Raw genomic sequence first — 142106 nt, 5'->3', positions numbered from 1 at the left:
AAAATGACACGACCTAACAGTATTAACCTCATAACTTTACTGACAAAACAAGTTCTCTGGTGACACGTAGTTGTCTACTTTGTACAGCATGTTGCTATCAGGCTAATGGTAGCCAAGCCCAGATGAAATGTTTTGTTGCTGCTCAAACAAACTGCCTGGGCTCACATACTTTTAGCCTCACCTAAGCCTAAATTAATCTACACTGAACAATAAAATGTACGCAACACACAAAAATGTCAAAGATTTTACTGAGTTACAGTTCATATAAGGAAATCAGTCAATTTAAGTAAATGCAATAGGCCCTAATCTATAGATTTCACATGACTGGGCAGGGGCACAGCCATGGGTGAGCCTCGGAGGGCATAGACCCATCCACTTGGGAACCAAAGCCATCCACTGGGGAGACAGGCCCTGCCAATCAGAATGAGTTTTCCTCCACACAAGTGCTTGATAACCAACAGAAATACTCCTCAGCATCCCTAGCACCCTCAGACGATCTTGCAGGTGAAGAAGTCGGATGTGGAGGTCCTGGGCTGGCGTGGTTACACATGGTCTGCGGTTGTGAGGCCGGTTGGATGTATTGCCAAATTCTCTAAAATGACGTTGGAGGCAGCTTATGGTAGAGAAATGAACAGTCAATTCTCTGGCAACAGCTCTGGTGGACATTCCTGTCGTCAGCATGCCAATTGCACACTCCCTCAAAACGTGAGAAAACTGCACATTTTAGAGTGGCCCTTTATTGTCCCCAGCACAAGGTGCATCTGTGTAATGATCATGACCTTGATATGCCACACCTGTCAGGTGGATTGATTATCTTGGCAAAGGAGAAATGCTTACTTATAGGGATGTCAACAAATTTGTGCACAACATTTTTGAGAAACAAGCTTTTTGTGAGTATGTGTCACGGTCGTTATAAGGAGTGGACCAAGGCGCAGCATGATTAGAGTTCCACATATCTTAATAAAACGATCTCACCAAACAAAACAATAAGGCACAAACGAAACGTGAAGCAACTGGTGCGCACACAGGCAACTATCTGTAGATGAGATCCCACAAAGCACAATGAGGAAATGGCTACCTAAAAATGATCCCCAATCAGAGACAACGATAAACAGCTGATTTCTGATTGGGAACCATACCAAGCCAACATAAATCATGAATAATCACCTGATGACCCACCCTAGTCACTATCACGCCTCAACCAACACAGAGAATAAACAGCTCTCTATGGTCATTCCGTGACAGTATGGAACATTTCTGTGATTTTTCATTTCAGCTCATGAAACATGGGATTGTAAATAAGAATTTGTTCTTAACTGACTTGCCTAGTTAAATAAAGGTAAAAAAAATAATTAATGGGACAATTTACATGTTGTGTTTATACGTATATAGATATGTTGTTGCTGTTGAGCTTTGATTGAAAACAGATATGTAAACATACATTGCTCAATAGACAGGTTTAACAGAAATATACAGGTAATAGTGTCTTAATAGGGTGGTGTGCCACCACCAGGCAGAACAGCTTCAATGCACCTTGGCATTGATTCTACAAGTGTCTGGAAATCTATTGGAGGGATGCTAAACCATTAGTCCACGAGAAATTCCATAATTTTGTGTTTTTTTAATGGTGTTGGAATACGCACTCACGCACCACTCCAGAATGTCCTATAAGTGTTCTATTGTGTTTAGATCTGGTGACTGAGACGACCATGGCATATGGTTCACATTATTTTCATGCTCATCAACAAATTCAGTGACCACTCATGCCCTGTGAATGAGGGCATTCTCATCCTGTGGGGGCAAAGCCATGGTAGAAAAAATAATGGCCTGCCCAGCATTTTTGTACATGACCTTAATCATGATAGGAGGTTAATTGCTTAATTAACTCAAGAACCACACCTGTGTGGAATCATCTACTTTCAATATACTTTGTATCCCTCATTTACTCAAGTGTAGCCCTCATTTACCCATATACTCATACTCAGTGTTCAACACCATAGTACCCTCAAAGCTCATCATTAAGCTAAGGATCCTGGGACTAAACACCTCCCTCTACACTGGATCCTGGACTTCCTGACAGGCCGCCCCCAGGTGGTGATGGTAGGTAGCAACACATCTGCCATGCTGATCCTCAACACTGGAGCTCCCCAGGGGTGTGTGCTCAGTCCCCTCCTGTACTCCCTGTTCACCCACGACTGCGTGGACAGGCACGACTCCAACACCATCTTTACGTTTGCAGACGACACAACAGTGGTAGGCCTGATCACCGACAATAATGAGACAGCCTATAGGGAGGAGGTCAGAGACCTGGCCGGGTGGTGCCAGAATAACAACCTATCCCTCAACGTAACCAAGACTAAGGAGATGATTATGGACTACAGGAAAAGGAGGACCGAGCACCCCCCTTTCTTATTGACGGGGCTGTAGTGGAGCAGGTTGAGAGCTTCAGATTCCTTGGTGTCCACATCAACAACAAACTGAATGGTCCAAACCCACCAAGACAGTTGTGAAGAGGGCACGATAAAGCCTTTTCCCCCTCAGGAAACTAAAAAGATTTGGCATGGGTTCTGAGATCCTCACAAGGTTCTACAGTTGCAACATTGAGAGCATTCTGACCAGTTTTAATGAATTGATTTGCAAATTATGGTGGAAAATAAGTATTTGGTCAATAACAAAAGTTTATCTCAATACTTTGTTATATACCCATTGTTGGCAATGACAGAGGTCAAACATTTTCTGTAAGTCTTCACAAGGTTTTCACACACTGTTGCTGGTATTTTGGCCCATTCCTCCATGCAGATCTCCTCTAGAGCAGTGATGTTTTGGGGCTGTTGCTGGGCAACACGGACTTTCAACTCCCTCCAAAGATTTTCTATGGGGTTGAGATCTGGAGACTGGCTAGGCCACTCCAGGACCTGCTGCTTACCTATTGCAGATTCAGTCTTCCCAGCCTGGTGCAGGTCTACAATTTAGTTTCTGGTGTCCTTTGATAGATAGCTCTTTGGTCTTGGCCATAGTGGAGTTTGGAGTGTGACTGTTTGTGGTTGTAGACAAGTGTCTTTTATACTGATAACAAGATCAAACAGTTGCCATTAATACAGGTAACACGTGGAGGACAGAGGAGCCTCTTAAAGAAGAAGTTACAGGTCTGTGAGAGCCAGAAATCTTGCTTGTTTGTAGGTGACCAAATACTTATTTTCCACCATAATTTGCAAATAAATGTAAGTGTACCTATGATGAAAATTACAGGCCTCTCTCATCTTTTTAAGTGGGAGAACTTGCACAATTGGTGGCTGACTAAATACTTTTTTGCCCCACTGTATGCTCCTAGGCATAGACAAAGCTTTTGAAATCGTTTTATTTCCATCCCCTGACTTGTGCCTTTCCACAACTTCATATCGTAGATCTTAATGGATTCTTTGCTTTGAATTGCACTATATATATATACATTTTTTAAACTTGTATATTGTGGGTTAATGTATGTAAATAAAGCCAGAAAAATGTATATGTTTTTTCATTTCAGGCAACAAAACAAAAAAAAGGCAACAAAATGGACATTTTGAAAGGGGGTGGTGACTTTCTATACCCACTGTACATATTAGATGAGTTGTGCAATATATGTAAACATTATTAAAGTGACGAGTGTTTCAATTAATAAAGTGGCCAGTGATTTCAAGTCTGTGTATATAGGGCAGCAGCCCTTAAGGTGCTGGTGATGGCTATTTAACAGTCTGATGGCCGGTGATTTGTTGGGCAGACTGCACCACCCTCTGGAGATCCCTTTCCACCTTCTCCACTGCGGTCCCGTCAATGTTGATAAGGGGGAGCTCCCTCTGCTGTTTCCTGAAATCCACAATCAGCTCCTTTGTTTTGTTGATGTTGGGTGAGAAGTTATTTTCCTGACACCACACTCCCAGGGCCCTCACATCCTCCCTGTGGGCTGTGTTGTCATTGTTTGTAATCAGACCTACTACTGTTGTGCCGCCTGCAAACTTGATGATTGAGTTGGAGGCATGCATGGCCACGCAGTCATGGGTGAACAGGGAGTACAGGAGGGGGCTGAGCACGCACCGCTGTGGGCTCCCTGTGTTGAGAATCAGCAAAGTGGAGGTGTTATTTCCTACATTCACCACCTGGAGGCGGCCCACCAGGAAGTCCAGGATCCAGTTGCACAGGGCGGGGTTCAGACCCAAGCTTAATGATGAGCTTGGAGGGTACTATGGTGTTCAATGCTGAGCTGTAGTCAATGAACAGCATTCTTACATAGGTATTCCTTTTGTCCAGATGGGATAGGGCAGTGTGCAGTGTGATGGCGATTGCATCGTCTGTGGATCTATTGGGGGCAGTAAGCAAATTGAAGTGGGTCTAGGGTGTCAGGTAAGGTAGAGGTGATATGATCCTTGACTAGTCTCTCAAAGCACTTCATGATGACAGAAGTGAATGCTATGGGGGAATAGTCATTTAGTTCAGTTATCTTTGCTTTCTTGGGTAGAGGAACAATGGTGGACCTTTTGAAGCATATGTGGACAGCAGACAGGGAGAGATTGAATATGTTCGTAAACACTCCAGCCAGCTGGTCTGCGCATGTGGCTAGGGATGCCATCTGGCCCTGCAGCCTTGCAAGGGTTAACTTGTTTAAATGTCTTACTCACGTCGGCGATGGAGAAAGAGAGCCCACAGTCCTTGGTAGCTGGCCACGTCAGTGGCACTGTGCTATCCCCAAAGCTGTCGAAAAAGGTGTTTAGCTTATCTAGAAGCAAGACGTCAGTGTCCGAGACGTGGCTGGTTTTCCCTATGTAGTCCGTGATTGTCTGTAGACCCTGCCACCTACGTCTCGTGTTTAAGCCATGGAATTGCGACTCCACTTTGTCTCTGTGCTAAAGTACTGCCTGTTTGTCACGTCGGTATAAACGGATCGGGAGACAGGCGCAGGAATGTGTAATAGGGGTTTTTATTTACCCAAGTTACAGCATGCCATATAAAGGCACAGGGACAAAAAACAAACTCAGCTATACAAAACACAGGGTTGAAACCCAAACAAAAGATTGAGGAGTACCTCAAAGACACCGAGGCGAGACCCGCACACAATGATACCACACGGGACGAGACCCGTAAACATCTGCGCAATACAAGCAGCACAAAAGCCAAAACACAGCACAGGTAAACACACGACAAACAGACAGTGGAACAATAATCGACAGCCCAATGGAAACCAAAGTGCACATCTATACAATTACAATCAGCGAAATGGGGACCAGGTGTGTGTAATGACACAGTTCCGGAGGGATCTGTGACAGTACCTCCTGACACGCTGCACTAGCAGCACAACAATACTGGCCCCGAGGACGATCACAGCTGCCGAAGTTGCTTCTTGTCGGATGGACCAGTTGCAGTGGTATCGGAATGACCTGTTGTGGTGGCATCGGACGGGCCAGTTGCAGTGGCATCGGAATGACCTGTTGTGGCGGCATCGGACGGGCCAGTTGCAGCTGCTGAAGTTGTCGTCTGATGGACCCGTTGTGTTGACGTCGGACAGCCCAGTTGAAGCTGCTGAAGTTGCGGCGGCGCCGGACGAACTAGTCTCGGGGGGGAACCGGATGGACCATTCCCGTTGTCTACCTTAATGATCGGTTATTCTGTCACGTAGGTATAAAGGGATAGGGAGACAGGCGCAGGAATGCGCAATAGTTTTTTTATTTACCCACATTACAGCATGCCATGTAAAGGCACGGGGATGAAGACCAAACAAATACGTATACAAAACACAGGATTGAGACCCAAATAAAAGAGCGAGGAGCACCTCAAATAAATGCACAAGCACAAAGTGATACCACACTGGACAAGACCTGTAATCATCTGCGCAATACACAAGGCACGTAAGCCAAAACAACACAGCACAGGTACTCGCACGACCACCGGACATTGGAACAATAATCGACAGCCCAATGGAAACCAAAGTGCACATTTATACAATTACAATCAGGGAATTGGGGACAAGGTGTGCGTAATGACACACGTTCTGGAGGGATCTGTGACAGTTTGATAGCTTTTCGGAGGGAATAACTATACTGTTTGCATTTGGCCATATTCCCAGTCGCTTTGCCATGTTTAAATGCGATGTTTCGCGCTTTCAGTTTTGCGCGAATGCTGCCATCTATCCACGGTTTCTGGTTTGGGTAGGTTTTAACAGTCACAGTGGGTACAACATCTCCTATACATTTCCTTATAAGCTCTGTCACCGTGCCGTGTATTCGTCAATATCATTGTCAGAAGCTACTCAGAACTTATCCCAGTCCAAGTGATCAATACAATCTTGAAGCATGGATTCCGATTGGTCAGACCAGCTTTGAATAGTCCGTAGCACAGGTAATCCTGTTTGAGTTTCTGCCTATAGGAAGGGAGAAGCAAAATGAAGTCCTGATCAGATTTGCAGAATGGAGGGCCGGGGAGGGCCTTGTACCCATTTCGAAAAGCTGAGTAACAATGGTCCAATGTTTTCTCAGAGCGAGTGCTACAGTCAATGTGTTGATAGAACTTCTGTAGCGTTTCCCTCAGATTAGCTCTGTTAACATCCCCCGCTACAATAATTGCGGCCTCAGGATATGTGGTTTCCAGTGTGCATGGAGTCCAGTGTAGTTCTTTGAGGCCCGTTGTTGTATCAGCTTTAGGGGGAATACACACAATAACCGAAGAGAATTCTCTTGGGAGGTAATACGAACAGCATTTGATTGTGAGGTATTCTAGGTCGGGTGAACAAAAGGACTTGAGTTTCTGTATGTTATCACAATCACACCATGAGTAGTTAATCATGAAATATACCCCCCTGCCCTTCTTCTTCTCTGAGAGATCTTTATTCCTGTCAGCGCGATGAACTGAGAACCCAACTGGCTGTACGGACTCAGACAGTATATCCCGAGAGAGCCATGTTTTCGTGAAACAGAGTATGTTACAATCCCTGATGTCTCTCTGGAAGGAAATCTTTGTCCTGAGCATGTCAACTTTATTATCCAGAGCCTGAGCATTAGCGAGTAATATACTCGGAAGCAGTGGGTGATGTGGACTAGGAGTCCACTCCAAATACAGCCTCTGGAATCAGTTAAATTGCCCTGGGGGGTACGAACAAAGGATACTTTTGGGAAAGTCGTATTCCTGGTTGTAATTCTGGTAATGCTGGTGAGTTACCGCCGCTCTGATATCCCAAAGTTATTTCCAGTTGTACGTAATAACACAAAAACAATTCTGGGCTAATAATGTAAGAAATAACACATAAAAAACAAAATACTGCAAAGTTGCTTAGGAGTTAGAAGCACAGCTACTCTATCTTTCGGCACCAAATGGTCAATGGTCAACCCTTATTGTTACAGTTTTCTATATATTTTGATGGCATTCATTCATTGATCCCTAACATTCTGAACCCGTTCTCTCACTACATTATAGTGAGTCTGTGGAGACAATTCTAATTAAAAGGTACACCGTTTTTAAAGGGATGGCTTTAGATAACTATAAACAGAACTTTTATTTAAATGACTCAGTGCACATAAGAGAGCCACTCCCAAAGCACTTGTTGCGCACCTGCAAAAAGTAAGTCTGAATACCAAATACTGAGAAGTGTTTAAATGAAAAAGCAAAGGAAAGGCCAACATGGCCTCAGAGCATTTCCTATTGTTCTGTACATAAATCTGAGACACTCCATTTAGTATGATATGTTATGTTTTGTATGGTATGTATTCATTTGTGGATGTCCATCATCCAATTTGTATGATACGTTACAAATTGCAATTCATACAATATGTTATGGTGTCTAACATTACCTCTAGGGGTTAGGTTAAAGAGTTAAGGTTAGCTAACATGCTAAGTAGTTGCAAAGCTAAAAAGTAGTAAGTACTTGCAAAGTTTCTAATTAGCTAAAAATGTACCTTCATGTTGATAGACGTTTGCGTTATACGCTTACCCATCCATCCATACATCTATCCATTTATTCCTGTCCAACCACGCTTCTTTCATTGTTGCCTTATGGAACCTATCTTATGGAACCATAGCAAACATAACATATCATACCAATTTGAGTGTCGCAGATTTACATTTACTGTGTTACTTCTAGTCTCTGAGACCAGTCTGGAAATGTCTTAAATCTGAATCAGGCCCATATAAAATGAATAGATCAAAATAAAACTTTCACATGAATCAGCCCTATGGCAGCCCCATGCACCAGGCTGCCTCACCGTCTTCTCCCTCCAGGTTCTCCCTCCAGTTCAGAGCCGCCAGAGCCGCCCTCCTGTCCGGAGCCGCCAGAGCCCTCCTGTCCGGAGCCGCCAGAGCCCTCCTCTCCAGAGCCGCCAGAACCGCCCTCCTGTCCGGAGCCGCCAGAGCCCTCCTGTCCGGAGCCGCCAGAGCCCTCCTCTCCAGAGCCGCCAGAACCGCCCTCCTGTCCGGAGCCGCCAGAGCCACCCTCCTGTCCGGAGCCACCCATCAGTCCAGAGGCGCCAGAGCCGCCCGTCAGTCCAGAGGCGCCACTCACTCCAGAATCGACCATTAGTCCAGTGGCATCCTCTAGTCCGGGGTCGGCAGTGAGGGTTCCCGCTCCAGAGGCATTACTAAAGTGGGGCGAGCCAGAAGTGGGGCGGGGTCCACGTCCCTCACCAGAACCACCACCGCGGGGTAATGCCCACCCAGACCCTCCCTAATAGGTTCAGGTTTTGCGGCCGGAGTCTGCACCTTTTGGCCTTTCTGTGACATCGGGTGCTGTATGTGTCCCGCAGGGCAGGTAGTTTGCCCCCGGTGATGCGTTGTGCAGACCGCACTACCCTCTGGAGAGCCTTGCGGACCCTGCCTACTACAGTGATCCAATCCAGATAAACGTCACTGGTGAGTCTGATAGAAACAATATTCCCCACCTAAACATGAATGGATAATTAATTTTAGTGAATTGTATTGTCAACACGATACATTTACAGTTCTTATTCTAACTACAAACTTTTTGTCATGAGTATCAATTAATACATTCAGAATTTTAAAACTGAGTGTGTTGTGTTGTGTGTTGTGTTTGTACAGACCAACCCAACGCGGTTCTGACCCTGCAGACTGTCTGGCCAGTGGAGAGATTGGCACTATTAGATGTAAGACACACAAACTGGGAGCATGAGTGGTGTAAAGACAGGAAGGATTTTAAGGATATTTTTTGTTTATTGGTTGACTCATGGTTTGATTGTGTTGAACTATAGACTGCTTGTTCCTCAGTTTACGTTTTTTGTGGTATGAGAGGCATTTGAGAGGTAGTCAGTGACAGTTCATATGATGTTTGATGTTGTCAAATGTTGTGTGGAAGGCTGATGACTCCTGGTTAGTTGCCTTTGACAATGACACTTGTCAATACCCCTTACAGAGGACAGGTGAGGTACTTAGCAGTGCACAATAAGCTTAATTGTATTTTTTATTTAACTAGGCAAGTTAGTTAAGAATAAATTATCATTTTCAATGACGGCCTTGGAACAGTGGGTTAACTGCCTGTTCAGGGGCAGAATGACAGACTTGTACCTTGTCAGTTCAGGGATTTGACCTTTCAACATTTTGGTTACTAGTCTAACACTCTAACCACTAGGATATCCTGCCACCCCAGCAGATGATAATAATAATAACAATATCATCCATTCTGAGCAGCATAGGGTCGAGGTCAAATGTTGAAATGGAGGTTTGCATCCTGATATCATATACAAAACCTAGGCATGATGTGTAGTGTTTTGTTTCAGTCTTTTTTACATTTATTTTATTTATTTTTTACCTGAACTCAACCGTTTTCGGGGTTCTTGCATCATTGAAGTAAAAATTTGACATTTATGGCAAATAACATTTAACATCTGCAGTAAGCAGGATAGATGTCAAATAACATCATGATTGATTAGTTCATGTTGCTCTTCCATAAAAAAAACACTGAAAACCCTGCAGATGGCACTTCATGGACCACGGTATAGGTAAATAGCAGACAAGGCAAAATTAGGTCAAACATGAATCATTATACCGCTGGGTGGCACTAACCACATACAGACAGCCAACAGATTGCAGGCAGCCAGAATGCAAACATTTGAATTTTTTATAGTTGAAAATCCACAGAAAGTCTGCACCCAATGCCTCACCAGCCTGAAGGTGACATGATGTTAATTTGGTTTTACATTGGTAAAGACAATCCCAGCCTTGAAAAATGTTGTGGCCATGGAAGATGTTGTTTATTATTTGTGTTATGTTGGATTGTCAATTGGGCAGCTCAGTCATAGCCTAGGTGCAGTATATATAGCCTACATCATGAGTCTTATGCATGGTGGGGTAAATTATTTGTTATTAACCCAACTCAGTAACATAACATGATTACTTTCAGTTTCTTTTGGTTTACTTGCGCCTTTAAAATGAATTTGAAGAAGACAAAAAGGATCCATCAAATGCATTTGGTGTTTTATCAGTGTGGTCTCTGACTTGTGGCCAGGTGCAACAACCATTTTCAATGCTGAATTGAATGTCATTGCGAAAACAAAAGTGTCAATATATTTTTTCTGCAAACATACTTTCTGAATTTAAAAATAATCCAAGTATTTCATTTTTAAAAAATATTTATTTTATCTGATTACAATCAGGTAACTGAATAGTGCTGGTAAACTAACTGAATAGTTTAAAAAAAAAAAATCAGATTACATGTAATCAGTTACTGCCCAACCCTGGTCTTATTCACATCCCACAGTGTTTGCCATTCCACAACAGTGAGTCAACTTTAGGTTGGATACTTAATAATAGTTAGCAAATGTGTTCCCTAGTCCAAGGCTGTCAGACATCAAATAAAACCTATTATATATGGATTAAAAAGCCAAGCTACATACATCAAACAATTTCCTTTGTGTCCTCCTTTGACTCCCCCTCCTTTTTGAAGGACGATTGTAGGAATAGGTTAGTCAAATAGCTAAAGTCAATGTGATGTTTTGTTCGTGTATAAAAAGGTCCTAATCAATTATGAAATTTGAAATTGAGTTATCAATAAGTTTAAATTCATTAAAAAATAGCTTTTTGATCAGCTACAGAAAATGCTGATTTAGTCTGAGAAAACACAGTCAAGAGTACAGTGTATTGGAAAAACTTCCATTTGCTTAGCAATCGCAAGTCTCAATTGCATTCCTTCCTCTCTCTTCAGTCTAAAATTGTATTAATAGTGTTATCCAGGAGCTAATACAACTATTAAGCCATTTCCCATTGTATTATTAAGTTAATGCAGCCCAGCCAAGGGTTTACACAAGTGTCAGGACATGAACCCTTGCCCAAATAAAGATATTAAGTTTTTTCAGATCCACATGGGTTCAGCTCAGGAATCACCGAAGTAATCAGAGTTGAGGTGTGATACATGTCTCACCATTTTTTAGCACCGCCCAGCCTCAGACCCACACGGCGCCTGTCGAGCCTGACGTAGGTGGTCCCAGATAAAAGACTGGTACCTCACCCTGCAGATGACAAACTACATCTCATCATTGAAAACTCCATGCTTGAGAAGTTAAATCATTTGTATCATATATTTGGTTGAATTCGTTTCAATAGCCAGATTTTACCCATCAAGATGGTACTACCTTTAACTAGCCAGTTGAGGATTACACAATGCATCTTAATATTTGCCATCTCAGGTAAGAAAATGCATCCAGTTAAGTAGGTACAACATTATTGTTGCTTTATGGAAAAAGGAAGGACACATTTTTCTGAGGCTTGAAGTTGGATTGTGTGAGATGTTTAAGTGTCTTGCAGACTGATTTTGAAGTAATCAATACCTTTAATTGTGGTTAATTAAGATGTTTGTCTGATATCAATTTCAATATACTGTACCCTAAATATATATTAGGGTATTATATATAAAAGTATATCTATCTGTACACATTTTGTATAGTATGAAAAAAACATGATTAATATCTACATTTACATTTAAGTCATTTAGCAGACGCTCTTATCCAGATATGTTTGATTCAGTAAACCATCTACCTTCACTGTCTATTTTCAATGGCACTTACTGGCACTCAAAAAGACCAGCAGATCAAATTATTGTGTCCCTAGCGCCAACTCAAAGCACAAGTATATATTGTGATGACTATGAAATGGCTATTGGATATCAAAGTAGACTGGCTATTATTTGGCCCAACTGCGATTGTCTTTGCGTTGATTCAGGTGTACTTGGCTGATTTTGAGTGGGAAAAGATGCCTGAAATATATCCATAATTTAACTCAATCTACTTTGGTTTGTCTCATTTGAGCTAAAAGGACAATGGTCCTTGTATACTAAAGTCCCATCCCTAAATGGCTTGCATAATAATGACAGTTATGGAATCGCTCAAGAGTAATCTCTACAGTCAGAACTCCATGAGTGTCCTGCAACAACTAATTAGCAAAGTCAATCGAAGTGTTAACACATTTGAGAGGGGTATTGTACTTCAATTGATGACTGATGTGGATATTGAGAAATGTTATTAATTTTACAATGCAATCTCTATCAAAACCTGGTGCATACTGTATGGGTACTTGGGTAGCACTTAAATGACAGGAAAATCGAATGTTGGGAGATGTTTAAGTGTCTTAAAGACTGATTTTGAAGCAATCAGCCCCTTCTATTGTGGTTATGTAAGACGTTTGTCTATCAATTTCAATATACTGTCCCACTATATATAGTATTTTATATATTAGGGTAAGATATATAAAAGTATATCTATCTGTACACATTTTGTATAGTATGCCTAAAATATTATTAATATTTTATGTTTGATTCAGTAAACCATCTACCTTCACTGTCTATTTTCAAAGACTGTGTATTCAATGGCACTTACCGGCATTCAGAAAGACCAGCAGATCAATTTATTGTGTCCCTAGCACCAACTCAAAGCACAAATATATATTGTGATGACTATGAAATGTCTATTAGATAACAAAGTAGATTTTGAGTGGGAAAAGATGCCTGAAATATATCCATAATTTAACTCAATCTACTTTGGTTTGTCTCATTTGAGCTAAAAGGACAATGGTCCTTGTATACTAAAGTCCCAACCCTAAATGAATTGTATAATAATGACAGTTATGGAATTGCTCAAGAGTATTCTCTACAGTCAGAACTCCATGAATGTCCTGCAACAACTAATTAGCAAAGTCAATCTAAGTGTTAACAAATTTGAGAGGGGTATTGTACTTCAATTGATGTCTGATGTGGATAGAGTAATCTAAAGCTAAAGAGTAATCCTAATTAATACCACACCTTTATGAGTAGCTGATACTCCATTATGATTGTTATGTTTCCTAATGGGCCACCAGATTTGCTCACTGCATTACTTTTTAAATACACTCTCAAACCTAGCCTGAAGACCCGATATTGAATTGCATTGAATTCTACGTCGGGCATAAATGGATAAGGAAAGTTTCCACTGACAACCTCTACAAGCCAGAATGTTAAATGAAATGAGATTTGAACTTACTTTACACGGACAACAGGTAAAGTAATTTCAAATATAATTATATTCAACATTCTGGCTTGTAAAGGTCGTGAGAGGAAACTTTTCTGATCTTAACACTCATTTACACCCGACGTTTGAATCTCAAACTATACAGCCAACAGCTCTATGTGTGTGCTACAGATGTAGGATCTTCTTTTGATCACTCTTTTGTTGCTAAGAATTTTGCTGCAAGCAGGAAATGCACACTTGTAGTACGTTTTCCAGGTTTAAAAAGGCTTCTAAAGTTAGTAATATCCCTTCAACATGCCAGATTTGATTTGCCCTAACGAAAAATGTATCATCGTCCACAAAAATGGTCAATTTATTATAATCCACCTAATTCTTATTTCCTGTTGATGCAGATGATTTTCCTGCCATAGAAACCTGTCTCAAATGAAGATCCTACATCTGTTAGTACTTTAGGCTACCTCAAAAATCCTCTGATTCCCAAGATGAAGGCTATAGAAGTCCATGTTACACTCATAGCCTTAAATGATCCACTTGAATAAGGTGTATATTTCTGCTTGCCACAGGTTCCCTGTCAGTGCCCTACTCAGTCACTCCAGCAGGTATGAGCACCACCCCAACAAACAAAATGGTATTCCAGATGGACATAAAGATCACCAATCGGGTCTTCAATGACTCCCTATTGAATCCAAATTCCGAGGACTACAAGAAATTGTATGGCGAGGTCAGCCAACTGGTAAGATTGAGAACCATGCCTTGATTTAAACAACACCACTATATAAACTATACCACAGCACGGGCCTATGTGCCGTTCTGGCTCAGAAAAGGCTGACTTACTTACAATATTATCACAGCAGGAATTATCTCTAAAAGTGATGGTCTCATGTCAATGATGAAAATTGTGACATAATTGAGTATTTTTCAGCTTGCTGATGCCTACAAGTCTCCTACATCCGGAACAGCATCCACTTATGAGGGCGTTGCAACAATGACTTTCAGGTAAAGTAAGCTTGACTAAGTCACCTGGGTCCTTTAGATCAGCTTTTGAGAGGATGTGTAACTAAAGTATAAACTCACTGCATTTATATCGGTCCATGACAGACTGAAACATGAAATTATGAATTGGAATGACTTGCCTCGTCTAAACTATGTAAACTTGTCAAATGTATAGCTTCAATGTCGAAAGAACTTTAAGGTTATGTTTTGTGGTGTTGTGGTAGTGTTTTAAACAGCCATATCAAACTTTGAAACAAAATGAAAACGCTGAAAATGGCTGTGATCTTCTGGTTTACAAGACGTGTTTAATGCCCACCTCCACCCGGTGGGAATATTTTATTATACTGTATCATCTAACATTCTTAATTTTCTGAATCTGATCTTTTACAGAAATGGATCAGTGATCGCAAACGCTGACATAGTTTTCAACACACATTCTATCAATGGATTTGTGGTCAAGTTTGAATTCCTGAGTTATATCGATGCCAATCCTTCTGCCCTTCTCCAGATAGATACAAATTATATTGAGTGTAAGACATACAAATATACTAATTGCATTTTTCCATCATGTAATATTGATTAATTAGTCAGATTTTGTTTAACCTACGTTAAATAACCTGGCAGTAGACATTATAGGAAATTGTGCTTAAATGGGAATCTCTGAAATTAATGACTCTGTCTGATACGGAGTTATATCTCTCAACAGGATGACCCACGAAAGAAGAAAAAACAGGTATGTACATAGTGAACCCCTGAGATGTGGAGGTTACAAACCAACAGGTACCGAAACACAGCTCCTGATTGGTGGTTTTAACAGACCCTCAATTTAAGACCATTCTGGATTGGTTGTGAATGTTATGTCACTCTATAATAAGGCTTAAAATATCATTGACCTGTGACATAGAAATAACATATTGCTATTATTAGTAATACATATCAATTCAACCACAATACTGTTCTACAATGACTTTTACAATTATTTAAGTCAAAATGCTAGAATTAAATAAATATATATATATATACAGAGGACTTTCGACTGACTGTCCTGGTACTGTACAGAGGTTTAATTAGTTTGCAGCAGATTACATACAAGCAGAGCAAAGACATACATCAAACTTTTCAAAATACACAACACAGTGGAATGAGTTAAAGGAAACAGTCAGGTAATCACATTGCAGGAATTTACGCAAATCATTTGCAGCACAATCATGGCTAAGATATATTTGAGATTAAGAATAAAATAGATATGGCTTCATTGTGTTTAGTGTCAATGTGCACAGTGATGGAATGATGGAACACATTCAATCTAATTCGCAACCTGTAGTTTAGATTTCTTGACAACCAAACAAGCCTGCTGTGGGCAGAGAGGATTCTCACAGTTAAAAACATTGAAAACAGTTTGTCTTAGCTATTTAATATCAGATTATATTGGATCAATACCCAGCATGCACATTCACAGCAAAGCTCTACAATCTTTCATTGATTCTTAATACCACTGTATGTCACTCTTACAAAGGCGTATGTGGGATACTTCCTGGGAATGATACCCGGCACATTGTTTTTATGGTGACTGATACCACTGTATTTACTTTGGTAGTGAAGGTGGCAGATATACTTACACCTGCATTCTAGTGGCCCTGCCCAGTGCAATTATATCATATTGATAATAGCCTCAAAGGTAATGGCTCAATATTCTATGGAAGGAGGCCTATACAATGTTGCCTCTCCCCACTTCAGATTGTGGGTAATTCATTGAGCGATCTGTTCCCATTTGAGGCTCAATCAAAATGTGTCATTATTTATGACGAATGGCAAAGAAATAGGCTTGTGTGTGTGTGTGTGTGTGTGTGTGTGTGTGTGTGTGTGTGTGTGTGTGTGTGTGTGTGTGTGTGTGTGTGTGTGTGTGTGTGTGTGTGTGTGTGTGTGTGTGTGTGTGTGTGTGTGTGTGTGTGTGTGTGTGTGTGTGTGTGTGTGTGGTTTGAATCACTTGTCATTTTCATTCTAAATTACCAGTAAATGGGTTCAAACAGAATATGTAATATTGGAATGAAGAAGCAATTTCACTATTGGGAAAATCAACAGTAGTTCCATACTATGGGTGAGGATCTTTATCTTTAGGTCTGGTAAAGCCCACAGGTCCTAATGCAAGACAAACCCACACGAAACATATTAACATGCTTGATTAAGAAAATAAGAATCTCTGATATGATAGATATTAATGAACATCTTTAGTAAATTTACGTTTAATTAACTGATCATCTTTATTTATTTTTCCAGGCAAACTCTTGTCTGCAGAAGAAGATCTGACAAAGATGAGCTACAAGCAAAACCAAGTCACAGCCTCTGTAGATTCTGTATAGTTTGTCAGGAATTTAGCATGTTATATTGGATGAAAATGATTGGAATGAGTGATTTCATACTTTTGTATTTATTCCACAAATGTTGTGCATAAATATTGGGCAACCTTGCTAGTACTTTTGTATTGTATCTGATGTCATCATATTTGACCCTGTTATGAACACAACCAGCGTCAAGCTGATATATTTTTTCAGTCTGTTATATTCTGATTTTTTTTTTTCATGTTCAACTGCTCAATTGTATAATGCTAAAGATGAATGTTAAATCAAATATGAAAATCAAAGAGTTCCTTAATTGGGCAGATATTTCAATTTGGAGTTTACAGTAATGATGTATACAAGCCCTGGGTTGCTAATGGTATGTATTGGCCATTGACAGGCTTTGAAGACACCAGTCGGCCATTTTGGCACTCCCCAGTAGGAGCAGTCCTTCACAAGAGTACATTGAATTCTACAGTATTTCAATTAAATATTTCAAGGACAAGATGACATGTATTTAAATATTTGTTTATTGTTGGGACAGTAAAATTCATCTCAAAAAAACTATACTGTAAGGAAACGTTTTAATTGTATTTGTATGTTTAGCTCACATAATACAATGTAAAAGTGTGCAATATAATAGAATAAATGTGGCTAAAACAAATGTAGAAATAAAAATGATAATTTCTATAGCTTCCAAAATAAAATAAAATAATGGTGAGGGAGTGCCAAGATGGAGGCATGGTGGCTTCAATAGAGCCCCCCAAATAGTAATCTAGTTTATATTTAAATCATTGGCTAACAACATGTGCAGTAATAATGTGACATCTTGTGAAATGGAAATAGATGGAGGTCTGAATCCTAACTTGACTTGAGTGCCCATTGATGTCAATGGACGATTTAAAAAATAACTCCAGTTACACTTGAGCATTACACACGTAAATAAGAGTATATTTCTGAGTTTTGAGTTTGTATCACATCATACAATTTAATGGAAGACTTGTAAATAAATGTTGAGAATCAAGAACCTCTTCTTCATGGAAGTATCCTCATTAAACTGACAGTTCACTCCAACATCAAAGTTGGTTTTTCAGACATTAAAAGTAGTTTATTGAAGAAATATACTATATATACAAAAGTTTTTGGACACCTCTTTAAATGAGTGGATTCTGCTATTTCAGCCTCACCCATTACTGATTTGTGTGTAAAATCAACCTCACATCCACACAATCTCCATAGCCAAACATTGGCAATAGAATATCCTTACTGAAGAGCTCAATGCCTTTCGACATGGCAAGTCAGTTTGTCAAATTTCTTCCCTGCTAGAGCTGCCCCGGTCACCTGTAAGTTTTGTTATCGCCTTGTTTGTTCAAGTCAACCAACATTTTGTGTCTCAGCTCCTGCTTTTTCCAGTCTCTTTTCTCACCCTCCCGGTTTTGACCCTTGCCTCTCCTGACTCCGGGCTAGCCTGCCTGACCACTCACTCTGCCTGAACCTGAGCCTGCCTGCCGACCTGTACCTTTTCCCCCTTTGGATTACTGACCTCCGACCTCCGCCTTACCCTGACCCTTAGTCCGCCTATCATTCGGTACCATTGGCCCACCTCTGGTTTTCTGACCCCTGCCTGCCTTGACCTGTCTATTCCCTGCCCCTGTTGGAATGAGAAACAATTGTTTATTCGACATGGTCTGCATCTGGGTCTTAACTTCATACCTGATCATTTCTTTTAACATTTTTATATATTAAGTAATTTAAATGCCTTATTAAATAATGTGGCATGTTTTGTTTTATCTTGCAATAAAAAAAGGAAAAAACTCCAATAAATATATAAAAACCAAATGTGTATTCATTCGTTCAAAACCAGGTTCAAACCCAGTTGGAATAAGAAATAAAAAATTAAAATAAAGAAGGATAAATATACAGATGCCTGTGAAAATCCTATTTTACAACCATGACCAGAAAATCCACATTGTATTTGTACATTATGAGTTCAAAAGTACAGGGGCAATACACAATCAGGAAAGTCAACAGCCTACAGAATAAAATAGTCTTTCAGGCCGTAATCCCACTAAGCTTTACACAAACACTCAATTATGTTCACTTGAGCTCTTCATGCCGTACGTGCGACCAGTGTGATTGTTATGAGAGGGCTTTGAGAAAATCTTTTGGTGCAAAATACCTTCACCCAGAACCGTGTAATCCATTGACTATACAGTATTTCCATTCCATTTCTAGTTGACTTGCCTTGTTTAAACTATATAAGCATGTAAAAATCAATCAATCAAATTTGTTGTAAAACAAATGATAGTCCCACTAAGCCCAAACCAGATGGGATGGCGTATCGTAGCAGAATGCTGTGGTAACCATGCTGGTGTCACCAGCAAATCACCCCCACAACATAACACCTCCCCCTCCCTTCTTTACGGTGGGAAATACACATGTGGAGATTACCCGTTCACCCACACCGCTGCCAACTGTACCTGCCAATATCTTTTGGTCAGGTCGAGGGTGCTGATGTGCCGGGCCTTTCCCAATCGGTCGATAAGCTTCTCCACCCTCGGCATGGGGTAGGTGTCTCACAAGCTGATGTCATTCACACCCCGGAAATCAATACAGAAGCGCAGGCTACCGTCTGGTTTGGGCACCAATACAATGGGGCTGTACCATGCACAATGCCATGTTGCAAGGAACTTACTTTCAGTCGTGGGGATTAAAACCAACACCTTGTCTGCCACCGGGAATTCTCGGGGCTGACCTAACCAAATAGAGAAGTAAAAAGGCTCTAAGGTCAGGGCGTGACAGCTGCTTTGTCAGATTTCAAAAAGGCTTTACTACGAAAGCATACCATGCGAGGATCTGAGTGCCCAGCATACAAAAGCATTCAAATTATTTTCCAAACCAGCAGAGGCGTCACAAAAGTCAGAAATAGCGCTAAAATAAATCACTTACCTTTGAAGATCCTCCTCGGTTTGCAATCCCAAGGGTCCCAGCTACACAACAAACGGTCGTTTTGTTCGATAAAGTGCTTTTTATATCCCAAAAAAGTCAGTTTAGTTGGCGTTCTTGATTCAGTAATCCACCTGTTCCACTCGTTCAAAATGCATACAAAGGAATCCCAAAAGTTACCAATAAACTTCGTCCAAACAAGTCAAACAATGTTTCTAATCAATCCTCAGGTACCCTAATATGTAAATAAACTATTTAAAACCTCTTAGGGATAAGTGAGATGTCTGCGTCCCACCTAGCCAACAGGAAATGGAAATGCGCAGCGCCAAATGCTAATAGTACTCGCTAAAACTCAAACTTTCATTAAAACACACATGCAGGGTACTGATTTAAAGCTACACTCGTTGTGAATCTAGCCAACAAGTCATATTTTTAAAATGCTTTTCGGCGAAAGCATGAGAAGCTATTATCTGATAGCATGCAACACCCCGAAATACCTGAAGGGAACATAAACAAAAGAATTAGCATAGCCGGCGCTACACAAGAGAAATAAATAAAATATAAAACATTCATTACCTTTGACAAGATTCTTTGTTGGCACTCCTATATGTCCCATAAACATCACAATTTGGTATTTTTCCCGGTCTTTTTAAATCCGTCCATGTATAACCAAAATGTCCGTTTATGAAGCCCGTCTGATCCAGGAAAAAACTGCTTTACAAATCGCAACGTCATTTTTAAAAATTAACAAAGTTGCCTATAAACTTTGACAAAACACTTCAAACTACTTTTGTAATCCAACTTTAGGTATTAGTAAACGTTAATAATAGATTCAATTGATCGCGGGGCGATGTGTATTCAATAGCTCCACGTCTTGAAATGAATGGTCGATATTCTCTCTTCCAAAACATCCTGTCGTGTACCGGATCAAATCAAGTGTCTCTTCTTCATTTGACCAAGGAACAACTTCAAGGCAATTTCCAAGACTGGCGACATTGTGTGGAAGCTGTAGGACTTGTAAACTGGGAGGTATATATTTTCCCTTGCCATAGACAATACAGCCAACTGGCGGATTGATCTTTTTTTTTGGTGAACAGTTTTCCTTGGGGTTTCACCTGTTAAACACGTCCTGTTATGGTCACAGACATGGTTTAACCAGTTTTAGAAACTTCAGGGTGTTTTCTATCCACACATACTAATCATATGCATATGCTATATTCCTGGCATGAGTAGCATGACTTTGAAATTTTGCGCGATTTTTAACAAAATGTTGAAAAAATAGTCCCGAGCCCAAAGAGGTTTTAAGACGGAGAATAGTGTGTTCAAAACCGGAATTGCATTCTGGGAGGATTTCCTTTCAATTTCCCATAGGCAAGCATTTCAATGGGTGGTCACCTCAACAACAACAAAAATTACAGATGGATTCTCCTTGGGTTTTCACCTACCATATCAGTTATGTTATACTCATAGACATTATTTTAACAGTTTCAGAAACTTCAGAGAGTGTTTCCTATCCAATACTACATATTATATGCATATCCTAGCTTCTGGGCCTGAGAAACAGGCAGTTTACATTTACATCCGAACTTCCGAATACTGCCCCCTATCCCTAAGAAGTTTTAACAGGATGTACCGGTGTCCTCATGCTTCTTTTTTTACCAGGGGTCCCACTATGTCCTTGGTGATGGGTTCAAAGGGTACCCCGGTCATTGGTAGGGGGACCAGAGGGTTTCGGAAGTGTGCTTTTGGGGCAGTGATTTGACACTACGGGCAGCTGTGACAATAGTCTTCCACAGCCCTTCTCATCCCGGGCCAGTGGAACCGGGCGGAGATCCGTTCCAGGGTCTTCTCCAACAGGTGGGTGTGGGCCAACTGAAGAATGGTTCCCACAGTACTTCTCGAAGTTCCCCCTGTTTGTGCAATACCTTATATAAAAGGTTATATTAGACTTGGAAATTGGGGTATCGCCAGGCACTCACCCACGGAAGTAGCTGTCCAACCACCGCTATCTATTGCGCTGCGGCGGCTTTCAAGTTCAGATTCTTCCACTGAACTGTCCCGACTTGTCCCCTCAGTGTTCCCCCATCGAGTGTCTCGGTTGGTCCATCGAAATCGATGAAGGGGAGGATAGGCTCCTCCTCCAGTTGTTCTCCAGGGGGTTGAACAGCGGTCAATCTCACCCCATGAGGAGGGGTACCGGCAACTCCGGTATGGCACCTACCATCATCCGGCAGCTCCCTTGTGACGTCACGATACTGGCCTGTATGGTTGGATACCGCTTTGTGTCACTGTGGACACAGGAAACGGACATCTTCCTACCACGTTCGGTCCATTGGCCCAGCAGGCTCATTGCTACGAGCATAACCACACTCCCGGAGTCTAATAGAGGTTCTGTGTCGTGTCCGTCAACCTTCACCTGGCCAATTAGTGCCATTGTTTCCAGGTGCGCACAACAGGAGGTGACGTAGTGCACTGCGCGGCCCACCTCAACTCAAGGGCTGGCTGATGGCTTCGACTCCTCTCTAGACAGGCAATTCCAGGCAAGGTGGCCCTGGGCGTCAAACTCAAAACACATACTTTGATCTCCATTTACCTGGGGTCGTCGGCAGTGGGTCTGCTCTCCCCCAGTCGTCTCTCCAAGGGTCTGTGGCCCTTTGGCCCTGCCGACTGTCGATTCCGGCAGCAGTGAGATTGTCCTTCCGTCAGCTCGGACGGGTCCTCGGCTCGGCTCCCCCTCAGCAGGGCCTCAGTGTCCTGATGTGTCTCCACTGCTCCCAGGAGGCCCTCCAAGATCTGGGGAATGCATAGACACTCTGCATCTCATAACATCATGGGGTATCCAGGCCCACTTTGGCTAGAATGGAGAGGGTGGCTATGTCAGTTATGAGTCATGCCATGGTGATGCGCAGTAGGTCGCTCATCTGGGCTTGGGGAGTGGCGTTGTCCATGAACCTCCAGTTGGGGAACAGCTGGGCCCGATGGGCCAGGCTGTACCCATAGCGGCTGAGTATCTCCCATTTGAGACAGTTGTAGTTAGCCACCTCTTTGCTGTTATGGTCCCAATACGCCTGTTGGGCGTTCCCAGAGAGGAACAGGGCCTGCAGACTTGCCCACTTCAGCCTTGGCCATCTTTGCTGTAGCACTGTCCGTTCAAACATGCAGAGGTAGTTTTTGATGCCTTCATCTTCGTTAGCTTAATTAAAAACTGGTTTGGATGCGATTCAGGAGGCACTCCTCGTTGTAGCTTACTCAACGAGGTGGGAATTTTGTAGCCGCTGTTCCTCCAGAGTTCGTTCCTGAACCATCTGTTGTGCTTGTTGGACCCGGACGAACTGAGCTATCAACTCGTTCATGCTGTTGCTATGTGAACGTCAACCCTGATCTGACCAGGTAATCAGAATGCCCTCATTCTACACCACTTGTGGCAGACCAGGGGGTTTGGTCAAGACATTTACATAGATCAGATAAAGACAGAGTTGGATTAGCTCAGTTTCAAGGGTGTTTATTTAAATAACAAACGAAAAGGAAACACTAGCCGGTATACCGTCTTCTGAGCTCCTGGGTCTTTCTGTGTCCTGGGGGGAACAAAACTGAGTTCCCTCCGTTACGGAGTATGACTATACGGGAGTAACCTTTCTTCCCCCAGTCCCCTCCCTCGTGTGCTGTCCATCTGGTAGCTTTATGGGACTTGTGCAGCTGGTGAGCAATCAGACCCTTGATTACTCAACAAGCCCCAATTAGTCCTGACCGGAGAGCCCATTGAGACATGGCACGTCCAGCAGAGGGAGCCATTGCCTCGCGATGTAAACTCCATCTGTCACCAGGCCTCGACAAGTCTCCCCTTGGTGTCTGACCTGCTGTACCCCACTGTTAGTTAGACAGCTAACAAAGACAGCAAACTGACAAGGCATCTTATTACAATACATTTGATATATTTTTCATTGACTGACATTGAGTACTATTGTATTCCTGCACATTTTTGGTTATTTAATTTAGCTAGGTAAGTCAGTTAAGAACAAAATCATATTTTCAATGATGGCCTATGAACAGTGCATTAACTGTTTCGTTCAGGGGCAGAATTACAGATTATTACCTTGTCAGCTCGGGGAATCAATCTTGTAACCTTTTGGTTAGTGGTCCCGTGGTGGGAACATATATCAGCGGAAATTTCAAGTGCGCCACGTATAGATTTTGATAAAACTCAAACTTTCATTAAAATGCACATACAATATACTGAATTAAAGCTACACTCGTTGTGAATCTAGTTACAGAGTCAGATTTGTAAAATGCTTTTCGGCGAAAGCATGAGAAGCTATTATCTGATAGCATGTAACACCCCAAAAGACCCGCAGGGGACGTAAACAAAATAATTAGCATAGTCGGCGCTACACAAACCGCACAATAAAATAGAAAACATTCATTACCTTTGACCATCTTCTTTGTTGGCACTCCTAGATGTCCCATAATCACTATTGGGTATTTTTTTCGATTAAATCGGTCCATATATAGCCAAGATATCGATCTATGAAGACTGTGTGATAAACGAAAAAAAATACGTAACGTCATTTTTTTAAATTAAAAAAGTCGACGATAAACTTTCACAAAACACTTCGAAATACTTTTGTAATGCAACTTTAGGTATTAGTACTTTAGGTATTAGTATAAGCGATAAAATTCATCAGGAGGCGATGTGAATTCTATAGGTGTCCGTCTGGAAAAAATGTCCGGATTTTTCTCAACCAAAACATCAGGTCAGAGACCGGAGGGAATCGGTTCCCTTGATTCGGTTTGACCAAGAATCAAAGCCGAAGCAAATGACAAGACTCTATACATCGTGTGGAAGCTGTAGGTACTGCAACCTCGGCCTCGTTTAATTCGGTTCTTCTTGAACAATTCCTGGAAGTGGCGCATGGATATTTATTTCCATTTTCAGTGATCAGATTTTCTTGCACTTTTCGATGAAACGCACGTTCTGTTATAGTCACAGCAGTGATTTCACCAGTTTTATAAACGCCTGAGTGTTTTCTATCCACACATACTAATCATATGCATATACTATATTCCTGGCATGAGCAGCAGGGCGCTGAAATGTTGCGCGATTTTTAACAAAAAGCTGTGAAAAGCTGCTTAGATTCTCGACATCCTTAACAGGAAAATTCATATTTTCAATGATGGCCTATGAACAGTGCATTAACTGTTTCGTTCAGGGGCAGAATGACAGATTATTACCTTGTCAGCTCGGGGAATCCATCTTGTAACCTTTTGGTTACTAGTCTAACGCTCTAACCACTAGGCTACTCTGCCACCCCTGTTTCTTTGACATTGTTTCATTCATATATACAAATGTATTTGGTCACCCCTTCAAATGAGTGGATTCAGCTTTTCAGCAACGCCCGTTGCTGACAGGTGTATAAAATCGAGCACACCGCCATGCAATCTCCATAGACAAACATTGACAGTAGAATGGCATAACTTATGAGCTCAGTGACTTTCAACTTGCCACCGTCATAGGATGGCACCTTTCCGACAAGTCGGTTTGTCAAATTTCCACACTGCTAGAGCTGACCTGGTCAACTGTAAGTGCTATTATTGTGAAGTGGAAACGTCTAGGAGCAGCAACAGCTTAGCCGCGAAGTGGAAGGCTACACAAGCTCCCAGAATGGCACAATAGAGTGCTGAAGCGTGTAGCGCATGAAAATCATCTGTTCTTGGTTGCAACCTTTTGTCGGGAGCATCATGAAATGGGTTTCCATGGCCGAGCATCCACACACAAGCCTAAGATCAGGATGAGCAATGCCAAGTGTTGGCTGGAGTGGTGTAAAGCTCTTTTCCATTGGACTCTGGAGCAGTGGAATTGCATTCTCTAGAGTGATGAATCACGCTTCACCATCTAATAGTCCGATAGACGAATCTGGGTTTGGCAGATGAAAGGATAATGCTACCTGCACGAATGTATAGTGCCAACTATAAGGTTTGGTGGAGGAGGAATAAGGGTCTGGGGCTGTTTTTCATTGCTCGGGCTAGGCCCCTTAGTTCCAGTAAAGGTACATTATAGAATGCTACAGTATAGAATGACTATTCTGTGCAACAGTGGCAACAGTTTTGGGAAGGCCCATTCCTGTTTCAGCATGACAACTACCCCGTGCACAAATACAGAAATTGTTTGAGATCGGTGTGGATGAACTTGACTGGCCTGCACAGAGCCCTAAACTCAACCCCATCGAATGTGTTTGGGATGAATTGGAACACCGACTGTGAGCCAGGCCTAATAGTCTAACATCAGTCCCCACAACAAAGTTCCAGCATCTAGTGGAAAGCCTTCCCAGAAGAATATAGGCTGTTATAGTGGCAAAGGGGGGACAAAATCCATATTAATGCCCATGATTTTGGAATGAGGTGTTAGACACGCAGGTGTCCACATACTTTTAGTCATAGTTAAAACAAAGGATTTCTTCGTAGGCTACAGTATTTGACTAGACTGATTTTATGCTGACGATGTCAGTCATTTATTGCCCATTGTTTCTATGAGCATACAGCATTACAATAGTGGGCACTAAGTTCTATTTAAAACTTTACATTCAATTATTTCAATGGACACTGTAGCAATGCTCTATTGGTCTTACCTATCTGATTGTCACGCCACTGGTCAAAAGACACTTATCAGCTACGGCAAACTGATTCACACACAGTTATTCTTACTGATGACAGCCTGACAATACAGTGTTTGAAGGCAGTACTTCAGGTCCATTAGCATGATGATTAATTGGCACTCCATTGAGAACATAGGGTCGAAAGTTGAATTGGAGATAATGGGATCGGTCTAAGCACGGCGACCATGAGAAGCCTGGCCCTAATTTTCATTTGCTTTTGGGCGACAGTGGGAGAACCTTTAGGGTGAGAAGTGCAATTTGACCTCAGGAACGTTCCTGAGATGCCCCTAAATTCAACCTGAAGACTATGTAGGTTATGAATGTCTTATGAACCTGTCTTTGATGACAATCCATCAGGCCACTATGAAGTCTGCCTGTGTTGATTCTAAGCTTCATGGAGTAACCGGAAGTGGTTAAAATCACCCTAAAAGTGTTTTTCCATACCCAACCAGCAGTTTGTGATAAATAGTGCATTCAAACCTGTGTAAATCGGTCAGTTTTTAACGTATACACTTAAAACTATGTCTTCTGTAAAGGCATACCCAAGTCGGGATATGTGTTTACTTATAGCTTCCTGTGCCAACCGGAAGTGCCTTAAATGGTGTCATAGGTGCTGTTTCGAAGGTTTAAAATAGTAAGATCTGGTTAAGGTCTTTGAGTCATTATCAACTTGTTTATTTTTCTTCTTGCTTTGAAACCCCGTTCTTGTATTAAGTATGATTTGAATGTCAACAAGTCTCATTTAGATATTTTCTGTCTCAAAGACAAAATAACCAGGATGGCTGAGTGGTTTAGACTGCTGGAATAAAAAATCCAATGAATGCTCTGTTCTTCTGGGTACTAATAGCATTCCTGGAAAAAACGTACTTTGAATGTAATCAACTCACCTTTCATTCATTTCCAATTAGCGTGGCTCAAATCTGAAAGGAATGACTATGACAAGTTCTTCTACTTTGACTCAGCTCTTGTTAGTCTTTTAGAAACACCTGGATGTCAGTGTGTTTAAGGCGTTAGAGTCATGATCAAAATTAAAATCTTATTGTTTGTTCCAAACCTACATCTGGTAGAAAGTTTGATTTGGATGTAATCAAGATTCATATACATATTGTCTAGATCAAAGCCGAAAGATGTGTGTGCTCCATATTCCATTTTGACTGCGCCCTTGAATTTATATTTAAAAACCAGGATGGCTTTATTTAACTTAAGATCAATGGCAAGTCAGTGAACCCCACTCTGGTATGAGTTCATCTATCATTTGGGAACAGTGGGTTAACTGCCTGTTCAAGAAAGACAGATTTGTACCTTTGTTTCAGCTCGACTTTGTTCCCCTTATTCCGCCTTGACTTTGAACTTTAAAAACACAAAAGATGGCTAAGAAGTTTGGTGTTGGAGTCATTATCAACCAATTATTATTCATCTTGCTTCAAACCCCATTTTTGTATTAAGTTTGATTTGATGTCAACAAGTTTTAGATAAAAGTCCTCAAAGCCAAAATAACTGACTGGCTCCTCATTCCAATTTCACTGGGCTCTTGATTGTACCATTAGACCAGGATGGCTGAGTATGAGACTGCTTATTAAACCAATGAATGGATCTTCTTGTGAGATACCAACCGGATTTCTGGAAAAAACTTACCATGTAATCAACCCACCTTTCATTCATTTCCAATTAGCGTGGGTCAAATCTGAAAGGAATGAGTTCATCTAGCTTTGGATCTTAAGCTGTATATTTTGGTGTTCCATTTCCATATATTTTACCTCTTGGGGATGTTATTTGAAAACATAATGTTAACTTTCACTATTATTGACACTTACATTTCAATGAAACATGGTGAAGCCTTGCCCTTGCTAGAAGCATGTGTTTCAGACATAAGGAAGTGGATGGCTTGACTACTTTGAACTCAAATCTACTTTTAAAATGTTCTTGTTTGTTCCAAACCTACTCTGGTAGGACAAAACAGAGATGCTTGTTCTGGTCCCAAAAACAAAGATCTAACTGTGTTGAATTCCATTTTAATCTTAATGGAATTTATCGTTTAAATAAAACTGGATGGCCGAAGGACCTTAAGGCGTTGGACTTAAGATCCAATGGATCTCTACGTCCTCGTGGGTTCGAAGAACATATCAAGACCATTTCATCTACAGCTTTTTAATCAATGTAACATTTCACTCAAAATCAAAACTTTCTGTCCAAAAATTGACTTTGAAAATTAATCCATGCTTTTGTCACTTCTAGCAGACTTTATGCTTTAAAAACACAAAAAGATGGCTAAACTTCAGTTGGTGTTACGGTCATTCCTGATCAACCAAAAAATTGATCATATTACTCCAGTGCCCCATTCTTGTATTAAGTGGATTTGGATGTCAAAGCAAGGGCTGATTTCAAGATATTTTCTGATAACCTACAAAACTACATGGGCTTGCTCCTCATTCCAATTCACTGATTTGGCTCTTGATTGTACACGTACGCTTCACAAGACCAGGAATTGTCCCTAGAATTTCTAAGCAAACAGCGGGAGGCAGGGTTAGAGCTCCATTTTTATGGAATAAAATCTGAATGCTATCCATGTGGATACCAACCGGTCTCTGGAAAAAAGTTACTTTGGATGTAATCAACTCTTCAGTTTCATTGATTCCAATTAGTCTGGCCCAAATCTGGGAAGGAATGACTGGAAAAGATCTTCAACAAACTCAGCTCTTGTTAGTCTTTTAGAAACACCTGGATGTCAGTGTGTTTCCAGGCGTTAGACTCTGATCGAAATTAAAATGTTCTTGTTTGTTCCAAACCTCCATCTGGAAGGTTTGATTTGGATGTAATCAAGGTTGATTCACTATTGTCTGGATCATCCAAAAGATCTAACTGTGTGCTCCATATTCCATTTTGACTACGCATGAATTTATGTTTTTACACCAGGATGCTATACTTAGCCTTGTCTCAGGATGGACATTTCGATGTAAGTCGGTGGTTGAAGTTAACCCTCTAGTGGTGTGAGGGCATGCTATCATTTGGATGTAATTAATTGTCCTTCCTCATTTGAAATTTCTGTTGAGGGGTGCTGAAAGAATTGACTTTGTTCTCCTGATTCCTCCTGACTCAGCCTCCAGTATTTATGCTTAAAAACACAAAAGATTAAGAAGTTTGGGGTTGGGTCAGTTTCAACTTATATTGGATTCATCTTCTCCTGTCCTAAACCCCATTCCTGTGTAATTAAGTTTGATTTGGATGTCAACAAGTCTCATTTAGATATTTTCTGAGCCCAAATGCCCCAGGACTAACTGACATGATGCTCCTCTTCCAATTTCACTGGGCTCTTGCTTGCTACAGTTTCAACTGGATGGCTGAGTGGGTTAGACTGCTGGTCATTTATGAACATTTGAACATCTTGGCCATCTTCTGTTATACTCAACCCGGCACAGCCAGAAAAGGACTTTCTTTGGCCACCCCACATATGCTTTCTCTAATTCTCACGTTCTTTCTCTTCCACCTGATTAGGACCATGCCCCTCAAATCTGAAATGGAATGACTGTCCCCAGTGACCTGTCCGTCTTCTGCTCCAGTTTCAACTGTTCTGACTCAGCTTTCAACCATGCTGGTCATTTATGAACACACATCTGGATGTCAGTGTGTTTAAGGCGGCACAGCCAGAAGAGGACTGGCCATCCAAATTAAAATGTTCTTGTTTGTTCCAAACCTACATCTGGTAGAAAGTTTGATTTGGATGTAATCAAGGTTCCTACATATTGTCTGGATCAAAGCCAAAAGATCTAACTGTGTGCTCCATATTCCATTTTGACTGGGTTGAATTTATGTTTATTACACCAGGATGGAGATATTAGGCGTTGACTTAAGATCCAATGGACATACTCCTCGTGGGTTCGAACCCCATGGTATGATTTCATCTATCATTTGGATGTAATCAATTGTCCTTTCACTCATTTGAAATTTCTTTTGACGAAAGCTGAAAGAATTGACTTTGTTCCCCTTATTCCACCTTGACTCAGCAAGTGTTTATCGTTTAAAAACACAAAAAATGGCTAAGAAGTTTGGTGTTGGAGTCATTATCAACTTAATTATTATTCATCTTGCTTCAAAACCCCATTATTGTATTAAGTTTTTTTTGATTATCAACAAGTCTCATTTAGATATTTTCTGACTCAAAGCCAAAATAACTGACTGTGTGCTCCTCATTCCAATTTCACTGGGCTCTTGATTGTACTGTACACCAGGATGGCTGAGTGGGTTAGACTGCTAGAATAAAAATCCAATGAATGCTATCTTCTTGTGGATACCAACCGCATTTCTGGAAAAAACTTACTTTGGATGTAATCAACCCACCTTTCATTCATTTCCAATTAGCGTGGCTCAAATCTGAAAGGAATGACTATGACAAGATCTTCTACTTTGACTCAGCTCTTGTTAGTCTTTTAGAAACACCTGGATGTCAGTGTGTTTAAGGCGTTAGACTCGTGATCGAAATTAAAATGTTCTTGTTTGTTCCAAACCTACATCTGGTAGAAAGTTTGATTTGGATGTAATCAAGGTTAATTTACATATTGTCTGGATCAAAGCCAAAAGATCTAACTGTGTGCTCCATATTCCATTTTGACTACGCCCTTGAATTTATGTTTACTACACCAGGATGGCCGAGAGGTTAAGGCGTTGGACTTAAGATCCAATGGACATATGTCCTCGTGGGTTCGAACCCCACTCCTGGTATGAGTTCATCTATCATTTGGATGTAATCAATTGTCCTTTCACTCATTTGAAATTTCTTTTGACGAAAGCTGAAAGAATTGACTTTGTTCCCCTTATTCCGCCTTGACTCAGCAAGGTTTTATCGTTTAAAAACACAAAAGATGGCTAAGAAGTTTGGTGTTGGAGTCATTATCAACTTAATTATTATTCATCTTGCTTCAAACCCCATTCTTGTATTAAGTTTGATTTGGATGTCAACAAGTCTCATTTAGATATTTTCTGACTCAAAGCCAAAATAACTGACTGTGTGCTCCTCATTCCAATTTCACTGGGCTCTTGATTGTACTTTACACCAGGATGGCTGAGTGGGTTAGACTGCTGGAATAAAATCCAATGAATGCTATCTTCTTGTGGATACCAACCGCATTTCTGGAAAAAACTTACTTTGGATGTAATCAACCCACCTTTCATTCATTTCCAATTAGCGTGGCTCAAATCTGAAAGGAATGACTATGACAAGATCTTCTACTTTGACTCAGCTCTTGTTAGTCTTTTAGAAACACCTGGATGTCAGTGTGTTTAAGGCGTTAGACTCGTGATCGAAATTAAAATGTTCTTGTTTGTTCCAAACCTACATCTGGTAGAAAGTTTGATTTGGATGTAATCAAGGTTAATTTACATATTGTCTGGATCAAAGCCAAAAGATCTAACTGTGTGCTCCATATTCCATTTTGACTGCGCCCTTGAATTTATGTTAATTACACCAGGATGGCCGAGAGGTTAAGGCGTTGGACTTAAGATCCAATGGACATACGTCCTCGTGGGTTCAAACCCCACTCCTGGTATGATTTCATCTATCATTTGGATGTAATCAATTGTCCTTTCACTCATTTGAAATCTCTTTGGATGAAAGAATTGACTTTTTTCCCCTCATTCCGCCTTGACTCAGCAAGTGTTTATCGTTTAAAAACACAAAAGATGGCTAAGAAGTTATGGGGTTGGAGTCATTATCAACTTAATTATTATTCATCTTGCTTCGAAACCCCATTCTTGTATTAAGTTTGATTTGGATGTCAACAAGTCTCATTTAGATATTTTCTGACTCAAAGCCAAAATAACTGACTGTGTGCTCCTCATTCCAATTTCACTGGGCTCTTGATTGTACTTTAAACCAGGATGGCTGAGTGGGTTAGACTGCTGGAATAAAATCCAATGAATGCTATCTTCTTGTGGATACCAACCGCATTTCTGGAAAAAACTTACTTTGGATGTAATCAACCCACCTTTCATTCATTTCCAATTAGCGTGGCTCAAATCTGAAAGGAATGACTATGACAAGATCTTCTACTTTGACTCAGCTCTTGTTAGTCTTTTAGAAACACCTGGATGTCAGTGTGTTTAAGGCGTTAGACTCGTGATCGAAATTAAAATGTTCTTGTTTGTTCCAAACCTACATCTGGTAGAAAGTTTGATTTGGATGTAATCAAGGTTAATTTACATATTGTCTGGATCAAAGCCAAAAGATCTAACTGTGTGCTCCATATTCCATTTTGACTGCGCCCTTGAATTTATATTTATTACACCAGGATGGCCGAGAGGTTAAGGCGTTGGACTTAAGATCCAATGGACATATGTCCTCGTGGGTTCGAACCCCACTCTTGGTATGAGTTTCATCTATCATTTGGATGTAATCAATTGTCCTTTCACTCATTTGAAATCTCTTTGGATGAAAGCTGAAAGAATTGACTTTGTTCCCCTTATTCCGCCTTGACTCAGCAAGTGTTTATCGTTTAAAAACACAAAAGATGGCTAAGAAGTTTGGTGTTGGAGTCATTATCAACTTAATTATTATTCATCTTGCTTCGAAACCCCATTCTTGTATTAAGTTTGATTTGGATGTCAACAAGTCTCATTTAGATATTTTCTGACTCAAAGCCAAAATAACTGACTGTGTGCTCCTCATTCCAATTTCACTGGGCTCTTGATTGTACTTTAAACCAGGATGGCTGAGTGGGTTAGACTGCTGGAATAAAATCCAATGAATGCTATCTTCTTGTGGATACCAACCGCATTTCTGGAAAAAACTTACTTTGGATGTAATCAACCCACCTTTCATTCATTTCCAATTAGCGTGGCTCAAATCTGAAAGGAATGACTATGACAAGATCTTCTACTTTGACTCAGCTCTTGTTAGTCTTTTAGAAACACCTGGATGTCAGTGTGTTTAAGGCGTTAGACTCGTGATCGAAATTAAAATGTTCTTGTTTGTTCCAAACCTACATCTGGTAGAAAGTTTGATTTGGATGTAATCAAGGTTAATTTACATATTGTCTGGATCAAAGCCAAAAGATCTAACTGTGTGCTCCATATTCCATTTTGACTGCGCCCTTGAATTTATATTTATTACACCAGGATGGCCGAGAGGTTAAGGCGTTGGACTTAAGATCCAATGGACATATGTCCTCGTGGGTTCGAACCCCACTCCTGGTATGAGTTTCATCTATCATTTGGATGTAATCAATTGTCCTTTCACTCATTTGAAATTTCTTTTGATGAAAGCTGAAAGAATTGACTTTGTTCCCCTTATTCCGCCTTGACTCAGCAAGTTTTATCGTTTAAAAACACAAAAGATGGCTAAGAAGTTTGGGGTTGGAGTCATTATCAACTTAATTATAATTCATCTTGCTTCGAAACCCCATTATTGTATTAAGTTTGATTTGGATGTCAACAAGTCTCATTTAGATACTTTCTGACTCAAAGCCAAAATAACTGACTGTGTGCTCCTCATTCCAATTTCACTGGGCTCTTGATTGTACTTTAAACCAGGATGGCTGAGTGGGTTAGACTGCTGGAATAAAATCCAATGAATGCTATCTTCTTGTGGATACCAACCGCATTTCTGGAAAAAACTTACTTTGGATGTAATCACCACCTTTCATTCATTTCCAATTAGCGTGGCTCAAATCTGAAAGGAATGACTATGACAAGATCTTCTACTTTGACTCAGCTCTTGTTAGTCTTTTAGAAACACCTGGACGTCAGTGTGTTTAAGGCGTTAGACTCGTGATCGAAATTAAAATGTTCTTGTTTGTTCCAAACCTACATCTGGTAGAAGGTTTGATTTGGATGTAATCAAGGTTAATTTACATATTGTCTGGATCAAAGCCAAAAGATCTAACTGTGTGCTCCATATTCCATTTTGACTGCGCCCTTGAATTTATATTTATTACACCAGGATGGCCGAGAGGTTAAGGCGTTGGACTTAAGATCCAATGGACATATGTCCTCGTGGGTTCGAACCCCACTCCTGGTATGAGTTCATCTATCAGTTGGATGTAATCAATTGTCCTTTCACTCATTTGAAATTTCTTTTGACGAAAGCTGAAAGAATTGACTTTGTTCCCCTCATTCCGCCTTGACTCAGCAAGTGTTTATCGTTTAAAAAAACAAAAGATGGCTAAGAAGTTATGGGGTTGGAGTCATTATCAACTTAATTATAATTCATCTTGCTTCGAAACCCCATTATTGTATTAAGTTTGATTTGGATGTCAACAAGTCTCATTTAGATACTTTCTGACTCAAAGCCACAATAACTGACTGTGTGCTCCTCATTCCAATTTCACTGGGCTCTTGATTGTACTTTAAACCAGGATGGCTGAGTGGGTTAGACTGCTGGAATAAAATCCAATGAATGCTATCTTCTTGTGGATACCAACCGCATTTCTGGAAAAAACTTACTTTGGATGTAATCAACCCACCTTTCATTCATTTCCAATTAGCGTGGCTCAAATCTGAAAGGAATGACTATGACAAGATCTTCTACTTTGACTCAGCTCTTGTTAGTCTTTTAGAAACACCTGGACGTCAGTGTGTTTAAGGCGTTAGACTCGTGATCGAAATTAAAATGTTCTTGTTTGTTCCAAACCTACATCTGGTAGAAGGTTTGATTTGGATGTAATCAAGGTTAATTTACATATTGTCTGGATCAAAGCCAAAAGATCTAACTGTGTGCTCCATATTCCATTTTGACTGCGCCCTTGAATTTATATTTATTACACCAGGATGGCCGAGAGGTTAAGGCGTTGGACTTAAGATCCAATGGACATATGTCCTCGTGGGTTCGAACCCCACTCTTGGTATGAGTTTATCTATCATTTGGATGTAATCAATTGTCCTTTCACTCATTTGAAATCTCTTTGGATGAAAGCTGAAAGAATTGACTTTGTTCCCCTCATTCCGCCTTGACTCAGCAAGTGTTTATCGTTTAAAAACACAAAAGATGGCTAAGAAGTTATGGGGTTGGAGTCATTATCAACTTAATTATAATTCATCTTGCTTCGAAACCCCATTATTGTATTAAGTTTGATTTGGATGTCAACAAGTCTCATTTAGATACTTTCTGACTCAAAGCCAAAATAACTGACTGTGTGCTCCTCATTCCAATTTCACTGGGCTCTTGATTGTACTTTAAACCAGGATGGCTGAGTGGGTTAGACTGCTGGAATAAAATCCAATGAATGCTATCTTCTTGTGGATACCAACCGCATTTCTGGAAAAAACTTACTTTGGATGTAATCAACCCACCTTTCATTCATTTCCAATTAGCGTGGCTCAAATCTGAAAGGAATGACTATGACAAGATCTTCTACTTTGACTCAGCTCTTGTTAGTCTTTTAGAAACACCTGGACGTCAGTGTGTTTAAGGCGTTAGACTCGTGATCGAAATTAAAATGTTCTTGTTTGTTCCAAACCTACATCTGGTAGAAGGTTTGATTTGGATGTAATCAAGGTTAATTTACATATTGTCTGGATCAAAGCCAAAAGATCTAACTGTGTGCTCCATATTCCATTTTGACTGCGCCCTTGAATTTATATTTATTACACCAGGATGGCCGAGAGGTTAAGGCGTTGGACTTAAGATCCAATGGACATATGTCCTCGTGGGTTCGAACCCCACTCCTGGTATGAGTTCATCTATCATTTGGATGTAATCAATTGTCCTTTCACTCATTTGAAATTTCTTTTGATGAAAGCTGAAAGAATTGACTTTGTTCCCCTCATTCCGCCTTGACTCAGCAAGTGTTTATCGTTTAAAAACACAAAAGATGGCTAAGAAGTTTGGGGTTGGAGTCATTATCAACTTAATTATTAATTCATCTTGCTTCGAAACCCCATTCTTGTATTAAGTTTGATTTGGATGTCAACAAGTCTCATTTAGATATTTTCTGACTCAAAGCCAAAATAACTGACTGTGTGCTCCTCATTCCAATTTCACTGGGCTCTTGATTGTACTTTAAACCAGGATGGCTGAGTGGGTTAGACTGCTGAATAAAATCCAATGAATGCTATCTTCTTGTGGATACCAACCGCATTTCTGGAAAAAACTTACTTTGGATGTAATCAACCCACCTTTCATTCATTTCCAATTAGCGTGGCTCAAATCTGAAAGGAATGACTATGACAAGATCTTCTACTTTGACTCAGCTCTTGTTAGTCTTTTAGAAACACCTGGATGTCAGTGTGTTTAAGGCGTTAGACTCGTGATCGAAATTAAAATGTTCTTGTTTGTTCCAAACCTACATCTGGTAGAAAGTTTGATTTGGATGTAATCAAGGTTAATTTACATATTGTCTGGATCAAAGCCAAAAGATCTAACTGTGTGCTCCATATTCCATTTTGACTGCGCCCTTGAATTTATGTTTATTACACCAGGATGGCCGAGAGGTTAAGGCGTTGGACTTAAGATCCAATGGACATATGTCCTCGTGGGTTCGAACCCCACTCCTGGTATGAGTTTCATCTATCATTTGGATGTAATCAATTGTCCTTTCACTCATTTGAAATTTCTTTTGACGAAAGCTGAAAGAATTGACTTTGTTCCCCTTATTCCGCCTTGACTCAGCAAGTGTTTATCGTTTAAAAACACAAAAGATGGCTAAGAAGTTATGGGGTTGGAGTCATTATCAACTTAATTATTATTCATCTTGCTTCGAAACCCCATTCTTGTATTAAGTTTGATTTGGATGTCAACAAGTCTCATTTAGATATTTTCTGACTCAAAGCCAAAATAACTGACTGTGTGCTCCTCATTCCAATTTCACTGGGCTCTTGATTGTACTTTACACCAGGATGGCTGAGTGGGTTAGACTGCTGGAATAAAATCCAATGAATGCTATCTTCTTGTGGATACCAACCGCATTTCTGGAAAAAACTTACTTTGGATGTAATCAACCCACCTTTCATTCATTTCCAATTAGCGTGGCTCAAATCTGAAAGGAATGACTATGACAAGATCTTCTACTTTGACTCAGCTCTTGTTAGTCTTTTAGAAACACCTGGATGTCAGTGTGTTTAAGGCGTTAGACTCGTGATCGAAATTAAAATGTTCTTGTTTGTTCCAAACCTACATCTGGTAGAAAGTTTGATTTGGATGTAATCAAGGTTAATTTACATATTGTCTGGATCAAAGCCAAAAGATCTAACTGTGTGCTCCATATTCCATTTTGACTGCGCCCTTGAATTTATGTTTATTACACCAGGATGGCCGAGAGGTTAAGGCGTTGGACTTAAGATCCAATGGACATACGTCCTCGTGGGTTCGAACCCCACTCCTGGTATGAGTTCATCTATCATTTGGATGTAATCAATTGTCCTTTCACTCATTTGAAATTTCTTTTGACGAAAGCTGAAAGAATTGACTTTGTTCCCCTTATTCCGCCTTGACTCAGCAAGTGTTTATCGTTTAAAAACACAAAAGATGGCTAAGAAGTTTGGGGTTGGAGTCATTATCAACTTAATTATTATTCATCTTGCTTCGAAACCCCATTCTTGTATTAAGTTTGATTTGGATGTCAACAAGTCTCATTTAGATATTTTCTGACTCAAAGCCAAAATAACTGACTGTGTGCTCCTCATTCCAATTTCACTGGGCTCTTGATTGTACTTTACACCAGGATGGCTGAGTGGGTTAGACTGCTAGAATAAACCATCCAATGAATGCTATCTTCTTGTGGATACCAACCGCATTTCTGGAAAAAACTTTCTTTGGATGTAATGAACCCACCTTTCATTCATTTCCAATTAGCGTGGCTCAAATCTGAAAGGAATGACTATGACAAGATCTTCTACTTTGACTCAGCTCTTGTTAGTCTTTTAGAAACACCTGGATGTCAGTGTGTTTAAGGCGTTAGACTCGTGATCGAAATTAAAATGTTCTTGTTTGTTCCAAACCTACATCTGGTAGAAAGTTTGATTTGGATGTAATCAAGGTTAATTTACATATTGTCTGGATCAAAGCCAAAAGATCTAACTGTGTGCTCCATATTCCATTTTGACTACGCCCTTGAATTTATGTTTACTACACCAGGATGGCCGAGAGGTTAAGGCGTTGGACTTAAGATCCAATGGACATACGTCCTCGTGGGTTCGAACCCCACTCCTGGTATGAGTTCATCTATCATTTGGATGTAAACAATTGTCCTTTCACTCATTTGAAATTTCTTTTGACGAAAGCTGAAAGAATTGACTTTGTTCCCCTTATTCCGCCTTGACTCAGCAAGGTTTTATCGTTTAAAAACACAAAAGATGGCTAAGAAGTTTGGTGTTGGAGTCATTATCAACTTAATTATTATTCATCTTGCTTCAAACCCCATTCTTGTATTAAGTTTGATTTGGATGTCAACAAGTCTCATTTAGATATTTTCTGACTCAAAGCCAAAATAACTGACTGTGTGCTCCTCATTCCAATTTCACTGGGCTCTTGATTGTACTTACACCAGGATGGCTGAGTGGGTTAGACTGCTAGAATAAAAATCAAATGAATGCTATCTTCTTGTGGATACCAACCGCATTTCTGGAAAAAACTTACTTTGGATGTAATCAACCCACCTTTCATTCATTTCCAATTAGCGTGGCTCAAATCTGAAAGGAATGACTATGACAAGATCTTCTACTTTGACTCAGCTCTTGTTAGTCTTTTAGAAACACCTGGATGTCAGTGTGTTTAAGGCGTTAGACTCGTGATCGAAATTAAAATGTTCTTGTTTGTTCCAAACCTACATCTGGTAGAAAGTTTGATTTGGATGTAATCAAGGTTAATTTACATATTGTCTGGATCAAAGCCAAAAGATCTAACTGTGTGCTCCATATTCCATTTTGACTACGCCCTTGAATTTATGTTTACTACACCAGGATGGCCGAGAGGTTAAGGCGTTGGACTTAAGATCCAATGGACATACGTCCTCGTGGGTTCGAACCCCACTCCTGGTATGAGTTCATCTATCATTTGGATGTAATCAATTGTCCTTTCACTCATTTGAAATTTCTTTTGACGAAAGCTGAAAGAATTGACTTTGTTCCCCTTATTCCGCCTTGACTCAGCAAGGTTTTATCGTTTAAAAACACAAAAGATGGCTAAGAAGTTTGGTGTTGGAGTCATTATCAACTTAATTATTATTCATCTTGCTTCAAACCCCATTCTTGTATTAAGTTTGATTTGGATGTCAACAAGTCTCATTTAGATATTTTCTGACTCAAAGCCAAAATAACTGACTGTGTGCTCCTCATTCCAATTTCACTGGGCTCTTGATTGTACTTTACACCAGGATGGCTGAGTGGGTTAGACTGCTAGAATAAACATCCAATGAATGCTATCTTCTTGTGGATACCAACCGCATTTCTGGAAAAAACTTTCTTTGGATGTAATCAACCCACCTTTCATTCATTTCCAATTAGCGTGGCTCAAATCTGAAAGGAATGACTATGACAAGATCTTCTACTTTGACTCAGCTCTTGTTAGTCTTTTAGAAACACCTGGATGTCAGTGTGTTTAAGGCGTTAGACTCGTGATCGAAATTAAAATGTTCTTGTTTGTTCCAAACCTACATCTGGTAGAAAGTTTGATTTGGATGTAATCAAGGTTAATTTACATATTGTCTGGATCAAAGCCAAAAGATCTAACTGTGTGCTCCATATTCCATTTTGACTGCGCCCTTGAATTTATGTTAATTACACCAGGATGGCCGAGAGGTTAAGGCGTTGGACTTAAGATCCAATGGACATACGTCCTCGTGGGTTCGAACCCCACTCCTGGTATGAGTTCATCTATCATTTGGATGTAATCAATTGTCCTTTCACTCATTTGAAATTTCTTTTGACGAAAGCTGAAAGAATTGACTTTGTTCCCCTTATTCCGCCTTGACTCAGCAAGGTTTTATCGTTTAAAAACAAAAGATGGCTAAGAAGTTTGGTGTTGGAGTCATTATCAACTTAATTATTATTCATCTTGCTTCAAACCCCATTCTTGTATTAAGTTTGATTTGGATGTCAACAAGTCTCATTTAGATATTTTCTGACTCAAAGCCAAAATAACTGACTGTGTGCTCCTCATTCCAATTTCACTGGGCTCTTGATTGTACTTTACACCAGGATGGCTGAGTGGGTTAGACTGCTAGAATAAACATCCAATGAATGCTATCTTCTTGTGGATACCAACCGCATTTCTGGAAAAAACTTTCTTTGGATGTAATCAACCCACCTTTCATTCATTTCCAATTAGCGTGGCTCAAATCTGAAAGGAATGACTATGACAAGATCTTCTACTTTGACTCAGCTCTTGTTAGTCTTTTAGAAACACCTGGATGTCAGTGTGTTTAAGGCGTTAGACTCGTGATCGAAATTAAAATGTTCTTGTTTGTTCCAAACCTACATCTGGTAGAAAGTTTGATTTGGATGTAATCAAGGTTAATTTACATATTGTCTGGATCAAAGCCAAAAGATCTAACTGTGTGCTCCATATTCCATTTTGACTGCGCCCTTGAATTTATGTTAATTACACCAGGATGGCCGAGAGGTTAAGGCGTTGGACTTAAGATCCAATGGACATACGTCCTCGTGGGTTCGAACCCCACTCCTGGTATGAGTTCATCTATCATTTGGATGTAATCAATTGTCCTTTCACTCATTTGAAATTTCTTTTGACGAAAGCTGAAAGAATTGACTTTGTTCCCCTTATTCCGCCTTGACTCAGCAAGTGTTTTATCGTTTAAAAACACAAAAGATGGCTAAGAAGTTTGGTGTTGGAGTCATTATCAACTTAATTATTATTCATCTTGCTTCAAACCCCATTCTTGTATTAAGTTTGATTTGGATGTCAACAAGTCTCATTTAGATATTTTCTGACTCAAAGCCAAAATAACTGACTGTGTGCTCCTCATTCCAATTTCACTGGGCTCTTGATTGTACTTTACACCAGGATGGCTGAGTGGGTTAGACTGCTAGAATAAACATCCAATGAATGCTATCTTCTTGTGGATACCAACCGCATTTCTGGAAAAAACTTTCTTTGGATGTAATCAACCCACCTTTCATTCATTTCCAATTAGCGTGGCTCAAATCTGAAAGGAATGACTATGACAAGATCTTCTACTTTGACTCAGCTCTTGTTAGTCTTTTAGAAACACCTGGATGTCAGTGTGTTTAAGGCGTTAGACTCGTGATCGAAATTAAAATGTTCTTGTTTGTTCCAAACCTACATCTGGTAGAAAGTTTGATTTGGATGTAATCAAGGTTAATTTACATATTGTCTGGATCAAAGCCAAAAGATCTAACTGTGTGCTCCATATTCCATTTTGACTGCGCCCTTGAATTTATGTTTATTACACCAGGATGGCCGAGAGGTTAAGGCGTTGGACTTAAGATCCAATGGACATACGTCCTCGTGGGTTCGAACCCCACTCCTGGTATGAGTTCATCTATCATTTGGATGTAATCAATTGTCCTTTCACTCATTTGAAATTTCTTTTGACGAAAGCTGAAAGAATTGACTTTGTTCCCCTTATTCCGCCTTGACTAAGCAAGTGTTTATCGTTTAAAAACACAAAAGATGGCTAAGAAGTTTGGTGTTAGAGTCATTATCAACTTAATTATTATTATCTTGCTTCAAACCCCATTCTTGTATTAAGTTTGATTTGGATGTCAACAAGTCTCATTTAGATATTTTCTGACTCAAAGCCAAAATAACTGACTGTGTGCTCCTCATTCCAATTTCACTGGGCTCTTGATTGTACTTTACACCAGGATGGCTGAGTGGGTTAGACTGCTAGAATAAACATCCAATGAATGCTATCTTCTTGTGGATACCAACCGCATTTCTGGAAAAAACTTTCTTTGGATGTAATGAACCCACCTTTCATTCATTTCCAATTAGCGTGGCTCAAATCTGAAAGGAATGACCATGACAAGATCTTCTACTTTGACTCAGCTCTTGTTAGTCTTTTAGAAACACCTGGATGTCAGTGTGTTTAAGGCGTTAGACTCGTGATCGAAATTAAAATGTTCTTGTTTGTTCCAAACCTACATCTGGTAGAAAGTTTGATTTGGATGTAATCAAGGTTAATTTACATATTGTCTGGATCAAAGCCAAAAGATCTAACTGTGTGCTCCATATTCCATTTTGACTGCGCCCTTGAATTTATGTTTATTACACCAGGATGGCCGAGAGGTTAAGGCGTTGGACTTAAGATCCAATGGACATATGTCCTCGTGGGTTCGAACCCCACTCCTGGTATGAGTTCATCTATCATTTGGATGTAATCAATTGTCCTTTCACTCATTTGAAATTTCTTTTGACGAAAGCTGAAAGAATTGACTTTGTTCCCCTTATTCCGCCTTGACTCAGCAAGGTTTATCGTTTAAAAACACAAAAGATGGCTAAGAAGTTATGGTGTTGGAGTCATTATCAACTTAATTATTATTATTCTTGCTTCAAAACCCCATTCTTGTATTAAGTTTGATTTGGATGTCAACAAGTCTCATTTAGATATTTTCTGACTCAAAGCCAAAATAACTGACTGTGTGCTCCTCATTCCAATTCCACTGGGCTCTTGATTGTACTTTACACCAGGATGGCTGAGTGGGTTAGACTGCTGGAATAAAATCCAATGAATGCTATCTTCTTGTGGATACCAACCGCATTTCTGGAAAAAACTTACTTTGGATGTAATCAACCCACCTTTCATTCATTTCCAATTAGCGTGGCTCAAATCTGAAAGGAATGACTATGACAAGATCTTCTACTTTGACTCAGCTCTTGTTAGTCTTTTAGAAACACCTGGATGTCAGTGTGTTTAAGGCGTTAGACTCGTGATCGAAATTAAAATGTTCTTGTTTGTTCCAAACCTACATCTGGTAGAAAGTTTGATTTGGATGTAATCAAGGTTAATTTACATATTGTCTGGATCAAAGCCAAAAGATCTAACTGTGTGCTCCATATTCCATTTTGACTGCGCCCTTGAATTTATGTTTATTACACCAGGATGGCCGAGAGGTTAAGGCGTTGGACTTAAGATCCAATGGACATACGTCCTCGTGGGTTCGAACCCCACTCCTGGTATGAGTTCATCTATCATTTGGATGTAATCAATTGTCCTTTCACTCATTTGAAATTTCTTTTGACGAAAGCTGAAAGAATTGACTTTGTTCCCCTTATTCCGCCTTGACTCAGCAAGGTTTTATCGTTTAAAAACACAAAAGATGGCTAAGAAGTTTGGTGTTAGAGTCATTATCAACTTAATTATTATTATTCTTGCTTCGAAACCCCATTCTTGTATTAAGTTTGATTTGGATGTCAACAAGTCTTATTTAGATATTTTCTGACTCAAAGCCAAAATAACTGACTGTGTGCTCCTCATTCCAATTTCACTGGGCTCTTGATTGTACTTTACACCAGGATGGCTGAGTGGGTTAGACTGCTAGAATAAAAATCAAATGAATGCTATCTTCTTGTGGATACCAACCGCATTTCTGGAAAAAACTTACTTTGGATGTAATCAACCCACCTTTCATTCATTTCCAATTAGCGTGGCTCAAATCTGAAAGGAATGACTATGACAAGATCTTCTACTTTGACTCAGCTCTTGTTAGTCTTTTAGAAACACCTGGATGTCAGTGTGTTTAAGGCGTTAGACTCGTGATCGAAATTAAAATGTTCTTGTTTGTTCCAAACCTACATCTGGTAGAAAGTTTGATTTGGATGTAATCAAGGTTAATTTACATATTGTCTGGATCAAAGCCAAAAGATCTAACTGTGTGCTCCATATTCCATTTTGACTGCGCCCTTGAATTTATGTTAATTACACCAGGATGGCCGAGAGGTTAAGGCGTTGGACTTAAGATCCAATGGACATACGTCCTCGTGGGTTCGAACCCCACTCCTGGTATGATTTCATCTATCATTTGGATGTAATCAATTGTCCTTTCACTCATTTGAAATTTCTTTTGACGAAAGCTGAAAGAATTGACTTTGTTCCCCTTATTCCGCCTTGACTCAGCAAGGTTTTATCGTTTAAAAACACAAAAGATGGCTAAGAAGTTTGGGTGTTGGAGTCATTATCAACTTAATTATTATTATTCTTGCTTCAAACCCCATTCTTGTATTAAGTTTGATTTGGATGTCAACAAGTCTCATTTAGATATTTTCTGACTCAAAGCCAAAATAACTGACTGTGTGCTCCTCATTCCAATTTCACTGGGCTCTTGATTGTACTTTACACCAGGATGGCTGAGTGGGTTAGACTGCTAGAATAAACATCCAATGAATGCTATCTTCTTGTGGATACCAACCGCATTTCTGGAAAAAACTTTCTTTGGATGTAATCAACCCACCTTTCATTCATTTCCAATTAGCGTGGCTCAAATCTGAAAGGAATGACTATGACAAGATCTTCTACTTTGACTCAGCTCTTGTTAGTCTTTTAGAAACACCTGGATGTCAGTGTGTTTAAGGCGTTAGACTCGTGATCGAAATTAAAATGTTCTTGTTTGTTCCAAACCTACATCTGGTAGAAAGTTTGATTTGGATGTAATCAAGGTTAATTTACATATTGTCTGGATCAAAGCCAAAAGATCTAACTGTGTGCTCCATATTCCATTTTGACTGCGCCCTTGAATTTATGTTAATTACACCAGGATGGCCGAGAGGTTAAGGCGTTGGACTTAAGATCCAATGGACATACGTCCTCGTGGGTTCGAACCCCACTCCTGGTATGAGTTCATCTATCATTTGGATGTAATCAATTGTCCTTTCACTCATTTGAAATTTCTTTTGACGAAAGCTGAAAGAATTGACTTTGTTCCCCTTATTCCGCCTTGACTCAGCAAGGTTTTATCGTTTAAAAACACAAAAGATGGCTAAGAAGTTTGGTGTTGGAGTCATTATCAACTTAATTATTATTATTCTTGCTTCGAAACCCCATTCTTGTATTAAGTTTGATTTGGATGTCAACAAGTCTCATTTAGATATTTTCTGACTCAAAGCCAAAATAACTGACTGTGTGCTCCTCATTCCAATTTCACTGGGCTCTTGATTGTACTTTACACCAGGATGGCTGAGTGGGTTAGACTGCTAGAATAAACATCCAATGAATGCTATCTTCTTGTGGATACCAACCGCATTTCTGGAAAAAACTTTCTTTGGATGTAATCAACCCACCTTTCATTCATTTCCAATTAGCGTGGCTCAAATCTGAAAGGAATGACTATGACAAGATCTTCTACTTTGACTCAGCTCTTGTTAGTCTTTTAGAAACACCTGGATGTCAGTGTGTTTAAGGCGTTAGACTCGTGATCGAAATTAAAATGTTCTTGTTTGTTCCAAACCTACATCTGGTAGAAAGTTTGATTTGGATGTAATCAAGGTTAATTTACATATTGTCTGGATCAAAGCCAAAAGATCTAACTGTGTGCTCCATATTCCATTTTGACTACGCCCTTGAATTTATGTTTACTACACCAGGATGGCCGAGAGGTTAAGGCGTTGGACTTAAGATCCAATGGACATACGTCCTCGTGGGTTCGAACCCCACTCCTGGTATGAGTTCATCTATCATTTTGGATGTAATCAATTGTCCTTTCACTCATTTGAAATTTCTTTTGACGAAAGCTGAAAGAATTGACTTTGTTCCCCTTATTCCGCCTTGACTCAGCAAGGTTTTATCGTTTAAAAACACAAAAGATGGCTAAGAAGTTTGGTGTTGGAGTCATTATCAACTTAATTATTATTATTCTTGCTTCGAAACCCCATTCTTGTATTAAGTTTGATTTGGATGTCAACAAGTCTCATTTAGATATTTTCTGACTCAAAGCCAAAATAACTGACTGTGTGCTCCTCATTCCAATTTCACTGGGCTCTTGATTGTACTTTACACCAGGATGGCTGAGTGGGTTAGACTGCTAGAATAAACATCCAATGAATGCTATCTTCTTGTGGATACCAACCGCATTTCTGGAAAAAACTTTCTTTGGATGTAATGAACCCACCTTTCATTCATTTCCAATTAGCGTGGCTCAAATCTGAAAGGAATGACCATGACAAGATCTTCTACTTTGACTCAGCTCTTGTTAGTCTTTTAGAAACACCTGGATGTCAGTGTGTTTAAGGCGTTAGACTCGTGATCGAAATTAAAATGTTCTTGTTTGTTCCAAACCTACATCTGGTAGAAAGTTTGATTTGGATGTAATCAAGGTTAATTTACATATTGTCTGGATCAAAGCCAAAAGATCTAACTGTGTGCTCCATATTCCATTTTGACTACGCCCTTGAATTTATGTTTACTACACCAGGATGGCCGAGAGGTTAAGGCGTTGGACTTAAGATCCAATGGACATACGTCCTCGTGGGTTCGAACCCCACTCCTGGTATGAGTTCATCTATCATTTGGATGTAATCAATTGTCCTTTCACTCATTTGAAATTTCTTTTGACGAAAGCTGAAAGAATTGACTTTGTTCCCCTTATTCCGCCTTGACTCAGCAAGGTTTTATCGTTTAAAAACACAAAAGATGGCTAAGAAGTTTGGTGTTGGAGTCATTATCAACTTAATTATTATTCATCTTGCTTCAAAACCCATTCTTGTATTAAGTTTGATTTGGATGTCAACAAGTCTCATTTAGATATTTTCTGACTCAAAGCCAAAATAACTGACTGTGTGCTCCTCATTCCAATTTCACTGGGCTCTTGATTGTACTTTACACCAGGATGGCTGAGTGGGTTAGACTGCTAGAATAAACATCCAATGAATGCTATCTTCTTGTGGATACCAACCGCATTTCTGGAAAAAACTTTCTTTGGATGTAATCAACCCACCTTTCATTCATTTCCAATTAGCGTGGCTCAAATCTGAAAGGAATGACTATGACAAGATCTTCTACTTTGACTCAGCTCTTGTTAGTCTTTTAGAAACACCTGGATGTCAGTGTGTTTAAGGCGTTAGACTCGTGATCGAAATTAAAATGTTCTTGTTTGTTCCAAACCTACATCTGGTAGAAAGTTTGATTTGGATGTAATCAAGGTTAATTTACATATTGTCTGGATCAAAGCCAAAAGATCTAACTGTGTGCTCCATATTCCATTTTGACTGCGCCCTTGAATTTATGTTTATTACACCAGGATGGCCGAGAGGTTAAGGCGTTGGACTTAAGATCCAATGGACATATGTCCTCGTGGGTTCGAACCCCACTCCTGGTATGAGTTCATCTATCATTTGGATGTAATCAATTGTCCTTTCACTCATTTGAAATTTCTTTTGACGAAAGCTGAAAGAATTGACTTTGTTCCCCTCATTCCGCCTTGACTCAGCAAGGTTTATCGTTTAAAAACACAAAAGATGGCTAAGAAGTTATGGGGTTGGAGTCATTATCAACTTAATTATTATTATTCTTGCTTCAAAACCCCATTCTTGTATTAAGTTTGATTTGGATGTCAACAAGTCTCATTTAGATATTTTCTGACTCAAAGCCAAAATAACTGACTGTGTGCTCCTCATTCCAATTTCACTGGGCTCTTGATTGTACTTTACACCAGGATGGCTGAGTGGGTTAGACTGCTGGAATAAAATCCAATGAATGCTATCTTCTTGTGGATACCAACCGCATTTCTGGAAAAAACTTACTTTGGATGTAATCAACCCACCTTTCATTCATTTCCAATTAGCGTGGCTCAAATCTGAAAGGAATGACTATGACAAGATCTTCTACTTTGACTCAGCTCTTGTTAGTCTTTTAGAAACACCTGGATGTCAGTGTGTTTAAGGCGTTAGACTCGTGATCGAAATTAAAATGTTCTTGTTTGTTCCAAACCTACATCTGGTAGAAAGTTTGATTTGGATGTAATCAAGGTTAATTTACATATTGTCTGGATCAAAGCCAAAAGATCTAACTGTGTGCTCCATATTCCATTTTGACTGCGCCCTTGAATTTATGTTTATTACACCAGGATGGCCGAGAGGTTAAGGCGTTGGACTTAAGATCCAATGGACATATGTCCTCGTGGGTTCGAACCCCACTCCTGGTATGAGTTCATCTATCATTTGGATGTAATCAATTGTCCTTTCACTCATTTGAAATTTCTTTTGGAAAGCTGAAAGAATTGACTTTGTTCCCCTTATTCCGCCTTGACTCAGCAAGTGTTTATCGTTTAAAAACACAAAAGATGGCTAAGAAGTTATGGGGTTGGAGTCATTATCAACTTAATTATTATTATTCTTGCTTCAAAACCCCATTCTTGTATTAAGTTTGATTTGGATGTCAACAAGTCTCATTTAGATATTTTCTGACTCAAAGCCAAAATAACTGACTGTGTGCTCCTCATTCCAATTTCACTGGGCTCTTGATTGTACTTTACACCAGGATGGCTGAGTGGGTTAGACTGCTGGAATAAAATCCAATGAATGCTATCTTCTTGTGGATACCAACCGCATTTCTGGAAAAAACTTACTTTGGATGTAATCAACCCACCTTTCATTCATTTCCAATTAGCGTGGCTCAAATCTGAAAGGAATGACTATGACAAGATCTTCTACTTTGACTCAGCTCTTGTTAGTCTTTTAGAAACACCTGGATGTCAGTGTGTTTAAGGCGTTAGACTCGTGATCGAAATTAAAATGTTCTTGTTTGTTCCAAACCTACATCTGGTAGAAAGTTTGATTTGGATGTAATCAAGGTTAATTTACATATTGTCTGGATCAAAGCCAAAAGATCTAACTGTGTGCTCCATATTCCATTTTGACTGCGCCCTTGAATTTATGTTTATTACACCAGGATGGCCGAGAGGTTAAGGCGTTGGACTTAAGATCCAATGGACATATGTCCTCGTGGGTTCGAACCCCACTCCTGGTATGAGTTCATCTATCATTTGGATGTAATCAATTGTCCTTTCACTCATTTGAAATTTCTTTTGACGAAAGCTGAAAGAATTGACTTTGTTCCCCTCATTCCGCCTTGACTCAGCAAGTGTTTTATCGTTTAAAAACACAAAAGATGGCTAAGAAGTTTGGTGTTGGAGTCATTATCAACTTAATTATTATTATTCTTGCTTCAAACCCCATTCTTGTATTAAGTTTGATTTGGATGTCAACAAGTCTCATTTAGATATTTTCTGACTCAAAGCCAAAATAACTGACTGTGTGCTCCTCATTCCAATTTCACTGGGCTCTTGATTGTACTTTACACCAGGATGGCTGAGTGGGTTAGACTGCTGGAATAAAATCCAATGAATGCTATCTTCTTGTGGATACCAACCGCATTTCTGGAAAAAACTTACTTTGGATGTAATCAACCCACCTTTCATTCATTTCCAATTAGCGTGGCTCAAATCTGAAAGGAATGACTATGACAAGATCTTCTACTTTGACTCAGCTCTTGTTAGTCTTTTAGAAACACCTGGATGTCAGTGTGTTTAAGGCGTTAGACTCGTGATCGAAATTAAAATGTTCTTGTTTGTTCCAAACCTACATCTGGTAGAAAGTTTGATTTGGATGTAATCAAGGTTAATTTACATATTGTCTGGATCAAAGCCAAAAGATCTAACTGTGTGCTCCATATTCCATTTTGACTGCGCCCTTGAATTTATGTTTATTACACCAGGATGGCCGAGAGGTTAAGGCGTTGGACTTAAGATCCAATGGACATATGTCCTCGTGGGTTCGAACCCCACTCCTGGTATGAGTTCATCTATCATTTGGATGTAATCAATTGTCCTTTCACTCATTTGAAATTTCTTTTGACGAAAGCTGAAAGAATTGACTTTGTTCCCCTCATTCCGCCTTGACTCAGCAAGTTTTATCGTTTAAAAACACAAAAGATGGCTAAGAAGTTTGGTGTTGGAGTCATTATCAACTTAATTATTATTATTCTTGCTTCAAACCCCATTCTTGTATTAAGTTTGATTTGGATGTCAACAAGTCTCATTTAGATATTTTCTGACTCAAAGCCAAAATAACTGACTGTGTGCTCCTCATTCCAATTTCACTGGGCTCTTGATTGTACTTTACACCAGGATGGCTGAGTGGGTTAGACTGCTGGAATAAAATCCAATGAATGCTATCTTCTTGTGGATACCAACCGCATTTCTGGAAAAAACTTACTTTGGATGTAATCAACCCACCTTTCATTCATTTCCAATTAGCGTGGCTCAAATCTGAAAGGAATGACTATGACAAGATCTTCTACTTTGACTCAGCTCTTGTTAGTCTTTTAGAAACACCTGGATGTCAGTGTGTTTAAGGCGTTAGACTCGTGATCGAAATTAAAATGTTCTTGTTTGTTCCAAACCTACATCTGGTAGAAAGTTTGATTTGGATGTAATCAAGGTTAATTTACATATTGTCTGGATCAAAGCCAAAAGATCTAACTGTGTGCTCCATATTCCATTTTGACTGCGCCCTTGAATTTATGTTTATTACACCAGGATGGCCGAGAGGTTAAGGCGTTGGACTTAAGATCCAATGGACATATGTCCTCGTGGGTTCGAACCCCACTCCTGGTATGAGTTCATCTATCATTTGGATGTAATCAATTGTCCTTTCACTCATTTGAAATTTCTTTTGACGAAAGCTGAAAGAATTGACTTTGTTCCCCTTATTCCGCCTTGACTAAGCAAGTGTTTATCATTTAAAAACACAAAAGATGACTAAGAAGTTTGGTGTTAGAGTCATTATCAACTTAATTATTATTCATCTTGCTTCAAACCCCATTCTTGTATTAAGTTTGATTTGGATGTCAACAAGTCTCATTTAGATATTTTCTGACTCAAAGCCAAAATAACTGACTGTGTGCTCCTCATTCCAATTTCACTGGGCTCTTGATTGTACTTTACACCAGGATGGCTGAGTGGGTTAGACTGCTGGAATAAAATCCAATGAATGCTATCTTCTTGTGGATACCAACCGCATTTCTGGAAAAAACTTACTTTGGATGTAATCAACCCACCTTTCATTCATTTCCAATTAGCGTGGCTCAAATCTGAAAGGAATGACTATGACAAGATCTTCTACTTTGACTCAGCTCTTGTTAGTCTTTTAGAAACACCTGGATGTCAGTGTGTTTAAGGCGTTAGACTCGTGATCGAAATTAAAATGTTCTTGTTTGTTCCAAACCTACATCTGGTAGAAAGTTTGATTTGGATGTAATCAAGGTTAATTTACATATTGTCTGGATCAAAGCCAAAAGATCTAACTGTGTGCTCCATATTCCATTTTGACTGCGCCCTTGAATTTATGTTTATTACACCAGGATGGCCGAGAGGTTAAGGCGTTGGACTTAAGATCCAATGGACATATGTCCTCGTGGGTTCGAACCCCACTCCTGGTATGAGTTCATCTATCATTTGGATGTAATCAATTGTCCTTTCACTCATTTGAAATTTCTTTTGATGAAAGCTGAAAGAATTGACTTTGTTCCCCTTATTCCGCCTTGACTAAGCAAGTGTTTATCATTTAAAAACACAAAAGATGACTAAGAAGTTTGGTGTTAGAGTCATTATCAACTTAATTATTATTATCTTGCTTCAAACCCCATTCTTGTATTAAGTTTGATTTGGATGTCAACAAGTCTCATTTAGATATTTTCTGACTCAAAGCCAAAATAACTGACTGTGTGCTCCTCATTCCAATTTCACTGGGCTCTTGATTGTACTTTACACCAGGATGGCTGAGTGGGTTAGACTGCTGGAATAAAATCCAATGAATGCTATCTTCTTGTGGATACCAACCGCATTTCTGGAAAAAACTTACTTTGGATGTAATCAACCCACCTTTCATTCATTTCCAATTAGCGTGGCTCAAATCTGAAAGGAATGACTATGACAAGATCTTCTACTTTGACTCAGCTCTTGTTAGTCTTTTAGAAACACCTGGATGTCAGTGTGTTTAAGGCGTTAGACTCGTGATCGAAATTAAAATGTTCTTGTTTGTTCCAAACCTACATCTGGTAGAAAGTTTGATTTGGATGTAATCAAGGTTAATTTACATATTGTCTGGATCAAAGCCAAAAGATCTAACTGTGTGCTCCATATTCCATTTTGACTGCGCCCTTGAATTTATGTTTATTACACCAGGATGGCCGAGAGGTTAAGGCGTTGGACTTAAGATCCAATGGACATATGTCCTCGTGGGTTCGAACCCCACTCTTGGTATGAGTTCATCTATCATTTGGATGTAATCAATTGTCCTTTCACTCATTTGAAATCTCTTTGGATGAAAGCTGAAAGAATTGACTTTGTTCCCCTCATTCCGCCTTGACTCAGCAAGTGTTTATCGTTTAAAAACACAAAAGATGGCTAAGAAGTTTGTTGTTAGAGTCATTATCAACTTAGTTATTATTCATCTTGCTTCAAAACCCCATTCTTGTATTAAGTTTGATTTGGATGTCAACAAGTCTCATTTAGATATTTTCTGACTCAAAGCCAAAATAACTGACTGTGTGCTCCTCATTCCAATTTCACTGGGCTCTTGATTGTACTTTACACCAGGATGGCTGAGTGGGTTAGACTGCTGGAATAAAATCCAATGAATGCTATCTTCTTGTGGATACCAACCGCATTTCTGGAAAAAACTTACTTTGGATGTAATCAACCCACCTTTCATTCATTTCCAATTAGCGTGGCTCAAATCTGAAAGGAATGACTATGACAAGATCTTCTACTTTGACTCAGCTCTTGTTAGTCTTTTAGAAACACCTGGATGTCAGTGTGTTTAAGGCGTTAGACTCGTGATCGAAATTAAAATGTTCTTGTTTGTTCCAAACCTACATCTGGTAGAAAGTTTGATTTGGATGTAATCAAGGTTAATTTACATATTGTCTGGATCAAAGCCAAAAGATCTAACTGTGTGCTCCATATTCCATTTTGACTGCGCCCTTGAATTTATGTTTATTACACCAGGATGGCCGAGAGGTTAAGGCGTTGGACTTAAGATCCAATGGACATATGTCCTCGTGGGTTCGAACCCCACTCCTGGTATGAGTTCATCTATCATTTGGATGTAATCAATTGTCCTTTCACTCATTTGAAATCTCTTTGGATGAAAGCTGAAAGAATTGACTTTGTTCCCCTTATTCCGCCTTGACTCAGCAAGTGTTTATCGTTTAAAAACACAAAAGATGGCTAAGAAGTTTGGTGTTGGAGTCATTATCAACTTAATTATTATTATTCTTGCTTCAAAACCCCATTCTTGTATTAAGTTTGATTTGGATGTCAACAAGTCTCATTTAGATATTTTCTGACTCAAAGCCAAAATAACTGACTGTGTGCTCCTCATTCCAATTTCACTGGGCTCTTGATTGTACTTTACACCAGGATGCCTGTGTGGGTTAGACTGCTGGAATAAAATCCAATGAATGCTATCTTCTTGTGGATAGCAACCGCATTTCTGGAAAAAACTTTCTTTGGATGTAATGAACCCACCTTTCATTCATTTCCAATTAGCGTGGCTCAAATCTGAAAGGAATGACCATGACAAGATCTTCTACTTTGACTCAGCTCTTGTTAGTCTTTTAGAAACACCTGGATGTCAGTGTGTTTAAGGCGTTAGACTCGTGATCGAAATTAAAATGTTCTTGTTTGTTCCAAACCTACATCTGGTAGAAAGTTTGATTTGGATGTAATCAAGGTTAATTTACATATTGTCTGGATCAAAGCCAAAAGATCTAACTGTGTGCTCCATATTCCATTTTGACTGCGCCCTTGAATTTATGTTTATTACACCAGGATGGCCGAGAGGTTAAGGCGTTGGACTTAAGATCCAATGGACATATGTCCTCGTGGGTTCGAACCCCACTCCTGGTATGAGTTCATCTATCATTTGGATGTAATCAATTGTCCTTTCACTCATTTGAAATTTCTTTTGACGAAAGCTGAAAGAATTGACTTTGTTCCCCTTATTCCGCCTTGACTAAGCAAGTGTTTATCGTTTAAAAACACAAAAGATGGCTAAGAAGTTTGGTGTTGGAGTCATTATCAACTTAATTATTATTATTCTTGCTTCAAAACCCCATTCTTGTATTAAGTTTGATTTGGATGTCAACAAGTCTCATTTAGATATTTTCTGACTCAAAGCCAAAATAACTGACTGTGTGCTCCTCATTCCAATTTCACTGGGCTCTTGATTGTACTTTACACCAGGATGGCTGAGTGGGTTAGACTGCTGGAATAAAATCCAATGAATGCTATCTTCTTGTGGATACCAACCGCATTTCTGGAAAAAACTTACTTTGGATGTAATCAACCCACCTTTCATTCATTTCCAATTAGCGTGGCTCAAATCTGAAAGGAATGACTATGACAAGATCTTCTACTTTGACTCAGCTCTTGTTAGTCTTTTAGAAACACCTGGACGTCAGTGTGTTTAAGGCGTTAGACTCGTGATCGAAATTAAAATGTTCTTGTTTGTTCCAAACCTACATCTGGTAGAAGGTTTGATTTGGATGTAATCAAGGTTAATTTACATATTGTCTGGATCAAAGCCAAAAGATCTAACTGTGTGCTCCATATTCCATTTTGACTGCGCCCTTGAATTTATGTTTATTACACCAGGATGGCCGAGAGGTTAAGGCGTTGGACTTAAGATCCAATGGACATATGTCCTCGTGGGTTCGAACCCCACTCCTGGTATGAGTTCATCTATCATTTGGATGTAATCAATTGTCCTTTCACTCATTTGAAATTTCTTTTGACGAAAGCTGAAAGAATTGACTTTGTTCCCCTCATTCCGCCTTGACTCAGCAAGTGTTTATCGTTTAAAAACACAAAAGATGGCTAAGAAGTTTGGTGTTAGAGTCATTATCAACTTAATTATTATTATTCTTGCTTCAAAACCCCATTCTTGTATTAAGTTTGATTTGGATGTCAACAAGTCTCATTTAGATATTTTCTGACTCAAAGCCAAAATAACTGACTGTGTGCTCCTCATTCCAATTTCACTGGGCTCTTGATTGTACTTTACACCAGGATGGCTGAGTGGGTTAGACTGCTGGAATAAAATCCAATGAATGCTATCTTCTTGTGGATACCAACCGCATTTCTGGAAAAAACTTACTTTGGATGTAATCAACCCACCTTTCATTCATTTCCAATTAGCGTGGCTCAAATCTGAAAGGAATGACTATGACAAGATCTTCTACTTTGACTCAGCTCTTGTTAGTCTTTTAGAAACACCTGGATGTCAGTGTGTTTAAGGCGTTAGACTCGTGATCGAAATTAAAATGTTCTTGTTTGTTCCAAACCTACATCTGGTAGAAAGTTTGATTTGGATGTAATCAAGGTTAATTTACATATTGTCTGGATCAAAGCCAAAAGATCTAACTGTGTGCTCCATATTCCATTTTGACTGCGCCCTTGAATTTATGTTTATTACACCAGGATGGCCGAGAGGTTAAGGCGTTGGACTTAAGATCCAATGGACATATGTCCTCGTGGGTTCGAACCCCACTCCTGGTATGAGTTCATCTATCATTTGGATGTAATCAATTGTCCTTTCACTCATTTGAAATTTCTTTTGACGAAAGCTGAAAGAATTGACTTTGTTCCCCTCATTCCGCCTTGACTCAGCAAGTGTTTATCGTTTAAAAACACAAAAGATGGCTAAGAAGTTTGGTGTTAGAGTCATTATCAACTTAATTATTATTATTCTTGCTTCAAAACCCATTCTTGTATTAAGTTTGATTTGGATGTCAACAAGTCTCATTTAGATATTTTCTGACTCAAAGCCAAAATAACTGACTGTGTGCTCCTCATTCCAATTTCACTGGGCTCTTGATTGTACTTTACACCAGGATGGCTGAGTGGGTTAGACTGCTGGAATAAAATCCAATGAATGCTATCTTCTTGTGGATACCAACCGCATTTCTGGAAAAAACTTACTTTGGATGTAATCAACCCACCTTTCATTCATTTCCAATTAGCGTGGCTCAAATCTGAAAGGAATGACTATGACAAGATCTTCTACTTTGACTCAGCTCTTGTTAGTCTTTTAGAAACACCTGGATGTCAGTGTGTTTAAGGCGTTAGACTCGTGATCGAAATTAAAATGTTCTTGTTTGTTCCAAACCTACATCTGGTAGAAGGTTTGATTTGGATGTAATCAAGGTTAATTTACATATTGTCTGGATCAAAGCCAAAAGATCTAACTGTGTGCTCCATATTCCATTTTGACTGCGCCCTTGAATTTATGTTTATTACACCAGGATGGCCGAGAGGTTAAGGCGTTGGACTTAAGATCCAATGGACATATGTCCTCGTGGGTTCGAACCCCACTCCTGGTATGAGTTCATCTATCATTTGGATGTAATCAATTGTCCTTTCACTCATTTGAAATTTCTTTTGAAGAAAGCTGAAAGAATTGACTTTGTTCCCCTCATTCCGCCTTGACTCAGCAAGTGTTTATCGTTTAAAAACACAAAAGATGGCTAAGAAGTTTGGTGTTAGAGTCATTATCAACTTAATTATTATTATTCTTGCTTCAAAACCCCATTCTTGTATTAAGTTTGATTTGGATGTCAACAAGTCTCATTTAGATATTTTCTGACTCAAAGCCAAAATAACTGACTGTGTGCTCCTCATTCCAATTTCACTGGGCTCTTGATTGTACTTTACACCAGGATGGCTGAGTGGGTTAGACTGCTGGAATAAAATCCAATGAATGCTATCTTCTTGTGGATACCAACCGCATTTCTGGAAAAAACTTACTTTGGATGTAATCAACCCACCTTTCATTCATTTCCAATTAGCGTGGCTCAAATCTGAAAGGAATGACTATGACAAGATCTTCTACTTTGACTCAGCTCTTGTTAGTCTTTTAGAAACACCTGGACGTCAGTGTGTTTAAGGCGTTAGACTCGTGATCGAAATTAAAATGTTCTTGTTTGTTCCAAACCTACATCTGGTAGAAGGTTTGATTTGGATGTAATCAAGGTTAATTTACATATTGTCTGGATCAAAGCCAAAAGATCTAACTGTGTGCTCCATATTCCATTTTGACTGCGCCCTTGAATTTATATTTATTACACCAGGATGGCCGAGAGGTTAAGGCGTTGGACTTAAGATCCAATGGACATATGTCCTCGTGGGTTCGAACCCCACTCCTGGTATGAGTTCATCTATCATTTGGATGTAATCAATTGTCCTTTCACTCATTTGAAATTTCTTTTGAAGAAAGCTGAAAGAATTGACTTTGTTCCCCTCATTCCGCCTTGACTCAGCAAGTGTTTATCGTTTAAAAACACAAAAGATGGCTAAGAAGTTTGGTGTTAGAGTCATTATCAACTTAATTATTATTATTCTTGCTTCAAAACCCATTCTTGTATTAAGTTTGATTTGGATGTCAACAAGTCTCATTTAGATATTTTCTGACTCAAAGCCAAAATAACTGACTGTGTGCTCCTCATTCCAATTTCACTGGGCTCTTGATTGTACTTTACACCAGGATGGCTGAGTGGGTTAGACTGCTGGAATAAAATCCAATGAATGCTATCTTCTTGTGGATACCAACCGCATTTCTGAAAAAAACTTACTTTGGATGTAATCAACCCACCTTTCATTCATTTCCAATTAGCGTGGCTCAAATCTGAAAGGAATGACTATGACAAGATCTTCTACTTTGACTCAGCTCTTGTTAGTCTTTTAGAAACACCTGGACGTCAGTGTGTTTAAGGCGTTAGACTCGTGATCGAAATTAAAATGTTCTTGTTTGTTCCAAACCTACATCTGGTAGAAGGTTTGATTTGGATGTAATCAAGGTTAATTTACATATTGTCTGGATCAAAGCCAAAAGATCTAACTGTGTGCTCCATATTCCATTTTGACTGCGCCCTTGAATTTATATTTATTACACCAGGATGGCCGAGAGGTTAAGGCGTTGGACTTAAGATCCAATGGACATATGTCCTCCTGGGTTCGAACCCCACTCCTGGTATGAGTTCATCTATCATTTGGATGTAATCAATTGTCCTTTCACTCATTTGAAATTTCTTTTGAAGAAAGCTGAAAGAATTGACTTTGTTCCCCTCATTCCGCCTTGACTCAGCAAGTGTTTATCGTTTAAAAACACAAAAGATGGCTAAGAAGTTTGGTGTTAGAGTCATTATCAACTTAATTATTATTATTCTTGCTTCAAAACCCATTCTTGTATTAAGTTTGATTTGGATGTCAACAAGTCTCATTTAGATATTTTCTGACTCAAAGCCAAAATAACTGACTGTGTGCTCCTCATTCCAATTTCACTGGGCTCTTGATTGTACTTTACACCAGGATGGCTGAGTGGGTTAGACTGCTGGAATAAAATCCAATGAATGCTATCTTCTTGTGGATACCAACCGCATTTCTGGAAAAAACTTACTTTGGATGTAATCAACCCACCTTTCATTCATTTCCAATTAGCGTGGCTCAAATCTGAAAGGAATGACTATGACAAGATCTTCTACTTTGACTCAGCTCTTGTTAGTCTTTTAGAAACACCTGGACGTCAGTGTGTTTAAGGCGTTAGACTCGTGATCGAAATTAAAATGTTCTTGTTTGTTCCAAACCTACATCTGGTAGAAGGTTTGATTTGGATGTAATCAAGGTTAATTTACATATTGTCTGGATCAAAGCCAAAAGATCTAACTGTGTGCTCCATATTCCATTTTGACTGCGCCCTTGAATTTATATTTATTACACCAGGATGGCCGAGAGGTTAAGGCGTTGGACTTAAGATCCAATGGACATAAGTCCTCGTGAGTTCGAACCCCACTCCTGGTATGAGTTCATCTATCATTTGGATGTAATCAATTGTCCTTTCACTCATTTGAAATTTCTTTTGAAGAAAGCTGAAAGAATTGACTTTGTTCCCCTCATTCCGCCTTGACTCAGCAAGTGTTTATCGTTTAAAAACACAAAAGATGGCTAAGAAGTTTGGTGTTAGAGTCATTATCAACTTAATTATTATTATTCTTGCTTCAAAACCCCATTCTTGTATTAAGTTTGATTTGGATGTCAACAAGTCTCATTTAGATATTTTCTGACTCAAAGCCAAAATAACTGACTGTGTGCTCCTCATTCCAATTTCACTGGGCTCTTGATTGTACTTATCACCCACCACACACGGACCGAGTGGCGTGGTAACAGGCAGCGACAGCATGAGCAGCGAAAGGAGGATGAATTATTCGGAGAATGGACATGGGAAGACGTTATGGACAGCAGAAGCTTGGAGTATACGATGTGGGAAGAAATAGACAGATGGGCGGTCGACCCAGAGAGAGTGCCGGAGCCCGCCTGGGATTCGCTGGAGCAGTGCAAAGAGAATGGAGTCGAAGAGAAAGACACGGCGGCGCAGAAAGAAACCCGAAAGTCACCCCCAAAAATGTATTGTGGGAGGGCTCAGGGAGAGAGTAGCAGAGTCAGGAGTCAGACCTGAGCCAACTCTCCCTGTTAATCGTGAGACCTGCGCAAACTCCCTGTGCTTACCGGGGGGCTAGAGAGACCGGGCAGGCACCGTGTTATGCAGTGGTGCGCAAGGTGTCCCCAGTGCGGGTGCATAGCCCGGTGCAGTATATTTCAGCTCCGCATATCGGCCGGGCTAGATTGACCATCGAGCCAAATGCCATGAAGCCGGCTATACACATCTGGTCCCCAGTGCGTCTCATTGGGCCGGCTTACATGGCACCAGCCTTGTGCTCGGTGTCTCCGGTTCGCCTACATAGCCCAGTGCGGGCTATTCCACCTCGCCGCACTGGCAGGGTGACCGTGAGTATTCAACCGGGTAAGGTTGGGCAGGCTCGGTGCTCAAGAGCTCCAGTGCGCCTGCACGGTCCGGTCTATCCAGTACCACCTCCACACCCCAGCCCTCCGGTAGCAGCTCCCCGCACCAGGCTTCCTGTGCGTGTCCTCGATCCAGTATCACCAGTGCCAGCACCATGCATTAGGCCTACAGTGCGCCTCGCCTCTCCTGCGCTGTCGGAGTCTCCCGCTTGTTCAGCGCTATCAGAGCCTTCCTACTCTACAGCGCTGCTGGAGTCTCCCGCCTGTTCAGCGCTATCAGAGCCTTCCTACTCTACAGCGCTGCTGGAGTCTCCTGTCTGTTCAGCACTATCAGAGCCTTTCTCCTCTCCTGCGCTGTTGGATTCTCCCGCCTGTTCAGCGCTATCAGAGCCTTCCTCCTCTACAGCGCTGCCGGAGCCTCCTGCCTGTTCGGAGCAGCCTGAGCTGTCAGTCTGCATGAAGCAGCCAGAGCTGCCAGTCTGCAAGGAGCTGCTAGTCTGCAAGGAGCTGCCAGTCTGCAAGGTGCCGCCAGCCTGCATGGAGCAGTCAGAGCTGTCAGCCTGCATGGAGCAGTCAGAGCTGTCAGTCTGTATGAAGCAGCCAGAACTGTCAGTCTGCATGAAGCAGCCAGAGCTGTCAGTCTGCATGAAGCAGCCAGAGCTGTCAGTCTGCATGAAGCAGCCAGAGCTGTCAGTCTGTATGAAGCAGCTAGAGCTGTCAGTCGGCATGAAGCAGCCAGAGCTGTCAGTCTGCAAGGAGCTGTCAGTCTGCATGGAGCAGCCAGAGCTGTCAGTCTGCATAGAGCAGCTAGATCCGCTAGTCAGCCATGATCTTCTAGATCTGCCAGTCAGCCAGATTCTTCCAGATCTGCCAGTCAACCAGTCTCTTCCAGATCTGCCAGTCAACCAGTCTCTTCCAGATCTGCTAGTCAACCAGAATCTTCCAGATCCGCCAGCCAGCCTGGATCTACCTGAGCCTACTACCTGCCTGAGCTTCGTCTCAGTACTGGGCTTTCTCTCAGTACTGGGCTTTCTCTCAGTACTGGGCTGCCCCTCAGTTCCGGGCTGCCCCTCAGTCCCGAGCTGCCCCTCAGTCCCGAGCTGCCCCTCAGTCCCGAGCTGCCCCTCAGTCCAGAGCTTCCCCTCAGTCCCGAGCTGCCTCAGTCCCGAGCTGCCCCTCAGTCCTGAGCTGCCCCTCAGTCCCGAGCTGCCACTCAGTCACGAGCTGCTCCTCAGTTCAGTGGGGTTCTGGGTGAGGACTATTAGGCCATGGTCGGTGGCGAGGGTGGATTATCCCAGGACGCGAAGGGGAGGAACTATGACTTTAATGGAGTGGGGTCCACGTCCCGAGCCGGAACCGCCACCATGGACAGCTGATTCTGCCTTGCCATTTGCTTTTGGGTGTCTTGGAGAGGAGGTCACGTGGTCAAACTCCCATTCTGAGGCGAAACGCTTGAACTGTGCAGTGAATTGTGGGCCATTGTCCGTGATTACCTTGTCAGGCTGACCTTGCCTTGCAAACTGCGCCTTTCAGCGCTTTATGACCGTCTCTGCAGACAAGTCAAGGAGCAGTTAAATTTCCCAAAAGTCAGAGTAGTGATCAACGATGAGAAGATAGTCCTTTTGTCTGTGGCTGAATAAGTCCATGCTGACGATTTGCCAGGCCCTTGTGGGCAGTTCGTGTGACATCATGGTTTCCTTTTGATGTTCATGAGCGTACTCGTTGCATGTGGTACAGTTGCTGACAAAGTCTTTAATTTCTGCTTGCATGTTTGGCCAGTATAATGTTTCACGAGCCTGGCGGTAGCATGCATCACCTCCAACGTGACTGAAGTGTATGCGGGTAAGCATCTCTGGACGTAGTGATTTGGGAATAATGACCTTCTGACCTCTGAACAAGATGCCATTTTGCACGCTGATCTCATCTCGAAAGGTCCAGTATTCTCTCACTGTGAAAGGTGTCTCCAATTTCAGGTATGGCCAACCTGCGAGAGCCATGGACTTCAGTGACTGTAGGCATTCGTCCTTGTCAGTGTGTTGCCTTATCTGGGCTAGGCGGTGATCTGTGACGTTTAAGTAGTCTGCCTGATTGATCTGTTGAACATCTTGTTGTTCCTGCTGTAGCGAACAGATGGCCTGCCGCTGATAGACAGTGCCTCTGCCTGTACATTGTGTTGTTGCCCTGCTCAGTGTGTCGCTGATGTACATCTCTGGTCCTGGCTTGTAAATGACCTTCAGGATGTAGTTTTGCAGAGTCAGGAGCATGCTTTGAAGCCTCTTGGGCGCGTTGAAGAGAGGTTTACTGAATATGGCAATGAGTGGTTTGTGGTCAGTTTCAGCGATGACCAGGTCTCGCCCATATAAGTAGTGATGGAATCGCTGGCAGGAGAAGACGATGCTGAGGCACTCTTTCTCAATTAGTGCATAGTTTTGTTCGGTGGGGGTGAGCGCTCTCGAGGCAAACGCAACGGGCTGGCCTTCCTGCATAAGGCAGCATCCAAGTCCCCTTTGGCTGGAGTCGCTCTGGATTGTGACAGGCTTCATGACGTCGTAGTAGCGCAACACTGGCATGGATGAAGCCAGAGATTTCATCTCCTGCACTGCGGCCTCGTGCTTGGGTAGCCAGTGTCATGGTGTGCCTTTGTCCAGCACCCGGCGCAGAGGCTCACAGACTGCTGATAGGTGTGGCATGAACTTTGCAAGATAGTTTGCAAAGCCGATGAGACGCTGTACTCCTTTTGCATCAGACGGGTTTGGCATGTCGAGGATCGCTCTGACCTTGTCTGGGTCCGGCTTCAGGCCTTTTGCCGAGAGAATGTGGCCATGGAAGTGGACGTCTTTCACCTTGAACTGCAGCTTCTTCAGGCCAAGGCGAAGCTTAACTGACCGGCAGCGCTCCATCAGTGCCAGGAGCTTCACATCGTAGTCGCGTACTGCTTCTTCGTCTGTGTCACCACAGCCTACGATCAGGACATCATCTGCGATGGGTTCAATGCCCTTGAGCCCAGCCAGTAACTCGTGCTGCTTACGTTGGTATATCTCAGGCGCCACCGAGACACCAAACAGGAGCTTGAGCCAGCGTATCCAACCCCAGGGGTCCAGAAGGTAGTCATGAGGCTGCTGTCTTCATCCAGGATGCATTGAAGGAATGCATCTCGGGCATCCACCAAGGTGAAAATCCTGGCCTTGGGAAGCTTATAGAGGACATCCTCTAGTGTCGGCATGATGTAGTGGGATCGTTTCAGTGCTTGGTTCAGATGCTTTGGGTCGATGCAGACCCTCAGCTTCTCTGGTTTTTTCACTATGACCATATTGCTGATCCAGTCAGTTGGTTCAGTCACAGATGTCATGTAGCCATTGGCCTCATACTTGTCCAGCTGGACCTTCACAGCCATTTTCATTGCAATGGGCACATTGCGAGGAGCACGCTGGACTGGAGTGATGCTCTCATCCACTTCAAAGTGTACCTCCCCAGGCACAGATTCAACGGGCATGTTGAATACATCGTCATATCTGCTAAGTAGTTGTTCTTTGGACAGTGGTCCATGCTGGACATGATCCACAATGTGCAGGTCATTTGGTACAGTGAACTGCATCAGTCCCAGGCGTTCGCATGTAGAGCCTGAGAGGAGAGGATGTTGACTGGTTTTTACAATCTCAAACTCCAGCTTGTGTTTGCGTCCCCGAATAACACATTCGGTCTCAAAGGTGCCCATAGAGCCCATTAGCTCTCCTGAGTAGAGCTTTAGTCTAGTATCGCTGGGCAATAGATGTGTGTCAGGTGCCAGATTGATTTTGTCTTTGTAGCTCATTACGTTGCATGTAGCACCAGAATCCAGTTGACATTGTTGTTGCTTGTTGTGTAATCGTAGTGTCCCAACCCATTTCTTCCCTCTTGAGTGTACAGCCCCAATGGATTCATGCATGTAAATGTCACTTTCACTTTTCAGCTCTGAACATTGAATGACATCATCAACACAGTGAATCTTGCCCTCACTCACCCTTCTTTTGCTTTTGAGACACACTTTTGCAAAATGATTATTAGTTCCACAAGCTCTGCATGGTTTTCCGTAGGCAGGGCAGTGCTCTATGCCACGTGTGTGTGTATTCCCACAGTATTTGCATGCTACGGGGCTCTCTGTGTTCACTGTTCGTGGTGAATTGCTCTGCCTGGATTGGTTTAGTCTGAATGTCTGCCTAGCAACAGCGTGAACGGTATCAACGTCGGAGCGTGGGGCTTCGATTTCCATTGCTCTCATTCTCATGTCAGTGGCTTCAGCAGTGCGGCACATTTCAATGGCAGTTACTAATGTTAAGTCTCACTCTCTCAGTAGACGCCGGCGTGTATGCTCATTTGCAATTCACAGCACTATTTTGCCACGAATCAATTCATCTTTCAATCCCCCGTATTCACAAGTGGCGGATTTCTCTCCCAAACGGGTTACAAAGTTGTGTACTGACTCACCCTCTTCCTGTTCACAGCTTCCGAAAACGAACCGCTCATAAATTACGTTTCTGGCGGGTTTGAAGTAATTCTCCAATGCATCCAATATAGCCTTTGCATCACACTGTTGACGTGCTGTGAGGGTGAGATTGTGCCGGTAGATATGCCTGCATTCGCTGCCCATTAAACTCCTCAGAGTTGCCGCTTATACCTCGTTGGATTTCTCATGTAGACCGGTCGCCAGAGCATAGTCCTCGAATTCATCCCTGAAGTTGTCCCAATTAGTATTCCAGTCCCCTGTGAGAACCATGGGATTTGGTGGCGGAATGTTCGCTGCCATAGCAATGGAATATGATGATTTCTTTGCCTTCAGTCATCGACGTAGGTAGTGATGCTAGCTAGGCAGCTAACAACGAGTTGATCAGTGTTGTGAGTAGGAAACGGTGTGTGTTCGCATATGGAACGTAACTGCGCCTATACTGTACTTAGCTACAAAAATAACAAACGTGTCTTTTCCGAGCCACTTCTGATACCATGTTTCAGTATGATATGTTACATAAAGGAATAACGACAGACACCAATGTCAGGTTCAATAGCCTTGTTTGTGCATTGTACGAATGGCAACAACTGGAGTCCCGGGGAACAGTCCGGCTAGTCGATTACCTATCAACTAGACTCCGTAACAAAGATCTTCTACTTTGACTCAGCTCTTGTTAGTGTTTTAGAAACACCTGGATGTCAGTGTGTTTAAGGCGTTAGACTCATGATCGAAATGAAAATGTTCTTGTTTGTTCCAAACCTAAATCTGGTAGAAAGTTTGATTTGGATGTAATCAAGGTTAATTTACATATTGTCTGGATCAAAGCCAAAAGATCTAACTGTGTGCTCCATATTCCATTTTGACTGCGCCCTTGAATTTATGTTTATTACACCAGGATGGCAGAGAGGTTAAGGCGTTGGACTTAAGATCCAATGGACATATGTCCTCGTGGGTTCGAACCCCACTCCTGGTATGAGTTCATCTATCATTTGGATGTAATCAATTGTCCTTTCACTCATTTGATGAAAGCTGAAAGAATTGACTTTGTTCCCCTTATTCCGCCTTGACTCAGCAAGTGTTTATCGTTTAAAAACACAAAAGATTACGAAGTAGTTATGGTGTTTGAGTCATTATCAACTTAATTATTATTCTTCTTGCTTCGAAAACCCCATTCTTGTATTAAGTTTGATTTGGATGTCAAAAAGTCTCATTTAGATATTTTCTGACTCAAAGCCAAAATAACTGACTGTGTGCTCCTCATTCCAATTTCACTGGGCTCTTGATTGTACTTTACACCAGGATGGCTGAGTGGGTTAGACTGCTAGAATAAAAATCCAATGAATGCTATCTTCTTGTGGATACCAACCGCTTTCCTGGAAAAAACTTACTTTGGATGTAATCAACCCACCTTTCATTCATTTCCAATTAGTGTGGCTCAAATCTGAAAGGAATGACTATGACAAGATCTTCTACTTTGACTCAGCTCTTGTTAGTCTTTTAGAAACACCTGGATGTCAGTGTGTTTAAGGCGTTAGACTCGTGATCAAAATTAAAATGTTCTTGTTTGTTCCAAACCTACATCTGGTAGAAAGTTTCATTTGGATGTAATCAAGGTTCATTTACATATTGTCTGGATCAAAGCCAAAAGATCTAACTGTGTGCTCCATATTCCATTTTGACTGTGCCCTTGTGTTTATGTTTATTACACCAGGATGGCTGAGAGGTTAAGGCGTTAGACTTAAGATCCAATGGACATACGTCCTCGTGTGTTTGAACCCTACTCCTGGTATGAGTTCATCTATCATTTGGATGTAATCAATTGTACTTTCTCTCATTTGAAGTTTCTTTTGATGAAAGCTGAAAGAATTGACTTTGTTCCCCTTATTCCGCCTTCAAGTATTTATCCGTTAAAAACACAAAAGATGGCTAAGTAGTTATGGTGTTAGATCATTATCAACTTAATTATTATTCTTCTTGCTTCGAAACCCCATTATTGTATTAAGTTTGATTTGCATGTCAATAAGTCTCATTTAGATCTTTTCTGGCTCAAAGCAAAAATAACTGACTGTGTGCTCCTCATTCCAATTTCATTGGGCTCTTGATCGTGCTTTATCTACACCAGGATGGCTGAGTGGTTTAGATGTTGGAATAAAACTCCAAAGGAACAGGTTGTTCTTGTGGGTCCCAACCCAATTCCTGGCTAAAAGCTTACTTTGAATGTAATCAAGTCACTTTTAGATATTGTCTGAATCAAAGCCAAAATATCGGCCTCCGTGCTCTTTATTCCACTTTCACTGAGCTTCAGATAGTTACTTATTTGCACCAGGAAGGCCGAGAGGTTAAGCCGTTGGACATATATCCTTGTGGGTTCGAACCCCATTTCTTGTTAAAGTTTACCTTTGATTTGGATGTTATCAAATGTAATTTCACTTGTTTGGATTTTGTGTGAATCAAAGCTGAATAAAATGACTGTGTCCCAAGTATTCCACTTTGACTCAGCACTTGTTTATCATTTAGAAACACCTAGATGGCTGAGTGGTTAAGGTGTTAGAATTGATATGAAATAATTGATTCCTCTTGTTGGTTCCAAACCCCCTTCTGGTAGAGTTTTATTTGGATGTAAACAAGTCTCATTTAGATATTGTCTAGCTCAAAGCCAAAATAGCTGACTATGTGCTCCTTATTCCATTTTGAATGGGCTCTTGAAAGTACTTTATTTATACCAGGATGGCTGAGAGGTTTAGAATTGGAATTCAAATACAATGGGCGACATGTGCGTTCAAACCCCACTCTTGGAAGAATTTTAATATGGATTTAATCAACCCTCATTTACAATTAGTATGGGTTAAGGCTGAAAGAATTGACAATGGATGGCCGAGAGGTGAAGGTGTTGGAATTAAAATCCAATAGCCTACGTGTGTATTCAATTCCCACTCCGGTAAGACGTTTATAGGGATGTAATCAACCCTCATTTTATTCATTTGCATTTAGTGTGGATGAAAGCTGAAAGAAACGACTATGACAAGTTACTCCATTTTGACTCAGCACTTTAGGTGTTTATCCTTTTTAAAACACCTGAATGGCAGTGTGGTTAAGGCCTTAGACTCATGATCGAACTGAAGAATGTTCTTGGTTGTTTAAAACCCCATTCTGGTATAAAGTTGAACTTTTATTTGGATGTAATAATTTAGATATCGCCTGGCTCAAAGCCAAAAATCTGTGTCCTTTTATTTCCCTTTTACTGGGCTCTTGATTATACTTTATTAACACCAGAATGGCTGAATGGTCAAGGCGTTGTATTTAAGATCCAATGGACATGTGGGTTTGAACCCCACTCCTGGCAGAAATGTACCTTTGATTTAGATGTAATCAAGTCTCATTTAGATATTGTGTGCTCCTTATTCCATTTTGACTAGGGTCTTGATTGTACTTTATTAAATCTAGGATGGCCGGGAGGTTAAGACGTTGGATTAAGATCCAATGGATAAATGTCCTTGTGCATTCGAACCACACTCCTGGTATGAGTTTGATTTGGATGTAATCAACCCTCCTTTTGTTTGTATTTCATGTGGATAAAGGCTGAAAGAAATGTCTATGACCCCTTTTTCCACTTTGGCTGGGCTATTGAGTATATTTTAGCTACATCAGGATAATGAGAGGTTAAGGCGTTGGACTTAAGCTCCAGTGGACATATGGATTTGAACCCCTCTCCTGGTAACAAGTTTAGCTTTGATTTGGATGTAATAAACTCTGATTTGAAGTTTGTGTGAATCAAATCCAAAATAAATGACTACGTCCACTTTGACTCAGCACTTTTTAGTATTTTGGTAACAGCAGGATGACCGAGTGGTTAAGGCATTGGACATAAGCTCCAATGGACATGGGTACACGTGGTGTGACGGCCCTGAATTTTTCTGAACCGTCTCAGTGCAGCTCCTTCCAATAGGGCGCTTTCCCTTTAATTCCCAATTAAATAGCCAGCATCAGCTGCACGAAAGTGGGGTTGTGATGGAGACGTGACTGAGGATGTGTTCAACCCTCAGTTCCCGAAGCTTCTCTATTCCGTTGTTTTGTTGCCGTTAAACGTGTGTTTTGTAGCCTAAGAGAGTTTACCCAGGATCGGATCCACTCTTTGCGTCCCTGGACTACACCTCTCCGTTCTTCGTGGCCTTTCTCCGCTGGAGATCTAGTGGCGGATTGGATTGTCTGACTGACCGACTGACTACCACCTTTTTGTATACGGTATTTCATTTGTTTGGATGTGATGTATACTGTGATTTGTGTAGTTAGTGGTAGTTGAGGACTTAATTAAGAGTTGATCCGCTTTAAGGTTCTGTGGTAAAGTAATTGTTATATTGATTGTATGTTTAATACTGGGTTTAAGCTACACGAAACGAACGGACAAACATCGCGTGACAAAAGTCACTTGAGTTCACTGAACTCCTTTACCCTGCCCGAGGTACAGGACATTTCTGGAGGAACCAGAACTCATTGTGATATTATTATATATGTGTGTAATCATTGTTGTTGCTAATTACAACCCACGCAACAGAATATAATTGTTTTTGAAGTTCTTTTCAATGTTTTAAGGGTTTATGAAAAGTTTATTTCCATCCTGACTTTTACATACGTCCTTTGTATTGGTGTAGACTTGACGGACCAGATGGGACTCATTCCCACCCAAACTAAAAGGAGAAACTAATGTTTTCTCTGGTAGGCACAACCTACCTGGCACCCCTATAAATAATAACCTCAAGTCAAAACCGTTACATAAAAAATGGCACCCCAGATGGGACAGCTCAACATTGAGAACTAACCAAAGCAAATATTTTGTGTGGAATTAAAACAATGGATTCACCCCAAGATAATGTGCTCATCCATGTCATACCTGTCAATGGGAATACACAGGGCCATTCTGACCATCAAGCTGACAACACAAATCATAATGTGAATGGAGATAATGGAGTTGATTTGGGCCAGAGCCCTGGGAATCTGAATGCTCTGTCTGAGCCACAGGCCACAGGAGGTCTAACCAGTTACTCACTTATTGACATGGATCTGTGTGGAAGTACTGAGCTAGCCCTCCCTCTGACACCCAATCTTCCTCCATTGTCTGGTTTATCTCCAGAGGTTGTAGTCTTACAACTTCAAGGTGACATCCTTGATATTCGTCGGACTCAACAACATCTCCAAACTCTTATCCACCATAATTTCAAATGTCTGAGGGAAGAGCAACAACAGAGTGCCATGGAATTCAGAAACTCACTGAGCACTCTAACCCGCACGCTGACAGAGCTCAGTGAGAGTGGAAGACGGAAATTACTGGTGCCCTGGACAGGCAGTTTGACTACCAACGAAACCAACTCACTGCCACTCTCCAATGGCGCCTGCAACATCACCACACTGAGGTCCTCAAGGACGTTAATTCTGTTTTTTCTCCCATGGTTAACACTGTAGGCCACTTGCAGAGAGAACTCTCTAATTGTGTTAAAATGTTGGATGACGTGTCTGTGGACATGGCCTCCATTAGGCACAACTCCTTACACAGAGTTTCTCTGGTGTCCACTTCTGTTCAGACCACTGAGGGCCAAGCTGGCACCTCTGAACAGCCAAGACAAGGCAATGCTACAGTCATCACTGTCGATGGACTGGTTCGCTTGGGACAGCAGTTTGAGAAGGACAGAGAATGCCAACAGCAATATGACCAGAGAAAGAAACAGACACCCAAACAGTTGCCCAAGACAGACCATCAACAACAGCCAGAGTCTCCAGCCAAGACCTCTCTCATGTTCTGTTGGAGATGTAGCCAAAAGGGACATTCTTCAGCTACATGTCCAAGACCGTATCAAGTAAACCCTTCCAGAAACCACAAATCACAACAGGCCAACACACCTAACTCTCTTCGCAGCAATGACCATCCTTCTCTGGGTGCTTTAACCAGAGCTGAAACCCCAAGAGTCACTGCCTACGCCCCCATCGACATCCCCTTCCTTTCAGTTAATACCGCACCAATCAGAAGCTAAAAAGTTACATGATTGGGGTTCAAATGTGGCACTCTTCTCTGCCGTTGCTCCGGTACCACTAACCCTTGATAATCCTTCTGACGATCTCCTTTTACAGGCTGTGAGAAGAGCTCAGCTGGAACAGCCAGAGGAGTTACGGCTGTTGGAACAGCTGCAGAATAATGCTGATGTATGTACTTCAAAGCTAGGACGCACCGGGCTCCTGAAGCACAAAATATTCCTTACACAGGAAATGCCGATCAAGCAAAAGCCATATCGTTTGTCCCCAGCGAAGCTAATCATCCAAAAGGGACTCATAAATGATATGTTAGCACAAGATATAATAGAACGTTCCTCCTCTCCCTGGGCTGCTCCTGTTGTCCTCATCCCAAAAAAGACTGGTGGTCTTAGATTTTGTGTGGACTATAGGAAGACCAACAATGTTTCTCAGACTGATGCCTATCCTCTTCCTACCATCCATGAGATCCTGGAGTCATTGTCTGGCGCTGTTGTGTTCACTACCCTTGACCTGAATAGTGGTTATTGGCAGGTTGAGATGGACCAGGAAAGCAAGGACAAGACTGCGTTTGTCTGTGCCGAGGGCTTGTTTTCCTTTAAGGTGATGCCCTTTGGATTAAAGAATGCCCCTGCCACTTTCCAAAGACTCATGGAGATTGCGTTAGGTGAGCTCAAAGGGAAGATCTGTTTCGTCTACCTGGACGATATAATTATCTACTCTCAGAACAGAGAGACACTTTCAAGATCTTCAAGCAGTGTTGGACAAGCTACGAGAAGCTGGTCTGACCTTGAATATGAAGAAGAGCAACTTCTGCCAAACCTCCCTGAAGTTCCTTGGCCATATTGTGTCTTTCGACGGCATTCATGTGGATTCTGAAAAGACAAAGGCTGTACAAGACTTCCCTGTGCCAACCACACTCAAGGCCCTTCAACGGTTCATTGGTATGGCTGGATGGTACCATCGGTTTGTGTCGAACTTCTCCCAGGTGGCAGAACCCCTCAACGCGTTGAAGCGAAAAGGAGCGAAATTCCAATGGACGGCAGAGTGCCAGACCTCCTTTGAAACCCTGAAACGACATCTCGTCACACCTCCCATTTTAGGTCATCCCAACTTTGATTGCCCTTTTGTTGTTTACACTGATGCAAGTGATGTTGGACTTGGTGCTGTCCTAGTCCAACAGACTGGACTTGGCACTGAAGAAGTGCTAGCGTTCGCCAGTCGGACATTGAATGGAGCAGAACGGAACTACTCCACAACAGAGCAAGAGTGCCTTGCAGTGGTCTGGGCTTTGGAAAAGTGGAGGTACTACTTGGAGGGAAGACACTTCACTGTGGTCACTGACCATTCCTCCCTTGTGTGGGTGTTCAAGACCAACAAACCAAGCACCAGACTCATAAGATGGGCTCTACGGTTGCAAGAGTTCACATTTGCAGTGGAATACAGGAAAGGAAAATACAACACTGTTCCAGATGCCTTGTCCAGAGCTCCTACTTGTGATAACGGTGGCCCTGATCTTACATGTGCTACTGTCCTGTCAAGCAGTCGAGACTCGCCCAAAACAGACTTTCCCATCTCTGATGAGGCAATATGGAAAGCTCAACAGGATGATCCAGAAGTACAGGCTTTGTACCAGACTATCCTGGAAGATGGAGAAAAGATGGTCAATCCTACCACAAAGCTGACCATCATTGAAGATAAAGTCTACCGAGTCGTACAACTACCTCACAGAACACTCTACCAAATGTACATACCGGACACTCTACGCCTACAACTGCTTCAACATTTCCATGAAGACCCATTAGCTGGTCATTTGGGCAGGTTCAAAACCTACAGGCGGTTGCAAGCGTTACTCTACTGGCCACATCTGAGCATGGATGTGAAGTCACACATCCGAAATTGTCAGGTTTGTCAAATGTACAAACCAGAAGGTAGAAAGCCTGCTGGCAAGTTGCAGCAAACGGTGGTTACCCGACCTTGGGAAATGTTAGGAGTGGATTTGATGGGTCCATTTCCTAGAAGCTCCAATCAGAATGTGTACATACTTGTTTTTGTTGATTACTATTCAAAGTGGGTGGAACTCTTTTCCCTGCGTCAGGCCACAGCAAGGACCGTCTCTAACATCCTTACGAAAGAGATCCTGACTCGCTGGGGAGTGCCTGATTACATCCTGTCTGATCGAGGTTCCCAATTTGTCTCTGATCTCTTTGAGGAGACCTGCCAAAGATGGAACCTGAGGCAGAAGTTGACCACGGCCTATCACCCACAGACCAATCTCACTGAGAGAGTAAATCGAACCTTGAAGACAATGATTGCTTCCTATGTAGGGACCCAGCACAAACACTGGGACAAGCACCTTCATGAGTTTCGATTTGCCCTGAATTCTGCTGTGCAAGAGTCCACTGGAGTCACACCTGCAGAGCTGAACCTAAGTCGTCCTCTCCGAGGACCCTTGGATATGGTGCTACAGCCCCAGCAGCTTACTCCAGACGCTGCTTGCTATGACCAGGTAGGCCATCTCCATGACTTGAGAGCTCTTGTCTCAAAGAACATGATCCAGGCTCGACTCAAGCAGAAGAGAAATTATGATAACAGACGAGACATGCAGTTCCAGCTTCGTGATCGGGTGTGGCTTCGCTCTCATCCTTACTCGAAAGCTGAACAATTCTTCTCGGCCAAGCTCGCTCCTAAATGGCAAGGACCATATAGGATTGTGGAGCAGATGGGCCCTTTGAACTACCGAGTGGTGAAAGAGGACACAGGTGAAGATATGCGCATCGTCCATGTCTCACGCCTTAAGGCCTGTTACCCCTCGGCTGAGGAATTGGAGGCGATTGAGCGCCGCAAGGTCCTGGATATCTTTGAAGAGGATAGTGAGGATACTTTTCTCGGATTCCCAGACCCAGAAGTCTCGCACCTTAAGGCCTGTGACTCCTCAGCTGAGGAGCGTGAGCTCCAAAAAGTAATGAATCTTTTTGTAGAGGAAAGTGATGAGGAGACCTTTCTCGGTTTCCCCGACCAAGATGTGCCTTCCAGGGCAATGGTCGGCTTTTTCCAGGGGAGGGGGTGTGTGACGGCCCTGAATTTTTCTGAACCGTCTCAGTGCAGCTCCTTCCAATAGGGCGCTTTCCCTTTAATTCCCAATTAAATAGCCAGCATCAGCTGCACGAAAGTGGGGTTGTGATGGAGACGTGACTGAGGATGTGTTCAACCCTCAGTTCCCGAAGCTTCTCTATTCCGTTGTTTTGTTGCCGTTAAACGTGTGTTTTGTAGCCTAAGAGAGTTTACCCAGGATCGGATCCACTCTTTGCGTCCCTGGACTACACCTCTCTGTTCTTCGTGGCCTTTCTCCGCTGGAGATCTAGTGGCGGATTGGATTGTCTGACTGACCGACTGACTACCACCTTTTTGTATACGGTATTTCATTTGTTTGGATGTGATGTATACTGTGATTTGTGTAGTTAGTGGTAGTTGAGGACTTAATTAAGAGTTGATCCGCTTTAAGGTTCTGTGGTAAAGTAATTGTTATATTGATTGTATGTTTAATACTGGGTTTACGCTACACGGAACGAACGGACAAACATCGCGTGACAAAAGTCACTTGAGTTCACTGAACTCCTTTACCGGGCAGGACTCCCGAGGTACAGGACATTTCTGGAGGAACCAGAACTCATTGTGATATTATTATATATGTGTGTAATCATTGTTGTTGCTAATACAACCCACGCAACAGAATATAATTGTTTTTGAAGTTCTTTTCAATGTTTTAAGGGTTTATGAAAAGTTTATTTCCATCCTGACTTTTACATACGTCCTTTGTATTGGTGTAGACTTGACGGACCAGATGGGACTCATTCCCACCCAAACTAAAAGGAGAAACTAATGTTTTCTCTGGTAGGCACAACCTACCTGGCACCCCTATAAATAATAACCTCAAGTCAAAACTGTTACAGTGGGTACAAACCCAACTATTGCTATAAATGTTTATCTTTGATTTGAATGTAACCCAGTCTCATTTAATTCCTTTGGTATTGTCGGGTCAAAACAAAAGGTGACTGTGGGAACCTTATAATGTACAACAGAATTAGTCATAATAAATGGCAGGGAAACTGTTCAATTGTTTTCCCACCACTCATTCTTCACATAGGGCGGTGTTTCATCTAGGCTTACCCTGCAGTGAAGTTTTGATAACTGTGTAAACCTCTCTAGGACTAGGTGACTTTTATCAATATATTTGTGTGCATTTTCCCAGAAAAATGAAACGCTAATTAGGCCATCATAAAGAACTACAAATGCGATGATGATCTGGACGAGACTGCCGAATCGAGGCAAAGGTAAGAATCTCTGGATGAACTATCCAATGTTAGCTAAATGTAGTCATAAATAACTTGGCAAAATGTATTTAAAATGGACAATTCTGTGCAAGTTTTAAACTGACACAATACCTGTTAGCAAAGTTGTCTGCTAGAGATGACGTGCAAGAGCTTGCAGGGATTTGTAGTTTTGCATGTCTACTTCGACGCTAATAAGCATCTTCGTTTCAGAGTAAATAGAGCTGAATATATTAACAAAAAGTTGCCTTGTCCAAGAGAGATTGCTGGTTATCAAAATATAACAACCAAGTCAAAATGAACAGTGGATAAACGATTGGATGCATTTGTTTGACCGCTAGGTTTTATTGGTATTACGACACCTCCACTGTGGGGCTCTACAAAGACTCATAAATACACTTTAGTCGTAAGTGATTTCAATGGGTTCATAAATTTAGGTTTACCCATTTCACAGGATAAATAGGAAAATGCTTTGACAGGAAGTTAATGGCACTGTCAGATAGTGGACTTTTCAGTAAAAGATATGCCTGCCTTCTTGCATCCTCCATCTAATATATTTAGTGGCAGCGGTGGTAAGGAAGTAGCTGGCACGAGCCTTTGCTTGTGTGAGCCGGAACAGCTCATAGGTCAGGAGCCCATCTCCTGTTTCTGTAGCGTGAGGCAGCTTAATGTACAAGTACACCCCTGGAAAGGATGCTAGTCTATCACAGGGCCTCACCCAGATCCAGCGCCTTTATGCTGAGTGCCAAGCAGAGATGCAGGGATTGAACTCTCAACCTTCCAATCTCAGGGCGGACACTAACCACAAGGCCACTAAATTGGGTGGAATGAACGTGAATGTCTAGGTTGAATGATTAGAGAGAAATGGGCACATTGTTAAGAAAGACACTGCTGGGTGGTGTCCTGACATAAGTTCACAATCACAGGCACATAGAAAAAGTTACAAACATGACAGGCAGATGGCCTCATTTTGTCATCAACATGTTTATTGAGTTTAAACAAATGGACTGGTGGCTAGCTACAATGGAAGAACCAAGCAAGAAGCGTGGCGAACTGACAATCAGGCCATTTTTTTTCTCTTTACGTCCACTGTGAATTGCAAAGATGGTGAGGATGTGGCAATGACCCAAAAAACATTTGGAATCGTTCTGACAGCATTAGGTTTTAAAAGTTGAAATGTAGAAGGGAAAAATAATGAAAGCTCCAGAATCATGTAGTAGGTCAGTCAGCATACAACGTTATCTATGAATGGGTGACAGTCTAGCAGTTGAAAAGAAAGGCTCAAGGAAAGGTCTGGGCCATATTCAGTACAAACTTACAGCAGATCTAAGGCCTGGTCCTGCAGCGCCCCTGTGAGTCGTGGTTTTCAAAACAAGTCAATGAATGACTTATGGAGTTCGAGAGACCTGATTGAATGCAGATATGGATTTCACCAAACATGGGCCACAGCGAATGAATTACATCCAATCATACAAACCAGAATACACAGGGATTCCCCACAATGACAATTACAAATAACATACAAATAAGGGAGGGACCAATAAAATTTGAGAAAGGGCTCCCTGAAATAAAAACCATATTGTATTTCAAACATCAACAAAAGGGTCATTCTTACAAGCTAAAAGTAAAATAAATCTTTCAAAATTTGGTTTAGTATCCAGAATCATAGGACAATACTCAATCAAAAAGGTATCTTTGCTCCAGTTCAAAAGGTTTGAAGGACAAGTCACTCACACCGAAATATCAAGGTGCACTCAGTACACACTCAAAGCATGTCCCACAGTGAATAGTATCATAAAAAAGCAGAGCAACTACCAAATCAGAAAGGTAACAACCATGTACCCAGACAGGTCATCTACAGTGTTGAAGTGTTATGTTTTCACAAGTGGCCCAATATCACAATAACCAGGACACCATCTTGTTGGACATTGGCTGATGTCCTTCTCATTACATTGTCACCATTAAAGCACCATAAAAGATGGATGAACAGTGCAGTGGATATTAATATGAACTATCAAGAAATATATTTAAGACATGAGCAATACCTTACCATAAAACCCTCATATTCAAATCTGAACCTTGAAGCCACTTCCACTGCTTTAAAAAAAAAGTTATATTCCTTCCCTCTAATCAGGGACTGATTAAAACCTGGGACACCAGGTAGGTGCAATTTATCATCAGGTATAACTGAAAACCAGCAGTACTCCAGACCTCCTGGGTAGGATTGAATGCCCCTGCCATAGAACAATGTCCTTCCTAATCATATTTACACACCTGAAAGTATTGTGCTCCTTCAAAACATGTCACTGGTTAATACCAACAGTTTCACAAGACATTCAGGAATGTTTTTCTTGCTTTTTAAGAATGCACATTTCATTTTGGGTACTTTCTGAAATATAGTTTTCCCTGAACTTGTTACATGTGGGAATTTGATAGGGCTGAATTGGAATGTTTCTTACAGAAGAAACATGACAACCAAATGCATAAGCACGGTAAGCAATTGAAAGCGAACAGATAGAAGATGGAAAAAATTTGACCAAAAGTTGAGGACAACAGTTTACCTGACAAGACTGAATCCAAACATTACACTTGATTTTATGTGCATTTTACATTTACTGTACTTTGCCACATTTGTTGATAAAATCTGAAAATACTCTGGATACATCCAGTAACAAGAATATTCCTGGAAAATGTGGGGTAGGTGCAACATAAAGGTTTGAGTGAGAGGACTATCTGGTGCCTCCATGTGGCCAAACACCTCTCCAAAGTGTGCACAGTTACTAAGTCATTCCAATGCACTTGTATGACTCAAAGAAGAGTCGTCAGCTATAGGGTGCTTTTTTTAAGCTCCTAGCTGTGCCATTGAGGAACTAGAGCAAGCACACTTGTAGTTTTGTTTGGAGCACAACCCTGCATCCACGCCATCACACAATTACTGTTTATGCAACCCAAAAACAGACCATTATAATTTGAAATCTGGGTCAGGTGGGCATAATTTGAATGCTTGCTCTATTGCCAACATCACTAGCTAAGTTATAAAGTACAATCCTACAACGTTAGGCTTTCACAAGGCAATTCAGAGAAACGGATAGTAATTTTGGTGTGCATAGAAAAGGAGTCAAGTGCATTCAGTTGCGTGAACTGCAGCAAATTTGCTTCACAATAGACAAACACAGGCTCATTCTGTTCAGAACCACCCAGGGTATGACGCCATGTCATAGTGCAACATAGTGATCATAAACATTGACCCTGTATATGACATGAGTTTTACGATATGGAAATGTGAGGTGCACATTTGGACTCACGGGTGTTTGGCTTGCTTGATGGACATCAAAACAGTATTTATTATCGTCAACATCTCATCTTTCAAAATACATAGAGTCCTCTTAAAATGTAAAACATTTCCCTCACTCAGACAAATTTGGCAAAGTTATCCAATTAGCGGGAGGGATGGGGGCAACTTCTCTCTCGTGTGCAGTACTCAAGTTTAGAACGGCTGTCAGTCAAAACCCATACAGCACTGTGAAGCACAGAACCTGAGCGCTGACGTCATTTATAGCATGTTACTCTATAGCCACTGCATTCCAATTTAGTTGCTTATCAGGCATTTTTCAACCAATATACAGGTATGAGTGTAACAGGTTAAGACAGGGCTTTGCAAAGTGGTTTTGTTCTCTTGTGTTTATGTGAATAGATTTGTGACATTCAATAAAAAGTTAATTCTATGGGATCTAAGTGTCAATGAAGACATTTGGTCACCTCCCATGTACAGGCAGCATGCAACATGTTATGTAGCTTTAAAGCGATAGTTTCGCTAGCGACAACTTGCTAGTGATCTAAGAAAAGTTAAATATCTTAAAAGTGAAACACACCACGAGTAAGAAAATACATCCCCTATTTCAAAGTCAGGCCGAGGAAAAACGTAAGTACAATTACTATTATGTACAGTGCATTTGGAGAGTAGTAAGACCCCTTGACTTTTTCCACATTTTGTTACGTTACAGCCTTATTCTAAAATGTATTAAATATTATTTGTCTCATTAATCTACACACAATGTCAAAGTGAAACAGGATTTTAGAAATGTTTGAAAATGTATAAAATATTAAAAACAGAAATACCTTATTTACATAAGTATTCAGACCATGTGCTACGACACTTGAAATTGAGCTCAGGGTCATCCTGTTTGCATTGGTCATCCTTGAGATGTTTCTACAACTTGGGAGTCCACCTGTGATAAATTCAATTGATTGGAAATTATTTGGAAAAGCATACACCTGTCTATAGAAGGTCCCACAGTTGACAGTGCATGTCTGAGCAAAAGGCAAGCCATTAGGTCGACGGAATTGTCAGTAGAGCTCCGAGATAGGGTTTTGTTGAAGCACAGGTCTGGGGAAGGGTACCAAAATATTTATGCAGCATTGAAGGTCCCCAAGAACCCAGTGGCCATCTTCTTAAAAGTTTGGAACCACCAAGAATCTTCCTAGAGCTGGCTGCCCTGCCAAACTGAGCAATTGGGGGAGAAGGGCCTTGGTCAGGGAGGTGACCAAGAATCCAATGGTCACTCTTATAGAGCTCTAGAGTTCCTCTGTGGAAATGGGAGAACCTTCCAGAAGGACAACCACCTCTGCAGCACTCCACCAAATCAGACCTTTATGGTAGTGGCCAGACGGAAGCCACTCCTCAGTAAAAGGCACATGACAGCCTGCTTGGAGGCACCTAAATAACTCTCAGACCATCAGAAACAAGATTCTCTCCAAAGTTTGAACTCTTTGGCTAGAAGGCCAAGCGTCACATCTGGAATAAACCTGGCACCATCGCTACGGTGAAGCACGGTGGTGGCAGCATTATGCTGTGAGAATGTTTTTCAGCGGCAGGGACTGGGAGACTAGTCAGGATCGAGCGAAAGATGAACGGAGCAAAGTACAGGGGGATCCTTGATTAAAACATGCTCCCGAGTGCACAGGACCTCAGACTGGGGTGAAGGTTCACCTACCAAGATAACGCAGGAATGGCTTCGGGACAATTCTCCAAATGTTCTTGAGTGGCCCAGCCAGAGCCTGGACATAAAACCAAACATTTCTGGAGAGACCTGAAAATAGCTGTGCAGCGACGCTCTCCGGACAGAACTTGAGAGGATCTGCAGAGAAGGGGAGAAACTTCCCAAATACAGGTGTGCCGAGTTTGTAGCATCATACCAAAGACGACTCAAGGCTGTAATCGCTGCCAAAGGTGCTTCAACAAAGTACTGAGTAAAGGGTCTGAATACTTATGTAAATGTGATATGTATTTATTTGTTAATACATTTGCAAAAATGTCAAAACAACCTGTTTTTTCTTTGTCATTATGAGGTATTGTGTGTAGATTGAAGAGGGGAAAAACCGATTTAATCCATTTTAGAATAAGGCTATAATGTAACAAAATGTGGAGGGGTCTGAATACTTTCCGAATGCACTGTACACACCTTAAAGCCAAGAACATAAAGATGTGTTCTTTTTATAAAGCACACCGTCATAGATAAAAAGCTATCTAATATTCTCAATCCAATGAACCACAAAACTAAAAACATATTTAAAACAGGATAAGCAGGATTCTCATGTCAAATGGAAAAGCATTATGAATGTCATGTTCAAAAGATTTTCCCCAAAATTGTGTTTTTGTTTGCTTATATTCAGATTGTTAAGAAACTGGCGGGCGTGTGTACTCTAAACTGTAATGCATTTTGACACCTAGCAGATAGACTTCATAATTGCACTTTAAAAAAAATGTATACATCCGAAACCCATTTCCTCTTGAGCATTGCATTTCTCCTCACTATTGGTTTGACAACAATTTAAATCCTGGGATATTCAATACCCCCAACCGGCAAGTAAGTTTGTTTTGCCTGTACAATTTCTATATAGGTCTTAACACTTTCCAGTTACTTAATAACAGCAGAAACCTAGCATTCAAAGATTAGAAAATTATGTTGATGCCCAAAATTCCATGGAAAAGAACCACGGGTCCTTGGTCATCCTCGGAGGGTTGCTGTTAAGCACTGTCAGTCACAGGCTGAAAGAAAAGCATGGAGAAAATGTTACATTGCATCAGTAATTTATGTTTGTAAATCATGTTGTAAATGAACCAAACACCACTAACTATTCAAAGTTAAGTGGATCAGGGGTGAGTTTCTCAAAAAACTTGTTGCCAGCACAGTACAACACATCTCTTCATGGCACAGCTCGCGTAGGACAGCAAAGTGCTTAATTTGAATTGCGTTAATTCAAGCACAGAAGATTGTCAAGAGAAATAACAGGCCATATTAGCTACAAGGCGTTTGGAAAACTCACCCTCTGTCAGCCCTGAAGTATGACCAAATGAATAGATATTCTCCAAACAGGAGGTTGGTGTAAAACATAGCGAAGGGTACATTCATTATTATTTTTTGTTGTTGTTTTATGTCTCTGTAACTCAACGTGTAAAAGACAGCTTCCCTCACCTTCTCTGATGTTAATTGGGCCTCGGTCGGTGGTTTTGCTTGGCTCTCTGGCTTTGGCTCACCTGCAGAAGACAGCGCTGTGGGCTTAGGCCCTGCCTTGTCATTGAGCTTCAGCTCGGTGTCAGACTTCTTGCTATCCACCTTCGAGTCACCTTTGCTCTCTGTGTCCTTAGGTCGTTTAGGAGAGCTCTTCAGAGAGAAAGACACATGACCCTTATTCAAGTGCCATGTTTCCACAAGTCGGCAAACATACACGATTGCTTACTTTCTTACGTTTTTTTTACTGATTCAAATAAACAACCTCTTAAAAACCTTTAAAATACCATGTAATAACAATTTCTTTACGAATAACAAAGTGACCCACACCTGCACCTTTCCTATTTATTTGGCAGCACTTTATAATATCACCTTGTAGTAAAGCATTTATAATGGATTAGTAAATTGTTTATTAATTAAAATCAGTACTCCAACATTTGTTAATGTTACTAAGCTAGCTATTCACATATTTATAAACTTCTAAAGTATGTAGTAATGATCCATATGATCATTTATATGTATAATATAGGTCCTTATATGCCATTTAATCATTAGCTATGTATTTTTGCGTGGATTCATCTAAAGTGAGGGCGAGGCAAGCTTCAATGCCATACAACTCTCCTTCCGTGGCCTCCAATTGCTCTTAAATACAAGTAAAACTAAATGCATGCTCTTCAACCGATCGCTGCCTGCACCTGCCCGCCTATCCAGCATCACTACTCTGGACGGCTCTGACTTAGAATACGTGGACAACTACAAATACCTAGGTGTCTGGTTAGACTGTAAACTCTCCTTCCAGACTCACATAAAACATCTCCAATGCAAAGTTAAATCTAGAATTGGCTTCCTATTTCGCAACAAAGCATCCTTCACTCATGCTGCCAAACATACCCTTGTAAAACTGACCATCCTACCAATCCTCGACTTTGGCGATGTCATTTACAAAATAGCCTCCAATACCCTACTCAACAAATTGGATGCAGTCTATCACAGTGCAATCCGTTTTGTCACCAAAGCCCCATATACTACCCACCATTGCGACCTGTACGCTCTCGTTGGCTGGCCCTCGCTTCATACTCATCGCCAAACCCACTGGCTCCATGTCATCTACAAGACCCTGCTAGGTAAAGTCCCCCCTTATCTCAGCTCGCTGGTCACCATAGCATCACCCACCTGTAGCATGCGCTCCAGCAGGTATATCTCTCTGGTTACCCCCAAAACCAATTATTTATTTGGCCGCCTCTCCTTCCAGTTCTCTGCTGCCAATGACTGGAACGAAATACAAAAATCTCTGAAACTGGAAACACTTATCTCCCTCACTAGCTTTAAGCACCAACTGCCAGAGCAGCACACAGATTACTGCACCTGTACATAGCCCACCTATAATTTAGCCCAAACAACTACCTCTTTCCCTACTGTATTTATGTTATTTATTTAGCTCCTTTGCACCCCATTATTTTTATTTCTACTTTGCACATTCTTCCACTGCAAATTTACCATTCCAGTGTTTTACTTGCTATATTGTATTTACTTTGCCACCATGGCCTTCTTTTTGTCTTTACCTCCCTTATCTCACCTCATTTGCTCACATAGTATATAGACTTGTTTATACTGTATTATTGACTGTATGTTTGTTTTACTCCATGTGTAACTCTGTGTCGAACTGCTTTGCTTTATCATGGCCAGGTCGCAATTGTAAATGAGAACTTGTTCTCAACTTGCCTACCTGGTTAAATAAAGGTGAAATAAAATTAAAATACATTTTTAAAAGTATACATTAGAAATACTTTATCTGTTTTGAGTGACCAGTAATTTCTTACAAAAAGATGGACATGAATTGGTAGACATTCCAGCAGTACCTGATGCTCCTTATTAAGGTCTCAAAATAGCCTAGAACATATGGTCAAATAATAAGCACACAATACAGGATGTTAAAAGAAATATAGCGAAGATTTGTCACAAAAACTGATGTAAAACAACTGTTTCAAGGTCATGAGGAAGTATTGTAATGCTAATGTTTTTCTAACGTTGTCAACCTCTCAAACCAGAACTAATCATAAAACAGGGAGATGTAGCCGAACCGGCCAGCTTTTCTCCAGTGGATTTTTATTAATTCATTACATACAGTGCCTTCAGAAAGTATTCAGACCCCTTGTCTTTATCCACATTGTTACGTTACAGCCTTATTCTAAAAAAAAAAAAAAATTCAAACATCAATCTACAAACAATACCCTGTTATGAAAAATAATAATTTGCAAATGTGTTATATATAAATACCTTATTTACATAAGCATTCAGACCCTTTGCTATGAGACTCAAAATGTGCATGCTGTTTCCATTGATCATCCTTGAGATGTTTCTACAACTTGATTGGAGTCCACCTGTGGTAAATTAAATTGATTGGACATGATTTAGAAAGGCACACGTGTCTATATAAGGTCCCACAGTTGGCAGTGCATGTCAGAGCAAAAAACAAGCCATAGGGTCGAGGGGAATTGTTCGTAGAGCTACGAGACAGGATTGTGTCGAGGCACAGATCTGCGGAAGGGTACCAACACCTTTCTGCAGCATTAAAGGTCCCCAAGAAGTGGCCGCCATCATTCTTAAATGGAAGAAGTTTGGAACCACCAAGAGAGGGGCCTTGGTCAGGGAGATGACCAAGAACCCGATGGTCACGGACAGAGCTCTAGAGATTGTCTGTGGAGTTGGGAGAACCTTCCAGAAGGACAAGCATCTCTGCAGCACTCCACCAATCGTTCCTCAGTAAAAAGGCACACGACAACCCGCTTGGAGTTTGCCAAAAAGGCACCTAAAGACTCTCAGACCATGAGATTCTCTGGTCTGATGAAACAAAGATTGAACTCTTTGACTTGAATGCCAAGTGTCATGTCTGGAGGAAACCTGGTACCTTCCCTATGGTGAAGCATGGTGGTGGCAGAATCATGCTGTTGGGATGTTTTTCAGCTGCAGGGACTGGGATACTAGTCAGGAACGAGGAAAATATGAATGGAGTAAAGTACAGAGAGATCCTTGATGAAAACCTGCTCTAGAGTGCTCAGGGCCTCAGACTGGGGGCGAAGGTTCACCTTCCAACAGGACAACGACACTAAGCACACAGCCAAGACAACCCAGGAGTTCTTTGGGACAAGTCTCTGAATGTCCCGAGTGGCTTGCCAGAGCCCGGATTTAAACCTGATCTAACATTGCTGGAGAGACCTGAAAAAGCCGTGCAGCAAAACTTCACATCCAACCTGACGGCGCTTGAGAGGATCTGCAGAGAAGAATGGGAGAAACTCCCCAAATACAGGTGTGCCAAGATTGTAGTGTCATACCCAAGACTCTAGGCTGTAATCGCTACAAAAGGTGATTCAACAAAGTACTGAGTAAAAGGTCTGAATACTTATGTAAATGTAATATTTCAGTTTTTTAAATTTATCTATAAATTAGCAACCATTTCTAAAAACCTGTTTTTGCTTTGTCATTATGAGGTATTGTGCGTAGATTAATACATTTTAGAATAAGGCTGTAAGCTAACAATGTCGAAAAAGTCAAGGGGTTTGAATACTTTCGCTGTATGTGATAGAGTTAGAAATGTTACATGCATAAGCTTTACATTCTTCCAGTGCCTCAGTCTTTTAAAAACGCAGACTATTTTCACACTTTGCTTTGTTTTGGCGGCATTCCGACTAGCCTTTAAAGGCATTAATTCTTTAAACGTAATACAATCAAATTTGAAAGTACTGGGATAGTTCAGCGAAATTATGTATTCAGGTATTTGTTTTCTTACCACATAAGAGGTCTATGGACTTCTCTAAGGAGCAACTGCAATCCACACTTGGTTTTGGTAGAAAAAACACTGCCATGAAAAGGGTCGTGTTTGCATTTTCGGACGAAGGTATACACCACACTATTACAACAGTGTGACTGTTTGTATTTATTAAGGATCCCCATTAGCTGTGGCCAAGGGATACTCTTCCTGGGGTCCAGTAAAATTAAGGCAGTTATTCAATTTTTAAAAAATAACTATACAATCAACAGATTTCACAACACATTAAGTGTCTGCCCTCGGGCCACTAATGTACTACCACTGTTCTGGAATAAAATGTTTATTATATTTCCTTAAACATTCTCTGTAGAGTGTGATTATTGTTTAACCATCAATATGTCCTAGGACATTTTGAAAACTTAAATCTGGAATGCTTAATGGTGAAACTGCCATGTTCATTTGCAATATTATAACAAAGAAGTTAGTGCAAAACAACAACAACATAAGAAATTCCCCTCAGACATCACTACATGCGCGATAAAACAGCAGAATATGTTCTGCACGCTGTGCGACACTCCTCACCTCCGCTTAGTCTCCCCAAAAAACTAAAACATATACACTATATTAACAGTGGCACAGTTTCCGCGACTGTAGATACCATCTTGAAAGGAGCATCTTGAAAGGTCCATCTTTTTGAGAAATTACACTGGTCACTCAACATTATATATAGTATTTATAAAGTATAAATAGCACCCGCTTGAGACGAGGCTATGCAAAAAGACTCATGATTGGTATTTAAAATAATTATATTATATTTATGATTAGATTTATTAAACATCTGAAGAATTATCTTATTATTACATAAGTTGTTTATAGTTTTTTACCCTACCCAGATGTTTCCTTTCGTTTGAAAGTCTGTTTCTTAAATCCTTTGTTCTTCTTGTTGTAAGTAATTATTTCATCATATTTTAAATACCTTGTAGAAAATACACTTTATAACACAGTCAAGAAGCATTATGACCATCATATAAGTCAGATAGGCCTATCACATACTGTACAGGCCCTTAGATCAGTCATCAGAAGAAAAAAACGGTGTCTTGTCCTCCTGAAATCTGCTCCTGCAGTCACTTTACTTCTACCTACATGTACATACTACCTCAATTACATAGACTATCCTGTGCCCCGGCACATTGGCTCTGTACCGGTACCCTAGGTATATAGCCTCACTACTGTTATTTTACTGCTGATCTTTACTCATGTTATTTTTTAGTTAACACTTATTTTTTTAACTGCATTGTTGGTTAAGGGCTTGTAAGTAAGCATTTCACTGTAAGGTCTACCTACACCTGTTGTATTCGGCGCATGAGACAAATACAATTAGATTGGAAAGCGTTCCACAGAGATGCTGGCCCATGTTGACTCCAATGCTTCCCACATTTGTGCCAAGTTAGCTGGATGTCCATTGTGTGGTAGACCATTCTTGATACACATGGGAAACTATTGAGCATGAAATACCCTGCAGCGTTGCAGTTCTTGACACAAACCTGTGCGCCTGGCACCTACTACCATATCCCGTTCAAAGGAACTTTCTTTTGTCTTGCCCATTCACCCTCTGAATGGCGCGCACACACACACAATCCATGTCAAGGCTTAAAGCGCCTCCTTTAACCTGTCTCCTCCCCTTCCTCTACACTGACTGAAGTGGATTTAACACGTGACATCAATAAGGAATCACAGCTTTCACCTGGACAGTGTCATGGAAAGAGCAGGTGTTCCTGATGTTTTACGCACTCTGTATAATGCAGCCTAAAGCAGAAAATGGTATCATTGCCTGTGAGTAAGTTCTTCGCCAATACCGGCCAGTGCCAGTCATTCGCATGAAGAGGAGACTGAGATACAGGGTTCGCAGATGTGGATTCCTTGTGAGAATTTGTCGGCGAGTAGGTGTTACTTTTATCTTTTCTTTACATTAGTTTATTTAATAAATATTTTTTTTACCTCAATTTTCTTAACTGCATTGTAAGGAAGTGTTTCACTGGAAGTTCTACACCTGTTCTATAAAGGGCACGTGACAACTACAATTTGATATCAAGAGCACTGTAGGCCTACCGCTGGCCAATCAGATGGCTCAGATTAAAAAATATTTTTTTTACCTCAATTTTCTTAACTGCATTGTAAGGAAGTGTTTCACTGGAAGTTCTACACCTGTTGTATAAAGGGCACGTGACAACTACAATTTGATATCAAGAGCACTGTAGGCCTACCGCTGGCCAATCAGATGGCTCAGATTACAGTGTCTGCAGTAACGGAGCACATATAAAAGAAAGCCGCAGTAAAGTTGATACTGTGAGATTTCAAAACATTTAAAAGCATGACTCGGGAGAACCTGTCAACGAACACAGCAAAGAGCTGTTGTTTTTATGAGTGCGTTCATGTTTAAGTTCTTACTCAGCACTGTCAACACTTTGTATTCAACACTTTTAAAAGGCCATAAAATGCACGTCCCTACTATTTCCACTCTGCGCTACAACAAACACTCCAGCAGTAATGAATGAGTAGGAAGGTATCTATAGGCTTGCATTGTTGTTATTATTAGCGGCTTGGGTCTTATTTAATGTCAAGTAATATTTCACTTTCTCTGTTGATAAGAGTAACATGAATTTGTGCATGAGGCAGAAATTATGCGGTGCGAAGGTGTCCCTTTTTGGTCAGTGTCAGTGGAGGAAAGGGAGAGCAGAGGGATGTTGAGAGGCGGACCCTCAGTCTGCTGCTCTCTCCCTCCGCTAAGACCATCAGATGCAGGTGCCATCAGCCCAGTAAAATAAAAATAAAAAGCACATTTAAAATGTATGCTCACTCGGCTGCACCTCAAAAGTAATACAACTGATCTATTACCGGTGTGATCATACAGGCTACTTCCTTTTTAAATTATTTTTTAAATTATTAGTATTATTATTATTATTTTTTTTTTAAAGGCCCCCTGCAACAGTGCACTGGCAGGGCAATTCAAGCAAACCCAATGTGCTGATAAAGTATCGGGCCTATAGCTTACTGCGCAAACCTCATTGTTACAGTACTGTTTTTAAATTGGTCAATGTTGCATACACTTGTCTTTTAAGTAATGTAAAAAATAATCTGAGCAGTAGATCTCTGCCTGCATTTTGACTCAGAAAAGGTTAGTGACCACTGTTCTAGAGCATTTTCCTTTACAGTGGCAATTGTGATCGAATCAATGCAATGTTAGCCACTTCCAATCCAACATACTGAAACAAAACAAACTATGCAAGAGATTTTGTTGTAGGCAGAACACATCAGAGCAGGATAGTATTGCATTGACACGCACGTCTCATCCCATACTCTATACAGACCAGTGCAGCATAAACAATCAGAGCTGCAGTAGGCCTATATGATAACAGACCATTGGCATATACGGATCCGTGCCATTTACTTTGAACTGGACTGTGTTTACAACATGAGCAGTCGTGAATAGATGAGCTTGGTTTAGGATCAAAGCGAGAGCTTCATATAGCCACTTGTGCACATTTTGTTCATATCATTTGCTAGGTAGTGAGTTATTAACCCAGTTATAGATCGTTTGTAGTTAGCAATACGGGAGTGATTGCTTCCTACATGAGCACAAAATGTATACATTTCTAGACATCTTTAAAACACGAGTCATGTAAAAGGTTTTTTTTGTCTTAAAGGGGCAGTGTTGTATTTTGAAACAGGTTTGAATAAGCTAAGTAGCCAATAGGCAGAGGGTAGCATAATTTGTATGATTCTCTGTAATAATGTTATGGGAATAATAATACATTTGATTTTGTAAAGTGGTTTCTGGCATCAAACAACATTTTCAGTCACCTTGTCTGAAGGACAAGCGGATAAAGAGGTTAAAAGTCTCATGGAATGTAGACCTTCATTGAACATCACACATTGTCTGCTACTGTAGGCTGAATGATAGAACAGCTATTTCCATATTAAAATGTTATGGGATGCATTTTCGGCATTGTTTTTGATGGTAGGCCACACTGGTAGGTCTACATTATGATAAAATAGACTGTTAAAACTAACTTAAAGTGGGTACAGCCTCAGTGTTCACTATAAACGTTCAAGTTGGTGCTCAGCAGACATGAAATTTGCTCTGTGCCGTAAAAAAAAAAAAAAATTTGGGAACATTGCTTGTGACTGATACTTACCTCGACGGAATCCCCAGCTTTCCTCTTGGCCCCTCCCCTGTCGGTCTTCTCGTCGATGATGAGGGTCCCTTCGTCCTCATCACTGCTTCCTTCTGCATTCCCCTTTCGCGGCACACCTGCCTCCACCACCCCCTCTGCTGGGGTCTCCTTTGCCAGCTGAGGGAAAAATAACATAATTTTGTCAGGAAAATGTGGTGAATTACTCCCTGTATTTGCTGAGGTTGAGTATAGGTAAATCTGTATTTGGGAGTACTTTTCGTCATGGATGATAAAGTAATAGGGATTTTGTGTTACCAGAAAAGGAAAAATAAACATTGTGTGGTGAGCTTCTTAATATTGGCTAAAATCATGTCATGTGTCACACAAGAACAAAGGCTCATGCACGTCAGAAGGTAGACAGACAAGACCCTTTTCGTCATAATCTAAGCACACACACACACCTCATAACCTGCGGGTTCGTGTATCACCGTAGGATTGTTCTCAATTTCCCATAGACCCTCACTGAAGCCTTTCCTCTTGGTGGGCTTGCCAAACTTCTCCTTGCCCTCCTCATAGGGGAACAAGTCCTTGGGACCCAGGAATGCACTGAGATGGCAAAATTTTAGAAAGTTCAAAAGGTTGACGCATGCAACAACCTACAGAGCTTCAAATTATTATTCTATGGAGCTAATTCTAATTCCAAACGAACCGCCTAATGCACTTGTGGAGATTTGGAGAGAATTTGATAAGCGAAAGAAACAATATATGGTGGTAGTTCCAACTTGTTCTCTGATAAGCTAGTCTGTATTTTCACCATATTACTTCTCTCAGATCTCCACAAGTGTATTGAAGGTAGGGGCTCATTTGGAATTGTGATAGGATTCGTCGCATCAAAAACCATATTCACTTACGTCTCATGTGTCCCAAAGAAGAAAACTTGGTACTTGTTGGAGGGGGACTTGACTGCTCCTTCGGGTAACTCATTAATCTGCAGAAGGAAACAGGGAGTGCAATCTTTTAGTGAGTGCATCTGTTACGTCCCCCAGAAAGAAACCAAAAACTGGAGCTCAAACAGAAGGTGAACTAACAAAGAGTCACTAACAACCAAAACTAAACAGGTTCAGAAAGGGTTTCAGAAAGACACTCATGGGGTGTCCAACTGGGACTTAAAGGCCCCAATCATGTCCAAATATGCCCAAGAGGAGGCAAACACAATATAAACCCACACCAAACTTAATGACATGAAGCAAACAAAAGAAAATGGAGCAAAACAAAAACAAATATAAGATAAAGGATTGTTTTTTAAGAAATCAAATAGGGAGAACCAACTAATGGTGATAACCCTCCACATCTCTCAAGGCAAATGGAGCACTAGGACAGCCGTTCTTAAATATCACCTGTGCCAGTACCTGATATGGATTTATGAATTGCAGGAGCTACCACAAACAAGTACATTAAAAAAAATGTTGGCTACTGAAGCAAAGAGAAGAGACAGACCATTGTAAACAAAGACGCCAGTGCTCCATTAAGGTAATTAAAAATGTACTTCACACTCGACAGGCCTGGTTGTCGACAGGTTCTTTAATGACTGACCAACACTTGTTTTGTTACTCAAATACACACACAGCGTAAATGACTGACATTTAGTTTTGTGAAAATGGTCTCTTCACTGACTCACTTTGTGCTGAACAATAAAAAACAACAGTGTGTGTAGGTTTGGCATTATGGGCTAATTTATGGAATACTTTTCTGCGTGCTCATTTGACACATTCTTTGGTGTAGTTGCACATTTGGGGGTGTCCGACATGAACATACACACACAGAAATAGAAACTCATTCTAAAAATGAACATTTCAGCAGTAGGCCTAAATTAGTACTCTAATTACATTTCTTATTCAAAACTATCTAAGATCAAAGGATTAGAATTGTTTCTATTTCCATTTATCCACAAACTCAACATACAATTCTGATGAGCAAGATGATACAATGATGTCATGTCAAACATGTAAGAGCAAATATAGCTACTTTGCCAAGACTAGCCATAGAGTAAGAACATTTGGATTGGCATGTTCAACAAGGTTATTCTGCAGGACTTGAACCCAAAAGTTAAGCACCAATCTCCAACCTACTGAGCCATATGAATTTCACATTATAGCTTGATACTCGTGAAGTGGTGGAAAAAGTGTCCAATTGTCAAACTTGAGTAGAATTTTAGATACCTTAATAGAAAATAACTTAAGTCACTCATTAAAATATTACTTGAGTAAAAGTCTAAAAGTATTTGGTTTTAATTATACTTAAGTAGGGGCACACTACAACAAAGCATGCGTTTAGTGAGTCCGCCAGATCAGAGTCAGGGATGTTCTCTTATTGAATAATATGAATAGTAAAGTACAGATACCCCCACAAACTACTTAAGTAGTACTTTAAAGTATTTTTACTTAAAGATGTAATGTGTAACTTTTTGGGCAACCCAAACCAAACTTATAGATCTGTCATTCACATGGAAAGCAAGTCTAAGAAGCGGTAGATATAGCGGGCATAGGACATTTCTATGCTTCCCATGCTTATGTTTTGGGTTTTTTGCACCACCATTTTCTGGTTGCTTAAACTAATAGTGGACTAATTTCAGTTTGTGACAAAATAAGATAGTGTACACTATCTAAACCGTTGTGAAATACATTTTCCGTAACCCAAAATATTGTTTCAGCTCTTTGAGGCTGGTGTAAAAAAAAACGAAAGTAAAAGTAGCAAAAAACAATTAAGAACGGGAAGCATAGAAAAAAGCACACCTAGAACATATTTAAATCATGCAAAAACACAGTGTTGGAGAAGAAATTAAAAGTGCAATATGTGCCATGTAAAAAAGCTAAAGTTCAGAACATATGAAAGCTGGTGGTTCAATATTCCCAGTTCTCCGATATTTGCAGTTAAGAACTTTTAGGTTGTAGTTATTATAGGAATTATGACGCGTCGACTATTTCTCTCTATACCATTTGTATTTCAAATACCTTTGACTATTGGATGTTCTAATAGGCAATTTAGTATTGCCAGCCTAATCTCAGAAGTTGATAGGCTTGAAGTCATAAACAGAGCTGTGAAGCAAGCATTGCTAAGAGCTGCTGGCAAACGCAGTAAAGTCTGAATGAATGCTTACGAGCCTGCTGCCGTCTCCCACTGCTCAGTCAGACTGCTCTATCAGCTATCAAATCATAGACTTAATAATAAACACAGAAATATGAGCCTTAGGTCAGTAATATGGTCAAATACGGAAATTATCATTTATTCTTTCAGTGAAATACAGAACCGTTGTGTATTTTATCGAACAGGAGGCAACCCTAAGTCTAAATGTCTGTGACATTGCACAACCTTCCATGTTATGTCATAATTACGTAAAATTCTGGCAAATTAGTTCGCAACGAGCCAGGCGGCCCAAACTGTTGCATATACCCTGACTCTGCATGCAATGAACGCAAGAGAAGTGACACAATTTCCCTAGTTAATATTGCCTGCTAACATGACTCTTAAATAAATATGCAGGTTTTAAAAAATATACTTCCGTGTATTGATTTTAAGAAAGGCATTGACATTTATGGTTAGATACATTCATGCAACGATTGTGCTTTTTTTCGCGAATGTGCTTTTGTTAAAACATTACCCGTTTGGCGAAGTATGCTGTGATTCATGACAAATTAACAGGCACCGCATTGATTATATGCAATGCAGGACAAGCTAGTTAACCTAGTAATATCATCAACCATGTGTAGTTAACTAGTGATTATGTTAAGATTAATTGTTTTTTATAAGATAAGTTTAAAGCTAGCTAGCAACTTACCTTGGCTCCTTGCTGCACTCGCGTAACAGGTGGTCAGCCTGCCACGCAATTTCCTCGTGGAATGCAATGTAATCGGTGTCCAAAAATGCTGATTACCGGTTGTTATGAAAACTTGAAATTGGCCCTAATTAATCGGTCGACCTCTACTTCTTAGACTTGCTTTCAAGTAGAATGATAGATCTATAACTCACATTTCTATGAGAATTTGGTCAGGGTGGCCCAAAAAGTTACATATTGCCACTTTAAAATCCGTGAAGGGAAGTGAACAAGTGCACACTTCGGAAGCAAGATGATTATTGGGACACAACACGGGACACCTAGGCTACCTTGTTTTCAGATTAAGACTACATAAAATTGAGAGGTACCCATTATATTTCTCTGTGGGACACAGCTATGGTGTGTTGTACAGGAAGCCCTGTGACAACGGTTGGGCACTGAGTCACCATGCCTGCCTCGCTGTCCCACCTTGCTTCCTGATGGGTGTCATGCCAAAGAGGCCCTATAGGCGTGCCCGTTGTGCGTCTTACCAGAGTGTGTGTTTGGTGGGCTAGGACAGGGGCATTGTCTGTGGACAGTCTGTTAATTAAAGTGGAAGGAGGGAGGGATAGTGGGAGGAGAGACAGACAGAAAACAGGGGAGGGGGGGGGTGTATATGCATTGTTCCAGGGATCTGAACAGCCATGTCCTGTATCTATGGTCATCGTAGGCCATTCTGAGCTTTCTGATATCATGCTCTATATCTTACTTTTGTAACAGTGCCCTCTAGGCATCTGGTTGTGAATTTCTGTCATGTACAGTATACTGCCATCATGAGCAATGCACAATTAATACAAATGAACAAATAACACATTGTCCTGAAGACCTACTTTCTTTTATTTTTTACTTCAGCTGGTCATTTCCCAATGTTATTTTGGGGAGGCTACTGTGCAAAAGTATAAATTACAGAGGTAAATTTGGCATGACTTTTGACGAAAATAAACTTTTAGAAGTTTCCAAACGCTGTTGTTGCATAAATTGGTAGAATATTTACTTGAAACTAATCCACGTTGCCGAAACAGTTCATTACACTTCAATGGATTTGGAATGCCTCGGGAAGGGAGAGCACCAATTCAAGCAATGTGTGTTGTCCTTTGCCCGAGGATATAACTTATTATATATATATATATATATAAACAATGGCAATTCTCATTAATGACAATAAATCCCCTAATTTGGAATGGAGTCTAGGCTAAAATACAACATTTACATTACCGTTACAATAGGCTCATGCATTCCTTCCAGACAATCAAACGCTGCCGCCAAATATTAACCATACGGGAATTACCACATTGTAGCAAACTCGGTTAGTGTTTCAAAGAATCCATTTCACGACTCGCCTAAACTTTGTCTCACATTCACATTGTAAAATGCTACTAGTTGGACTTGGAATAGCCTAATATCCGAGTGGTAACTGTTATTAAACGTAGGCTACTCGAGCCTATTTGTTACCGAAGTTGAAGATGTTATACATGTTTGTTTACATGAAGCCAGGTTCTATCGAACAGCCTATACTAGGCCTCGTATCAATGGTTAAATTAAACCGTGCCTCTGCGAACTGAACAGTAATAATGACGGCATTTGCTAGGTTACTGTAAAAGTATGTTTACTGCTACAAATAGATGATTTCGCATTTCTCAAAATCAAACACCGAATGTACAAAAAAAAATGCCACTAGCCTATTTCACACCACGTAGTCATATGCCAATAAACTTTGCAAAGACCAGGGGGTAGGCCTCGTTGAACTGATCTAGCAGATAGGCCTACATGCATGTGGACTAGAAACACGAAGAGGTAAGCCTACTATTAGCGTTTGGTTAAGCAAGAAGAAAAGTATGAAGGAGCTTACCCTCGCGGGCCAATGTGGATAACCCTTCATTTTTGCAAACACGAGATCCCCAGGCTTGTATTCTTTTTGCCTATTCGACCTCGGCATAGCTTCTCAGCGGATGAATAAGATATATTTTAAAAATATATATATAAATGTAGAATGTCAGTTTACTGTTGCAAGTAAGAACAACGAGATATAGGCTCCCAGAGGATTGCACTTGTGAGGTTAAGAGCTCCAACTTTGGGTGGCTTCAGGTTTTCGCATTAAAATTAAATCATGCGTAGAAATTTGGAACATGGACGCAATCGAATTGGTAACTTCGCGCGATCCAGAGCTTTGCAGAGTGTGGTTAAAAGCTGCAGCTATTAAATTTAATTTTCTTATTTAAAAATATAATCATTCCGTTATTCCTGCCGTCGTAATCCTCTGTAGTCTATCTACAGACCTTGTTTTTGTTTGAAATTTGGAACCGCTTCCCTCTCATGAGCTGATTCATTATCTGGGATTGACTAGTATGGTCTAGGCCAAAACCGAGGTAACAAAGATATTGGAATTCTGCAAGATTACATACCCTCCATGGATTCTAAGGAACAGAAACCTTCAAATACACCAACAAAAATGCCTGTTTTGTATTTGATTTGCTTTAAAAGGTCAATTGTCTGTAATATTCTACTGATAAAAGATTGTTTATGTATTTGGGTAGCCTATCTACGGAGAACCAAAAACCATTTTCTCCACTATTGTGCCGATCCAAAAAAGGGTACTGTTACTGGCTCTATTTTCTTTCTCACTTTCCTTTGCAGCACAGTTCCAGAAATCTTATGGTGAATGAATGCATAACCGGGCAAGGCCAAAATTCAGCTTGGCGCAGCCCCACTGGACTCAGTAGTGTGAAAAGGGTTGAGTAGTACACTAAGTATCTCAAACTGATAATTCATCCTGAATTGTCCCCGAGTTGCTCCTGGTATTCTCAGATCAAGACACCGTGTGGGAATATTGAGAAGTCCAAGGTACCTGTAAAAATCTGTGTAAAGATGATTGACATTACTGGATATATCAAGTACATTTATTTTTTAGCATGAATGGGCTGTAAAGGAGTCCAGTCTTCTTTTGACATATTAGTACAAATCCAAGACCAACCAAAGTATCTCCAATCAAACCTGTTGGGTGTTTTATCATGATCTGTGATGCCAGACTTACTATATTGCCTTAGTCTCACATATAAACGTTTGACACTTCATTGTATAGCATCTAAAGTACCTAATTTGACAGGTTCTGAGCTGCACAGACAAATGTGTGAGCCTTCTGTTTGCAGAAAAACCTTTCAGCAGATTTGGGTCCCTCCACAGTCGTGCCTGAGTATAGCTTCCTTGATATACCAAATAAGGCATCTGCAGCTACAATTTGACTCATATCTGCCTAAAATAAATGAGTCCCATTTGCCTTATGATATTGTTTAAGAAGCCCCTCACCTCTCCACCTGTCAAATCCATCATGTTGTTGTTTCTTGTTGTATACCTGAGGACATAGAGGGGTTCTGATGCCATCTGAGGAGGCTGGTGGAATCCAACAACTAGCATTGAGTTCATGCTGCCAATGTCTGAATTCCTCATATGACTCATTTGTGGAGATTCGTTAAGATCATATTGCTGCTCCAAATAAAGTACAGGAAAGGAGAACCGTTTTGTTGTTGGCAGTATTAAAGTCAATTTAAGGATGTTGGGAAATCAGTATTTCAAACCAAAAACAGTGTGCTAAGTAAAGACAGTAAACATTTTTAAAACACACTCTTTGGATCAACATGATGGTAACATTTACATTTGTAAAAAATAAAACCTTTGAGTGATTGGCTCGCTGAAAAGCTGCTGCTACCCCCCTTCGAACAGTCCCACGAGGCAGTCTGTGACAGAAACATAGCATAGCATTTACACTTCATTCAACAATATTCGTTTTAAACCCAGCAATTGCCATTTTATAAAAATGGGCCCAGACATAAGGAGATGAGCAAGCCAAAAGCAGAAGATGGATTATCAGTACTATGATATTCTATGCAGAATATTACTACTATGGTTAGTCCGATTATGCAGAATACTGCAGAAAAGCTAGAATGATCAGGTGCTAACAAACAGGTGCTCTAAGGTCAATTTGTCATGTTTTGTCTTATTTTGTCTTGTCATTTTGCTTTTCCCTCTGTTCGTTTTCCCCCTGCTGGTCTTTTTAGGTTCGTTCCCCTCTTTCTCTCTTCCTCCCTCTCTCTCTTCTCTCTATCGCTCCGTTCCTGCTCCCAGCTGTTCCTATTCCCCTAATCAATCATTTAGTCTTCCCACACCTGTTCCCTTATCTTTTCCCCTGATTAGAGTCCCTATTTCTTCCCTTGTTTTCCGTTCCTGCCCTGTCGGATCCTTGTCTATGGTTCACCGTGCTGTGTCTGTGTATCGCCCTGTCGTGTCGTGTTTCCCTCAGATGCTGCGTGGTGAGCAGGTGTCTGAGTCTGCTACGTTCAAGTGCCTTCCCGAGGCAACCTGCAGTTCAAGATCGAGTCTCCAGTCTGTTCTCGTCATTACGAGTGGAATTGTGCTTTATGATTGTATTTTTTACTTTACTGGATTAAAGACTCTGTTTTCGCCAAGTCGCTTTTGGGTCCTCATTCACCTGCATGACAGAAGGATCCGACCAAAGAATGGACCCAGCGACTACAGACGCTCGTAACACTGCCGTCGAGATCCAGGGAGCCATGCTCGGCAGACACGAGCAGGAATTGTCTGCTGCTCGCCATGCCGTGGAGAACCTGGCCGCTCAGGTTTCCGACCTCTCTGGACAGTTCCAGAGTCTTCGTCTCGTGTCACCTGTTACTTCCTGGCCTGCCGAGCCTCCGGAACCTAGGGTTAATAACCCACCTTGCTACTCCGGGCAGCCCACGGAGTGCCGCTCCTTTCTCACCCAGTGTGATATAGTGTTCTCTCTCCAACCCAACACATACTCAAGAGAGAGCTCGGATTGCCTCGTCATATCACTCCTTACTGGTCGGGCTCGGCAGTGGGGCACAGCTATCTGGGAGGCAAGCGCTGAGTGTACTAACAATTATCTGAACTTTAAAGAGGAGATGATAAGAGTTTTTGATCGTTCAGTTTTTGGGAAAGAAGCTTCCTGGTCCCTGTCTTCCCTATGTCAAGGTAATCGATCCATAACGGATTACTCTATAGAGTTTCGCACTCTTGCTGCCTCCAGTAACTGGAACGAGCAGGCGTTGCTCGCTCGTTTTCTGGAGGGACTCCACGCTAAGGTTAAGGATGAGATTCTCTCTCGGGAGGTTCCATCCAGCGTGGATTCTTTGATTGAACTCGCTATTCGCATTGAACGACGGGTAGATCTTCGTCACCGAGCTCATAGAAGAGAGCTCGCGTTAACTGTGTCCCCCCTCTCCCCGACACTACCGTCTTTCCCCACTGACTCAGGTGTTGAGCCCATGCAGCTGGGGGTATTCGCATCTCGACTAAGGAGAGGAACGGAGAATCACCAACCGCCTCTGTCTCTATTGCGGTTCCGCTGGTCATTTTGTCATTTCATGTCCAGTTAAAGGCCAGAGCTCATCAGTAAGCGGAGGGCGACTGATAAGCGCTACTAGACGGTCCTCTCCGTCAAGTACCTGTACTACTTTACCGGTCCATCTACGCTGGACCGGATCGGCAGCTTCCTGTAGTGCATTAATAGACTCTGGGGCGGAGGGCTGTTTTATGGACGAAGCCTGGGCTCGGGAACATGACATTCCTCTCAGACAGTTAGGGGAGCCCACGGTCATGTTCGCCTTGGATGGTAGTCCTCTCCCCAGTATATTATGTGAAACACTACCTTTAACCCTCACTGTATCTGGTAACCATAGTGAGACCATTTCTTTTTTGATTTTTTGTTCACCTTTTACACCTGTTGTTTTGGGTCATCCCTGGCTAGTGTGTCATAATCCTTCTTTTGATTGGTCTAGTAATTCTATCCTTTCCTGGAACGTTTCTTGTCATGTGAAGTGTTTAATGTCTGCTATTTCTCCTGTTTGTTCTGTCCCCTCTTCTCAGGAGGAACCTGGTGATTTGACAGGAGTGCCGGAGGAATATCATGGTCTGCGCACGGTCTTCAGTCGGTCCAGAACCAACTCCCTTCCTCCTCACCGGTCGTATGATTGTTGTTCTGATCTCTTTAAGAAGCGTTTTGCATCCGCTCCTATCCTTGTTGCACCTGACGTCACTAAACAGTTTATTGTTGAGGTTGACGCGTCGGGGGTGGGCGTGGGAGCCATTCTGTCCCAGCGCTCCGATACTGACGATGGGGTCCACCCTTGTGCGTATTTTTCTCATCGCCTGTCACCGTCGGAACGTAACTATGATGTGGCTAACCGCGAACTGCTCGCCATCCGTTTAGCCCTAGGCAAATGGCGACAGTGGTTGGAGGGCGACCGTTCCTTTTGTCGTTTGGACTGACCAAAGGAACCTTGAGTACATCCGTTCTGCCAAACGACTGAATGCGCGTCATGCTCGTTGGGCGTTGTTTTTCGCTCGTTTCGAGTTCGTTATTTCTTATTGCCCGGGTACTAAGAACACCAAGCCTCATGCTTTATCCCGTCTCTTTAGTTCTGCTGTGGCTTCTACCGATCCCGAGGGATCCTTCCTGTTGGGCGTGTTGTCGGGTTGACTGTCTGGGGAATTGAGAGACAGGTTAAGCAAGCACTCACGCACACTGCGTCGCCGCGCGCTGCCCTAGTAACCTTCTTTTCGTTCCTGTTTCTACTCGTCTGGCTGTTCTTCAGTGGGCTCACTCTGTCAAGTTAGCTGTCCATCCCGGCGTTCGGGGTACGCTTGCTTCTATTCGCCAGCGGTTTTGGTGGCCTACTCAGGAGCGTGACACGCGCCGTTTCGTGGCTGCGTGTTCGGACTGCGCGCAGAAGTCTGGTAATTTTTTTTCTGCTTCTGCTCCTGGTCTTGCTGGGTCTCAGTCTGTTCCCTGCCATCGCATCTCTCCTGTTCTTGTTCCTGCCCTTGCTGTGTCTCAGTCTGTCCCTAGTTGTTACTCTCCTGGCCTGTTTGGTCCTGTTTGCTCTAAAGCTTTCAGTTCTCTACCCGTGTCTCATTTTTTTTTTAGAGTAGTACCCTAGTTTCCTTTTTTTTTCGTTTTTCCGTTACGGTCCTGAGGAGAGGAGTTGGGTTCTTTCTCGGGACGTGCTGGACCGTTTTTGTTCTATGATTTCCTCCGTTGCCACCAGTGTTCCTCCTCGAGAGCGCCAGGAGGCGCTCGGTGAGTGGGGGGGTACTGTCATGTTTTGTCTTATTTTGTCTTGTCATTTTGCTTTTCCCTCTGTTCGTTTTCCCCCTGCTGGTCTTTTTAGGTTCGTTCCCCTCTTTCTCTCTTCCTCCCTCTCTCTCTTCTCTCTATCGCTCCGTTCCTGCTCCCAGCTGTTCCTATTCCCCTAATCAATCATTTAGTCTTCCCACACCTGTTCCTTATCTTTTCCCCTGATTAGAGTCCCTATTTCTTCCCTTGTTTTCCGTTCCTGCCCTGTCGGATCCTTGTCTATGGTTCACCGTGCTGTGTCTGTGTATCGCCCTGTCGTGTCGTGTTTCCCTCAGATGCTGCGTGGTGAGCAGGTGTCTGAGTCTGCTACGTTCAAGTGCCTTCCCGAGGCAACCTGCAGTTCAAGATCGAGTCTCCAGTCTGTTCTCGTCATTACGAGTGGAATTGTGCTTTATGATTGTATTTTTTACTTTACTGGATTAAAGACTCTGTTTTCGCCAAGTCGCTTTTGGGTCCTCATTCACCTGCATGACACAATTGACTGTTCATGGGATACACTACATACCTCCCACAATTCCAAATGATGGACAATGTTTCCACCATTGTGAGACCTAATGATGCCACTGCCACTGTCGCTACACCGCCAGATCAAACCGCCTCCCTCTTGTGACACTCCACAACTGCTACAGCATGCTGTGTCTGGTGGAGTTGAAGCTCAACAGCTGGGAAGTGAAGCAACAACTCCCACAGTGTCCTCCAGGCATCTATATCCGTCTCTTGGTATGTGTATGTTTAGGGGGTTTCTTTCCCTGACATGTTTGAAGGATATCCATGTACTTTAAAGATACCATGAACTAATGGGTCCTTTTTTCAAATCACCATAGTAATGGTAGATTTGGACCTGCTGGACCTGATAGGAAATAGGTAGCTGCTGTTCTCATTCAATGGGTAGATTTGATTTTTGGGTTAGTATTTAGAATTTTTGTTTGTTTTTGTTTTGGACCATCAGGTGCAAATCTAGCTTAATGTCAGAGTCCAATCTAATTGTTTGTATCCTTTTACAACCTACAATTATGTACATGTACTTTTTTTTGGTCTGATATAAAAGTTAGTGCAAAAAGGGTCAATGCAGATATATGCACTACCCTCTGTAGCACCATGCTTTTGGATGCCAAGCTGTTGCCATACCAAGCGGTGATGCCAGCCAGTCAATATGCTCTCAATGGTGCAGCTGTAGAACTTTTGAAGGATCTGAGGGTGCATACCAAATCTTTTCAGCCTCCTGAATGGGAAGAGGCATTGTCGTGTCCTCTTCACGACTTTGTTGGTGTGTGTGGACCATGATAGATCCTTAGTGATGTGGACACCGAGGAGCTTGAAGCTCTTAACTCGCTCCACTACAGCCCTGTCAATGGGAATGGGAGTGTGCTTGGCCCTCCGTTTCCTGTAGTTCACAATCAGATTCTTTGTCTTGCTGATGTTGTTGTCCTGGCACCACACTGCCAGGTCTCTGACCTCCTCCCTATATGCTGTCGTCGGTGATCAGGCCTACCACTGTTGTGTGGTAATGTTTTTCTTTCACCCATTCCCTGTTTTTTTCTGCATTAAAGTTACCTAGTTTTCACCCCACCCCCCCACCCAACCAGTAGGTGGCGGCATGCACCTCTAACATTTGTTTGTGGACCGCCATAATACCATGAAAAATAAAAATGGCGCATGGGCTGCATCCAAAATGGTTGCGATAATTGTTGGATTGAAATGGTGCAACCAAGAGTAGTAATATGTTTGGAGTTTTGTGTAGTTTAAGGTCTGGAAATTCAGAACGTAAGGATTTACAGTTAGAAAGAATGATGCTGTTTTTGGGGTTACAAATAAATGGTATTGAAATTCAGTTCTGTTGGATTCTGGCTCATACAGAAGTTTAGTAGATATAATAGCAAAAAGAGCAGTAAAAAATAACATTGTGGATATACAGGTGCAGTTAGGTAAAGGGGAAATTAAAACATTGATTCAGAAAAATGGGTTTGATTGCTGGCAGAGACAATGGGATGAAAGTAGTAATGGCAGACAGTTTTATAGTACAAGGATATCTGTACGGGACATCGTGGCATATAATAGGATCAAAAGGGAGGAAGTTATGTTGTGTGGGATGAGTTTAGGGCATACAGGATTGAATTGATCTTTGAATGTATACTGGCTGTATGGTAGAGGAAACAGTTGAATATGTATTATTATTTTATGAAATGTATGATGTGGAAAGGAAAGTGTTTTTGACAGGGCCAGAATGCACCTGTCAGTTGGTTGTGATTCGCCAATAAAACTTGAAGAAAAAGTTGCAGAGGGCAGGTTGAAACTGAATTTCCTGAAGTCCCACACAGAGATGAAAGTCATCAATGTCGGAGGACTGGGGTTGGAATGGCGAGAAGAAGCGAGGCAGGAAAAGAAGGTGCAAGGTGAAAACCCCAACCTACTGTGAAATACAAGCCTGAGTACTTTCTCCTTTGGATCAAGTACAGGAGAAAAAAATGCATGTTATGTGCCTGAAAACCCTGAGTAGTCTTGCTGGGGATCAGAAATGTCCTGTGTGAGTGAGACAGATTGACAATATGCAACAATATGTAACAAAGCGTCTCGTCTGCCGGAAAACCACAAGAAGAAGGTAGATTTGCGTCGAAGCTGCGCAATAAGTAGCAGCTTGAACACTTCTGTTTTGCACGCATATATCCCATGAATGGCATTAGAGACCCAAAAAGGAAATGCTAGCAATTGCTAATGTTATTGGATAGAAATAGCTATTTTGGTGGAGGAAAGAAACCATGGGGTATTGACTAAATCGATTGCATGATATTAAATGTAACGGTAAACTACAATTAGCTTAACGTTTACATTAAAATTCTGTTAAAACGACCTGCTGAGGCCTTGTTAGCTACGAGTCAATCAATCCTCGGCCTGTTTGAAACATTACCCTGCAGTGTGGCTCGACTTGACTTGAGCCTCGCTAGCCTTTGGCAAGCCAGTTGTTTTTTAATTCAATTTTAAAGCTAGCAATGAAGTTGGTCCAATTTTAAATGGTTATCCACAATTTAATTGTTCTCATGCAATACGTCTCATATACTTTCCTGGCCAAACAATTGTAGCTAGCTATCGTGAGCTTGGAAAGTGGGTCGTGGGTGCAGCTGTAGCTAGTTAGCCATATCTGTATTTACCCGCTACTTATGCGAACAAGCTGCTGCAGAAACATCGATAATGTCTTTGGTAGCGTATGCTAGCAGTGATGACAGTGATTCAGAAACATCTAGTTCCATCATCCCGGGGAGCAAACCTGGGGGGCTTTTCGCACGCCTTCCTGTCCCAAAAATATCTGTCTCAGAGGCACTAGGAAACGTGCGACCAAGCAAAGGGGCAACACACGCATCATCACGGAACACTGTGTCAAGCGATGGCGACGAGGACTCCGTTACTCGTTCTCATGCATTTAAAGGAGGGTTGCCTTTCGATTTACCTAAGCCGAAGAAGCGAACAGAGCCTGTCAAAATCACTATACCTGAGATAAAAAGAGGGGATGTAAGTAACAGGACCTCAGGTTCATACCTAGGCTACATTTTAAACATTCAATTGCAGACCTTGTTTGCTTGTTTTTAAATGGATTCAAAGTGGAGATTTCAACATGATTCTATGTCTTGTCAACAGTCTGACTCTGATGAAGATGAACCAAGGAGAAAGAAATCCCTGCCCCAGGTAACATGACTTGCACTTGCATTTTAGATCATTCTCAATGTCAAATTCTCAGTTTGTGGACATAGGCCTTTCCAACCATACATATCATGATCTGACCCCTGATCTAAGTCACCACTAGCTGGCCTCCGCCCACTAGACAACCCTGAAACTAAGTCACTGTTCTAGCCAGCTACCACCCGGTACTCTACCCTGCAACCTAGAGACTACTGCCCTATGTACATAGTCATGAACAATGGTCACTTTAATTATGTTTGCATGTTAGTTCACTCACTTTATGTATATACTGTATTCTATAAAATAAAATAACTTTTTTTATTGCTACTGTAGGTATTACTGCACTGTTGGAACAGGAATCATAAGCATTTCGCTGCACCTGCGACAACATCTGTAAATCTGTGTACGAAAAACTTTGATTCGAGGACATGCTTTCTCATTGTCTTTCAACCTATCTCTCTCTTAGGGCCCTGGCACTGGCCTTTCTTCCCTCCTGCCTCAGCCCAAAAATGTGGTTGTGAAGGAGATGCAGAGGGCCCTAGTGCCTCACACCCTCACCAAGCGGCCGGAGCCAAAGAAAACCACAAAGCCCTCTTTAGGGTCCTCCCAGGGCCACGCCAGTGCTAGCGCATCTCCCTCCGCCATCAAAGCAGCAGCCAAGTCGGCTGCCCTGCAGCTAGCGAGGCAGATAGCTGCTGAGGAAAGTGACGAGGAACTGGCCCCAGAGAACTACTTCTCCCTGGGAGAGAGCTCCAAACCTCTCCCCGCTGTGATCCCCAGCCTGAACCCGGAGCCTGTCCCCACCCCAGGCCTACTACCCGCTCCTGCAAGCATACAGCGTGGTACCTTCCAGTCAGACGCTCCTCTGGACTTTAGTGCGAACCAAGAGGGAGCTTGGGGAGGTCAACAGCTAGGGGCGTACCAACAGCCCTCGGCAGAGCCTCAGGTACTGAGAAAATGCTGTGTTAATAGATATAGCTATCTTTCTCTATATGGATGGACACACAAACTTTATTTCTTTGCAAAGCATTATATAATTTTTTTTTGCCAATACACCAAAATGAACTACAATAATACTCAACTTCCACAATATACCAAATACAATAGACCCGCTGTGCATTACCTACTTAAATCTCCAACTACAACTTATTTTAGAAGAGAGCAAATGATCTATATCAGTCTCTTAACAAGCTGATATACAGGTTCAAACATCAGATATACTCTGCCCAGAATGGATCCTTATTGACCCCTACGAGTTGCTCTTGCAGACAACAGTTCGCTGTAAAATCTCTTGTTTTCATCCATTGAGACACATCAGGATAGCGTAATGCTTTTGTCATGTTGCGTTGATACAGGCTAACAAAAACATTCTCCTGTTGGATAGGGCTACTACAACGAGGCTTACTACCAGGATCCTGAGTCTGACCCAGCGTTGCCTGAGCCAGAGCAAATTGGTTCCTCCGCCCTGTTTGATGATGAGGCGGTATGAAGGTTTCCTGACTTCACAATGGTTTATTGGCTTGTTATTGATCAGGAATGTTCTTCTCCCCCCCCCTCCCCCCTGATTAATCAGGAAGTCCTGCTTGTCTGACATTATCCTGTATATCACTGAAATTGATTTGTTTTATATTGTCCTGATCATATCTTTAATTGTCGGCATAGTTCATACATTGTATAAAGAGGTTACTGCTTCAGGATATAGAATAGTATATAATGTTTTCTGGCTGCAGTTCATGAGGCTGCAGGGGAAGAGGAACAGGGGCAAGGAAGAGGTGAAGTTCCTGGAGATCAAGGGAGATGACCAGCTGAGTGGCAACCAGCAGTGGATGACCAAGAGCATGACTGAGGAGAAGCAGGAGCGCAAGTCCTTCAGCAAGGTGAGGGAGATTTGCACAGGAGCTGTTCTGATATTGCTTACACTTGTCCACTCCTTCCAGATCTGTGAACATATAAAGGGTTGTTAGGGGCTAGGCGTTGAATTGGAAACTGGATCGTAGTAGTGATGATGGGGTAGGGGAATATTAGGCAATAGTGGAACGAGAGCTTTGGAGTTGGTGGGGCAGGACTTTTTCCATGTGGCCTAGGTGAGGATTTTGTCATCTGTTCTCAACCTTGTTTGGCCTGACCCCCTGACCTCTTCCCTCTATAGAAAAAGGGAGACCAGCCCACAGGGCAACAGCGACGCAAGCACCAGATCACATACCTCATCCACCAGGTGAGTACATATACATTGCTAGATCGTGTTACAGTACTGTCTTGGAATCTAACACCAAGGTCTCATTCAGTAGACACAAATGGGAGAAAAATAAATCAAATGTGTTCCCACTGGACAAGTTGGACCAGTTTGGCACCAACTGACCATGACTTGGCACACCTATCACTTGCAATTTTTTAAACACTCAACATGCATGATTATTGGCCTCACATCAACATACCTAAATTTAACCAGATATGGGATGTTTACAAACATGTGTCAGTTTGAGCGAACTTTTTCTAATTCTTATCACCTATAGGCAAAGGAGCGAGAGCTGGAGCTGAAGAACAGCTGGGCCGACAACAAGCTGACTCGCCGGCAAACACAGGCAAAATACGGCTTCTAAGATCCGTAACAGGAGGCTTGGTGGCATGCATAGCCCTCCCCCTGAAGATTAGAGTAGTACAGTCCACAAGGTTCCCTCAACAACGTGGGTCATACTATACCCTTGCAGTGAGGGAGGGGTTACACACCTCATAGACCCATCCTTGGAGATGCTAGCACTGACTTTCCTTTTTGTTCACCCTTATTTGTTGGCCTCTCTGGATTTGTGATACTTAAAACATTTCTGATTTAAACCATCATTTTGGTGTGACTATTTTATATTATGTTGGTTCTTGGCTGCATAGGAAATCACATGGTTAAGACACAATATGGTTTCCTGGGAAATACCCGTTAAATGCAATTTCATGTGGTGTTATTTTTCATATTACACCTTGAACCACCAATGATCAATAGTCTGAGAATAAGAAGAATGTTTCCCATGTGGTGTCGATATTTTCTTCATCTTGTATGTTTCCAAGGGTGGGACAGTGACCTGTTCTTAAATCATGTCAATCTAACCCTAAGCTTTCCCTGGGTTTTTAGATGTTAGAAAACACATTTGGTGGTCTGGTTGGAATTGCCCTGTGGTGGCGACACTTCAACCTGACCAGTTTGGAATATGTCTCTATTGGATTCTGGGGGGGAGTTGGTATCTTTTTAAGGAGCCAGAAACTCCTACTGTCCTCTGTGAATAAACATGATCATATACAGTGATGACAGAGAGACTTATTGAAATTGTACACTTAACAAAAATATGAACATAACAATTTCAAATATTTTACTGAGTTTATTCATATAAGGAAATCAGTCAATTGAAATATATTAATTAGGACCTAATCTATGGATTTCACATGACTAGGAATACAGATATGCATCTGTTGGTCACAGATAGGTAGGGGCTTGGGTCAGAAAACCAGTTAGTATCTGGTGTGACCACGATTTGCCTCATGCAGTGCAACACACCCTTTGCATCGAGTTGATCAGACTGTTAATTGTGGAATGTTTTCCCACTCCTCTCCAATGGCTGTGAGAAGTTGCTGGATATCAGCTGGAACTGAAACGCTGTCATACACCTTGATCCAGAGCATCCCAAACATGCTCAATGGTGACATGTCTGGTGAGTATGCAGGCCAAAAAAAAGGGACATTTTCAGTTTCTGGGAATTGTGTATAGATCCTTGCGACGTAGCCAGGCATTATGTATGAGGTGATGGCGGCTGAATAATGGCACGACAATGGGCCTCAGGATCTTGTCACGGTATCTCTGTGCAGTCAAATTGCCGTCGATAAAATGCAATTGTGTTTGTAGCTTATGCCTGCCCGTACCAGAACTCCACCGCCACCATAGGGTATTCTGTTCACAACGTTGACATAAGCGACCCACTCGCCTAAACATTGCCATACACGCGGTCTGCCATCTGCCTGATACATTTGAAACTAGGATTAATCCATGAAGAGCACACTTTTCTTGTGTGCCAGTGTCCATCGAAGTTGAGCATTTGCCTACTGAAGTCTGTTACGACGCCAAACTTCAGTCAGGTCAAGACCCTGGTGAGGGCAACGAGCACGCAGATGAGCTTCCCGGACACAGTTTGTGCAGAAATTATTTGTGTAAACCCACAGTTTCCTCAGCTGTCCGGGTGGCTGGTCTCAGACTATACCGCAGATGAAGAAGCCAGATGTGGATGTCCTGGGCTGGCATGGTTACACGTGGACTGTGGCTGTGAAGCCGGTTGGACGTACTGCCACATTCTTTAAAATTACTTTGAAGGTGGCTTATGGTATAGAAATTAACATTAAATTCTCTGGCAACAGTTCTGGTGTACATTCCTGTAGTCAGCATGCGAATTGCACGCTTCCTCAACTTGAGACATCTGTAGCATTGTATGACGACAACCTCACATTTTAAAGTGGCCTTTTATTGTCCCTAGCACAAGGTGCACCTGTGTAATCAGGCTGTTTAATCAGAATCTTGATATGCCACACCTGTCAGGTGGATGGATTGCTTTGGACAAGGGGAAATGGTCACTAACAGGGATGTAAAAAAAAAAAATTGTGCACAAAATTTGAGAAGCTTTTTATGCATGTGGGACATTTTTGGGATCTTTTATTTCAGTTTATGAAACATGGGACCAACACTTTACATGTTGCGTTTATATTCCTTGTTCATTATAGTAATGAGCTGTGCAATTTGAATAAAATAAAACTGCCATTGTTTCTCAAGCTGTGGAAAATGTTTGAGGATGTTGCGTTGTCTTCAGAGGTAGCGTGGATGTAAAATTTGATCTGTTATGCATTTTACCGTCCCAGCTAGCTAAACAGGTTTTTAAATGGCTTCGCTGGCCAGGCCTTAACATTTAGTGATTAATTGGTCATCCATATTTCTGAAGGGTACACTGTGCACATTCTTCTGGTTTTGTTGTAGCTCGATATGGTGATATACGGGGACCGCATCAATTCTGGATCTAAAGACATACTGTATGTGTAAGAAATATGCTAATAGCTACGTATAGCAATTTGATAGATAAAGGTGCATTCAAATATATCAAAATTTAACCGTCATGTTCACATGTTGACATTGGCAGAGACAAAGCCTGGTGCCGTGAAAAGCACCCCATTGAGGGCAGTGGAAAAGCAGACAGACTGCTAGATTTCTAAAGGTGTTACAGTTAACTACTTTCGGCACTCGGCTCCTGCAAAGGTCTGTGCTTTGTCAAGCTCCTTAGGAGGTATTTCAATACTGTATATCAATGAAGAGACGTGAGAAATACCTTTTTGTTTTACCCTATACTTTGTTACAAGTTTTGTGCTGTTAAAATCAAATACTTAAGTTCCTGACCATTTTTGTCAGATTTGATACGTATTGTACAATATCCTGTCCACCAATGTCTCAGCTCTTAACATTGCCTAAAGAGAAACTGAAATAAATCTGTTGATGGTACCGACACCTGGAAACCAAGACCAAGTTAAAGGCTCCATCACAGGCATTTGCACAGTAACTACTCTTCATATCAACTTGCACCTGGAAACCAAGACCAAGTTAAAGGCTCCATCACAGGCATTTGCACAGTAACCACTCTTCATATCAACTTGCAGTGAAAGTGACATGCATCACATGCATATGTAAATAATGAAATGACAAAATAAAAGAGTAGAATACAATGTACAACCATGAGTTTGTCATTAAATAACTACTTCTTCCACTTTCAAAACAGATCCAAATAATTGATTTACTGTTATTGCCAGGAGTCAAACAGAGTAAACTGTTCTGTGAGTATCTAGTAATGACATTAAGTGCTCAAACGTGGGGTCCTTTGTCTTTTTTCTGGTTCTCTGTGGGTGGAACTGCTTTTTTCTTTTCTTAGTCGCCTCTGGTGTGGCAACCACCTCTGGGGTAGCCTCAGCCACTGGGGCAGCCTCTGGAGCTACCACCTCTGGAGCTGTAGCTGCCACCTCGGGCACGGCAACTTTTGGAGCCGCAACTGCAATCACCTTTGAAATGCTAGCCTCTGTAACCGCGACTGCTACATCCTCTGAAACGGCAGACTGGAACTGCAGCTGCAACAGCCTCTGAAACGACAGACTCAGGAACACACAAAAAATAAAAGGTTCCTGGAGTAATCTTTAGGGGTTCTTCTTCAAATTGAATGAAACTGTAGAGCAACCCATATAAATTCTTTGAAGAACCATTTAGGGTTAATTTTTTAATCCCCCCCCCTCCTCCATAGCCAGAAAGATGTTGCAGTTATATTCAGAGGTGTATGGAAAATGAAGTTTGTGAATCCAAAAAATAGTAAGTATACAGATGATTAACAAAACATGCACACAACAGTATTCATACCTTGGTTTTTGTGGTAAATGTGAATGAAAAAAACTTTTGAAAATGGTTTTCATACACATCCGATGGGATATTCATTGAAGATACCGATGCCAATTGACATACCTTTGTATGCCTCCTTGTCTGTATACCTACAGACACAAAAGTGAGCTGTTCAGTCAATTGCACCCAATACAGCTAGCTTTCAGCCACTTTAATAATGGGAATTGATGGAAATTTATGTAAAATATATCACTAGTCACTTTACATGAATCTACACAAAATATCCCATAATGTCAAAGCAAAAACAGTTTTAGAATTATTTTGAAAATGTATTTTTTTTTTTTATGGAAATATCACATTTACAGCCATGAGCTGCCCAGTAACACAAGCCTACCAGACGAGGTAAATTACTTCTACGCTTTGAGGCAACACTGAAGCATGCATGAGAGAACCAGCTGTTCCGGACAGCTGTGTGATCACGCTCTCCATAGCCGATCTGTTTAAAGATCTTAATCACGTCAACATTTACAAGGCCGCAGGGCCAAACGGATTACCAGGACGTGTACTCCGAGCATGCGCTGCCCAACTGCCAAGTGTCTTCACTGACATTTTCAACCTGTCCCTGACCGACAGGGACACCAACATAATACCAACATGTTTCAAGCAGACCACCATAGTCTCTGTGACCAAGAACACCAAGGTAACCTGTAACCTGAATAAATGACTGCCGACCTGTAGCACTCAAGTCTGTAGTCATGAAGTGCTTTGAAAGGCTGGTCATGGTTCACATTAACACCATTATCCCACAAAACCCTAGACCCACTCCAATTTGCATACCGTCCTAAAAGATCCACAGATGACGCAATCTCTATTGCACTCCACACTGCACTTTCCCACCTGTACAAAAGGAACACCTACGTGAGAATGCTATTCATTGACTACAGCTCAGCGTTCAACACCATAGTGCCCTCTAAGCTAAGGACCCTGGAACTAAACACCTCCCTCTGCAACTGGATCCTGGACTTCGTGACGGACCGCCCCAAGGTGGTAAGGGTAGGTAACAACACATCTGCCACGCTGATCCTCAACACGGGGGCCCCTCAGGGGTGCGTGCTCAGTCCTCTCCTGTACTCCCTGTTCACCCATGACGGCATGACTCCAACACCATCATTAAGTTTTCCGATGACACAACAGTGGTAGGCCTGATCAACAAGAACGATGAGACAGCCTATAGGGAGGAGGTCAGAGACCTGGCAGTGTGGTGCCAGGATAACAAACTCTCCCTCAACGTGATCAAGACAAAGGAGATTGTTGTAGACTACAGGAAAAGGAGGGCCAAGCACGCCCCTATTCTCATCAATGGGCTGTAGTGGAGCATGTTGAGAGCTTCAAGTTCCTTAGTGTCCCCATCACCAATGAACAGTCATGGTCCAAGCACACCAAGACATTCGTGCAGAGAGCACAACAACGCCTATTCCTCCTCAGGATACTGAAAAGATCTGGCATTGGTCCTCAGATCCTCAAAACGTTCTACAGCTGCACTATCGAGAGCATCCTGACCAGTTGCATCACTGCCTGTATGGCAACTGCTCAGCCTCCGACCGCAAGGCACTACAGAGGGTAGCTTCCTGCCATCCAGGACCTCTACACCAGATGATGTCAGAGGAAGGCCCTACAAATTGCCAAAGACTCCAGCCACCCTAGTCATAGACTGTTCTCTCTGCTACCAAATGGCAAGCGGTACCGGAGCGTCAAGCCTAGGTCCAAAAGACTTCTTAAAACAGCTTCTACCCTCAAGCCATAAGACTCCTGAACAGCTAACTGGACTATTTGCATTGAATTTACTACAGGGGACCCCAATCAAGTTGTAGAAACATCTCAAGGATGACCAATAGAAACAGCATTCACCCGAGCTCAATTTCAAGTCTCATAGCAAAGGGTCTGAGAACTTATGTAAATAAGGTATTTCTGTTCTTATTTTTATTACATTTGCAAACATTTCTAAAAACCTGTTTTCACTTTGTCATTATGGGCTATTGTGTGTAGATTGATCGGTACAGTTTTTCATTTAATCAATTTTAGAATAAGGCTGTAAGGTATTTTTTGTTGTTGAAAAAGTCAAGTGGTCTAAATACTGTTGCATCGTATATCTTTATATCTATAAATAGCATAGTAATGTTTTTGGTCAAACTAAGGTTGGTGTTCATTTGCTTATTTATAACGATAAAAGCCAAGGTTTCAGTGTGGGAAAGTTATTGTCATCATTCTTTCAACAGCTGTTTTCTTTCAAAATCTCCATTCAGTCAATTCAAGTCCAATTTATTTCTACTGACAATTTTGAATAGCCTGTCCAATCATACTTACATTGTGTCATTGTTGTGACTGAAACACTGCTGGGTTTGAAAGTGGTTAATATTTTAATGACATCACTTTCAAACAGATACCATGTCTTTTCCCTTTTGAGTTCATGGCTTGTGGTGTGGCATTCTTCCCAAATGTGCCTGTTTTCTTTGAGCATCAGCACTTAAAGTAAATGTTCACTACAAAAAAGTTTATCAGACATTTTTAGATGGACATGAATCCATGTCCATCTGTTGTATAGGTCCCACTATGAATGAGAAAATAGAGGTGCGACTCGTCCATGAACACCTGCTCGGAGTACACGTCCTGGTAATCCGTCTGGCCCTGCGGCCTTGTGAATGTTGGCTACGGAGAGCCTGCTTGGTGGAACGTCAAGAGACAAAAACAAGCATGCAAACTGGACTCCCAGTTCTTATGTAGTCCCAGCAATTTTCATTTGATTGTATCTATGTTGATTGTATGGTAGCAGGCTTGGTAGATGAGGGACCTCTCTCTAAGTTGAAGTTGATGATCATTTGAAGGAGGGGAGCGGCGGGGAAATCCATGGTGATGATTCCGAAGCGCCTGCTCTGCCCTATCTGTGCCGTCAGGTAGTCATACAGGTGGGCGTTGATTCGCTGGGCTCCGCTGCCGTAGGTGAGGTCCTTCTGTAGCTCAGTTGGTAGAGCATGGCGCTTGTAACGCCAGGGTAGTGGGTTCGATTCCCGGGACCACCCATACGTAGAATGTATGCACACATGACTGTAAGTCGCTTTGGATAAAAGCGTCTGCTAAATGGCATATATATATGGGCCTTGTTGCACACAGTGGCAGCTTCCAGATGTTCATGCACACTTTACCATTTCTCAGCCACATGTAGGAGGGTGGGGACCTGGGGAGACAAGTATATGAGACTCAAGACATTTTCCTAGCAACAATTTCATTTTCAAAAATGTCTCCTTACCTTCCAGTTGTCTGCAATGTCCAGGCCCATTCCGAGGTCAGGTCCGCCAAAGTCCTGCAGGACAATGAGCTTCCCTCTGTTCTGTCCCACAGTGGGCATGAACCGACTGTTCCACAACAGGTCCCAGTCGGCGTAGAGGTGGATGTAGCTGACTACCGCCCCGTAGATGTCGAAGGTATCACTGAACTCCTACTTGAGCCGCACCAGCAGGGTACTCCCTTATGAAGTTGGCCACGCCCTCCAGCACGTCACGAAGTGCGCCCACAGGTAAGACCCGCCGTGGTGGATGGTGAGGTTGCCATGCACATGGCGTACATGCACAACCAGGAAGCACACACCGGCCTGGATCTGCGACGCCTGGAGCCACTCGCAGGCAGCTGTCCGGGAGGCCCGCCATCCAGGTGGGGTTGACAAACTCTGGGGCTGGAGTATGTCGTCGTACTCGGGCCTCTGGATGGCACTGTTGCTCAAGCAAACAGCCCTGGTAGATAATTAGTTCGGTGTCAAAGGTCAATACCTAATCCTGAAGTTAGCTAATTATACTCACAACTGACACTCATACCACTCTTACACTCCTTCTCTAGGGTTGTATCTATATTCCCCTGAATGATGTCCTCTCCTTATATCCTTTACTTTATAACTACAGAAGGCTTAAATTGGCCTCTACTATATTGCTTTGTCCCCTCCAGTCATTTCAGATCAGTGCTAATGACATTGTCTCCTTAAACTATTCAAGACTATTGAGACACAACCCCGGACTACCTTTGAAACAAGATACTCACCACAAAAGGATCATCAGCTTGATAAACATCTTCCGCATCCTGGAAACACCTTTGGTGCTTGCCATATCTGATTCTTCAGTTATATAAATGGGGACTGAGTTTGGGGGTAAGAAAAGGAAGCACAAATGAATCTTTGTTTGGCGCTTTAGTTTTAGATTAGCAGCAATACAGGTACATTATCCATTTCAATTAATATATTCAATTTATATCAAATATACCCGTGGGCTGCAACTCAAAATAAAAACACATGTAAGAAATACATACAGAATTTAAGCAATAATAAATTAGTAGAAACAGGAAAAGAAAGACAACCTCCCATCCCATGAAGGAATGTGCCTACCTGATTTAGGCAACACGGTGAACAGTTGGGAGTTGAGGTCAATTTAATCTGAAAATGTTTCCTTGGTGTTCAATACAGTCTGTGAACAAACTTAAAACGTATAAATTGATGGTTTGGATTACAGGATACCAAGGTCATATTTTTCAATATTCTGTATTCAATATTCTGTTCCATGCATGCACGCACGCACGCACGCACGCACGCACGCACGCGTGCCGGCACGGGATGTAACCACAGGGCCCTGATCGACCATTGTTGCTGCAGTCTGTGCAAGGATGTCCGTCTGGAGTTGGCCTGCAGAGACACCACCCTCACATTCGACCAGCTGGTGGACCTGTCCATCCGGCTGGATAACCTGCTGGCTACCGTGGACGTTCAGATCAGGGTCTGTTGGTTCCATCCCCGCCGGTCTTCTAGCCATCATCGATCCACTTCTCATTTTCCATAGTTTAGGGATCCCCATTTTTCCCGTGGCTGTGCCTTTCCCGTTCACGCCTTAGATAATCGACCATTAAGGTCAGGGTTGATTAGAGAGTGCACCGCTCCTCTGGGCAAGGTGACGCAGGGAGGTCACAAGGAGAGAATGAGTCTCTTCCTTATTGACTCTCCTGCATTTCCCATGGTGCTAGACTTACCCTGGTTAGCTTGTCATGACCCCACTGTTTCTTGGCAACAGAGGGCTCTCCCTGGGTGGTCATGAGAGTGCTCGGGGAGGTGTTTGGGGAGGTGTTTAGGGGTTTCTGTTGGTGCTACTACGGTGGAAAGTCCAGACCAGGTGTGCATTCTCCACTGTGTGCATTCCCCCTGAATATGCCGAATTTGGCTCTCGCCTTCTCCAAAAAGAATGCGACTCAATTACCACCCCATCAACGGGCCGATTGTGCAATAGATCTCCTGGTAGACGCTGCACTTCCCAGGAGTCACTGTGTATCCCCTCTCACAGGCAGAGACGAGACTATGGAAACATATGTCTCCGAATCCCTGCAGTCAGGGGTACATTCGGTCCTCCACTTCACCCGCCTCCTTGAGTTTCTTTTTTGCGCCCATACTATCAGGTCTGAACCAGATCATGGTGAGGTATAGTTACCCGCTACCGCTCATAGCCACAGCAATTGAGTCAATGCATGGGGCACGCTTCTTCACCAAACTAGAGGAGCGCTTACAATCTGATGCGTATCCGGGAAGGAGACGAGTGGAAGACGGCTTTCAGTACCACCTCAGGGCACTATGAGTCATGCCGTACGGGTTGATGAATGTGCCATCAGTCTTCCAAGCCTTTGTAGACAAGATTTTTAGGGACCTGCACGGGCAGGATGTAGTGGTGTATATTGATGACGTTCTGATATACTCCACTACATGCGCAGAGCATGTGTCCCTGGTGCACAGGGTGCTGGGTAGCCTGTTGGAGCATGACCTGTAAGTCAAGGCTGAGAAATGCCTGTTCTTCCAGCAGTCCATCTCCTTCCTAGGGTACCGCATTTCCACCTCAGGGGTGGAGATGGAGAGTGATCGCATTTCAGCCATGCGTAATTGGCCGACTCCCACCACGGTAAAGGAGGTGCAGAGGTTCATAGGGTTTGCCAACTACTACTGGAGGTTTATCCGGGCTTTGGTTAGGTAGCAGCTCCCATTACCTCACTGCTGAAGGGGGGCCCAGTACGTTTGCAGTGGTCGGCTGAGGCGGACAGAGTTTTGGTCACCTGAGCGCTCTGTTTACCTCGGCTCCCGTGCTGGCCCATCCCGATCCCTCTTTGGCGTTCATAGTGGAGGTGGATGCGTCCGACGCTGGGATAGGAGCTGTGCTCTCTCAGCCCTTGGGGACGCCACCGAAGCTCCGCCCCTGTGCCTTCTTCTCGAAGATGCTCAGCCCTGCGGAGTGAATCTATAACGTGGGGGACCGGGAGCCATTGGCTGTCGTCAAGGCCTTGAAGGACGTGGAGACATTGGCTTGAGGGGGCTAAACACCCTTTTCTCATGTGGACTGACCACCGCAATCTGGAGTACATCTGGCCAGCGAGGAGACTGAACCTTCGCCAGGCAAGGTGGGCCATGTTTTTCCACCCATTTTGTGTTCACCCTTTCCTACAGAGATACTGGTGGCCTACCTTGGCTAAGGACGAGAGGGTTTATCTTTCCTCCTGCTCGATGTGCGCCCAGTGCAAGGCTCCTAGGCACCTGCCCAGAGGGAAGCTACACCCCTTACCCATTCAACAACGGCCTTGGTCGCACCTGTCGGTGGAATTTCTTACCGATCTCCCCCATCACAAGGTAACACCATGATCCTGGTCATTGTGGATTGGTTCTCTAAGTCCTGTTGTCTCCTCCCTCTGTCCGGTCTCCCTACAGCCCTACAGACTGCGGAGGCCATGTTTACGCACGTCTTCCAGCACTACGGGGTGCCTGAGGATATAGTGTCTGGTCGAGGTCCCCAGTTCACTTTGAGGGTCTGGAAGGCGTTCATGGAACATCTGGGGGTCTCAATCAGCCTTCACCCCGAAAGTAATGGGAAGGTGGAGAGAGTAAACCAGGATGTGGGCAGGACCGGCCGGGGGTGTGGGTGGCGTTCGTGCCCTGGACTGAGATGGCACAGAACTCGCTTCGCCACTCCTCCACTAACCTCTCTCCCTTCCAGTGCGTACTGGGGTATCAGCTGGTTCTGGCGCCTTGGCATCAGAGTCAGACCGAGGCTCCTGCGGTGGACGACTGGTTCAGGCTCTCGACCCGAAACCTGCCACTCCGCCTGCCCTGCCGGAAGCTGGGTCCGTGGTTGGTTTGGCCATTTAAAGTCCTGAGGAGAGTGAACGAGATTTGTTATAGGCTTCCCCCCGATTACCGTATTAACCCCTCGTTCCATGTGACTCTCCTCAGGCCGGTGGTGGCTGGTGCGGGAGGTTCCTCCGCCCCCTCTGGACATCGAGGGGGCCCCGGCGTACTCCATTCTCTCCATACTGGATTCGAGGCATCGGGCGAGGGGCCTTCAGTATCTCCTGGAGTGGGAGGGGTACAGTCCGGAGGAAAGGCGCTGGGTTCCGGTCGAGGACGTGTCGGACCCTTCAGTGCTGCAGGAGTTCCAACGTCTTCGTCCGGATTGCCCTGCGCCTTGCCCTTTGGGTCGTCCCCGAGGCCGGTGTCGGCACTGCTGGAGCCGTGCATCCAGGGGGGGGGGTACTGTCACGACTTCAGGCGAAGTTGGATCCTCTTCTTGTTCGGATGGCTTTCGGCGTTGCCGGTCTTCTAGCCATCATCGATCCACTTCTCATTTTCCATTTGTTTGGTATTGTTTTCCCACACACCTGGTTTCAATTCCATCATTACATGTTGTGTATTTAACCCTCTGTTCCCCCCATGTCCTTGTCTGGAATTGTTTATTGTAAGTGCTTATGCACGTTATTCTGGTGTGCGTCGGGTTTTGTAACCATTGTATTGATCATTCTGTTTACAGTGATTTTCATTTTTAAACTGCCCCGTTGTAACACAGTTTTGCTCTCCTGCGCCTGACTTCTCTGCCGCCAGTATGCACCCCTTACAGGTAAAAATAATTTCACATTCCTTATATTAAGCAAACCAGACAGGACTATTTTTATTTTTATTTTTTAAATTTACGGATCCAACATTTACACACCAACACTCAGACATAATTTACAAACGAAGCATTTGTGTTTAGTGAGATCATAGGCAGTAGGGATGACGAGGGATATTCTCTTGATAAGTGTGTGAATTTGACCATTTTCCTGTTCCTGTCCTCAGACTCCTGGAGCGGGCCAGCCATTTAAAATATAACAAGTACTTTTGATTGTCAGGGAAAATGTATGGAGCAAAAAGTGCATTATTTTCTTTTGGAATGTAGTGGAGTAGTAGTAAAAGTTGTCAAAAATAGAAATATTAATGTGCAGATATAAAAAAAACTACTTATGTAGTACTTGAAATTATTTTACTGAAGTACTTTACTGGCGTGTGTGTGTGTGAGAGAGAGAGATAGAACGTTGTGGTGTGGTGTGTTGGTTGAGTACTGTGAAAGCAGAAAATAAAGAATGGCCATGCAAATATGAACATAGATATATTATATTCTGATGGATTCCCCCTACCCTTATACCTACATTCCCTACAACACTATAAAACAATTATTGCTACTGAAGGTGTGGACGTATTTGATATACCTAAAACAATAGACACCCTGACTGTCCTCTGTTTGGGTTACAACCATAAAGCAGTCAGCTGCATTTTCCGCTCCATCCAATCAGCACAGCCCGAACAAGAGTCATGTTTCCTCGTTCCTCTGTCCTTATATGGCAGGAAGTAGGCTGGGACTCCAGGAAAATGGTGGCTTGGAAACACTGACAGCTTGTGTGAAGAGAAGTATAACAATAGCTTGAATTCAGGTAAAAATAAGAAATGTAGTAATACATTTGGCTTTGTATTATCTTTTGGGGGTTTATCTGAAAAGGAACACTGTTTAGATATATTTAATTCAAAAGGGAAAGCAGTGGTTCATGATACACGTTTGTGGTTGGAGATACAGGAAATGAATTTAGTTAGACCAAAATGAATGTGATTTACTAATGGCAAAAGGATCTCTGAATTTATGAAAATTGGCATGGGCCTTCATCATTTTGTTAATCTTTAGAAAAACTTGCACTGTAATAGGAGGTCAATGATCGTACTTAACGTACCCTAGAGACACCCACTGATCTTCCTGATTTTTTTTCTGCATTGCCGGCTTGGGCATGATGAGTAAGAGCTAAGCTATGAACTATGATTATAAATGTTTTGTGTGTTTGGCCACAGCCACACATTTCAGTTGGTGTACATAAACAGGACAGCAGCCACTCCCTTTAAACCAGTTACCCAAATGGATGTCTGTGTGGGGTTTCGAATTTAGAAGCATTCTATGCCCTGTATTTGAATGAAATACTCTACTTGATTAGAACTGATCGCTCATAGACATAAATATGAAAAGTTTGATAATGAAATATGTTTCTCTTAGAAAAGCATTGTCTCGCTTTCTCTTTCAAATAATAAATAACAGTTCATCTTGGCTTCTACATCTAAGTAATTTTTGCCCTGGCCTATAGACTTGTTGCTTGCTACACAACTAGGGGCTTTATGAGTGGTGTCACTCAGGAGTATTATGACTGTAACTTGATACCTGAAGCTAAAAGACACAGTGACATATTGCATATATAGAATGTAACTTGAACTAATATGCCTGATTTTGCCTGCAGCATTAAAAGTAATAAGATTTGAATTCTACTGAAACATTGGTCAATCCCCCATCTACAAGAAAAACAGAAACAGTTCAGTTCATTGTCTACTCTTACAACAGCCTGACAGTGTCTGCTCTGCTCTTGTCTGTCTGTCTGTCTGTCTGTCTGTCTGTCTGTCTGTCTGTCTGTCTGTCTGTCTGTCTGTCTGTCTGTCTGTCTGTCTGTCTGTCTGTCTGTCTGTCTGTCTGTCTGTCTGTCTGTCTGTCTGTCTGTCTGTCTGTCTGTCTGTCTGTCTGTCTGTCTGTCTGTCTGTCTGTCTGTCTGTCTGTCTGTCTGTCTGTCTGTCTGTCTGTCTGTCTGTCAGAGTCAGAAGCTCACAGTGATGGCGGATGCCGGGCAAATCAGAAAGACAGCGGTCAAGGTGCTGGGCTGTGTGGAGAAAGTATCCTCTTTTGCCTCGTCCATCAACCCCCTCTTCGGCATCGTCTCCTCCCTGGTGGGGGTGGTGCGCATAGGCCTGGTGGGCGATGAGGCGCACGCCCTGGACAAGGACTTCCAGGTGGTGCACGGCAAGCTGGAGAGCATCTCTGCGAAGAACCGCCAGTGCCTGCGGCAGATTCGTGTGGACGAGGTCAATGAGACATTTGGTAAGTATGAGGAGTACATCAAGCACCAGTACGCCGCCTTCAGCTCCATGGTGGCGTTGGTGAGGAAGGACCCAGAGGGAGCGCGGTGCCACATGGCCAACTTCGAGTGGGTCTATGAGAGGGACAAGAGCGACCTGAGCCTGGACGTGTACTACCGGGGAGTAATGGGCACCGGGTCGGTGTTCGGAAGGCCCCTGCTGAAGGTGTACCTGGAGCACTGCAACGGAGACCGCAGGGTCATGGAGCACTGGTGCTCCCAGGTGGGACACCTGTTCCACATCGGCCTGATCGCCCTCATGGCCTACACAGCGGTGACAGAGGACGACGAGGACGAGGTGCGAGAGAAGTGGACCAAGCGTGTGGAGGACATCCAAGCCAAGATGCAGGAGGTTTTGAGTCAGTGCAAAGAGTAGGAGAGGAGTCTTCCCTAAAGCTTGGAGAAGGGGAGAGGTGGGGGCCCTGTCCAGAAATTACCCTTACTCCCAGTCCTGGAGTGCTACCGGGTGTGTAGTATGTCCTGGGTGTTCCTACCCTGCTCTAATATATCTGATTCTACTAAGCAGCTGCTGATCATGGGCCTAATTAGCTAAACCAGGTATGTTAGAGTAGGGATGGAATAAAAGCCTGCAGACCCAGTAGCTATTCAGTAAAAAGTCACCCCTGTTCTAACTCCTTTTTAGAACTGGATAGGTACAAGCAATATGGCTGTAGCTCCACCTTGCTCTATGAGAGGCAAGGTGGAATTTTTTGCCAAACATTTCTTTGACCTGTCCAATTTACTGTGATCAACACAAGTGCCAAGGGGTAGGGGCTAGGGGTTGATTCTTGACAGGGCCAACGATTTGAGGGGAGGTTAGGTGGGTGAGAAGTGGAGTTTGGTCGTTAAAACTGTGGAGAAGAGGTTCGTTCCCACTTTCTCAGCAACCAGACTCATTCAAGTGGACCAAGTAAAGCAAGGAAATAATGTATTATGAATAGATGGGAAACTAAATTCACAGTAAAAGCAATCAAATGTATTGTCATTTATTTGGGTCAACTGAACTCTGTTGTTGTGGCAATAGTTCCAAATTTGAACTTGTGATCATACAGCTGCCTTATATTAGCCTACCTGTCAATACATTCTCTGACTGTCCGTTAATGTTTTTTCTTCAATAAACAAGTCTAAATTATGACCCATATTACAGTATGCACAATAATAATTTGACTGAAACACTAGTATCTCTCTCTCTCTCTCTCTCTGTTTGCTATGTGGCCAATGATGTCACCATACATCAGGGGTTCCCAACCTAGGGACTTTCCTTCATTTTAGGGGTACAATTCATAATTGTTTATACCGATCTAAAACGACGCAGAAATCTGTGATGCTTTATGCTAGAAACAATCGGTACAATGCCAGATGAAGACTGATGCACATAGGAATATCAATCAATCAAATGTAGGCTTTTATAAAGGCCTTTTATAACATTTGGGGCCGGCAGGTAGCCTAGTGGTTAGAGCACTGGGCCAGTAACCGAAGGGTTGCTGGATGGAATCCCTGAGCTGACAAGGGAAAAATCTGTCGTTCTGCCCCTGAACAAGGCAGCTAACCCAGTGTTCCCCGGTAGGCTGTCATTGTAAATAAGAATTTGTTCTTAACTGACTTGCCTAGTTCAATAAAGGTAAAAAATAACAGTGAGCAATGCAGATGTAGAAGCATGGTGCCTAGGAATAACTCTCTAGAAAGCCAGAAACCTAGGAAGAAACCTAGAGGAACCAGGCTTTGAGGGGTGGCCAGGCTGTGCCGGGTGGATATTATAAGAGTGGATGGCCATTAAGGCCAGATCAATGTTCAAATGTTCATAGATGACAAGCAGGGTCAAATAATAATCACAGTGGTTGTAGATGGTGCAACAGGTCAGCAACTCAGGAGTAAATGTCAGTTGGTTTTTCATAGCTGAGCATTCAGAGGTTGAGACAGCAGGTGAGGGAGAGAGCGGGTAAAATACAGCAGGTCTGGCACAAGGTAGCAAAATTTCACCAGATAGGACAGACTGACCCTAGCCCCCTGGCACATAGACTATAGCAGGATAACTACTGGAGGCTGAGACGGGGTTGGGGGACACTGTGGCCCTGTCTGATGATATCCCTGGACAGGGCCAACCAGGCAGAATATAAACCCTCCCACTTTGCCAAAGTACAGCCCACACACCACTAGAAGGATATCAACAGACCACCAATTTACTGCCCTGAGACGAGATGAGGCTGAGTATAGTCCACAAAGTTCTCCTCCACCGCACGACACGAGGGGGTGCAAAACCAGATAGGAAGATCATGTCAGTGACTCATCCCACTCAAGTCGAGTATAGCGAAAAAAAGCCTGACATGACGCACCCCTCCTAGGGATGGCATGGAAGAGCACTAGTAAGCCAGTGAATCAGCCTCTGTAATAGGGTCTGAGGCAGAAATATTCTTGATATGTTTGGCAAAAGAAAGATCAGGGTCCAGAGTAACGCAGAGGTCCTTCACAGTTTTATTTGAGACGACTGAAGCATCAAGATTAATTGTCAGATCAATCAGCATATCTCTTTGATTCTTGGGACCTAGAACTAACATTTCTGTTTTGTCCGAGTTTAAAAGTGAAACATTTGCCGCCATTCACTATTCTCTTTTGTTTGTCTCTGATATTCAGAAACGGAGCTACGACCTAAAGTCGAGGAGTCAAAGAAATTAGACTTTGGGAAGTAATCTTGCACAATAGGTGACTATTAATTGATCAAAGCACTTTCTGTAAGAAAATATGTATAATTAAGTTGAGGGTTTATGTAAATCATCATACTAAAACACTTGGTAGCAGAATAAGATTTCTGGAAATCGGGTCTAGACTTTATTTTCCTTATCTATTAACATCATTATTATCACCAAATAGCCTACCTAAAATATATAATGCGTCTTGTTTAACTTGGTATAATTACAGGAAATTAGTGTTTAAAAAAATCATAGGTCCCTCAAATTAAACAAAATCAACCTGGTGTTTGATTCAAATGTGAAAAGGGTGCCCTGTGTAAAAAAGGTTTGGAACACCTGCCATACTTAATCTGAAACTAGCAAAAGTGTACCTGGAATTTACTATTTAATATACAAATATTCGGAAACATGCCCATTCTCACAATTTATACCAGGATTGCCTGAATGCAATCAAATGAATTCAGAACAAAAGTTATGAGTCAAAAGTCACTTGGCCTTATTTCATACCAAAGCAAATTACTTTCACATCCAATTTGATTTCTGGATAATTTATTTCCATCTGTCTACATTTTCAGAAGAAAAAATATGCGCACTAAGTCCACCCGACCAGCAGAGTTCCCTGTTGTCAAAAGTAGTCAGTATAAGCGCAATGTGACTCTCTTCCATTTCACTTGCTGTGGTCGGCAACCGATGTTATGCTTTTAGGAAACACACAAATATCTGTTTAGAAGTTTGCCGAGCTTATTGTTACTGCGTGTCTATGCCTTATTACACCCGGGAAAATGAAAACACCGACAATTTATACTTTTTGAAGTTTATGATAGCTCATAATTTCAGGTATGTTTGAAAGCGTTTCTCAAAATGTAACAGTGCGATACCCAAGCCTTCAAGTTATCTGACGTAAAGCTTCACATTTACTTCAAAGGACACAATGAAGCTCAAATGAAAATTCGTGCCGCATAGTACTTTTCATGTTGTATTTTATACTGTATGTGATATCAGCAGTCTTCTAGAGGAAGGCAAAAGTATGCTTGGTTTCCGGGGCGTGACTGTTGTTGTGACATAACTTTAGACTTTTGAACGCAATCAAATGTGCCTTTTGAAAAGATTTTCGCCATAATTGTGTTACTATCATTATGCTATTTCATTTTACTGCGTTAAAGTAACAGCCTATGTGATCGTAGATATTAAGTAATTCATTTCAAGTTAACAATTTAAAAGTCTTGTCTTTTCAAGATTGATCAGTGATGAGAACCATATAATGTGTAATAGCCTAGCCTATTTTTAAATAATTAAAAGACACTCTACAATAGAATAGAATATAGATTATTTATGGAATAATCACGTTTTGCTATCTCCCAAATAGATTCTGATGTATTATTTGTAACATTTCAGGCATGGTGCTTCTCACATTCCTCATAAATCAGTCCTTATGTAGGATGCTTGAAAGGGATTGAAGGCAAGTCAACGCCATGGGCAACCAAGACAACTTGGAAGATGTGTTTGTTGCTGTCATTCGTCCAAAGAATCAAGTCAGTCTGAGCTCTAAGGAATATCGGGCTAAAGCCTATGAGGTAAGACTACAGTATATTTCATATGATACAGTAGCGACCATGCAACATCGAGCAACCTCATCCAGAGGTTAGGATCTCTTTGAATAACAGCAAGGGTTTGGAATGACAGTCGTAGAGTACTGTGTTTGTGTCCCAGTCTGGGCTACTTCCTGAATTTGTTACATTGTTTTCAGAAGTGGGATACACATTTCATATGCACGTTTAAGTTACACTGCGAGTAGCAGACTATGGTTAATGCAAAGTGTCAATGCCTTTATTAGTACATTTAGTGTAAGGAGGCTCAGTTTTGCAAAGCTCCTTGGAAGTTCATAGTTCTGGTTTGTGGCTTGATCCTGAGTGGTGCAGTGGTCTAAGGCAGTGCTACAGGCATCACTACAGACCCGGGTTTGATCCCGGGCTGTATTACAACCGGCCGTGATCGGGAGTCCCATAGGGCAGCGCACAATTGGTCCAGCGTCAGCCGGGTTAGGGGAGGGTTTCGCCCGTGTAGGCCTTCATTGTAAAGAATAATTTGTTCTTAACTGACTTACCTAGTTAAATAAGAAATATACAAATATTACCATATCATCAACCCCAAATCTGCTTCAATATCATTTTACTTTAACCCAAATATTGTTCATGGCCAATTACAATTTTTTAGCTTATGGTTTGATTTCAGAAATGTATTTCTCGTTCAGTTTATGTTCCCCATCAACATGTGTAACCTATTACCCATCCTTTAGATCCTGTTGATAGAAGTTCCTTTGGAAGGAAAAGAGAAGAAACGGAAGAAAGTCTTACTGGCGACCAAAATCCAAGCGAGTGGGGACACAGCCAGATCCATTTTGGATTATGTAGACGAAATGACTAAACCCATATCTAACAACCAGGGTTTTATTGGTAAATAAATATATCTTTGCTACTTTTCTGTAATTATGGTATCTTTCCAGGTTTGGATGTGAATCGTTTGTTAATGTAAAATATTTATGAAGAGTAGAAAGACATTTGAAATGACAAATTGTGTCAAAGCACTGATCTTGTTGTTCATCACAGGAAAGCGTGTGGTGCACATGAAGAAATTCCCTCTCGATGTTGACAAAGAAGGGAAAGAGGTCTCCCTCTTTATTGTGCCAGTCAATGTCAAAGGTAGGACTTGCCACTAACTTGGCAGCCCATAACACATAAAGGCGTACAATGATTAGAAATGTTATAAATGCTCTTTAATTATATACAGTAGGGTCCTGAGTTATTGGATCCCTTGATAAAGATTAGCAAAAAAAGACTGTATAAAATGAATTATGCAAATACTGAGCTACAATGGGGCAAAAAAGTATTTAGTCAGCCACCAATTGTGCAAGTTCTCCTACTTAAAAAAATGAGAGGCCTGTAATTTTCATAATAGGTTCACTTCAACTATGACATTCAAAATGAGGGAAAAAATCCAGAAAATCACATTGTAGGATTTTTAATGAATTTATTTGCAAATTATGGTGGAAAATAAGTATTTGGTCACCTACAAATAAGCAAGATTTCTGGCTTTCACAGACCTGTAACTTCTTCTTTAAGAGGCTCCTCTGTCCTCCACCCGTTACCTGTATTAATGGCACCTGTTTGAACTTGTTATCAGTATAAAATACACCTGTCCACAACCTCAAACAGTCACACTCCAAACTCCACAATGGCCAAGACGAAAGAGCTGTCAAAGGACACTAGAAACAAAATTGTAGACCTGCACCAGGCTGGGAAGACTGAATCTGCAATAGGTAAGCAGCTTGGTTTGAAGAAATCAAGTGTGGGAGCAATTATTAGGAAATGGAAGTCATACAAGACCACTGATAATCGATCTGGGGCTTCATGCAAAATCTCACCCCGTGGGGTCAAAATGATCACAAGAACGGTGAGCTAAAATCCCAGAACCACACGGGAGGACCTAGTGAATGACCTGCAGAGAGCTGGGACCAAAGTAACAAAGCCTACCATCAGTAACACACTACGCTGCCAGGGACTCAAATCCTGCAGTGCCAGATGTGTCCCCCTGCATAAGCCAGTACATGTCCAGGCCCGTCTGAAGTTTGCTCGAGAGCATTTGGATGATCCAGAAGAAGATTGGGAGAATGTCATATGGTCAGATGAAACCAAAATAGAACTGTTTGGTAAAAACTCAACTCGTCGTGTTTGGAGGACAAAGAATGCTGAGTTGCATCCAAAGAACACCATACCTACTGTGAAGCATGTGGGTGGAAACATCATGCTTTGGGGGTGTTTTTCTGCAAAGGGACCAGGACGACTGATCCGTGTAAAGGAAAGAATGAATGGGGCCATGTATCGTGAGATTTTGAGTGAAAACCTCCTTCCATCAGCAAGGGCATTGAAGATGAAACGTGGCTGGGTCTTTCAGCATGACAATGATCCCAAACACACCGGCCGGGCAACGAAGGAGTGGCTTCGTAAGAAGCATTTCAAGGTCCTGGAGTGGCCTAGCCAGTCTCCAGATCTCAACCCCATAGAAAATCTTTGGAGGGAGTTGAAAGTCCGTGTTGCCCAGCAACAGCCCCAAAACATCACTGTTCTAGAGGAGATCTGCATGGAGGAATGGGCCAAAATACCAGTGACAGTGTGTGAAAAGCTTGTGAAGACTTACAGAAAACATTTGACCTCTGTCATTGCCAACAAAGGGTATATAACAAAGTATTGAGATAAACTTTTGTTATTGACCAAATACTTATTTTCCACCATAATTTGCAAATAAATTCATTAAAAATCCTACAATGTGATTTTCTGGATTTTTTGTCTGTCATAGTTGAAGTGTACCTATGATGAAAATTACAGGCCTCATCTTTTTAAGTGGGAGAACTTGCACAATTGGTGGCTGACAAAATACTTTTTTGCCCACTGTATATTTATGCTAAAAAAAGTAAACGTTTTATTATTTTATACGAATACAAATTACTCAGATAAATAGATTTTTTTTAAGAAGTAATAATAATAAAAATATCAAAGATGGGGTCAGAATTATTGGATCTGCTGTTTTCTATACTCCAGCACCCGCCCCTCGCGAGGACCATGACACTGGGCCTTTTTCTAAAATGTTTTTTTTTTTTAAATTGGAGAAGACATTTGGAGGGATCTTAGATCCTTCCTCCATGCAGAATCTTTCCAGATTCTAGATATCCTTCACCTGCGCTTATGGACTGCCTTCTTTAATTCAAAATAAAGGTTTTCAATGGGGTTCAATTCTGGAGAATAGGATTGCCATTGCAAAAGGTTGACTTTGTGATCAATTGACCATTTCTTTGTGGATTTTGATGTGTGCTTGGGGTTATTGTCTTGCTGGAAGATCCACTTGTGGCCAAGTTTCAGCCTACGGCGAGAGCCAACCAGGTTTTTGGCTCAAATGTCCTGGTACTTGGTAGTTCACGATGCCGTTGACCTTAACAAGTGCAAAATAGCCCCATGACATCTAAGATCATCCACCATATTTAACATTTAGGATGAGGAATATTCTGTCTATGCATTGTTCTTTCAAAGGCCAAATCCACCGCTGGTGTGTGTGGCCAAAGACCATTATTTTCGTGTCATATGACCAGGTTCAGGAGGCTGAAACTTGTCTGCAAGTTGATTTTCCAGCAAGACGATAACCCCAAGCACGCATCAAAAACCAATCATTTTGACGTATCTTTTTATTATTTGTTAAACAAATATTGTATTAGCAATTGTATTAGTATAAAATAATATATATATATATATATATTGCATACAATATAGCTCAGTATTTGTATTATTTAATACTATATAAAAAACATATTTTTTGCTCCTTTATCGAGGGATGCAATAATTCCGGACCCCACTGTAAGTGAAAGTGTTAGTCCACTTTTGTCTGGTGTACTTTTTAAACCATTCCTAATAATATAGTTTAGCTAGCAATGTTTTTTTTTATTGTTGTGTGCTGCTTACTGGTCTTTCTGAACAGATAACAGCAAGCCTATCTACAGCCCTGGTAGCCCCAGTTTTTACTGCCTGCAAGATATCATACGTGTGTGTAGCGAGACCAGTGCTCACTTCTCCCCCATCACCTCAAAGATGCTCCTGGCCTTGGACAAGTAAGTCTTTGTCTATGATTTCATATTAAAGTCATGCAGCAGGCACCCTGATCCAGTGTGACTTACTGTTTCTGGTGTGTATCAGAGAGCTGAAAATCAGTGTATATTGTAGCATCACTTACTGTACCATCTGCATGTCTGTTGTATTTAGGCCACTTCAGGGTCGGTAGGTAGCTCAGAGGTAAGAGAGGTGGACCGGTAACAGGAAGGTTGTAGGTTTTATTCTCGGGCCGGTCGATGAAAAAAGTGGGGAACTAGATTGGTTACTGAAGGGCTGCTGGTTTCAGATCATTAATACTATCCACTACTGTTGTGCCCTTGAGCAAGGCACTTAACCCCGCTGCACTGTGACTGTCGTTGTGCTGCTTCCAGCCTCCTGTGAGTTTGTGGTGTCTGGGGAGTTGGGATTGGGAATAACAAAATATATTTAAAGCGATTTACAGTGCAGTGAGTGGCACATAGTAGATAATTCACCCACCACAGAGACATTGGTGAACCTTACCAGAACGTCACCTACTAAACCTTGACCTTTGAACTTGTCCACCTGCCTTATCCAGGTGGCTGGCAGAGCAGCACACCATGCCTCACGCCGTTCCAGCTCTGTTCCGGCCCACGCCGGCGGACCGAGTCAAGACCAACGTGAGTAACCCTGCCTACATCAGAGAGGGCAAACCCAGTGACGGGGGTTTGCACATGGGTTACACTGCCTTGGAAATTAAGAGCAAGATGCTGTCACTGGAGAAGGCTGACATGTGCATTCAGAACCCTCTCTACGGCTCAGACCTGCAGTATACCAATCGGGTGAGTGCCCTTTGCCCATATATGTTTTTTATTTTTTTTATTTTTAGGGGGTAGATCAGCTTTACAGATAGATTGTAGCCTCCATCAATGTAATTGTCTACATCATTTTCAATCCCCCATATATATATATATTTATTTCTTTATTTATTTAGATTTATTTATAAATATATACAGTACCAGTCAGAAGTTTGGACTCATTCAAGGGTTTTTCTTTATTTGTACTATTTTCTAAATTGTAGAATAATAGTGAAGTCATCAAAACTATGAAGTAACCAAAAAAGTCTTAAACAAATCAAAATATTTTATATTTGAGATTCTTTAAAGTAGCCACCCTTTGCCTTGATGACAGCTTTGCACACTCTTCTCTCAAATATATAAACTCAGCAAAAAAAGAAACGTCCCTTTTTCAGGACCCTTTCTTTCAAAGATAATTTGTAAAAATCCAAATAACTTCACAGATCTTCATTTAAAGGGTTTGAACTCTGTTTCCCACGCTTGTTCAATGACCCATAAAAAATTTATGAACATGCACCTGTGGAACGGTCTTTCAGACACTAACAGCTTACAGACGGTAGGCAATAAAGGTCACAAGGACTCTGAAAAATACCAAAAGAAAGATGCTCAGGATCCCTGCTCATCTGCGTGAATGTGTCTTAGGCATGCTGCAAGGAGGCATGAGGACTGCAGATGTGGCCAGGGCAGTAAATTGCACGGTCCATAATGTGAGACACCTAAGACAGCGCTACACAGAGACAGGACGGACAGCTGATCATCCTCACAGTGGCAGACCACGTGTAGCAACACCTGCACAGGATCGGTACATCTGAACATCACACCTGCGGGACAGGTACAGGATGGCAACAACAACTGCCCGAGTTACACCAGGAACGCACAATCCCTCCATCAGTGCTCAGACCATCTGCAATAGGCTGAGAGAGGCTGGACTGAGGGCTTGTAGGCATGTTGTAAGGCAGGTTCTCACCAGACATCACCGGCAACAACATCCCCTATGGGCACAAACCCACTGTCAATGGACCAGACAGGTCTGGCAAAAAGTGCTCTTCACTGATGAGTTGCCGTTTTGTCTTATCAGGGGTGATGGTCGGATTAGTGTTTATCGTCAAAGGAATGAGGCCTGTACTCTGGAGCGGGATCGATTTGGAGGTGGAGGGTCTGTCATGGTCTGGGGCGGTGTGTCACAGCATCATCGGACTGAGCTCGTTGTCATTGCAGGCAATCTCAATGCTGTGCGTTACAAGGAAGACATCCTCCTCCCTCATGTGGTACCCTTCCTGCAGGCTCATCCTGACATGACCCTCCAGCATGCCACCAGACAATGCAATCTGCTCGTTCTGTTCGTGATTTCCTGTAAGACAGGAATGTCAGTGTTCTGCCATGGTCTGCGAAGAGCCCGGATCCCAATCCCATTGAGCACGTCTGGGACCTTGTTGGATTGGCAGGTGAGGGCTAGGGCTAGGCCCCCCCCCCCCCCCCCCCCATGAGAAATATCATGGAAATTGCAGGTGCCTTGGTGGAAGAGTGTGGTAACATCTCACAACAAGAACTGACAAATCTGGTGCAGTTCATGAGAAGGAGATGAGCTGCAGTACTACTGTTACTTTTGTTCAGGGACATATTATTCAGTGAGAGGACGTTTATTTTTTTTGCTGAGTTTACATACACATGCATGCATGCATACATATATTTCTGATGTCCACCCAGTTTGATTCGCCATATATATATATTTTTTTAAATATATATTTTAACTGCTGTTTCACAAAAGATCTGAACCTTTATACATTTTACATACACAGTATATTTTACATTTATTATCGTGTTATTATTAGTTACACCCTTCAGCTCCATTCAACTCCTCCCATTTATCTCTTAACACCGTTCATATTGGATTTCTATTTGCCATATATTTTTCATCTGTGCTGTGATGCTTAACAAAAGTTCTGAACCTTTATATTCTCATAAATTAAAGATTGATTGGCTGACTGTGACTTTTCAAATCACCCAGTATTGCTATCTGTAGCGTTAGCTCCCAGTTAAATTTTACAATTCTTCAGCCTGGACCTGTGACCAAAAACAAGCTACATATGGACATTACCAAAATAAATGATCTAATGACTCTTTGCAGCAAAATCTGCAGAGCTGGGAAGGTTGTATTCCCCCATATATATAACATTCCATAGGTTGCAAGAATTTTGTATAATCATTTAAATGGAAAAATTCAAAGTTTTGAGTAGAGCTTCGTTTTACGTATCAGTTCATAATCCATGTGCTGTGGAATCGGTACGTCAAAACAATCTCTTCCCCACTATTTTGCAATCTATATGGCACAGCTGTAATTTTTGTTGGTCTTTAAATGAAATTGGTATATATATTTTTTATTCATCACAATTTACTTTACCCAATTTGTCTTTAATGATAGCGTTTTTTCCAATCCTTATCCTCTCCAGAGTGATGACTTACAAGACAGTTCACATTTTTGTTTTAGCCCTGCACTGATATACTTTTATTTTACACAGTAATACTTTGTATCATCATCAAAATATTTGAACATAAACTAGTGTTTACGTATCCTCTCTATTTTTGCCATTTCTAGGTGGACAAAGTTATCATCAACCCTTACTTTGGCCTTGGTGCTCCGGATTACTCTAAAATCCAGATCCCTAAGAGAGAAAAGTGGCAGCACGGCACTAACAGTGTGACAGAGGACAAGTGAGTGAGCATCCCAAAATTTTACTTCAAAACAACTTCATGCATTTTCCAGAACAGGGTTGAAATAGTATATGTTTTCCTTCAAATAGTTTGAGCATGTCTGGAGTGCCAAATGGGCAACATTTGCACATTTGGGACAATTCCATCTGTTCCATTGCACCAGGCAACCTCAATCAAGCCCAATTCTGTCTGGCATTCTCTGGATTTTGGGCCTTTTCAAATGCTTCATGACATTGTGAAGTCAGTGATTTGAACGGGCCTATTCTCTGTCTCCTCCCTAGGGAGCGTCAGTGGGTGGATGACTTCCCCCTCCACCGCAGTGCCTGTGAAGGCGACACAGAGCTGCTCACCAAGCTCCTGGAAAGTGGCTTCTCAGTCAAACAGCTGGACAGCGACCACTGGGCCCCCATCCATTACGCCTGCTGGTACGTCTCATACGAGGGATGTTGCATTTTAGCACAGCTGCCATTTTGCTGAAAAACAAATCCCAGATTGTAAACCAAGTCCCTAAAGTAAATGTTAAGTCCTCTACGGACAATAACGTTTCTATTTATCTTTTTTTTTTTTATCGAACAGCTATCGTCAAATAAGAGTCAAACTTTGGTGTTGTTTTGAATGTAGGTATGGTAAAGTGGAGGCGACCAAGCTACTGCTGGAGAAGGGAAACTGTAACCCCAACCTGCTGAATGGCCAGCTGAGCTCCCCTCTGCACTTTGCTGCTGGAGGGGGCCACTCACAGATAGTACAGCTTCTGCTCCAGCATCCTGAGATAGACCGGGTAAGACTGAGACCCGGGTTGCTAAACCTAACCCTTTTCTTAATGTTAACCTCGTACTCCTAACCTGCTACTTTAGTTATCCTAACCTGCTGCCTAAGTTTTGCTAACTTATGAAAAAGTAACTTCGGTATCGAAATGACATGAAAATAGTCTTTCTCTTATGGCTAAGGTTAGGGTTAGACTTCAGCCAGGGTGTGGATATGATGCTAGGGTTAGGGTTACGGCAGGGTGTGGACATGATGCTAGGGTTAGGGTTACGGCAGGGTGTGGACATGATGCTAGGGTTAGACTTCAGCCAGGGTGTGGACATGATGCTAGGGTTAGGGTTACGGCAGGGTGTGGACATGATGCTAGGGTTAGACTTCAGCCAGGGTGTGGACAAGATGCTAGGGTTAGGGTTACGGCAGGGTGTGGACATGATGCTAGGGTTAGGGTTACGGCAGGGTGTGGACGTGATGTTAGGGTTACGGCAGGGTGTGGATATGATGCTAGGGTTAGACTTCAGCCAGGGTGTGGACATGATGCTAGAGTTAGGGTTACGGCAGGGTGTGGACATGATGCTAGGGTTAGGGTTACGGCAGGGTGTGGACGTGATGCTAGGGTTAGGGTTACGGCAGGGTGTGGACTTGATTCTAGGGTTAGGTTTACGGCAGGGTGTGGACGTGATGCTAGGGTTAGGGTTACGGCAGGGTGTGGACATGATGCTAGGGTTAGGGTTACGGCAGGGTGTGGACATGATGGTAGGGTTAGGGTTACGGCAGGGTGTGGACGTGATGCTAGGGTTAGGGTTACGGCAGGGTGTGGACATGATGCTAGGTTTAGACTTCAGCCAGGGTGTGGACATGATGCTAGGGTTAGGGTTACGGCAGGGTGTGGACATGATGTTATGGCAGGGTGTGGACATGATGCTAGGGTTAGGGTTACGGCAGGGTGTGGACGTGATGCTAGGGTTAGGATTACGGCAGGGTGTGGACGTGATGCTAGGGTTAGGGTTACGGCAGGGTGTGGATGTGATGCTAGGGTTAGGATTACGGCAGGGTGTGGACATGAGGCTAGGGTTAGGGTTACGGCAGGGTGTGGACATGATGCTAGGGTTAGGGTTACGGCAGGGTGTGGACGTGATGCTAGGGTTAGGGTTACGGCAGGGTATGGACATGATGTTAGGGTTATGGCAGGGTGTGGACATGATGCTAGGGTTAGGGTTACGGCAGGGTGTGGACGTGATGCTAGGGTTAGGGTTACGGCAGGGTGTGGACATGATGCTAGGGTTAGGGTTACGGCAGGGTGTGGACGTGATGCTAGGGTTAGGGTTACGGCAGGGTGTGGACATGATGCTAGGGTTAGGGTTACGGCAGGGTGTGGACGTGATGCTAGGGTTAGGGTTACGGCAGGGTGTGGACATGATGCTAGGGTTAGGGTTACGGCAGGGTATGGACATGATGTTAGGGTTATGGCAGGGTGTGGACATGATGCTAGGGTTAGGGTTACGGCAGGGTGTGGACGTGATGCTAGGGTTAGGGTTACGGCAGGGTGTGGACATGATGCTAGGGTTACGGCAGGGTGTGGACATGATGCTAGGGTTAGGGTTATGGCAGGGTGTGGACATGATGGTCGGGTTAGACTTCAGCCAGGGTGTGAACATGATGTTAGGGTTACGGCAGGGTGTGGACGTGAAGCTAGGGTTAGGGTTACGGCAGGGTGTGGACATGAAGCTAGGGTTAGGGTTACGGCAGGGTGTGGACGTGAAGCTAGGGTTAGGGTTACGGCAGGGTGTGGACATGATGCTAGGGTTAGGGTTACGGCAGGGTGTGGACGTGATGCTAGGGTTAGGGTTACGGCAGGGTGTGGACATGATGTTAGGGTTACGGCAGGGTGAGGACGTGATGCTAGGGTTAGGGTTACGGCAGGGTGTGGACATGATGCTAGGGTTAGGGTTACGGCAGGGTATGGACATGATGTTAGGGTTATGGCAGGGTGTGGACATGATGCTAGGGTTAGGGTTACGGCAGGGTGTGGACGTGATGCTAGGGTTAGGGTTACGGCAGGGTGTGGACATGATGCTAGGGTTACGGCAGGGTGTGGACATGATGCTAGGGTTAGGGTTATGGCAGGGTGTGGACATGATGGTCGGGTTAGACTTCAGCCAGGGTGTGGACATGATGTTAGGGTTACGGCAGGGTGTGGACGTGAAGCTAGGGTTAGGGTTACGGCAGGGTGTGGACATGAAGCTAGGGTTAGGGTTACGGCAGGGTGTGGACGTGAAGCTAGGGTTAGGGTTACGGCAGGGTGTGGACATGATGCTAGGGTTAGGGTTACGGCAGGGTGTGGACGTGAAACTAGGGTTAGGGTTACGGCAGGGTGTGGACGTGAAGCTAGGGTTAGGGTTACGGCAGGGTGTGGACATGATGCTAGGGTTAGGGTTACGGCAGGGTGTGGACATGATGCTAGGGTTAGGGTTACGGCAGGGTGTGGACATGATGCTAGGGTTAGGGTTACGGCAGGGTGTGGACATGATGCTAGGGTTAGGGTTACGGCAGGGTGTGGACATGATGCTAGGGTTAGGGTTACGGCAGGGTGTGGACATGATGCTAGGGTTAGGGTTACGGCAGGGTGTGGACATGATGCTAGGGTTAGGGTTACGGCAGGGTGTGGACATGATGCTAGGGTTAGGGTTATGGCAGGGTGTGGACATGATGGTCGGGTTAGACTTCAGCCAGGGTGTGGACATGATGTTAGGGTTACGGCAGGGTGTGGACGTGAAGCTAGGGTTAGGGTTACGGCAGGGTGTGGACGTGAAGCTAGGGTTAGGGTTACGGCAGGGTGTGGACAAGATGCTAGGGTTAGGGTTACGGCAGGGTGTGGACATGATGCTAGGGTTAGGGTTACGGCAGGGTGTGGACGTGAAGCTAGGGTTAGGGTTACGGCAGGGTGTGGACGTGAAGCTAGGGTTAGGGTTACGGTAGGGTGTGGACATGATGCTAGGGTTAGGGTTACGGCAGGGTGTGGACATGATGCTAGGGATAGGGTTACGGCAGGGTGTGGACATGAAGCTAGGGTTAGGGTTACGGCAGGGTGTGGACATGATGCTAGGGTTAGGGTTACGACAGGGTGTGGACGTGATGCTAGGGTTAGGGTTACGGCAGGGTGTGGACGTGATGCTATTGTTAGGGTTACGGCAGGGTGTGGACGTGAAGCTAGGGTTAGGGTTACGGCAGGGTGTGGACATGATGCTAGGGTTAGGGTTACGGCAGGGTGTGGACATGATGCTAGGGTTAGGGTTACGGCAGGGTGTGGACATGATGTTAGGGTTACGGCAGGGTGTGGACATGAAGCTAGGGTTAGGGTTACGGCAGGGTGTGGACATGAAGCTAGGGTTAGGGTTACGGCAGGGTGTGGACGTGAAGCTAGGGTTGAGCCGGGGTGTGGACGTGAAGCTAGGGTTGAGCCGGGGTGTGGACGTGAAGCTAGGGTTGAGCCGGGGTATGGACGTGAAGCTAGGGTTAGGGTTGAGCCGGGGTGTGGACGTGAAGCTAGGGTTGAGCCGGGGTATGGACGTGACTCTAGGGTTGAGCCGGGGTGTGGACGTGAAGCTAGGGTTGAGCCGGGGTATGGACGTGAAGCTAGGGTTGAGCCGGGGTATGGACGTGAAGCTAGGGTTGAGCCGGGGTATGGACGTGAAGCTTGGGTTAGGGTTGAGCCGGGGTGTGGACGTGAAGCTAGGGTTAGGGTTGAGCCGGGGTGTGGACGTGAAGCTAGGGTTGAGCCGGGGTGTGGACTTGAAGCTAGGGTTGAGCCGGGGTGTGGACGTGAAGCTAAGGTTAGGGTTGAGCTGGGGTGTGGACGTGAAGCTAGGGTTAGGGTTAGGGTTGAGCTGGGGTGTGGACAAGAGCAAAGGGTGGAGAGACAGCAGAAGGCCGTCAGCATGGTTTAAACCTATTTCTAACAGAGTTGAATTCCCAATTCAACACCTTAATTTATTTGACCTTTATTTAACTAGGCAAGTCAGTTAAGATCAAATTCTTATTTTCAATGACAGCCTAGGAACAGTGGGTTAACTGCCTGTTCAGGGGTAGAACGACAGATTTGTGCCTCAGGGGTTTGAACTTGCAACCTTCCAGTTAATAGGCTACGCTGTCGTGCTGGAATAAAAGCCTGCACACCCAGTATCTCTCCAAGACCTGAACTGGAGAAGCCTGGTTGAAAACAGTATATCCTCCATCCTATTTGCATGATGGCCACATACTGTGCTGGTACCAGTGGAATATCGTAGTTTAGGACTTCAATATGTTTCCAGTAGTAAGTAGCAGTTAGAAAGTAACTTTGTTTGCTTGTATTTATTAGCACATAGAGGATCAGCAAAAGAGATCGCCCATGCAAATCTGTGAAGAGAACAAGCAGAACGAATGGGAGGAGACAGTGAAACTCCTACAGCAAGCCAATAACAAACCAGTGAGTGTGAAGTGTGTGTGCATGTATGCTACTCCTACAGACTTGTCAAAGGCTTTAATTATGTTTAGAAATGTATACAAAAAACAGTGTTTTCCTTCTGCAGTACGAGAAGGTTCGCATCTACCGCATGGATGGCTCGTACCGCTCGGTGGAGCTGAAGCACGGCAACAACACATCAGTGCAGCAGATCATGGAGGGCATGCGGCTCTCCAAGGACACCCAGCAGTACTTCACCATCTGGATTTGCTCCGAGAATCTCAGTGAGTCACACATACACAGATTCAAAATGGCCGCCCAATATCTAGGCTTAGGTAGTATATGCTTGTATTTGTAGTATCTCATTTCCAGGCTACCTGTGCTTATTATACCCTTTGTGTGTTTCTGTGTCTTGTCTTCTGTCAGACCTGCAGCTGAAGCCCTACCACAAGCCCCTGCAGCACCTGCGTATCTGGACCGAGATCGTCACTGACCTCACTGTCCTGGACCCCCAGAGGGAGAACCCACAGCTCTTCCTCCGTAGAGATGTCCGTCTGCCCCTCGACATTGAGAAAAAGGTTTGTAAACAATTTGATTTTGATAAACTTTATTATCCCCTTGAGGAAATTCTGCATCTGTAAAGCAAGGATTTGGGATATTGAATATTGATTAGATCAGTGTTTCTCAACTCTGGTTAAGTGAGACCCAGAGGTTGTGCATGCTTTTGTTCCAGCCCAGTAATAATACACCTGATTAAACCGATCAAGGGTTTGGTGTTCAAGTTAATCCATCCATGATTGGCTTGAATCTTCTCCCCCAGATTGAGGACCCCCTGTCCATCCTGATCCTGTTTGACGAGGCCAGACACTGCCTCCTCAAGGGCTTCTTCCCCTCCCCAGACAGCAAGCTGATCACCCTGGCCAGTCTTCTGCTGCAGATCATCTATGGAAACTATGAGAGCAAGAAGCACAAGCAGGGTTTCCTTAAGTAAATATCTTAAATCGGTACCTGAATTGAATCAATTTAGCATAATAATCTTCTTTAAAACTGGTGAAATCTTGGTAATGGTATTTGTAGATAAGGTACAGTACATAAACCTGTGATAATATGATATACTATTGACATAACCGTAAATGTTTTGTTTTCAACAGTGAGGAAAACCTGAAATCTATTGTCCCGATATCCAAGGTGAAAAGCAAAGCGCATCATTGGACAAACAGGATTCTTCATGAGTATAAGGTCAGGTTTATTTTCATTATTTAGTTTTTGTGTAATATACATTTATCTGTGGGGTCAAACTCTTACCCTTACTTCATCTTTTCTGCCACAGAACCTCAGTATGAGTGAGGGTGTGAGCAAAGAGATGCACCACCTCCAGAGGCTCTTCCTGCAGAACTGCTGGGACATCCCAACATATGGTGCTGCCTTCTTCACGGGCCAGGTCTTCACCAAGGCTAGCTCCAGCAACCACAAAGTCATCCGCGTCTTCGTGGGTGTCAACACCAAGGGCCTGCACCTCATGAACATGGAGACCAAGGTGCCCCGGGGCTATTTGTTTGTTGGGACCAGAGTATATGTATACAGAGAAAACCAATGGTGGAAAAAGTAAAGGTACCTTAATAGAAAATGACTGAAGTAAAAGTGAAAGTCACCCAGTAAAATACTACTTGAGTAAAAGTCTAAAAGTATTTGGTTTTAAACATACTTAAGTATCAAAAGTATAAATCATTGCAAACCAGACAGCACCATTTTCTTCTTTATGTTTTTATTTTTAATTTATGGATAGCCAGGGTCATGCTGCAACCCTCAGACATAATTTACAAACAAAGCATGTTTTTCGTGAGTCTGCCAGGCAGTAGGGATGACCATCGATAGTCTCTTGATAATTGTGTGAATTAGACCATTTTCCTGTCCCTCTAAGCATTCAAAATGTAACGAGTACTTTTGGGTGTCAGGGAAAATGTATGGAGTAAAAGTAGCTACTTTTCTTTAGGAATGTAGTGAAGTAGCCAAAAATAGAAATAGTAAAGTACAGATACCCCAAAAAAATGACTGAAGTAGTACTTTCAAGTTATTTTACTTTATTATTTTACATCACTGGAGAGAACCTTGTTTAACCATGTGTAACGGATGTGAAACGGCTAGCTTAGTTAGCGGTGTGCGCTAAATAGCGTTTCAATCGGTTACGTCACTTGCTCTGAGACCTTGAAGTAGTAGTTCCCCTTGCTCTGCAAGGGCCGCGCCTTTTGTGGAGCGATGGGTAACGATGCTTCGAGGGTGACCGTTGTCGTTGTGTGCAGAAGGTCCCTGGTTCGCGCCCGGGTATGGGCGAGGGGACGGTTTAAAATTATACTGTTACACATGCAGTATACAGAATACAATAGTATACTAAAACGCATGAAACATACTTCAGAAACATACTTAAGCTGAATGCATAGAGCTGTCTGTTTAATCTATTAGCACACAGCTCAGACACCCATGCATACCCCACAATACATACCACCAGAGGTCTCTTCACAATCCCCAAGTCGGGGAATAGACGATGGGAGGCGCACAGTACAACATAGAGCCATGACTACATGGAACTCTATTCCACATCAGGTAACTGATGCAAGCAGTAGAATAGGATTTTAAAAACATATAAAAATACACCTTATAGAACATATTCATATTCATATGTAATGCAAGTGCATTAATGTGTTTGGACCCCAGGAAGAGTAGCTGCTGCCTTGGAATCCCTAATAAATACAAATACATTCTTATCTACTGGTCACAAAGTAAGCATGGATGTAAATATCTAAATATAGAAAGAGGGCCTCAAAAGTATTGATTTTAAGAGCTTTGTATATTTTTTTACATGTTCATGTAAAATGCCCTCTTTTACTGATACTTGTGCATATGTTCTACTGTGTAGGTCCTTCTTATCAGTCTGGGGTATGGCTCTTTCATGTGGCAGCTCGGGCACGCTGATCAGTACTTCCAGATTCACAGTCTGGAAAACAAGATGAACTTCATTGTGCACACCAAACAGGTAACTGTAGGACCTTTCCCAAGTCATTCCAATGGATGTACCTGTGATTATCTTCAATCATGTGTTGTAGCCTGGAAAACAGTGCAGATTGTATGATTTGTAAGAAAATGTTAACCATAGAGCTGTACGCTAACTTTAGAGTTCAATCTGGGCAATATTACATTAAATTTGTTAATCATGTGCTTCTCTTTTTCTCAATAGGCTGGCCTTATTGTTAAACTGTTAATGAAGTTGAGTGGACAAATTACTCCAAATGACAGAAGTTTAACAGACAAGTATGCATATGGTTGACTCACCTTCGAAGACGATATTATTCCTATGTACTTTATTTGTCGATTGCTTTGCTTTCTTGTATTGGACCATTGCTTTTTTTGTTTCACATTTTGTTTATTTGATATTCAGATTTCTGTAACATTTCATGGTTGTAAATAATGTGTATTTAATGGTTCATCTTAATAAAATGAATAATATGAGTGCAAGTAATTTCTTATTTTGCTGAAAATACAAGTCCATCTTATGAGCTTTTTAAAAATAGTTTATCTGTGTGCATGCAGTGCAGTGCAAAGATACATTAATTATGCCTAATAAATTAGTCAATCAAAATAGTGTGGTGCCAGGACAATAACCTCTGTCCCTCAACATGGGCAAGACAAAGGAGCTTTATCGTGGAATAGAGGAAATGGAGGGCTGAACATGCCCCCATTCACATTGACAGGGCTGTTGTGGATTTGACATAGGCCCTCAGATCCTCAAATAGTTATACAGCTGCACCATTGAGAGCATCTTCACTGGCTACATCACCGCTTGGTATGGCAACTGCTCGGCATCTGATCGCAAGGCGCTACAGGGGTAGTGCGTACGGCCCAGTACATCACTAGGGAATAACTCCCTGCCATCCAGGACCTCTATACCACGCATTGTCAGAGGAAGCCCCTTAAAATGATCAAAGTCTTGAACCACCCAAGCCATTGATTGTTTTCTCTGCTACCGCATGGCAAGCGGTACCGGAACGCCAAGTCTGGGACCAAAAGGCTTCTGAACAACTTCTACCCCCAAGCCACAAGACTGCTGAACTGTTAATAAAATGGCAGTGTGGACTATTTACATTGAATCCCTTTAGAGAGAGAGAGTGTGTCTGTGTGTACACACAGTA

General features: G+C 42.0%; 4 protein-coding genes, 36 non-coding genes and 1 pseudogene across 41 annotated transcripts; 39 read left to right on the top strand and 2 right to left on the bottom strand.

The window, feature by feature from the left end:
• Positions 1–31021: 31021 nt before the first annotated feature.
• trnal-uaa lies at positions 31022–31104 on the top strand. The gene has a single exon. It is a non-coding gene; the product is annotated as a tRNA-Leu (tRNA).
• A 741-nt stretch (positions 31105–31845) lies between these two features.
• On the top strand, positions 31846–31928 carry trnal-uaa. Its single transcript has one exon. It is a non-coding gene; the product is annotated as a tRNA-Leu (tRNA).
• Positions 31929–32664: 736 nt separating this feature from the next.
• On the top strand, positions 32665–32747 carry trnal-uaa. The gene has a single exon. It is a non-coding gene; the product is annotated as a tRNA-Leu (tRNA).
• A 743-nt stretch (positions 32748–33490) lies between these two features.
• Positions 33491–33573, top strand: trnal-uaa. Its single transcript has one exon. It is a non-coding gene; the product is annotated as a tRNA-Leu (tRNA).
• A 740-nt stretch (positions 33574–34313) lies between these two features.
• On the top strand, positions 34314–34396 carry trnal-uaa. Its single transcript has one exon. It is a non-coding gene; the product is annotated as a tRNA-Leu (tRNA).
• A 743-nt stretch (positions 34397–35139) lies between these two features.
• On the top strand, positions 35140–35222 carry trnal-uaa. Its single transcript has one exon. It is a non-coding gene; the product is annotated as a tRNA-Leu (tRNA).
• A 743-nt stretch (positions 35223–35965) lies between these two features.
• trnal-uaa lies at positions 35966–36048 on the top strand. Its single transcript has one exon. It is a non-coding gene; the product is annotated as a tRNA-Leu (tRNA).
• A 742-nt stretch (positions 36049–36790) lies between these two features.
• On the top strand, positions 36791–36873 carry trnal-uaa. Its single transcript has one exon. It is a non-coding gene; the product is annotated as a tRNA-Leu (tRNA).
• A 744-nt stretch (positions 36874–37617) lies between these two features.
• Positions 37618–37700, top strand: trnal-uaa. Its single transcript has one exon. It is a non-coding gene; the product is annotated as a tRNA-Leu (tRNA).
• A 744-nt stretch (positions 37701–38444) lies between these two features.
• On the top strand, positions 38445–38527 carry trnal-uaa. The gene has a single exon. It is a non-coding gene; the product is annotated as a tRNA-Leu (tRNA).
• Positions 38528–39268: 741 nt separating this feature from the next.
• Positions 39269–39351, top strand: trnal-uaa. Its single transcript has one exon. It is a non-coding gene; the product is annotated as a tRNA-Leu (tRNA).
• A 742-nt stretch (positions 39352–40093) lies between these two features.
• On the top strand, positions 40094–40176 carry trnal-uaa. Its single transcript has one exon. It is a non-coding gene; the product is annotated as a tRNA-Leu (tRNA).
• A 740-nt stretch (positions 40177–40916) lies between these two features.
• trnal-uaa lies at positions 40917–40999 on the top strand. Its single transcript has one exon. It is a non-coding gene; the product is annotated as a tRNA-Leu (tRNA).
• A 743-nt stretch (positions 41000–41742) lies between these two features.
• trnal-uaa lies at positions 41743–41825 on the top strand. Its single transcript has one exon. It is a non-coding gene; the product is annotated as a tRNA-Leu (tRNA).
• Positions 41826–42566: 741 nt separating this feature from the next.
• Positions 42567–42649, top strand: trnal-uaa. Its single transcript has one exon. It is a non-coding gene; the product is annotated as a tRNA-Leu (tRNA).
• A 742-nt stretch (positions 42650–43391) lies between these two features.
• On the top strand, positions 43392–43474 carry trnal-uaa. Its single transcript has one exon. It is a non-coding gene; the product is annotated as a tRNA-Leu (tRNA).
• Positions 43475–44217: 743 nt separating this feature from the next.
• Positions 44218–44300, top strand: trnal-uaa. Its single transcript has one exon. It is a non-coding gene; the product is annotated as a tRNA-Leu (tRNA).
• Positions 44301–45043: 743 nt separating this feature from the next.
• trnal-uaa lies at positions 45044–45126 on the top strand. Its single transcript has one exon. It is a non-coding gene; the product is annotated as a tRNA-Leu (tRNA).
• Positions 45127–45869: 743 nt separating this feature from the next.
• On the top strand, positions 45870–45952 carry trnal-uaa. Its single transcript has one exon. It is a non-coding gene; the product is annotated as a tRNA-Leu (tRNA).
• A 744-nt stretch (positions 45953–46696) lies between these two features.
• trnal-uaa lies at positions 46697–46779 on the top strand. The gene has a single exon. It is a non-coding gene; the product is annotated as a tRNA-Leu (tRNA).
• A 742-nt stretch (positions 46780–47521) lies between these two features.
• On the top strand, positions 47522–47604 carry trnal-uaa. Its single transcript has one exon. It is a non-coding gene; the product is annotated as a tRNA-Leu (tRNA).
• Positions 47605–48346: 742 nt separating this feature from the next.
• Positions 48347–48429, top strand: trnal-uaa. The gene has a single exon. It is a non-coding gene; the product is annotated as a tRNA-Leu (tRNA).
• Positions 48430–49170: 741 nt separating this feature from the next.
• On the top strand, positions 49171–49253 carry trnal-uaa. Its single transcript has one exon. It is a non-coding gene; the product is annotated as a tRNA-Leu (tRNA).
• Positions 49254–49995: 742 nt separating this feature from the next.
• Positions 49996–50078, top strand: trnal-uaa. Its single transcript has one exon. It is a non-coding gene; the product is annotated as a tRNA-Leu (tRNA).
• Positions 50079–50818: 740 nt separating this feature from the next.
• trnal-uaa lies at positions 50819–50901 on the top strand. Its single transcript has one exon. It is a non-coding gene; the product is annotated as a tRNA-Leu (tRNA).
• Positions 50902–51642: 741 nt separating this feature from the next.
• On the top strand, positions 51643–51725 carry trnal-uaa. The gene has a single exon. It is a non-coding gene; the product is annotated as a tRNA-Leu (tRNA).
• Positions 51726–52465: 740 nt separating this feature from the next.
• Positions 52466–52548, top strand: trnal-uaa. Its single transcript has one exon. It is a non-coding gene; the product is annotated as a tRNA-Leu (tRNA).
• Positions 52549–53290: 742 nt separating this feature from the next.
• Positions 53291–53373, top strand: trnal-uaa. The gene has a single exon. It is a non-coding gene; the product is annotated as a tRNA-Leu (tRNA).
• Positions 53374–54115: 742 nt separating this feature from the next.
• Positions 54116–54198, top strand: trnal-uaa. Its single transcript has one exon. It is a non-coding gene; the product is annotated as a tRNA-Leu (tRNA).
• Positions 54199–54940: 742 nt separating this feature from the next.
• Positions 54941–55023, top strand: trnal-uaa. The gene has a single exon. It is a non-coding gene; the product is annotated as a tRNA-Leu (tRNA).
• Positions 55024–55765: 742 nt separating this feature from the next.
• On the top strand, positions 55766–55848 carry trnal-uaa. Its single transcript has one exon. It is a non-coding gene; the product is annotated as a tRNA-Leu (tRNA).
• A 741-nt stretch (positions 55849–56589) lies between these two features.
• trnal-uaa lies at positions 56590–56672 on the top strand. Its single transcript has one exon. It is a non-coding gene; the product is annotated as a tRNA-Leu (tRNA).
• A 742-nt stretch (positions 56673–57414) lies between these two features.
• On the top strand, positions 57415–57497 carry trnal-uaa. The gene has a single exon. It is a non-coding gene; the product is annotated as a tRNA-Leu (tRNA).
• Positions 57498–58238: 741 nt separating this feature from the next.
• Positions 58239–58321, top strand: trnal-uaa. Its single transcript has one exon. It is a non-coding gene; the product is annotated as a tRNA-Leu (tRNA).
• A 741-nt stretch (positions 58322–59062) lies between these two features.
• On the top strand, positions 59063–59145 carry trnal-uaa. Its single transcript has one exon. It is a non-coding gene; the product is annotated as a tRNA-Leu (tRNA).
• Positions 59146–65517: 6372 nt separating this feature from the next.
• Positions 65518–65600, top strand: trnal-uaa. The gene has a single exon. It is a non-coding gene; the product is annotated as a tRNA-Leu (tRNA).
• A 14711-nt stretch (positions 65601–80311) lies between these two features.
• On the bottom strand, positions 80312–101112 carry LOC124012640 (hepatoma-derived growth factor-like). 2 transcript variants are annotated; one of them, XM_046326483.1, is made up of 9 exons: positions 100974–101112; positions 96968–97031; positions 96604–96780; positions 95577–96155; positions 90341–90417; positions 89891–90035; positions 89451–89606; positions 81453–81641; positions 80312–81025 (listed from the first exon to the last, which is right to left on the bottom strand). In XM_046326483.1, the coding sequence occupies exons 4-9, from the start codon at positions 95625–95627 to the stop codon at positions 81005–81007; spliced, it is 639 nt and encodes a 212-aa protein (XP_046182439.1). In that variant the 5' UTR covers positions 95628–96155; positions 96604–96780; positions 96968–97031; positions 100974–101112; the 3' UTR covers positions 80312–81004. The 2 variants fall into 2 exon arrangements, with proteins under 2 accessions (XP_046182439.1, XP_046182437.1); XM_046326481.1 differs by having other exon boundaries at positions 95150–96155; positions 100974–101109.
• A 1101-nt stretch (positions 101113–102213) lies between these two features.
• LOC124012636 (proline-rich protein PRCC-like) lies at positions 102214–107432 on the top strand. The gene is made up of 7 exons (XM_046326476.1): positions 102214–103972; positions 104099–104146; positions 104607–105086; positions 105525–105623; positions 105871–106017; positions 106290–106355; positions 106654–107432. Exons 1-7 carry the CDS (start codon positions 103655–103657, stop codon positions 106738–106740), a joined length of 1245 nt encoding a protein of 414 aa, XP_046182432.1. The 5' UTR covers positions 102214–103654; the 3' UTR covers positions 106741–107432.
• A 2534-nt stretch (positions 107433–109966) lies between these two features.
• Positions 109967–114688, bottom strand: LOC124012229 (annotated as a pseudogene).
• A 4520-nt stretch (positions 114689–119208) lies between these two features.
• LOC124012639 (protein rapunzel-like) lies at positions 119209–121992 on the top strand. The gene is made up of 2 exons (XM_046326480.1): positions 119209–119342; positions 120532–121992. The coding sequence occupies exon 2, from the start codon at positions 120550–120552 to the stop codon at positions 121225–121227; it is 678 nt and encodes a 225-aa protein (XP_046182436.1). The 5' UTR covers positions 119209–119342; positions 120532–120549; the 3' UTR covers positions 121228–121992.
• A 2198-nt stretch (positions 121993–124190) lies between these two features.
• On the top strand, positions 124191–141426 carry LOC124012631 (krev interaction trapped protein 1). Its single transcript, XM_046326469.1, has 17 exons — positions 124191–124375; positions 124934–125112; positions 125835–125991; positions 126145–126237; positions 129062–129191; positions 129749–129992; positions 132604–132719; positions 133001–133144; positions 133341–133497; positions 137839–137946; positions 138050–138206; positions 138349–138500; positions 138743–138909; positions 139074–139161; positions 139253–139459; positions 140837–140953; positions 141155–141426. Exons 2-17 carry the CDS (start codon positions 125011–125013, stop codon positions 141242–141244), a joined length of 2229 nt encoding a protein of 742 aa, XP_046182425.1. The 5' UTR covers positions 124191–124375; positions 124934–125010; the 3' UTR covers positions 141245–141426.
• The last annotated feature ends 680 nt before the right edge of the window (positions 141427–142106 follow it).

Source organism: Oncorhynchus gorbuscha, linkage group LG24, assembly GCF_021184085.1.
Source record: "Oncorhynchus gorbuscha isolate QuinsamMale2020 ecotype Even-year linkage group LG24, OgorEven_v1.0, whole genome shotgun sequence".
Lineage (NCBI taxonomy): Eukaryota > Metazoa > Chordata > Actinopteri > Salmoniformes > Salmonidae > Oncorhynchus > Oncorhynchus gorbuscha.
The sequence above is the reverse complement of the archived record's forward strand: the minus strand, read 5'-3'. Positions and strand labels throughout refer to the sequence as shown.

Bases quoted from the DNA above. Each gene is read 5' to 3' on its own strand.
- LOC124012636 (XM_046326476.1), top strand. From the start codon at position 103,655: ATGTCTTTGGTAGCGTATGCTAGCAGTGATGACAGTGATTCAGAAACA. The intron at 103,973-104,098 runs GTAAGTAACAGG...TCTTGTCAACAG, and splicing joins CTGAGATAAAAAGAGGGGAT to TCTGACTCTGATGAAGATGA. The intron at 105,087-105,524 runs GTACTGAGAAAA...CCTGTTGGATAG, and splicing joins AGCCCTCGGCAGAGCCTCAG to GGCTACTACAACGAGGCTTA.
- LOC124012640 (XM_046326481.1), bottom strand. From the start codon at position 95,236: ATGCCGAGGTCGAATAGGCAAAAAGAATACAAGCCTGGGGATCTCGTG. The intron at 89,607-89,890 runs GTGTGTGTGTGT...TTTTTCCCTCAG, and splicing joins ACGAACCCGCAGGTTATGAG to CTGGCAAAGGAGACCCCAGC. The intron at 81,642-89,450 runs GTAAGTATCAGT...TTCTCTCTGAAG, and splicing joins AAGCTGGGGATTCCGTCGAG to AGCTCTCCTAAACGACCTAA.
- LOC124012639 (XM_046326480.1), top strand. From the start codon at position 120,550: ATGGCGGATGCCGGGCAAATCAGAAAGACAGCGGTCAAGGTGCTGGGC.
- LOC124012631 (XM_046326469.1), top strand. From the start codon at position 125,011: ATGGGCAACCAAGACAACTTGGAAGATGTGTTTGTTGCTGTCATTCGT. The intron at 133,498-137,838 runs GTAAGACTGAGA...TGTATTTATTAG, and splicing joins AGCATCCTGAGATAGACCGG to CACATAGAGGATCAGCAAAA. The intron at 138,910-139,073 runs GTAAATATCTTA...TGTTTTCAACAG, and splicing joins CACAAGCAGGGTTTCCTTAA to TGAGGAAAACCTGAAATCTA.